We start from the raw sequence: 139,462 nt of genomic DNA on the forward strand, positions 1-139,462 counted from the left end.
CAAAGGATCTGCGGTTTTCCCTCGAGGCTTTCCCTCGAGGCTTTCCCACAGGGCTGTCCCACGTGACACCGTGGTGTGAGTCGATCCTCGGCGTGAAAAATGAGCCAGTGCAGGGCAAAGAGGTTCCTCTGGAATGGACTGAGACATCTGGGGGACTCTTGGAATGGTGGTACGACCATGGAGTTCCTCTCGCCTTTCCTGTTGAGAGTGCCTCCTCTTGAGATGCGACGGGAACGCCGGGAATTCTTTCCCGTTGAAAGCAGGGAAAGGATCCCTCATCTCGAGCACCGAGGGGAAAACGGGGCTCCTCTGGATGTGGGCGGGACCATCGTGCTTCCTCTCGAGTGGAGACGGGTATGGCGGAGAACTTCTTGAGTTGCAGCAAGGGTGTGAAAGACCCTTTCAAAGTTCCAGAGGTTAGGTGTCATTAGTCTCCAGACGCCTCATCGGAAATAGGCCTCATCTCGCCTGGAAGGGAGAACTTCCTGGATTTTCTCGAGTTGCGGCAGGTGTTCTTAAGTTACGACGGGGAACTCAAGGACCCGACCTGGTGGCCTCAGGAGAGGCCAGTCCCCATGCGAGTTGCTACGGGGCCTCTCGGGATTCCTCTCCCGTCGATACCGGGGCCAAAAACCTTGAGTGGAGTCAGGGCCGGAACCGAGGATTCCTCTCAGGGGCTGACATGGATATTTGGGTACTTGTGGAGTCTCCCCAGGGGAGTCAGGCCTCGTCTCGAGTGGGGGCATGCACGTGCACTTTCCTTCCAGGCTGTAGCAGCAATGTCACGCTTCCCGTCACGTGGATCAAAGGATCTGTGGTTTTCCCTCGAGGCTTTCCCTCGAGGCTTTCCCACAGGGCTGTCCCACGTGCCACCGTGGTGTGAGTCGATCCTCGGCGTGAAAGATGAGCCAGTGCAGGGCAAAGAGTTTCCTCTGGAATGGACTGAGACATCTGGGGGACTCTTGGAATGGTGGTACGACCATGGAGTTCCTCTCGCCTTTCCTGTTGAGAGTGCCTCCTCTTGATATGCGACGGGAACGCCGGGAATTCTTTCCCGTTGAAAGCAGGGAAAGGATCCCTCATCTCGAGCTACGAGGGGGAAACGGGGCTCCTCTGGATGTGGGCGGGACCATCGTGCTTCCTCTCGAGTGGAGACGGGTATGGCGGTGAACTTCTTGAGTTGCAGCAAGGGTGTGAAAGACCCTTTCGAAGTTCCAGAGGTTAGGTGTCATTAGTCTCCAGACGCCTCATCGGAAATAGGCCTCATCTCGCCTGGAAGGGAGAACTTCCTGGATTTTCTCGAGTTGCGGCAGGTGTTCTCGAGTTACGACGGGGACCTCAGGGACCCGCCCTGGTGGCCTCAGGAGAGGCCAGTCCCCATGCGAGTTGCTAGGGGGCCTCTCGGGATTCCTCTCCCGTCGATACCGGGGCCAAAAACCTTGTGTGGAGTCAGGGCTGGAACCGAGGATTCCTCTCAGGGGCTGACATGGATCTTTGGGTACTTCTGGAGTCTCCCCAGGGGAGTCAGGCCTCGTCTCGAGTGGGGGCATGCACGTGCACTTTCCTTCCAGGCTGTAGCAGCAATGTCACGCTTCCCGTCGCGTGGATCAAAGGATCTGTGGTTTTCCCTCGAGGCTTTCCCACAGGGCTGTCCCACGTGCCACCGTGGTGTGAGTCGATCCTCGGCGTGAAAGATGAGCCAGTGCAGGGCAAAGAGGTTCCTCTGGAATGGACTGAGACATCTGGGGGACTCTTGGAATGGTGGTACGACCATGGAGTTCCTCTCGCCTTTCCTGTTGAGAGTGCCTCCTCTTGAGATGCGACGGGAACGCCGGGAATTCTTTCCCGTTGAAAGCAGGGAAATGATCCCTCATCTCGAGCTCCGAGGGGGAAACGGGGCTCCTCTGGATGTGGGCGGGACCATCGTGCTTCCTCTCGAGTGGAGACGGGTATGGCGGTGAACTTCTTGAGTTGCAGCAAGGGTGTGAAAGACCCTTTCGAAGTTCCAGAGGTTTGGTGTCATTAGTCTCCAGAGGCCTCATCGGAAATAGGCCTCATCTCGCCTGGAAGGGAGAACTTCCTGGATTTTCTCGAGTTGCGGCAGGTGTTCTCGAGTTACGACGGGGACCTCAGGGACCCGCCCTGGTGGCCTCAGGAGAGGCCAGTCCCCATGCGAGTTGCTAGAGGGCCTCTCGGGATTCCTCTCCCGTCGATACCGGGGCCAATAACCTTGTGTGGAGTCAGGGCCGGAACCGAGGATTCCTCTCAGGGGCTGACATGGATCTTTGGGTACTTGTGGAGTCTCCCCAGGGGAGTCAGGCCTCGTCTCGAGTGGGGGCATGCACGTGCGCTTTCCTTCCAGGCTGTAGCAGCAATGTCACGCTTCCCGTGGCGTGGATCAAAGGATCTGTGGTTTTCCCTCGAGGCTTTCCCTCGAGGCTTTCCCACAGGGCTGTCCCACGTGCCACCGTGGTGTGAGTCGATCCTCGGCGTGAAAGATGAGCCAGTGCAGGGCAAAGAGGTTCCTCTGGAATGGACTGAGACATCTGGGGGACTCTTGGAATGGTGGTACGACAATGGAGATCCTCTCGCCTTTCCTGTTGAGAGTGCCTCCTATTGAGATGCGACGGGAACGCCGGGAATTCTTTCCCGTTGAAAGCAGGGAAAGGATCCCTCATCTCGAGCACCGAGGGGAAAACGGGGCTCCTCTGGATGTGGGCGGGACCATCGTGCTTCCTCTCGAGTGGAGACGGGTATGGCGGTGAACTTCTTGAGTTGCAGCAAGGGTGTGAAAGACCCTTTCGAAGTTCCAGAGGTTAGGTGTCATTAGTCTCCAGACGCCTCATCGGAAATAGGCCTCATCTCGCCTGGAAGGGAGAACTTCCTGGATTTTCTCGAGTTGCGGCAGGTGTTCTCGAGTTACGACGGGGACCTCAGGGACCCGCCCTGGTGGCCTCAGGAGAGGCCAGTCCCCATGCGAGTTGCTAGGGGGCCTCTCGGGATTCCTCTCCCGTCGATACCGGGGCCAAAAACCTTGTGTGGAGTCAGGGCTGGAACCGAGGATTCCTCTCAGGGGCTGACATGGATCTTTGGGTACTTCTGGAGTCTCCCCAGGGGAGTCAGGCCTCGTCTCGAGTGGGGGCATGCACGTGCACTTTCGTTCCAGGCTGTAGCAGCAATGTCACGCTTCCCGTCGCGTGGATCAAAGGATCTGTGGTTTTCCCTCGAGGCTTTCCCACAGGGCTGTCCCACGTGCCACCGTGGTGTGAGTCGATCCTCGGCGTGAAAGATGAGCCAGTGCAGGGCAAAGAGGTTCCTCTGGAATGGACTGAGACATCTGGGGGACTCTTGGAATGGTGGTACAACCATGGAGTTCCTCTCGCCTTTCCTGTTGAGAGTGCCTCCTCTTGAGATGCGACGGGAACGCCGGGAATTCTTTCCCGTTTAAAGCAGGGAAAGGATCCCTCATCTCGAGCTACGAGGGGGAAACGGGGCTCCTCTGGATGTGGGCGGGACCATCGTGCTTCCTCTCTAGTGGAGACGGGTATGGTGGTGAACTTCTTGAGTTGCAGCAAGGCTGTGAAAGACCCTTTCGAAGTTCCAGAGGTAAGGTGTCATTAGTCTCCAGACGCCTCATCGGAAATAGGCCTCATTTCGCCTGGTAGGGAGAACTTCCTGGATTTTCTCGAGTTGCGGCAGGTGTTCTCGAGTTACGACGGGGACCTCAGGGACCCGCCCTGGTGGCCTCAGGAGAGGCCAGTCCCTATGCGAGTTGCTAGGGGGCCTCTCGGGATTCCTCTCCCGTCGATACCGGGGCCAAAAACCTTGTGTGGAGTCAGGGCCGGAACCGAGGATTCCTCTCAGAGGCTGACATGGATCTTTGGGTACTTCTGGAGTCTCCCCAGGGGAGTCAGGCCTCGTCTCGAGTGGGGGCATGCACGTGCACTTTCCTTCCAGGCTGTAGCAGCAATGTCACGCTTCCCGTCGTGTGGATCAAATGATGTGTTGTTTTCCCTCGAGGCTTTCCCACAGGGCTGTCCCACGTGCCACCGTGGTGTGAGTCGATCCTCGGCGTGAAAGATGAGCCAGTGCAGGGCAAAGAGGTTCCTCTGGAATGGACTGAGACATCTGGGGGACTCTTGGAATGGTGGTACGACCATTGAGTTCCTCTCGCCTTTCCTGTTGAGAGTGCCTCCTCTTGAGATGCGACGGGAACGCCGGGAATTTTTTGCCGTTGAAAGCAGGGAAAGGATCCCTCATCTCGAGCTACGAGGGGGAAACGGGGCTCCTCTGGATGTGGGCGGGACCATCGTCCTTTCTCTCGAGTGGAGACGGGTATGGCGGTGAACTTCTTGAGTTGCAGCAAGGGTGTGAAAGACCCTTTCGAAGTTCCAGAGGTTAGGTGTCATTAGTCTCCAGACGCCTCATCGGAAATAGGCCTCATCTCGCCTGGAAGGGAGAACTTCCTTGATTTTCTCGAGTTGCGGCAGGTGTTCTCGAGTTACGACGGGGACCTCAGGGACCCGCCCTGTTGGCCTCAGGAGAGGCCAGTCCCTATGCGTGTTGCTAGGGGGCCCCTCGGGATTCCTCTCCCGTCGATACCGGGGCCAAAAACCTTGTGTGGAGTCAGGGCCGGAACCGAGGATTCCTCTCAGGGACTGATATGGATCTTTGGGTACCTCTGGAGACTCGCCAGGGGAGACAGGCCTCGTCTCGTGTGGGGGCATGCACGTGCACTTTCCTTCCAGGCTGTAGCAGCAATGTCACGCTTCACGTCGCGTGGATCAAAGGATCTGCGGTTTTCCCTCGAGGCTTTCCCTCGAGGCTTTCCCACAGGGCTGTCCCACGTGACACCGTGGTGTGAGTCGATTCTCGGCGTGAAAGATGAGCCAGTGCAGGGCAAAGAGGTTCCTCTGGAATGGACTGAGACATCTGGGGGACTCTTGGAATGGTGGTACGACCATGGAGTTCCTCTCGCCTTTCCTGTTGAGAGTGCCTCCTCTTGAGATGCGACGGGAACGCCGGGAATTCTTTCCCGTTGAAAGCAGGGAAAGGATCCCTCATCTCGAGCTACGATGGGGAAACGGGGCTCCTCTGGATGTGGGCGGGACCATCGTGCTTCCTCTTGAGTGGACACGGGTATGGCGGTGAACTTCTTGAGTTGCACCAAGGGTGTGAAAGACCCTTTCGAAGTTCCAGAGGTTAGGTGTCATTAGTCTCCAGACGCCTCATCGGAAATAGGCCTCATCTCGCCTGGAAGGGAGAACTTCCTGGATTTTCTCGATTTGGGGCAGGTGTTCTCGAGTTACGACGGGGACCTCAGGGACCCGCCCTGGTGGCCTCAGGAGAGGCCAGTCCCCATGCGAGTTGTTAGGGGGCCTCTCGGGATTCCTCTCCCGTCGATACCGGGGCCAAAAACCTTGTGTGGAGTCAGGGCCGGAACCGAGGATTCCTCTCAGGGGCTGACATGGATCTTTGGGTACTTCTGGAGTCTCCCCAGGGGAGTCAGGCCTCGTCTCGAGTGGGGGCATGCGCGTGCGCTTTCCTTCCAGGCTTTAGCAGCAATGTCACGCTTCCCGTCGCTTGGATCAAAGGATCTGTGGTTTTCCCTCGAGGCTTTCCCTCGAGGCTTTCCCACAGGGCTGTCCCACGTGCCACCGTGGTGTGAGTCGATCCTCGGCGTGAAAGATGAGCCAGTGCAGGGCAAAGAGGTTCCTCTGGAATGGACTGAGACATCTGGGGGACTCTTGGAATGGTGGTACGACCATGGAGTTCCTCTCGCCTTTCCTGTTGAGAGTGCCTCCTCTTGAGATGCGACGGGAACGCCGGGAATTCTTTCCCGTTGAAAGCAGGGAAAGGATCCCTCATCTCGAGCTACGAGGGGGAAACGGGGCACCTCTGGATGTGGGCGGGACCTTCGTGCTTCCTCTCGAGTGGAGACGGGTATGGCGGTGAACTTCTTGAGTTGCAGCAAGGGTGTGAAAGACCCTTTCGAAGTTCCAGAGGTTAGGTGTCATTAGACTCCAGACGCCTCATCGGAAATAGGCCTCATCTCGCCTGGAAGGGAGAATTTCCTGGATTTTCTCGAGTTGCGGCAGGTGTTCTCGAGTTTCGACGGGGACCTCAGGAACCCGCCCTGGTGGCCTCAGGAGAGGCCAGTCCCCATGCGAGTTGCTAGGGGGCCTCTCGGGATTCCTCTCCCGTCGATACCGGGGCCAAAAAGCTTGTGTGGAGTCAGGGCCGGAACCGAGGATTCCTCTCAGGGGCTGACATGGATCTTTGGGTACTTCTGGAGTCTCCCCAGTGGAGTCAGGCCTCGTCTCGAGTGGGGGCATGCACGTGCGCTTTCCTTTCAGGCTGTAGCAGCAATGTCACGCTTCCCGTCACGTGGATCAAAGGATATGTGGTTTTCCCGCGAGGCTTTCCCTCGAGGCTTTCCCACAGGGCTGTCCCACGTGCCACCGTGGTGTGAGTTGATCCTCGGCGTGAAAGATGAGACAGTGCAGGGCAAAGAGGTTCCTCTGGAATGGACTGAGACATCTGGGGGACTCTTGGAATGGTGGTACGACCATGGAGTTCCTCTCGCCTTTCCTGTTGAGAGTGCCTCCTCTTGAGATGCGACGGGAACGCCGGGAATTCTTTCCCGTTGAAAGCAGGGAAAGGATCCCTCATCTCGAGCTACGAGGGGGAAACGGGGCTCCTCTGGATGTGGGCGGGACCTTCGTGCTTCCTCTCTAGTGGAGACGGGTATGGCGGTGAACTTCTTGAGTTGCAGCAAGGGTGTGAAAGACCCTTTCGAAGTTGCAGAGGTTAGGTGTCATTAGACTCCAGAGGCCTCATCGGAAATAGGCCTCATCTCGCCTGGAAGGGAGAACTTCCTGGATTTTCTCGAGTTGCGGCAGGTGTTCGCGAGTTACGACGGGGACCTCAGGGACCCGCCCTGGTGGCCTCAGGAAAGGCCAGTCCCTAGGCGAGTTGCTAGGGGGCCTCTCGGGATTCCTCTCCCGTTGATACCGGGGCCAAAAACCTTGTGTGGAGGCAGGGCCGGAACCGAGGATTCCTCTCAGGGGCTGACATGGATCTTTGGGTACTTCTGGAGTCTCCCCAGGGGAGTCAGGCCTCGTCTCGAGTGGGGGCATGCACGTGCGCTTTCCTTCCAGGCTGTAGCAGCAATGTCACGCTTCCCGTCGCGTGGATCAAAGGATCTGTGGTTTTCCCTCGAGGCTTTCCCTCGAGGCTTTCCCACAGGGCTGTCCCACGTGCCACTGTGGTGTGAGTCGATCCTCGGCGTGAAAGATGAGCCAGTGCAGGGCAAAGAGGTTCCTCTGGAATGGACTGAGACATCTGGGGGACTCTTGGAATGGTGGTACGACCATGGAGTTCCTCTCGCCTTTCCTGTTGAGAGTGCTTCCTCTTGAGATGCGACGGGAACGCCGGGAATTCTTTCCCGTTGAAAGCAGGGAAAGGATCCCTCATCTCGAGCTCCGAGGGGGAAACGGGGCTCCTCTGGATGTGGGCGGGACCATCGTGCTTCCTCTCTAGTGGAGACGGGTATGGTGGTGAACTTCTTGAGTTGCAGCAAGGCTGTGAAAGACCCTTTCGAAGTTCCAGAGGTTAGGTGTCATTAGTCTCCAGACGCCTCATCGGAAATAGGCCTCATCTCGCCTGGAAGGGAGAACTTCCTGGATTTTCTCGAGTTGCGGCAGGTGTTCTCGAGTTACGACGGGGACCTCAGGGACCCGCCCTGGTGGCCTCAGGAGAAGCCAGTCCCTATGAGAGTTGCTAGGGGGCCTCTCGGGATTCCTCTCCCGTCGATACCGGGGCCAAAAAGCTTGTGTGGAGTCAGGGCCGGAACCGAGGATTCCTCTCAGGGGCTGACATGGATCTTTGGGTACTTCTGGAGTCTCCCCAGGGGAGTCAGGCCTCGTCTCGAGTGGGGGCATGCACGTGCATTTTCGTTCCAGGCTGTAGCAGCAAGGTCACGCTTCCCGTCGCGTGGATCAAATGATGTGTGGTTTTCCCTCGAGGCTTTCCCACAGGGCTGTCCCACGTGCCACCGTGGTGTGAGTCGATCCTCGGCGTGAAAGATGAGCCAGTGCAGGGCAAAGAGCTTCCTCTGGAATGGACTGAGACATCTGGGGGACTCTTGGAATGGTGGTACGACCATGGAGTTCCTCTCGCCTTTCCTGTTGAGAGTGCCTCCTCTTGAGATGCGACGGGAACGCATGGAATTCTTTCCCGTTGAAAGCAGGGAAAGGATCCCTCATCTCGAGCTACGAGGGGGAAACGGGGCTCCTCTGGATGTGGTCGGGACCATCGTGCTTCCTCTCGAGTGGAGACGGGTATGGTGGTGAACTTCTTGAGTTGCAGGAAGGGTGTGAAAGACCCTTTCGAAGTTCCAGAGGTTAGGTGTCATTAGTCTCCAGACGCCTCATCGGAAATAAGCCTCATCTCGCCTGGAAGGGAGAACTTCCTGGATTTTCTCGAGTTGCGGCAGGTGTTCTCGAGTAACGACGGGGACCTCAGGGACCGGCCCTGGTGGCCTCAGGAGAGGCCAGTCCCCATGCGAGTTGCTAGGGGGCCTCTCGGGATTCCTCTCCCGTCGATACCGGGGCCAAAAACCTTGTGTGGAGTCAGGGCCGGAACCGAGGATTCTTCTCAGGGGCTGACATGGATCTTTGGGTACTTCTGGAGTCTCCCCAGGGGAGTCAGGCCTCGTCTCGAGTGGGGGCATGCACGTGCGCTTTCCTTCCAGGCTGTAGCAGCAATGTCACGCTTCCCGTCGCGTGGATCAAAGGATCTGTGGTTTTCCCTCGAGGCTTTCCCTCGAGGCTTTCCCACAGGGCTGTCCCACGTGCCACCGTGGTGTGAGTCGATCCTCGGCGTGAAAGATGAGCCAGTGCAGGGCAAAGAGGTTCCTCTGGAATGGACTGAGACATCTGGGGGACTCTTGGAATGGTGGTACTACCATGGAGTTCCTCTCGCCTTTCCTGTTGAGAGTGCCTCCTCTTGAGATGCGACGGGAACGCCGGGAATTCTTTCCCGTTGAAACCAGGGAAAGGATCCCTCATCTCGAGCTACGAGGGGGAAACGGGGCTCCTCTGGATGTGGGCGGGACCATCGTGCTTCCTCTCGAGTGGAGACGGGTATGGCGGTGAACTTCTTGAGTTGCAGCAAGGGTGTGAAAGACCCTTTCGAAGTTCCAGAGGTTTGGTGTCAATAGTCTCCAGAGGCCTCATCGGAAATAGGCCTCATCTCGCCTGGAAGGGAGAACTTCCTGGATTTTCTCGAGTTGCGGCAGGTGTTCTCGAGTTACGACGGGGACCTCAGGGACCCGCCCTGGTGGCCTCAGGAGAGGCCAGTCCCCATGCGAGTTGCTAGGGGGTCTCTCGGGATTCCTCTCCCGTCGATACCGGGGCCAAAAAGCTTGTGTGGAGTCAGGGCCGGAACCGAGGATTCTTCTCAGGGGCTGACATGGATCTTTGGGTACTTCTGGAGTCTCCCCAGGGGAGTCAGGCCTCGTCTCGAGTGGGGAATGCATGTGCGCTTTCCTTCCAGGCTGTAGCAGCAATGTCACGCTTCCCGTCGCGTGGATCAAAGGATCTGTGGTTTTCCCTCGAGGCTTTCCCTCGAGGCTTTCCCACAGGGCTGTCCCACGTGCCACCGTGTTGTGAGTCGATCCTCGGAGTGAAAGATGAGCCAGTGCAGGGCAAAGAGGTTCCTCTGAAATGGACTGAGACATCTGGGGGACTCTTGGAATGGTGGTACGACCATGGAGTTCCTCTCGCCTTTCCTGTTGAGAGTGCCTCCTCTTGAGATGCGACGGGAACGCCGGGAATTCTTTCCCGTTGAAAGCAGGGAAAGGATCCCTCATCTCGAGCTACGAGGGGGAAACGGGGCTCCTCTCGATGTGGGCGGGACCATCGTGCTTCCTCTCGAGTGGAGACGGGTATGGCGGTGAACTTCTTGAGTTGCACCAAGGGTGTGAAAGACCCTTTCGAAGTTCCAGAGGTTTGGTGTCATTAGTCTCCAGAGGCCTCATCGGAAATAGGCCTCATCTCGCCTGGAAGGGAGAACTTCCTGGATTTTCTCGAGTTGCGGCAGGTGTTCTCGAGTTACGACGGGGACCTCAGGGACCCGCCCTGGTGGCCTCAGGAGAGGCCAGTCCCCATGCGAGTTGCTAGGGGGCCTCTCGGGATTCCTCTCCCGTCGATACCGCGGCCAAAAACCTTGTGTGGAGTCAGGGCCGGAACCGAGGATTCCTCTCAGGGGCTGACATGAATCTTTGGGTACTTCTGGAGTCTCCCCAGTGGAGTCAGACCTCGTCTCGAGTGGGGGCATGCACGTGCGCTTTCCTTCCAGGCTGTAGCAGCAATGTCACGCTTCCCGTCACGTGGATCAAAGGATCTGTGGTTTTCCCTCGAGGCTTTCCCTCGAGGCTTTCCCACAGGGCTGTCCCACGTGCCACCGTGGTGTGAGTCGATCCTCGGCGTGAAAGATGAGCCAATGCAGGGCAAAGAGGTTACTCTGGAATGGACTGAGACATCTGGGGGACTCTTGGAATGGTGGTACGACCATGGAGTTCCTCTCGCCTTTCCTGTTGAGAGTGCCTCCTCTTGAGATGCGACGGGAACGCCGGGAATTCTTTCCCGTTGAAAGCAGGGAAAGGATCCCTCATCTCGAGCTACGAGGGGGAAACGGGGCTCCTCTGGATGTGGGCGGGACCATCGTGCTTCCTCTCTAGTGGAGACGGGTATGGCGGTGAACTTCTTGAGTTGCAGCAAGGGTGTGAAAGACCATTTCGAAGTTCCAGAGGTTAGGTGTCATTAGTCTCCAGACGCCTCATCGGAAATAGGCCTCATCTCGCCTGGAAGGGAGAACTTCCTGGATTTTCTCGAGTTGCGGCAGGTGTTCTCGAGTTACGACGGGGACCTCAGGGACCCGCGCTGGTGGCCTCAGGAGAGGCCAGTCCCTAGGCGTGTTGCTAGGGGGCCTCTCGGGATTTCTCTCCCGTTGATACCGGGGCGAAAAACCTTGTGTGGAGTCAGGGCCGGAACCGAGGATTCCTCTCAGGGGCTGACATGGATCTTTGGGTACTTCTGGAGTCTCCCCAGGGGAGTCAGGCCTCGTCTCGAGTGGGGGCATGCACGTGCGCTTTCCTTCCAGGCTGTAGCAGCAATGTCACGCTTCCCGTCGCGTGGATCAAAGGATCTGTGGTTTTCCCTCGAGGCTTTCCCTCGAGGCTTTCCCACAGGGCTGTCCCACGTGCCACCGTGGTGTGAGTCGATCCTCGGCGTGAAAGATGAGCCAGTGCAGGGCAAAGAGTTTCCTCTGGAATGGACTGAGACATCTGGGGGACTCTTGGAATGGTGGTACGACCATGGAGTTCCTCTCGCCTTTCCTGTTGAGAGTGCCTCCTCTTGAGATGCGACGGGAACGCCGGGAATTCTTTCCCGTTGAAAGCAGGGAAAGGATCCCTCATCTCGAGCTACGAGGGGGAAACGGGGCTCCTCTGGATGTGGGCGGGACCATCGTGCTTCCTCTCTAGTGGAGACGGGCATGGTGGTGAACTTTTTGAGTTGCAGCAAGGCTGTGAAAGACCCTTTCGAAGTTCCAGAGGTAAGGTGTCATTAGTCTCCAGACGCCTCATCGGAAATAGGCCTCATCTCGCCTGGAAGGGAGAACTTCCTGGATTTTCTCGAGTTGCGGCAGGTGTTCTCGAGTTACGACGGGGACCTCAGGGACCCGCCCTGGTGGCCTCAGGAGAGGCCAGTCCCCATGCGAGTTGCTAGGGGCCCTCTCGGGATTCCTCTCCCGTCGATATCGGGGCCAAAAACCTTGTGTGGAGTCAGGGCCGGAACCGAGGATTCCTCTCAGGGGCTGATATGGATCTTTGGAGACTTCTGGAGTCTCGCCAGGGGAGACAGGCCTCGTTTCGTGAGGGGGCATGCACGTGCACTTTCCTTCCAGGCTGTAGCAGCAATGTCACGCTTCCCGTCGCGTGGATCAAAGGATCTGTGGTTTTCCCTCGAGGCTTTCCCTCGAGGCTTTCCCACAGGGCTGTCCCACGTGCCACCGTGTTGTGAGTCGATCCTCGGCGTGAAAGATGAGCCAGTGCAGGGCAAAGAGGTTCCTCTGGAATGGACTGAGACATCTGGGGGACTCTTGGAATGGTGGTACGACCATGGAGTTCCTCTCGCCTTTCCTGTTGAGAGTGCCTCCTCTTGAGATGCGACGGGAACGCCGGGAATTCTTTCCCGTTGAAAGCAGGGAAAGGATCCCTCATCTCGAGCTACGAGGGGGAAACGGGGCTCCTCTGGATGTGGGCGGGACCATCGTGCTTCCTCTCGAGTGGAGACGGGTATGGCGGTGAACTTCTTGAGTTGCAGCAAGGGTGTGAAAGACCCTTTCGAAGTTCCAGAGGTTTGGTGTCATTAGTCTCCAGAGGCCTCATCGGAAATAGGCCTCATCTCGCCTGGAAGGGAGAACTTCCTGGATTTTCTCGAGTTGCGGCAGGTGTTCTCGAGTTACGACGGGGACCTCAGGGACCCGCCCTGGTGGCCTCAGGAGAGGCCAGTCCCCATGCGAGTTGCTAGGGGGCCTCTCGGGATTCCTCTCCCGTCGATACCGGGGCCAAAAACCTTGTGTGGAGTCAGGGCCGGAACCGAGGATTCCTCTCAGGGGCTGACATGGATCTTTGGGTACTCCTGGAGTCTCCCCAGGGGAGTCAGGCCTCGTCTCGAGTAGGGGCATGCACGTGCGCTTTCCTTCCAGGCTGTAGCAGCAATGTCACGCTTCCCGTCGCGTGGATCAAAGGATCTGTGGTTTTCCCTCGAGGCTTTCCCTCGAGGCTTTCCCACAGGGCTGTCCCACGTGCCACCGTGGTGAGAGTCGATCCTCGGCGTGAAAGATGAGCCAGTGCAGGGCAAAGAGGTTCCTCTGGAATGGACTGAGACATCTGGGGGACTCTTGGAATGGTGGTACGACCATGGAGTTCCTCTCGCCTTTCCTGTTGAGAGTGCCTCCTCTTGAGATGCGACGGGAATGTAGGGAATTCTTTCCCGTTGAAAGCAGGGAAAGGATCCCTCATCTCGAGCTACGAGGGGGAAACGGGGCTCCTTTGGATGTTGTCGGGACCATCGTGCTTCCTCTCGAGTGGAGACGGGTATGGTGGTGAACTTCTTGAGTTGCAGCAAGGGTGTGAAAGACCCTTTCGAAGTTCCAGAGGTTAGGTGTCATTAGTCTCCAGACGCCTCATCGGAAATAGGCCTCATCTCGCCTGAAAGGGAGAACTTCCTGGATTTTCTCGAGTTGCGGCAGGTGTTCTCGAGTTACGACGGGGACCTCAGGGACCGGCCCTGGTGGCCTCAGGAGAGGCCAGTCCCCATGCGAGTTGCTAGGGGGCCTCTCGGGATTCCTCTCCCGTCGTACCGGGGCCAAAAACCTTGTGTGTAGTCAGGGCCGGAACCGAGGATTCCTCTCAGGGGCTGATATGGATCTTTGGAAACTTCTGGAGTCTCGCCAGGGGAGACAGGCCTCGTTTCGTGAGGGGGCATGCACGTGCACTTTCCTTCCAGGCTGTAGCAGCAATGTCACGCTTCCCGTCGCGTGGATCAAATGATGTGTGGTTTTCCCTAGAGGCTTTCCCACAGGGCTGTCCCACGTGCCACCGTGGTGTGAGTCGATCCTCGGCGTGAAAGATCAGCCAGTGCAGGGCAAAGAGGTTCCTCTGGAATGGACTGAGACATCTGGGGGACTCTTGGAATGGTGGTACGACCATGGAGTTCCTCTCGCCTTTCCTGTTGAGAGTGCCTCCTCTTGAGATGCGACGGGAACGCAGGGAATTCTTTCCCGTTGAAAGCAGGGAAAGGATCCCTCATCTCGAGCTACGAGGGGGAAACGGGGCTCCTTTGGATGTGGTCGGGACCATCGTGCTTCCTCTCGAGTGGAGACGGGTATGGTGGTGAACTTCTTGAGTTGCAGCAAGGGTGTGAAAGACCCTTTCGAAGTTCCAGAGGTTAGGTGTCATTAGTCTCCAGACGCCTCATCGGAAATAGGCTTCATCTCGCCTGGAAGGGAGAACTTCCTGGATTTTCTCGAGTTGCGGCAGGTGTTCTCGAGTTACGACGGGGACCTCAGGGACCGGCCCTGGTGGCCTCAGGAGAGGCCAGTCCCCATGCGAGTTGCTAGGGGGCCTCTCGGGATTCCTCTCCCGTCGATACCGGGGCCAAAAACCTTGTGTGGAGTCAGGGCCGGAACCGAGGATTCCTCTCAGGGGCTGATATGCATCTTTGGATACTTCTTGAGTCTCGCCAGGGGAGACAGGCCTCGTTTCGTGAGGGGGCATGCACGTGCACTTTCCTTCCAGGCTGTAGCAGCAATGTCACGCTTCCCGTCGCGTGGATCAAAGGATCTGTGGTTTTCCCTCAAGGCTTTCGCTCGAGGCTTTCCCACAGGGCTGTCCCACGTGCCACCGTGGTGTGAGTCGATCCTCGGCGTGAAAGATGAGCCAGTGCAGGGCAAAGAGGTTCCTCTGGAATGGACTGAGACATCTGGGGGACTCTTGGAATGGTGGTACGACCATGGAGTTCCTCTCGCCTTTCCTGTTGAGAGTGCCTCCTCTTGAGATGCGACTGGAACGGCGGGAATTCTTTCCCGTTGAAAGCAGGGAAAGGATCCCTCATCTCGAGCTCCGAGGGGGAAACGGGGCTCCTCTGGATGTGGGCGGGACCATCGTGCTTCCTCTCGAGTGGAGACGGGTATGGCGGTGAACTTCTTGAGTTGCAGCAAGGGTGTGAAAGACCCTTTCGAAGTTCCAGAGGTTTGGTGTCATTAGTCTCCAGAGGCCTCATCGGAAACAGGCCTCATCTCGCCTGGAAGGGAGAACTTCCTGGATTTTCTCAAGTTGCGGCAGGTGTTCTCGAGTTACGACGGGGACCTCAGGGACCCGCCCTGGTGGCCTCAGGAGAGGCCAGTCCCCATGCGAGTTGCTAGGGGGTCTCTCGGGATTCCTCTCCCGTCGATACCGGGGACAAAAAGCTTGTGTGGAGTCAGGGCCGGAACCGAGGATTCCTCTCAGGGGCTGACATGGATCTTTGGGTACTTCTGGAGTCTCCCCAGGGGAGTCAGGCCTCGTCTCGAGTGGGGGCATGCTCGTGCGCTTTCCTTCCAGGCTGTAGCAGCAATGTCACGCTTCCCGTCGCGTGGATCAAAGGATCTGTGGTTTTCCCTCGAGGCTTTCCCTCGAGGCTTTCCCACAGGGCTGTCCCACGTGCCACCGTGGTGTGAGTCGATCCTCGGCGTGAAAGATGAGCCAGTGCAGGGCAAAGAGGTTCCTCTGGAATGGACTGAGACATCTGGGGGACTCTTGGAATGGTGGTACGACCATGGAGTTCCTCTCGCCTTTCCTGTTGAGAGTGCCTCCTCTTGAGATGCGACGGGAACGCCGGGAATTCTTTCCCGTTGAAAGCAGGGAAAGGATCCCTCATCTCGAGCTACGAGGGGGAAACGGGGCTCCTCTGGATGTGGGCGGGACCATCGTGCTTCCTCTCGAGTGGAGACGGGTATGGCGGTGAACTTCTTGAGTTGCAGCAAGGGTGTGAAAGACCCTTTCGAAGTTCCAGAGGTTTGGTGTCATTAGTCTCCAGAGGCCTCATCGGAAATAGGCCTCATCTCGCCTGGAAGGGAGAACTTCCTGGATTTTCTCGAGTTGCGGCAGGTGTTCTCGAGTTACGACGGGGACCTCAGGGACCCGCCCTGGTGGCCTCAGGAGAGGCCAGTCCCCATGCGAGTTGCTAGGGGGCCTCTCGGGATTCCTCTCCCGTCGATACCGGGGCCAAAAACCTTGTGTGGAGTCAGGGCCGGAACCGAGGATTCCTCTCAGGGGCTGACATGGATCTTTGGGTACTCCTGGAGTCTCCCCAGGGGAGTCAGGCCTCGTCTCGAGTAGGGGCATGCACGTGCGCTTTCCTTCCAGGCTGTAGCAGCAATGTCACGCTTCCCGTCGCGTGGATCAAAGGATCTGTGGTTTTCCCTCGAGGCTTTCCCTCGAGGCTTTCCCACAGGGCTGTCCCACGTGCCACCGTGGTGAGAGTAGATCCTCGGCGTGAAAGATGAGCCAGTGCAGGGCAAAGAGGTTCCTCTGGAATGGACTGAGACATCTGGGGGACTCTTGGAATGGTGGTACGACCATGGAGTTCCTCTCGCCTTTCCTGTTGAGAGTGCCTCCTCTTGAGATGCGACGGGAACGCAGGGAATTCTTTCCCGTTGAAAGCAGGGAAAGGATCCCTCATCTCGAGCTACGAGGGGGAAACGGGGCTCCTTTGGATGTTGTCGGGACCATCGTGCTTCCTCTCGAGTGGAGACGGGTATGGTGGTGAACTTCTTGAGTTGCAGCAAGGGTGTGAAAGACCCTTTCGAAATTCCAGAGGTTAGGTGTCATTAGTCTCCAGACGCCTCATCGGAAATAGGCCTCATCTCGCCTGGAAGGGAGAACTTCCTGGATTTTCTCGAGTTGCGGCAGGTGTTCTCGAGTTACGACGGGGACCTCAGGGACCCGCCCTGGTGGCCTCAGGAGAGGCCAGTCCCTAGGCGTGTTGCTAGGGGGCCTCTCGGGATTCCTCTCCCGTTGATACCGGGGCGAAAAACCTTGTGTGGAGTCAGGGCCGGAACCGAGGATTCCTCTCAGGGGCTGACATGGATCTTTGGGTACTTCTGGAGTCTCCCCAGGGGAGTCAGGCCTCGTCTCGAGTGGGGGCATGCACGTGCGCTTTCCTTCCAGGCTGTAGCAGCAATGTCACGCTTCCCGTCGCGTGGATCAAAGGATCTGTGGTTTTCCCTCGAGGCTTTCCCTGAGGCTTTCCCACAGGGCTGTCCCACGTGCCACCGTGGTGTGAGTCGATCCTCGGCGTGAAAGATGAGCCAGTGCAGGGCAAAGAGGTTCCTCTGGAATGGACTGAGACATCTGGGGGACTCTTGGAATGGTGGTACGACCATGGAGTTCCTCTCGCCTTTCCTGTTGAGAGTGCCTCCTCTTGAGATGCGACGGGAACGCCGGGAATTCTTTCCCGTTGAAAGCAGGGAAAGGATCCCTCATCTCGAGCTACGAGGGGGAAACGGGGCTCCTCTGGATGTGGGCGGGACCATCTTGCTTCCTCTCGAGTGGAGACGGGTATGGCGGTGAACTTCTTGAGTTGCAGCAAGGGTGTGAAAGACCCTTTCGAAGTTCCATAGGTTTGGTGTCATTAGTCTCCAGAGGCCTCATCGGAAATAGGCCTCATCTCGCCTGGAAGGGAGAACTTCCTGGATTTTATCGAGTTGCGGCAGGTGTTCTCGAGTTACGACGGGGACCTCAGGGACCCGCCCTGGTGGCCTCAGGAGAGGCCAGTCCCCATGCGAGTTGCTAGGGGGCCTCTCGGGATTCCTCTCCCGTCGATACCGGGGCCAAAAACCTTGTGTGGAGTCAGGGCCGGAACCGAGGATTCCTCTCAGGGGCTGACATGGATCTTTGGGTACTTCTGGAGTCTCCCCAGTGGAGTCAGGCCTCGTCTCGAGTTGGGGCATGCACGTGCGCTTTCCTTTCAGGCTGTAGCAGCAATGTCACGCTTCCCGTCACGTTGATCAAAGGAACTGTGGTTTTCCCTCGAGGCTTTCCCTCGAGGCTTTCCCACAGGGCTGTCCCACGTGCCACCGTGGTGTGAGTCGATCCTCGGCGTGAAAGATGAGCCAGTGCAGGGCAAAGAGGTTACTCTGGAATGGACTGAGACATCTGGGGGACTCTTGGAATGGTGGTACGACCATGGAGTTCCTCTCGCCTTTCCTGTTGAGAGTGCCTCCTCTTGAGATGCGACGGGAACGCCGGGCATTCTTTCCCGTTGAAAGCAGGGAAAGGATCCCTCATCTCGAGCTACGAGGGGGAAACGGGGCTCCTCTGGATGTGGGCGGGACCATCGTGCTTCCTCTCGAGTGGAGACGGGTATGGCGGTGAACTTCTTGAGTTGCAGCAAGGGTGTGAAAGACCCTTTCGAAGTTCCAGAGGTTTGGTGTCATTAGTCTCCAGAGGCCTCATCGGAAATAGGCCTCATCTCGCCTGGAAGGGAGAACTTCCTGGATTTTCTCGAGTTGCGGCAGGTGTTCTCGAGTTACGACGGGGACCTCAGGGACCCGCCCTGGTGGCCTCAGGAGAGGCCAGTCCCCATGCGAGTTGCTAGGGGGCCTCTCGGGATTCCTCTCCCGTCGATACCGGGGCCAAAAACCTTGTGTGGAGTCAGGGCCGGAACCGAGGATTCCTCTCAGGGGCTGACATGGATCTTTGGGTACTCCTGGAGTCTCCCCAGGGGAGTCAGGCCTCGTCTCGAGTAGGGGCATGCACGTGCGCTTTCCTTCCAGGCTGTAGCAGCAATGTCACGCTTCCCGTCGCGTGGATCAAAGGATCTGTGGTTTTCCCTCGAGGCTTTCCCTCGAGGCTTTCCCACAGGGCTGTCCCACGTGCCACCGTGGTGAGAGTAGATCCTCGGCGTGAAAGATGAGCCAGTGCAGGGCAAAGAGGTTCCTCTGGAATGGACTGAGACATCTGGGGGACTCTTGGAATGGTGGTACGACCATGGAGTTCCTCTCGCCTTTCCTGTTGAGAGTGCCTCCTCTTGAGATGCGACGGGAACGCAGGGAATTCTTTCCCGTTGAAAGCAGGGAAAGGATCCCTCATCTCGAGCTACGAGGGGGAAACGGGGCTCCTTTGGATGTTGTCGGGACCATCGTGCTTCCTCTCGAGTGGAGACGGGTATGGTGGTGAACTTCTTGAGTTGCAGCAAGGGTGTGAAAGACCCTTTCGAAGTTCCAGAGGTTAGGTGTCATTAGTCTCCAGACGCCTCATCGGAAATAGGCCTCATCTCGCCTGGAAGGGAGAACTTCCTGGATTTTCTCGAGTTGCGGCAGGTGTTCTCGAGTTACGACGGGGACCTCAGGGACCCGCCCTGGTGGCCTCAGGAGAGGCCAGTCCCCATGCGAGTTGCTAGGGGGCCTCTCGGGATTCCTCTCCCGTCGATACCGGGGCCAAAAACCTTGTGTGGAGTCAGGGCCGGAACCGAGGATTCCTCTCAGGGGCTGACATGGATCTTTGGGTACTCCTGGAGTCTCCCCAGGGGAGTCAGGCCTCGTCTCGAGTAGGGGCATGCACGTGCGCTTTCCTTCCAGGCTGTAGCAGCAATGTCACGCTTCCCGTCGCGTGGATCAAAGGATCTGTGGTTTTCCCTCGAGGCTTTCCCTCGAGGCTTTCCCACAGGGCTGTCCCACGTGCCACCGTGGTGAGAGTAGATCCTCGGCGTGAAAGATGAGCCAGTGCAGGGCAAAGAGGTTCCTCTGGAATGGACTGAGACATCTGGGGGACTCTTGGAATGGTGGTACGACCATGGAGTTCCTCTCGCCTTTCCTGTTGAGAGTGCCTCCTCTTGAGATGCGACGGGAACGCAGGGAATTCTTTCCAGTTGAAAGCAGGGAAAGGATCCCTCATCTCGAGCTACGAGGGGGAAACGGGGCTCCTTTGGATGTTGTCGGGACCATCGTGCTTCCTCTCGAGTGGAGACGGGTATGGTGGTGAACTTCTTGAGTTGCAGCAAGGGTGTGAAAGACCCTTTCGAAGTTCCAGAGGTTAGGTGTCATTAGTCTCCAGACGCCTCATCGGAAATAGGCCTCATCTCGCCTGGAAGGGAGAACTTCCTGGATTTTCTCGAGTTGCGGCAGGTGTTCTCGAGTTACGACGGGGACCTCAGGGACCGGCCCTGGTGGCCTCAGGAGAGGCCAGTCCCCATGCGAGTTGCTAGGGGGCCTCTCGGGATTCCTCTCCCGTCGATACCGGGGCCAAAAACCTTGTGTGGAGTCAGGGCCGGAACCGAGGATTCCTCTCAGGGGCTGACATGGATCTTTGGGTACTTCTGGAGTCTCCCCAGTGGAGTCAGGCCTCGTCTCGAGTGGGGGCATGCACGTGCGCTTTCCTTTCAGGCTGTAGCAGCAATGTCACGCTTCCCGTCACGTGGATCAAAGGATCTGAGGTTTTCCCTCGAGGCTTTCCCTCGAGGCTTTCCCACAGGGCTGTCCCACGTGCCACCGTGGTGTGAGTCGATCCTCGGCGTGAAAGATGAGCCAATGCAGGGCAAAGAGGTTCCTCTGGAATGGACTGAGACATCTGGGGGACTCTTGGAATGGTGGTACGACCATGGAGTTCCTCTCGCCTTTCCTGTTGAGAGTGCCTCCTCTTGAGATGCGACGGGAACGCCGGGAATTCTTTCCCGTTGAAAGCAGGGAAAGGATCCCTCATCTCGAGCTACGAGGGGGAAACGGGGCTCCTCTGGATGTGGGCGGGACCATCGTGCTTCCTCTCTAGTGGAGACGGGTATGGCGGTGAACTTCTTGAGTTGCAGCAAGGGTGTGAAAGACCATTTCGAAGTTCCAGAGGTTAGGTGTCATTAGTCTCCAGACGCCTCATCGGAAATAGGCCTCATCTCGCCTGGAAGGGAGAACTTCCTGGATTTTCTCGAGTTGCGGCAGGTGTTCTCGAGTTACGACGGGGACCTCAGGGACCCGCCCTGGTGGCCTCAGGAGAGGCCAGTCCCTAGGCGTGTTGCTAGGGGGCCTCTCGGGATTCCTCTCCCGTTGATACCGGGGCGAAAAACCTTGTGTGGAGTCAGGGCCGGAACCGAGGATTCCTCTCAGGGGCTGACATGGATCTTTGGGTACTTCTGGAGTCTCCCCAGGGGAGTCAGGCCTCGTCTCGAGTGGGGGCATGCACGTGCGCTTTCCTTCCAGGCTGTAGCAGCAATGTCACGCTTCCCGTCGCGTGGATCAAAGGATCTGTGGTTTTCCCTCGAGGCTTTCCCTGAGGCTTTCCCACAGGGCTGTCCCACGTGCCACCGTGGTGTGAGTCGATCCTCGGCGTGAAAGATGAGCCAGTGCAGGGCAAAGAGTTTCCTCTGGAATGGACTGAGACATCTGGGGGACTCTTGGAATGGTGGTACGACCATGGAGTTCCTCTCGCCTTTCCTGTTGAGAGTGCCTCCTCTTGAGATGCGACGGGAACGCCGGGAATTCTTTCCCGTTGAAAGCAGGGAAAGGATCCCTCATCTCGAGCTACGAGGGGGAAACAGGGCTCCTCTGGATGTGGGCGGGACCATCGTGCTTCCTCTCGAGTGGAGACGGGTATGGCGGTGAACTTCTTGAGTTGCAGCAAGGGTGTGAAAGACCCTTTCGAAGTTCCAGAGGTTAGGTGTCATTAGTCTCCAGACGCCTCATCGGAAATAGGCCTCATCTCGCCTGGAAGGGAGAACTTCCTGGATTTTCTCGAGTTGCGGCAGGTGTTGTCGAGTTACGACTGGGACCTCAGGGACCCGCCCTGGTGGCCTCAGGAGAGGCCAGTCCCCATGCGAGTTGCTAAGGGGCCTCTCGGGATTCCTCTCCCGACGATACCGGGGCCAAAAACTTGTGTGCAGTCAGGGCCGGAACCGAGGATTCCTCTCAGGGGCAGACATGGATCTTTGGGTACTTCTGGAGTCTCCCCAGGGGAGTCAGGCCTCGTCTCGAGTGGGGGCATGCACGTGCGCTTTCCTTCCAGGCTGTAGCAGCAATGTCACGCTTCCCGTCGCGTGGATCAAAGGATCTGTGGTTTTCCCTCGAGGCTTTCCCACAGGGCTGTCCCACGTGCCACCGTGGTGTGAGTCGATCCTCGGCGTGAAAGATGAGCCAGTGCAGGGCAAAGAGGTTCCTCTGGAATGGACTGAGACATCTGGGGGACTCTTGGAATGGTGGTACGACCATGGAGTTCCTCTCGCCTTTCCTGTTGAGAGTGCCTCCTCTTGAGATGCGACGGGAACGCCGGGAATTCTTTCCCGTTGAAACCAGGGAAAGGATCCCTCATCTCGAGCTACGAGGGGGAAACGGGGCTCCTCTGGATGTGGGCGGGACCATCGTGCTTCCTCTCGAGTGGAGACGGGTATGGCGGTGAACTGCTTGAGTTGCAGCAAGGGTGTGAAAGACCCTTTCGAAGTTCCAGAGGTTTGGTGTCATTAGTCTCCAGAGGCCTCATCGGAAATAGGCCTCATCTCGCCTGGAAGGGAGAACTTCCTGGATTTTCTCGAGTTGCGGCAGGTGTTCTCGAGTTACGACGGGGACCGCAGGGACCCGCCCTGGTGGCCTCCGGAGAGGCCAGTCCCCATGCGAGTTGCTAGGGGGCCTCTCGGGATTCCTCTCCCGTCGATACCGGGGCCAAAAACCTTGTGTGGAGTCAGGGCCGGAACCGAGGATTCCTCTCAGGGGCTGACATGGATCTTTGGGTACTTCTGGAGTCTCCCCAGTGGAGTCAGGCCTCGTCTCGAGTGGGGGCATGCACGTGCGCTTTCCTTCCAGGCTGTAGCAGCAATGTCACGCTTCCCGTCGCGTGGATCAAAGGATCTGTGGTTTTCCCTCGAGGCTTTCCCTCGAGGCTTTCCCACAGGGCTGTCCCACGTGCCACCGTGGTGTGAGTCGATCCTCGGCGTGAAAGATCAGCCAGTGCAGGGCAAAGAGGTTCCTCTGGAATGGACTGAGACATCTGGGGGACTCTTGGAATGGTGGTACGACCATGGAGTTCCTCTCGCCTTTCCTGTTGAGAGTGCCTCCTCTTGAGATGCGACGGGAACGCAGGGAATTCTTTCCCGTTGAAAGCATGGAAAGGATCCCTCATCTCGAGCTACGAGGGGGAAACGGGGCTCCTTTGGATGTGGTCGGGACCATCGTGCTTCCTCTCGAGTGGAGACGGGTATGGTGGTGAACTTCTTGAGTTGAAGCAAGGGTGTGAAAGACCCTTTCGAAGTTCCAGAGGTTAGGTGTCATTAGTCTCCAGACGCCTCATCGGAAATAGGCCTCATCTCGCCTGGAAGGGAGAACTTCCTGGATTTTCTCGAGTTGCGGCAGGTGTTCTCGAGTTACGACGGGGACCTCAGGGACCGGCCCTGGTGGCCTCAGGAGAGGCCAGTCCCCATGCGAGTTGCTAGGGGGCCTCTCGGGATTCCTCTCCCGTCGATACCGGGGCCAAAAAGCTTGTGTGGAGTCAGGGCCGGAACCGAGGATTCCTCTCAGGGGCTGACATGGATCTTTGGGTACTTCTGGAGTCTCCCCAGGGGAGTCAGGCCTCGTCTCGAGTGGGAGCATGCACGTGCGCTTTCCTTCCAGGCTGTAGCAGCAATGTCACGCTTCCCGTCGCGTGCATCAAAGGATCTGTGGTTTTCCCTCGAGGCTTTCCCTCGAGGCTTTCCCACAGGGCTGTCCCACGTGCCACCGTGTTGTGAGTCGATCCTCGGCGTGAAAGATGAGCCAGTGCAGGGCAAAGAGGTTCCTCTGGAATGGACTGAGACATCTGGGGGACTCTTGGAATGGTGGTACGACCATGGAGTTCCTCTCGCCTTTCCTGTTGAGAGTGCCTCCTCTTGAGATGCGACGGGAACGCCGGGAATTCTTTCCCGTTGAAAGCAGGGAAAGGATCCCTCATCTCGAGCTCCGAGGGGGAAACGGGGCTCCTTTGGATGTGGTCGAGACCATCGTGCTTCCTCTCGAGTGGAGACGGGTATGGTGGTGAACTTCTTGAATTGCAGCAAGGGTGTGAAAGACCCTTTCGAAATTCCAGAGGTTAGGTGTCATTAGTCTCCAGACGCCTCATCGGAAATAAGCCTCATCTCGCCTGGAAGGGAGAACTTCCTGGATTTTCTCGAGTTGCGGCAGGTGTTCTCGAGTTACGACGGGGACCTCAGGGACCGGCCCTGGTGGCCTCAGGAGAGGCCAGTCCCCATGCGAGTTGCTAGGGGGCCTCTCGGGATTCCTCTCCCGTCGATACCGGGGCCAAAAAGCTTGTGTGGAGTCAGGGCCGGAACCGAGGATTCCTCTCAGGGGCTGACATGGATCTTTGGGTACTTCTGGAGTCTCCCCAGGGGAGTCAGGCCTCGTCTCGAGTGGGAGCATGCACGTGCGCTTTCCTTCCAGGCTGTAGCAGCAATGTCACGCTTCCCGTCGCGTGCATCAAAGGATCTGTGGTTTTCCCTCGAGGCTTTCCCTCGAGGCTTTCCCACAGGGCTGTCCCACGTGCCACCGTGTTGTGAGTCGATCCTCGGCGTGAAAGATGAGCCAGTGCAGGGCAAAGAGGTTCCTCTGGAATGGACTGAGACATCTGGGGGACTCTTGGAATGGTGGTACGACCATGGAGTTCCTCTCGCCTTTCCTGTTGAGAGTGCCTCCTCTTGAGATGCGACGGGAACGCCGGGAATTCTTTCCCGTTGAAAGCAGGGAAAGGATCCCTCATCTCGAGCTCCGAGGGGGAAACGGGGCTCCTTTGGATGTGGTCGAGACCATCGTGCTTCCTCTCGAGTGGAGACGGGTATGGTGGTGAACTTCTTGAGTTGCAGCAAGGGTGTGAAAGACCCTTTCGAAATTCCAGAGGTTAGGTGTCATTAGTCTCCAGACGCCTCATCGTAAATAGGCCTCATCTCGCCTGGAAGGGAGAACTTCCTGGATTTTCTCGAGTTGCGGCAGGTGTTCTCGAGTTACGACGGGGACCTCAGGGACCGGCCATCGTGGCCTCAGGAGAGGCCAGTCCCCATGCGAGTTGCTAGGGGGCCTCACGGGATTCCTCTCCCGTCGATACCGGGGCCAAAAACCTTCTGTGGAGTCAGGGCCGGAATCGAGGATTCCTCTCAGGGGCTGATATGGATCTTTGGATACTTCTGGAGTCTCGCCAGGGGAGACAGGCCTCGTTTCGTGAGGGGGCATGCACGTGCACTTTCCTTCCAGGCTTTAGCAGCAATGTCACGCATCCCGTGGCGTGGACCAAAGGATCTGTGGTTTTCCCTCGAGGCTTTCCCTCGAGGCTTTCCCACAGGGCTGTCCCACGTGCCACCGTGGTGTGAGTCGATCCTCGGCGTGAAAGATGAGCCAGTGCAGGGCAAAGAGGTTCCTCTGGAATGGACTGAGACATCTGGGGGACTCTTGGAATGGTGGTACGACCATGGAGTTCCTCTCGCCTTTCCTGTTGAGACTGCCTCCTCTTGAGATGCGACGGGAACGCCGGGAATTCTTTCCCGTTTAAAGCAGGGAAAGGATCCCTCATCTCGAGCTACGAGGGGGAAACGGGGCTCCTCTGGATGTGGGCGGGACCATCGTGCTTCCTCTCGAGTGGAGACGGGTATGGCGGTGAACTTCTTGAGTCGCAGCAAGGGTGTGAAAGACCCTTTCGAAGTTCCAGAGGTTAGGTGTCATTAGTCTCCAGACGCCTCATCGGAAATAGGCCTCATCTCGCCTGGAAGGGAGAACTTCCTGGATTTTCTCGAGTTGCGGCAGGTGTTCTCGAGTTACGACAGGGACCTCAGGGACCCGCCCTGGTGGCCTCAGGAGAGGCCAGTCCCCATGCGAGTTGCTAGGGGGCCTCTCGGGATTCCTCTCCCGTCGATACCGGGGCCAAAAACCTTGTGTGGAGTCAGGGCCCGAACCGAGGATGCCTCTCAGGGGCTGACATGGATCTTTGGGTACTTCTGGAGTCTCCCCAGGGGAGTCAGGCCTCGTCTCGAGTGGGGGCATGCACGTGCGCTTTCCTTCCAGGCTGTAGCAGCAATGTCACGCTTCCCGTCGCGTGGATCAAAGGATCTGTGGTTTTCCCTCGAGGCTTTCCCTCGAGGCTTTCCCACAGGGCTGTCCCACGTGGCACCGTGGTGTGAGTCGATCCTGGGCGTGAAAGATGAGCCAGTGCAGGGCAAAGAGGTTCCTCTGGAATGGACTGAGACATCTGGGGGACTCTTGGAATGGTGGTACGACCATGGAGTTCCTCTCGCCTTTCCTGTTGAGAGTGCCTCCTCTTGAGATGCGACGGGAACGCCGGGAATTCTTTCCCGTTGAAAGCAGGGAAATGATCCCTCATCTCGAGCTCCGAGGGGGAAACGGGGCTCCTCTGGATGTGGGCGGGACCATCGTGCTTCCTCTCGAGTGGAGACGGGTATGGCGGTGAACTTCTTGAGTTGCAGCAAGGGTGTGAAAGACCCTTTCGAAGTTCCAGAGGTTTGGTGTCATTAGTCTCCAGAGGCCTCATCGGAAATAGGCCTCATCTCGCCTGGAAGGGAGAACTTCCTGGATTTTCTCGAGTTGCGGCAGGTGTTCTCGAGTTACGACGGGGACCTCAGGGACCCGCCCTGGTGGCCTCAGGAGAGGCCAGTCCCCATGCGAGTTGCTAGGGGGTCTCTCGGGATTCCTCTCCCGTCGATACCGGGGCCAAAAAGCTTGTGTGGAGTCAGGGCCGGAACCGAGGATTCCTCTCAGGGGCTGACATGGATCTTTGGGTACTTCTGGAGTCTCCCCAGGGGAGTCAGGCCTCGTCTCGTGTGGGGGCATGCTCGTGCGCTTTCCTTCCAGGCTGTAGCAGCAATGTCACGCTTCCCGTCGCGTGGATCAAAGGATCTGTGGTTTTCCCTCGAGGCTTTCCCTCGAGGCTTTCCCACAGGGCTGTCCCACGTGCCACCGTGTTGTGAGTCGATCCTCGGCGTGAAAGATGAGCCAGTGCAGGGCAAAGAGGTTCCTCTGGAATGGACTGAGACATCTGGGGGACTCTTGGAATGGTGGTACGACCATGGAGTTCCTCTCGCCTTTCCTGTTGAGAGTGCCTCCTCTTGAGATGCGACGGGAACGCCGGGAATTCTTTCCCGTTGAAAGCAGGGAAAGGATCCCTCATCTCGAGCTACGAGGGGGAAACGGGGCTCCTCTGGATGTGGGCGGGACCATCGTGCTTCCTCTCGAGTGGAGACGGGTATGGCGGTGAACTTCTTGAGTTGCAGCAAGGGTGTGAAAGACCCTTTCGAAGTTCCAGAGGTTTGGTGTCATTAGTCTCCAGAGGCCTCATCGGAAATAGGCCTCATCTCGCCTGGAAGGGAGAACTTCCTGGATTTTCTCGAGTTGCGGCAGGTGTTCTCGAGTTACGACGGGGACCTCAGGGACCCGCCCTGGTGGCCTCAGGAGAGGCCAGTCCCCATGCGAGTTGCTAGGGGGCCTCTCGGGATTCCTCTCCCGTCGATACCGGGGCCAAAAACCTTGTGTGGAGTCAGGGCCGGAACCGAGGATTCCTCTCAGGGGCTGACATGGATCATTGGGTACTTCTGGAGTCTCCCCAGGGGAGTCAGGCCTCGTCTCGAGTAGGGGCATGCACGTGCGCTTTCCTTCCAGGCTGTAGCAGCAATGTCACGCTTCCCGTCGCGTGGATCAAAGGATCTGTGGTTTTCCCTCGAGGCTTTCCCTCGAGGCTTTCCCACAGGTCTGTCCCACGTGGCACCGTGGTGTGAGTCGATCCTCGGCGTGAAAGATGAGCCAGTGCAGGGCAAAGAGGTTCCTCTGGAATGGACTGAGACATCTGGGGGACTCTTGGAATGGTGGTACGACCATGGAGTTCTTCTCGCCTTTCCTGTTGAGAGTGCCTCCTCTTGAGATGCGACGGGAACGCCGGGAATTCTTTCCCGTTGAAAGCAGGGAAAGGATCCCTCATCTCGAGCTCCGAGGGGGAAACGGGGCTCCTCTGGATGTGGGCGGGACCATCGTGCTTCCTCTCGAGTGGAGACGGGTATGGCGGTGAACTTCTTGAGTTGCAGCAAGGGTGTGAAAGACCCTTTCGAAGTTCCAGAGGTTTGGTGTCATTAGTCTCCAGAGGCCTCATCGGAAATAGGCCTCATCTCGCCTGGAAGGGAGAACTTCCTGGATTTTCTCGAGTTGCGGCAGGTGTTCTCGAGTTACGACGGGGACCTCAGGGACCCGCCCTGGTGGCCTCAGGAGAGGCCAGTCCCCATGCGAGTTGCTAGGGGGCCTCTCGGGATTCCTCTCCCGTCGATACCGGGGCCAAAAACCTTGTGTGGAGTCAGGGCCGGAACCGAGGATTCCTCTCAGGGGCTGACATGGATCTTTGGGTACTTCTGGAGTCTCCCCAGGGGAGTCAGGCCTCGTCTCGAGTGGGGGCATGCTCGTGCGCTTTCCTTCCAGGCTGTAGCAGCAATGTCACGCTTCCCGTCGCGTGGATCAAAGGATCTGTGGTTTTCCCTCGAGGCTTTCCCTCGAGGCTTTCCCACAGGGCTGTCCCACGTGCCACCGTGGTGTGAGTCGATCCTCGGCGTGAAAGATGAGCCAGTGCAGGGCAAAGAGGTTCCTCTGGAATGGACTGAGACATCTGGGGGACTCTTGGAATGGTGGTACGACCATGGAGTTCCTCTCGCCTTTCCTGTTGAGAGTGCCTCCTCTTGAGATGCGACGGGAACGCCGGGAATTCTTTCCCGTTGAAAGCAGGGAAAGGATCCCTCATCTCGAGCTACGAGGGGGAAACGGGGCTCCTCTGGATGTGGGCGGGACCATCGTGCTTCCTCTCGAGTGGAGACGGGTATGGCGGTGAACTTCTTGAGTTGCAGCAAGGGTGTGAAAGACCCTTTCGAAGTTCCAGAGGTTTGGTGTCATTAGTCTCCAGAGGCCTCATCGGAAATAGGCCTCATCTCGCCTGGAAGGGAGAACTTCCTGGATTTTCTCGAGTTGCGGCAGGTGTTCTCGAGTTACGACGGGGACCTCAGGGACCCGCCCTGGTGGCCTCAGGAGAGGCCAGTCCCCATGCGAGTTGCTAGGGGGCCTCTCGGGATTCCTCTCCCGTCGATACCGGGGCCAAAAACCTTGTGTGGAGTCAGGGCCGGAACCGAGGATTCCTCTCAGGGGCTGACATGGATCTTTGGGTACTCCTGGAGTCTCCCCAGGGGAGTCAGGCCTCGTCTCGAGTAGGGGCATGCACGTGCGCTTTCCTTCCAGGCTGTAGCAGCAATGTCACGCTTCCCGTCGCGTGGATCAAAGGATCTGTGGTTTTCCCTCGAGGCTTTCCCTCGAGGCTTTCCCACAGGGCTGTCCCACGTGCCACCGTGGTGAGAGTAGATCCTCGGCGTGAAAGATGAGCCAGTGCAGGGCAAAGAGGTTCCTCTGGAATGGACTGAGACATCTGGGGGACTCTTGGAATGGTGGTACGACCATGGAGTTCCTCTCGCCTTTCCTGTTGAGAGTGCCTCCTCTTGAGATGCGACGGGAACGCAGGGAATTCTTTCCCGTTGAAAGCAGGGAAAGGATCCCTCATCTCGAGCTACGAGGGGGAAACGGGGCTCCTTTGGATGTTGTCGGGACCATCGTGCTTCCTCTCGAGTGGAGACGGGTATGGCGGTGAACTTCTTGAGTTGCAGCAAGGGTGTGAAAGACCCTTTCGAAGTTCCAGAGGTTAGGTGTCATTAGTCTCCAGACGCCTCATCGGAAATAGGCCTCATCTCGCCTGGAAGGGAGAACTTCCTGGATTTTCTCGAGTTGCGGCAGGTGTTCTCGAGTTACGACGGGGACCTCAGGGACCGGCCCTGGTGGCCTCAGGAGAGGCCAGTCCCCATGCGAGTTGCTAGGGGGCCTCTCGGGATTCCTCTCCCGTCGATACCGGGGCCAAAAACCTTGTGTGGAGTCAGGGCCGGAACCGAGGATTCCTCTCAGGGGCTGACATGGATCTTTGGGTACTTCTGGAGTCTCCCCAGTGGAGTCAGGCCTCGTCTCGAGTGGGGGCATGCACGTGCGCTTTCCTTTCAGGCTGTAGCAGCAATGTCACGCTTCCCGTCACGTGGATCAAAGGATCTGAGGTTTTCCCTCGAGGCTTTCCCTCGAGGCTTTCCCACAGGGCTGTCCCACGTGCCACCGTGGTGTGAGTCGATCCTCGGCGTGAAAGATGAGCCAATGCAGGGCAAAGAGGTTCCTCTGGAATGGACTGAGACATCTGGGGGACTCTTGGAATGGTGGTACGACCATGGAGTTCCTCTCGCCTTTCCTGTTGAGAGTGCCTCCTCTTGAGATGCGACGGGAACGCCGGGAATTCTTTCCCGTTGAAAGCAGGGAAAGGATCCCTCATCTCGAGCTACGAGGGGGAAACGGGGCTCCTCTGGATGTGGGCGGGACCATCGTGCTTCCTCTCTAGTGGAGACGGGTATGGCGGTGAACTTCTTGAGTTGCAGCAAGGGTGTGAAAGACCATTTCGAAGTTCCAGAGGTTAGGTGTCATTAGTCTCCAGACGCCTCATCGGAAATAGGCCTCATCTCGCCTGGAAGGGAGAACTTCCTGGATTTTCTCGAGTTGCGGCAGGTGTTCTCGAGTTACGACGGGGACCTCAGGGACCCGCCCTGGTGGCCTCAGGAGAGGCCAGTCCCTAGGCGTGTTGCTAGGGGGCCTCTCGGGATTCCTCTCCCGTTGATACCGGGGCGAAAAACCTTGTGTGGAGTCAGGGCCGGAACCGAGGATTCCTCTCAGGGGCTGACATGGATCTTTGGGTACTTCTGGAGTCTCCCCAGGGGAGTCAGGCCTCGTCTCGAGTGGGGGCATGCACGTGCGCTTTCCTTCCAGGCTGTAGCAGCAATGTCACGCTTCCCGTCGCGTGGATCAAAGGATCTGTGGTTTTCCCTCGAGGCTTTCCCTGAGGCTTTCCCACAGGGCTGTCCCACGTGCCACCGTGGTGTGAGTCGATCCTCGGCGTGAAAGATGAGCCAGTGCAGGGCAAAGAGTTTCCTCTGGAATGGACTGAGACATCTGGGGGACTCTTGGAATGGTAGTACGACCATGGAGTTCCTCTCGCCTTTCCTGTTGAGAGTGCCTCCTCTTGAGATGCGACGGGAACGCCGGGAATTCTTTCCCGTTGAAAGCAGGGAAAGGATCCCTCATCTCGAGCTACGAGGGGGAAACGGGGCTCCTCTGGATGTGGGCGGGACCATCGTGCTTCCTCTCGAGTGGAGACGGGTATGGCGGTGAACTTCTTGAGTTGCAGCAAGGGTGTGAAAGACCCTTTCGAAGTTCCAGAGGTTAGGTGTCATTAGTCTCCAGACGCCTCATCGGAAATAGGCCTCATTTCGCCTGGAAGGGAGAACTTCCTGGATTTTCTCGAGTTGCGGAAGGTGTTGTCGAGTTACGACTGGGACCTCAGGGACCCGCCCTGGTGGCCTCAGGAGAGGCCAGTCCCCATGCGAGTTGCTAAGGGGCCTCTCGGGATTCCTCTCCCGACGATACCGGGGCCAAAAACTTGTGTGCAGTCAGGGCCGGAACCGAGGATTCCTCTCAGGGGCAGACATGGATCTTTGGGTACTTCTGGAGTCTCCCCAGGGGAGTCAGGCCTCGTCTCGAGTGGGGGCATGCACGTGCGCTTTCCTTCCAGGCTGTAGCAGCAATGTCACGCTTCCCGTCGCGTGGATCAAAGGATCTGTGGTTTTCCCTCGAGGCTTTCCCACAGGGCTGTCCCACGTGCCACCGTGGTGTGAGTCGATCCTCGGCGTGAAAGATGAGCCAGTGCAGGGCAAAGAGGTTCCTCTGGAATGGACTGAGACATCTGGGGGACTCTTGGAATGGTGGTACGACCATGGAGTTCCTCTCGCCTTTCCTGTTGAGAGTGCCTCCTCTTGAGATGCGACGGGAACGCCGGGAATTCTTTCCCGTTGAAACCAGGGAAAGGATCCCTCATCTCGAGCTACGAGGGGGAAACGGGGCTCCTCTGGATGTGGGCGGGACCATCGTGCTTCCTCTCGAGTGGAGACGGGTATGGCGGTGAACTGCTTGAGTTGCAGCAAGGGTGTGAAAGACCCTTTCGAAGTTCCAGAGGTTTGGTGTCATTAGTCTCCAGAGGCCTCATCGGAAATAGGCCTCATCTCGCCTGGAAGGGAGAACTTCCTGGATTTTCTCGAGTTGCGGCAGGTGTTCTCGAGTTACGACGGGGACCGCAGGGACCCGCCCTGGTGGCCTCCGGAGAGGCCAGTCACCATGCGAGTTGCTAGGGGGCCTCTCGGGATTCCTCTCCCGTCGATACCGGGGCCAAAAACCTTGTGTGGAGTCAGGGCCGGAACCGAGGATTCCTCTCAGGGGCTGACATGGATCTTTGGGTACTTCTGGAGTCTCCCCAGTGGAGTCAGGCCTCGTCTCGAGTGGGGGCATGCACGTGCGCTTTCCTTCCAGGCTGTAGCAGCAATGTCACGCTTCCCGTCGCGTGGATCAAAGGATCTGTGGTTTTCCCTCGAGGCTTTCCCTCGAGGCTTTCCCACAGGGCTGTCCCACGTGCCACCGTGGTGTGAGTCGATCCTCGGCGTGAAAGATGAGCCAGTGCAGGGCAAAGAGGTTCCTCTGGAATGGACTGAGACATCTGGGGGACTCTTGGAATGGTGGTACGACCATGGAGTTCCTCTCGCCTTTCCTGTTGAGAGTGCCTCCTCTTGAGATGCGACGGGAACGCAGGGAATTCTTTCCCGTTGAAAGCATGGAAAGGATCCCTCATCTCGAGCTACGAGGGGGAAACGGGGCTCCTTTGGATGTGGTCGGGACCATCGTGCTTCCTCTCGAGTGGAGACGGGTATGGTGGTGAACTTCTTGAGTTGAAGCAAGGGTGTGAAAGACCCTTTCGAAGTTCCAGAGGTTAGGTGTCATTAGTCTCCAGACGCCTCATCGGAAATAGGCCTCATCTCGCCTGGAAGGGAGAACTTCCTGGATTTTCTCGAGTTGCGGCAGGTGTTCTCGAGTTACGACGGGGACCTCAGGGACCGGCCCTGGTGGCCTCAGGAGAGGCCAGTCCCCATGCGAGTTGCTAGGGGGCCTCTCGGGATTCCTCTCCCGTCGATACCGGGGCCAAAAAGCTTGTGTGGAGTCAGGGCCGGAACCGAGGATTCCTCTCAGGGGCTGACATGGATCTTTGGGTACTTCTGGAGTCTCCCCAGGGGAGTCAGGCCTCGTCTCGAGTGGGAGCATGCACGTGCGCTTTCCTTCCAGGCTGTAGCAGCAATGTCACGCTTCCCGTCGCGTGCATCAAAGGATCTGTGGTTTTCCCTCGAGGCTTTCCCTCGAGGCTTTCCCACAGGGCTGTCCCACGTGCCACCGTGTTGTGAGTCGATCCTCGGCGTGAAAGATGAGCCAGTGCAGGGCAAAGAGGTTCCTCTGGAATGGACTGAGACATCTGGGGGACTCTTGGAATGGTGGTACGACCATGGAGTTCCTCTCGCCTTTCCTGTTGAGAGTGCCTCCTCTTGAGATGCGACGGGAACGCCGGGAATTCTTTCCCGTTGAAAGCAGGGAAAGGATCCCTCATCTCGAGCTCCGAGGGGGAAACGGGGCTCCTTTGGATGTGGTCGAGACCATCGTGCTTCCTCTCGAGTGGAGACGGGTATGGTGGTGAACTTCTTGAGTTGCAGCAAGGGTGTGAAAGACCCTTTCGAAATTCCAGAGGTTAGGTGTCATTAGTCTCCAGACGCCTCATCGGAAATAAGCCTCATCTCGCCTGGAAGGGAGAACTTCCTGGATTTTCTCGAGTTGCGGCAGGTGTTCTCGAGTTACGACGGGGACCTCAGGGACCGGCCCTGGTGGCCTCAGGAGAGGCCAGTCCCCATGCGAGTTGCTAGGGGGCCTCTCGGGATTCCTCTCCCGTCGATACCGGGGCCAAAAAGCTTGTGTGGAGTCAGGGCCGGAACCGAGGATTCCTCTCAGGGGCTGACATGGATCTTTGGGTACTTCTGGAGTCTCCCCAGGGGAGTCAGGCCTCGTCTCGAGTGGGAGCATGCACGTGCGCTTTCCTTCCAGGCTGTAGCAGCAATGTCACGCTTCCCGTCGCGTGCATCAAAGGATCTGTGGTTTTCCCTCGAGGCTTTCCCTCGAGGCTTTCCCACAGGGCTGTCCCACGTGCCACCGTGTTGTGAGTCGATCCTCGGCGTGAAAGATGAGCCAGTGCAGGGCAAAGAGGTTCCTCTGGAATGGACTGAGACATCTGGGGGACTCTTGGAATGGTGGTACGACCATGGAGTTCCTCTCGCCTTTCCTGTTGAGAGTGCCTCCTCTTGAGATGCGACGGGAACGCCGGGAATTCTTTCCCGTTGAAAGCAGGGAAAGGATCCCTCATCTCGAGCTCCGAGGGGGAAACGGGGCTCCTTTGGATGTGGTCGAGACCATCGTGCTTCCTCTCGAGTGGAGACGGGTATGGTGGTGAACTTCTTGAGTTGCAGCAAGGGTGTGAAAGACCCTTTCGAAATTCCAGAGGTTAGGTGTCATTAGTCTCCAGACGCCTCATCGGAAATAGGCCTCATCTCGCCTGGAAGGGAGAACTTCCTGGATTTTCTCGAGTTGCGGCAGGTGTTCTCGAGTTACGACGGGGACCTCAGGGACCGGCCATCGTGGCCTCAGGAGAGGCCAGTCCCCATGCGAGTTGCTAGGGGGCCTCACGGGATTCCTCTCCCGTCGATACCAGGGCCAAAAACCTTCTGTGGAGTCAGGGCCGGAATCGAGGATTCCTCTCAGGGGCTGATATGGATCTTTGGATACTTCTGGAGTCTCGCCAGGGGAGACAGGCCTCGTTTCGTGAGGGGGCATGCACGTGCACTTTCCTTCCAGGCTTTAGCAGCAATGTCACACATCCCGTGGCGTGAATTAAAGGATCTGTGGTTTTCCCTCGAGGCTTTCCCTCGAGGCTTTCCCACAGGGCTGTCCCACGTGCCACCGTGGTGTGAGTCGATCCTCGGCGTGAAAGATGAGCCAGTGCAGGGCAAAGAGGTTCCTCTGGAATGGACTGAGACATCTGGGGGACTCTTGGAATGGTGGTACGACCATGGAGTTCTTCTCGCCTTTCCTGTTGAGAGTGCCTCCTCTTGAGATGCGACGGGAACGCCGGGAATTCTTTCCCGTTGAAAGCAGGGAAAGGATCCCTCATCTCGAGCTCCGAGGGGGAAACGGGGCTCCTCTGGATGTGGGCGGGACCATCGTGCTTCCTCTCGAGTGGAGACGGGTATGGCGGTGAACTTCTTGAGTTGCAGCAAGGGTGTGAAAGACCCTTTCGAAGTTCCAGAGGTTTGGTGTCATTAGTCTCCAGAGGCCTCATCGGAAATAGGCCTCATCTCGCCTGGAAGGGAGAACTTCCTGGATTTTCTCGAGTTGCGGCAGGTGTTCTCGAGTTACGACGGGGACCTCAGGGACCCGCCCTGGTGGCCTCAGGAGAGGCCAGTCCCCATGCGAGTTGCTAGGGGGCCTCTCGGGATTCCTCTCCCGTCGATACCGGGGCCAAAAACCTTGTGTGGAGTCAGGGCCGGAACCGAGGATTCCTCTCAGGGGCTGACATGGATCTTTGGGTACTTCTGGAGTCTCCCCAGGGGAGTCAGGCCTCGTCTCGAGTGGGGGCATGCTCGTGCGCTTTCCTTCCAGGCTGTAGCAGCAATGTCACGCTTCCCGTCGCGTGGATCAAAGGATCTGTGGTTTTCCCTCGAGGCTTTCCCTCGAGGCTTTCCCACAGGGCTGTCCCACGTGCCACCGTGGTGTGAGTCGATCCTCGGCGTGAAAGATGAGCCAGTGCAGGGCAAAGAGGTTCCTCTGGAATGGACTGAGACATCTGGGGGACTCTTGGAATGGTGGTACGACCATGGAGTTCCTCTCGCCTTTCCTGTTGAGAGTGCCTCCTCTTGAGATGCGACGGGAACGCCGGGAATTCTTTCCCGTTGAAAGCAGGGAAAGGATCCCTCATCTCGAGCTACGAGGGGGAAACGGGGCTCCTCTGGATGTGGGCGGGACCATCGTGCTTCCTCTCGAGTGGAGACGGGTATGGCGGTGAACTTCTTGAGTTGCAGCAAGGGTGTGAAAGACCCTTTCGAAGTTCCAGAGGTTTGGTGTCATTAGTCTCCAGAGGCCTCATCGGAAATAGGCCTCATCTCGCCTGGAAGGGAGAACTTCCTGGATTTTCTCGAGTTGCGGCAGGTGTTCTCGAGTTACGACGGGGACCTCAGGGACCCGCCCTGGTGGCCTCAGGAGAGGCCAGTCCCCATGCGAGTTGCTAGGGGGCCTCTCGGGATTCCTCTCCCGTCGATACCGGGGCCAAAAACCTTGTGTGGAGTCAGGGCCGGAACCGAGGATTCCTCTCAGGGGCTGACATGGATCTTTGGGTACTCCTGGAGTCTCCCCAGGGGAGTCAGGCCTCGTCTCGAGTAGGGGCATGCACGTGCGCTTTCCTTCCAGGCTGTAGCAGCAATGTCACGCTTCCCGTCGCGTGGATCAAAGGATCTGTGGTTTTCCCTCGAGGCTTTCCCTCGAGGCTTTCCCACAGGGCTGTCCCACGTGCCACCGTGGTGAGAGTAGATCCTCGGCGTGAAAGATGAGCCAGTGCAGGGCAAAGAGGTTCCTCTGGAATGGACTGAGACATCTGGGGGACTCTTGGAATGGTGGTACGACCATGGAGTTCCTCTCGCCTTTCCTGTTGAGAGTGCCTCCTCTTGAGATGCGACGGGAACGCAGGGAATTCTTTCCCGTTGAAAGCAGGGAAAGGATCCCTCATCTCGAGCTACGAGGGGGAAACGGGGCTCCTTTGGATGTTGTCGGGACCATCGTGCTTCCTCTCGAGTGGAGACGGGTATGGCGGTGAACTTCTTGAGTTGCAGCAAGGGTGTGAAAGACCCTTTCGAAGTTCCAGAGGTTAGGTGTCATTAGTCTCCAGACGCCTCATCGGAAATAGGCCTCATCTCGCCTGGAAGGGAGAACTTCCTGGATTTTCTCGAGTTGCGGCAGGTGTTCTCGAGTTACGACGGGGACCTCAGGGACCGGCCCTGGTGGCCTCAGGAGAGGCCAGTCCCCATGCGAGTTGCTAGGGGGCCTCTCGGGATTCCTCTCCCGTCGATACCGGGGCCAAAAACCTTGTGTGGAGTCAGGGCCGGAACCGAGGATTCCTCTCAGGGGCTGACATGGATCTTTGGGTACTTCTGGAGTCTCCCCAGTGGAGTCAGGCCTCGTCTCGAGTGGGGGCATGCACGTGCGCTTTCCTTTCAGGCTGTAGCAGCAATGTCACGCTTCCCGTCACGTGGATCAAAGGATCTGAGGTTTTCCCTCGAGGCTTTCCCTCGAGGCTTTCCCACAGGGCTGTCCCACGTGCCACCGTGGTGTGAGTCGATCCTCGGCGTGAAAGATGAGCCAATGCAGGGCAAAGAGGTTCCTCTGGAATGGACTGAGACATCTGGGGGACTCTTGGAATGGTGGTACGACCATGGAGTTCCTCTCGCCTTTCCTGTTGAGAGTGCCTCCTCTTGAGATGCGACGGGAACGCCGGGAATTCTTTCCCGTTGAAAGCAGGGAAAGGATCCCTCATCTCGAGCTACGAGGGGGAAACGGGGCTCCTCTGGATGTGGGCGGGACCATCGTGCTTCCTCTCTAGTGGAGACGGGTATGGCGGTGAACTTCTTGAGTTGCAGCAAGGGTGTGAAAGACCATTTCGAAGTTCCAGAGGTTAGGTGTCATTAGTCTCCAGACGCCTCATCGGAAATAGGCCTCATCTCGCCTGGAAGGGAGAACTTCCTGGATTTTCTCGAGTTGCGGCAGGTGTTCTCGAGTTACGACGGGGACCTCAGGGACCCGCCCTGGTGGCCTCAGGAGAGGCCAGTCCCTAGGCGTGTTGCTAGGGGGCCTCTCGGGATTCCTCTCCCGTTGATACCGGGGCGAAAAACCTTGTGTGGAGTCAGGGCCGGAACCGAGGATTCCTCTCAGGGGCTGACATGGATCTTTGGGTACTTCTGGAGTCTCCCCAGGGGAGTCAGGCCTCGTCTCGAGTGGGGGCATGCACGTGCGCTTTCCTTCCAGGCTGTAGCAGCAATGTCACGCTTCCCGTCGCGTGGATCAAAGGATCTGTGGTTTTCCCTCGAGGCTTTCCCTGAGGCTTTCCCACAGGGCTGTCCCACGTGCCACCGTGGTGTGAGTCGATCCTCGGCGTGAAAGATGAGCCAGTGCAGGGCAAAGAGTTTCCTCTGGAATGGACTGAGACATCTGGGGGACTCTTGGAATGGTGGTACGACCATGGAGTTCCTCTCGCCTTTCCTGTTGAGAGTGCCTCCTCTTGAGATGCGACGGGAACGCCGGGAATTCTTTCCCGTTGAAAGCAGGGAAAGGATCCCTCATCTCGAGCTACGAGGGGGAAACGGGGCTCCTCTGGATGTGGGCGGGACCATCGTGCTTCCTCTCGAGTGGAGACGGGTATGGCGGTGAACTTCTTGAGTTGCAGCAAGGGTGTGAAAGACCCTTTCGAAGTTCCAGAGGTTAGGTGTCATTAGTCTCCAGACGCCTCATCGGAAATAGGCCTCATCTCGCCTGGAAGGGAGAACTTCCTGGATTTTCTCGAGTTGCGGAAGGTGTTGTCGAGTTACGACTGGGACCTCAGGGACCCGCCCTGGTGGCCTCAGGAGAGGCCAGTCCCCATGCGAGTTGCTAAGGGGCCTCTCGGGATTCCTCTCCCGACGATACCGGGGCCAAAAACTTGTGTGCAGTCAGGGCCGGAACCGAGGATTCCTCTCAGGGGCAGACATGGATCTTTGGGTACTTCTGGAGTCTCCCCAGGGGAGTCAGGCCTCGTCTCGAGTGGGGGCATGCACGTGCGCTTTCCTTCCAGGCTGTAGCAGCAATGTCACGCTTCCCGTCGCGTGGATCAAAGGATCTGTGGTTTTCCCTCGAGGCTTTCCCACAGGGCTGTCCCACGTGCCACCGTGGTGTGAGTCGATCCTCGGCGTGAAAGATGAGCCAGTGCAGGGCAAAGAGGTTCCTCTGGAATGGACTGAGACATCTGGGGGACTCTTGGAATGGTGGTACGACCATGGAGTTCCTCTCGCCTTTCCTGTTGAGAGTGCCTCCTCTTGAGATGCGACGGGAACGCCGGGAATTCTTTCCCGTTGAAACCAGGGAAAGGATCCCTCATCTCGAGCTACGAGGGGGAAACGGGGCTCCTCTGGATGTGGGCGGGACCATCGTGCTTCCTCTCGAGTGGAGACGGGTATGGCGGTGAACTGCTTGAGTTGCAGCAAGGGTGTGAAAGACCCTTTCGAAGTTCCAGAGGTTTGGTGTCATTAGTCTCCAGAGGCCTCATCGGAAATAGGCCTCATCTCGCCTGGAAGGGAGAACTTCCTGGATTTTCTCGAGTTGCGGCAGGTGTTCTCGAGTTACGACGGGGACCGCAGGGACCCGCCCTGGTGGCCTCCGGAGAGGCCAGTCCCCATGCGAGTTGCTAGGGGGCCTCTCGGGATTCCTCTCCCGTCGATACCGGGGCCAAAAACCTTGTGTGGAGTCAGGGCCGGAACCGAGGATTCCTCTCAGGGGCTGACATGGATCTTTGGGTACTTCTGGAGTCTCCCCAGTGGAGTCAGGCCTCGTCTCGAGTGGGGGCATGCACGTGCGCTTTCCTTCCAGGCTGTAGCAGCAATGTCACGCTTCCCGTCGCGTGGATCAAAGGATCTGTGGTTTTCCCTCGAGGCTTTCCCTCGAGGCTTTCCCACAGGGCTGTCCCACGTGCCACCGTGGTGTGAGTCGATCCTCGGCGTGAAAGATGAGCCAGTGCAGGGCAAAGAGGTTCCTCTGGAATGGACTGAGACATCTGGGGGACTCTTGGAATGGTGGTACGACCATGGAGTTCCTCTCGCCTTTCCTGTTGAGAGTGCCTCCTCTTGAGATGCGACGGGAACGCAGGGAATTCTTTCCCGTTGAAAGCATGGAAAGGATCCCTCATCTCGAGCTACGAGGGGGAAACGGGGCTCCTTTGGATGTGGTCGGGACCATCGTGCTTCCTCTCGAGTGGAGACGGGTATGGTGGTGAACTTCTTGAGTTGAAGCAAGGGTGTGAAAGACCCTTTCGAAGTTCCAGAGGTTAGGTGTCATTAGTCTCCAGACGCCTCATCGGAAATAGGCCTCATCTCGCCTGGAAGGGAGAACTTCCTGGATTTTCTCGAGTTGCGGCAGGTGTTCTCGAGTTACGACGGGGACCTCAGGGACCGGCCCTGGTGGCCTCAGGAGAGGCCAGTCCCCATGCGAGTTGCTAGGGGGCCTCTCGGGATTCCTCTCCCGTCGATACCGGGGCCAAAAAGCTTGTGTGGAGTCAGGGCCGGAACCGAGGATTCCTCTCAGGGGCTGACATGGATCTTTGGGTACTTCTGGAGTCTCCCCAGGGGAGTCAGGCCTCGTCTCGAGTGGGAGCATGCACGTGCGCTTTCCTTCCAGGCTGTAGCAGCAATGTCACGCTTCCCGTCGCGTGCATCAAAGGATCTGTGGTTTTCCCTCGAGGCTTTCCCTCGAGGCTTTCCCACAGGGCTGTCCCACGTGCCACCGTGTTGTGAGTCGATCCTCGGCGTGAAAGATGAGCCAGTGCAGGGCAAAGAGGTTCCTCTGGAATGGACTGAGACATCTGGGGGACTCTTGGAATGGTGGTACGACCATGGAGTTCCTCTCGCCTTTCCTGTTGAGAGTGCCTCCTCTTGAGATGCGACGGGAACGCCGGGAATTCTTTCCCGTTGAAAGCAGGGAAAGGATCCCTCATCTCGAGCTCCGAGGGGGAAACGGGGCTCCTTTGGATGTGGTCGAGACCATCGTGCTTCCTCTCGAGTGGAGACGGGTATGGTGGTGAACTTCTTGAGTTGCAGCAAGGGTGTGAAAGACCCTTTCGAAATTCCAGAGGTTAGGTGTCATTAGTCTCCAGACGCCTCATCGGAAATAAGCCTCATCTCGCCTGGAAGGGAGAACTTCCTGGATTTTCTCGAGTTGCGGCAGGTGTTCTCGAGTTACGACGGGGACCTCAGGGACCGGCCCTGGTGGCCTCAGGAGAGGCCAGTCCCCATGCGAGTTGCTAGGGGGCCTCTCGGGATTCCTCTCCCGTCGATACCGGGGCCAAAAAGCTTGTGTGGAGTCAGGGCCGGAACCGAGGATTCCTCTCAGGGGCTGACATGGATCTTTGGGTACTTCTGGAGTCTCCCCAGGGGAGTCAGGCCTCGTCTCGAGTGGGAGCATGCACGTGCGCTTTCCTTCCAGGCTGTAGCAGCAATGTCACGCTTCCCGTCGCGTGCATCAAAGGATCTGTGGTTTTCCCTCGAGGCTTTCCCTCGAGGCTTTCCCACAGGGCTGTCCCACGTGCCACCGTGGTGTGAGTCGATCCTCGGCGTGAAAGATGAGCCAGTGCAGGGCAAAGAGGTTCCTCTGGAATGGACTGAGACATCTGGGGGACTCTTGGAATGGTGGTACGACCATGGAGTTCCTCTCGCCTTTCCTGTTGAGAGTGCCTCCTCTTGAGATGCGACGGGAACGCCGGGAATTCTTTCCCGTTGAAAGCAGGGAAAGGATCCCTCATCTCGAGCTCCGAGGGGGAAACGGGGCTCCTTTGGATGTGGTCGAGACCATCGTGCTTCCTCTCGAGTGGAGACGGGTATGGTGGTGAACTTCTTGAGTTGCAGCAAGGGTGTGAAAGACCCTTTCGAAATTCCAGAGGTTAGGTGTCATTAGTCTCCAGACGCCTCATCGGAAATAGGCCTCATCTCGCCTGGAAGGGAGAACTTCCTGGATTTTCTCGAGTTGCGGCAGGTGTTCTCGAGTTACGACGGGGACCTCAGGGACCGGCCATCGTGGCCTCAGGAGAGGCCAGTCCCCATGCGAGTTGCTAGGGGGCCTCACGGGATTCCTCTCCCGTCGATACCAGGGCCAAAAACCTTCTGTGGAGTCAGGGCCGGAATCGAGGATTCCTCTCAGGGGCTGATATGGATCTTTGGATACTTCTGGAGTCTCGCCAGGGGAGACAGGCCTCGTTTCGTGAGGGGGCATGCACGTGCACTTTCCTTCCAGGCTTTAGCAGCAATGTCACACATCCCGTGGCGTGGATCAAAGGATCTGTGGTTTTCCCTCGAGGCTTTCCCTCGAGGCTTTCCCACAGGGCTGTCCCACGTGCCACCGTGGTGTGAGTCGATCCTCGGCGTGAAAGATGAGCCAGTGCAGGGCAAAGAGGTTCCTCTGGAATGGACTGAGACATCTGGGGGACTCTTGGAATGGTGGTACGACCATGGAGTTCCTCTCGCCTTTCCTGTTGAGACTGCCTCCTCTTGAGATGCGACGGGAACGCCGGGAATTCTTTCCCGTTTAAAGCAGGGAAAGGATCCCTCATCTCGAGCTACGAGGGGGAAACGGGGCTCCTCTGGATGTGGGCGGGACCATCGTGCTTCCTCTCGAGTGGAGACGGGTATGGCGGTGAACTTCTTGAGTCGCAGCAAGGGTGTGAAAGACCCTTTCGAAGTTCCAGAGGTTTGGTGTCATTAGTCTCCAGAGGCCTCATCGGAAATAGGCCTCATCTCGCCTGGAAGGGAGAACTTCCTGGATTTTCTCGAGTTGCGGCAGGTGTTCTCGAGTTACGACGGGGACCTCAGGGACCCGCCCTGGTGGCCTCAGGAGAGGCCAGTCCCCATGCGAGTTGTTAGGGGGTCTCTCGGGATTCCTCTCCCGTCGATACCGGGGCCAAAAAGCTTGTGTGGAGTCAGGGCCGGAACCGAGGATTCCTCTCAGGGGCTGACATGGATCTTTGGGTACTTCTGGAGTCTCCCCAGGGGAGTCAGGCCTCGTCTCGAGTGGGGGCATGCTCGTGCGCTTTCCTTCCAGGCTGTAGCAGCAATGTCACGCTTCCCGTCGCGTGGATCAAAGGATCTGTGGTTTTCCCTCGAGGCTTTCCCTCGAGGCTTTCCCACAGGGCTGTCCCACGTGCCACCGTGTTGTGAGTCGATCCTCGGCGTGAAAGATGAGCCAGTGCAGGGCAAAGAGGTTCCTCTGGAATGGACTGAGACATCTGGGGGACTCTTGGAATGGTGGTACGACCATGGAGTTCCTCTCGCCTTTCCTGTTGAGAGTGCCTCCTCTTGAGATGCGACGGGAACGCCGGGAATTCTTTCCCGTTGAAAGCAGGGAAAGGATCCCTCATCTCGAGCTACGAGGGGGAAACGGGGCTCCTCTGGATGTGGGCGGGACCATCGTGCTTCCTCTCGAGTGGAGACGGGTATGGCGGTGAACTTCTTGAGTTGCAGCAAGGGTGTGAAAGACCCTTTCGAAGTTCCAGAGGTTTGGTGTCATTAGTCTCCAGAGGCCTCATCGGAAATAGGCCTCATCTCGCCTGGAAGGGAGAACTTCCTGGATTTTCTCGAGTTGCGGCAGGTGTTCTCGAGTTACGACGGGGACCTCAGGGACCCGCCCTGGTGGCCTCAGGAGAGGCCAGTCCCCATGCGAGTTGCTAGGGGGCCTCTCGGGATTCCTCTCCCGTCGATACCGGGGCCAAAAACCTTGTGTGGAGTCAGGGCCGGAACCGAGGATTCCTCTCAGGGGCTGACATGGATCATTGGGTACTTCTGGAGTCTCCCCAGGGGAGTCAGGCCTCGTCTCGAGTAGGGGCATGCACGTGCGCTTTCCTTCCAGGCTGTAGCAGCAATGTCACGCTTCCCGTCGCGTGGATCAAAGGATCTGTGGTTTTCCCTCGAGGCTTTCCCTCGAGGCTTTCCCACAGGGCTGTCCCACGTGCCACCGTGGTGTGAGTCGATCCTCGGCGTGAAAGATGAGCCAGTGCAGGGCAAAGAGGTTCCTCTGGAATGGACTGAGACATCTGGGGGACTCTTGGAATGGTGGTACGACCATGGAGTTCCTCTCGCCTTTCCTGTTGAGAGTGCCTCCTCTTGAGATGCGACGGGAACGCAGGGAATTCTTTCCCGTTGAAAGCAGGGAAAGGATCCCTCATCTCGAGCTACGAGGGGGAAACGGGGCTCCTTTGGATGTTGTCGGGACCATCGTGCTTCCTCTCGAGTGGAGACGGGTATGGTGGTGAACTTCTTGAGTTGCAGCAAGGGTGTGAAAGACCCTTTCGAAGTTCCAGAGGTTAGGTGTCATTAGTCTCCAGACGCCTCATCGGAAATAGGCCTCATCTCGCCTGGAAGGGAGAACTTCCTGGATTTTCTCGAGTTGCGGCAGGTGTTCTCGAGTTACGACGGGGACCTCAGGGACCGGCCCTGGTGGCCTCAGGAGAGGCCAGTCCCCATGCGAGTTGCTAGGGGCCCTCTCGGGATTCCTCTCCCGTCGATACCGGGGCCAAAAACCTTGTGTGGAGTCAGGGCCGGAACCGAGGATTCCTCTCAGGGGCTGATATGGATCTTTGGATACTTCTGGAGTCTCGCCAGGGGAGACAGGCCTCGTTTCGTGAGGGGTCATGCACGTGCGCTTTCCTTCCAGGCTGTAGCAGCAATGGCACGCTTCCCGTCGCGTGGATCAAAGGATCTGTGGTTTTCCCTCGAGGCTTTCCCTCGAGGCTTTCCCACAGGGCTGTCCCACGTGCCACCGTGGTGTGAGTCGATCCTCGGCGTGAAAGATGAGCCAGTGCAGGGCAAAGAGGTTCCTCTTGAATGGACTGAGACATCTGGGGGACTCTTGGAATGGTGGTACGACCATGGAGTTCCTCTCGCCTTTCCTGTTGAGAGTGCCTCCTCTTGAGATGCGACTGGAACGCCGGGAATTCTTTCCCGTTGAAAGCAGGGAAAGGATCCCTCATCTCGAGCTCCGAGGGGGAAACGGGGCTCCTCTGGATGTGGGCGGGACCATCGTGCTTCCTCTCGAGTGGAGACGGGTATGGCGGTGAACTTCTTGAGTTGCAGCAAGGGTGTGAAAGACCCTTTCTAAGTTCCAGAGGTTTGGTGTCATTAGTCTCCAGAGGCCTCATCGGAAATAGGCCTCATCTCGCCTGGAAGGGAGAACTTCCTGGATTTTCTCGAGTTGCGGCAGGTGTTCTCGAGTTACGACGGGGACCTCAGGGACCCGCCCTGGTGGCCTCAGGAGAGGCCAGTCCCCATGCGAGTTGCTAGGGGGTCTCTCGGGATTCCTCTCCCGTCGATACCGGGGCCAAAAAGCTTGTGTGGAGTCAGGGCCGGAACCGAGGATTCCTCTCAGGGGCTGACATGGATCTTTGGGTACTTCTGGAGTCTCCCCAGGGGAGTCAGGCCTCGTCTCGAGTGGGGGCATGCTCGTGCGCTTTCCTTCCAGGCTGTAGCAGCAATGTCACGCTTCCCGTCGCGTGGATCAAAGGATCTGTGGTTTTCCCTCGAGGCTTTCCCTCGAGGCTTTCCCACAGGGCTGTCCCACGTGCCACCGTGTTGTGAGTCGATCCTCGGCGTGAAAGATGAGCCAGTGCAGGGCAAAGAGGTTCCTCTTGAATGGACTGAGACATCTGGGGGACTCTTGGAATGGTGGTACGACCATGAAGTTCCTCTCGCCTTTCCTGTTGAGAGTGCCTCCTCTTGAGATGCGACGGGAACGCCGGGAATTCTTTCCCGTTGAAAGCAGGGAAAGGATCCCTCATCTCGAGCTACGAGGGGGAAACGGGGCTCCTCTGGATGTGGGCGGGACCATCGTGCTTCCTCTCGAGTGGAGACGGGTATGGCGGTGAACTTCTTGAGTTGCAGCAAGGGTGTGAAAGACCCTTTCGAAGTTCCAGAGGTTTGGTGTCATTAGTCTCCAGAGGCCTCATCGGAAATAGGCCTCATCTCGCCTGGAAGGGAGAACTTCCTGGATTTTCTCGAGTTGCGGCAGGTGTTCTCGAGTTACGACGGGGACCTCAGGGACCCGCCCTGGTGGCCTCAGGAGAGGCCAGTCCCCATGCGAGTTGCTAGGGGGCCTCTCGGGATTCCTCTCCCGTCGATACCGGGGCGAAAAACCTTGTGTGGAGTCAGGGCCGGAACCGAGGATTCCTCTCAGGGGCTGACATGGATCTTTGGGTACTTCTGGAGTCTCCCCAGGGGAGTCAGGCCTCGTCTCGAGTGGGGGCATGCACGTGCGCTTTCCTTCCAGGCTGTAGCAGCAATGTCACGCTTCCCGTCGCGTGGATCAAAGGATCTGTGGTTTTCCCTCGAGGCTTTCCCTCGAGGCTTTCCCACAGGGCTGTCCCACGTGCCACCGTGGTGTGAGTCGATCCTCGGCGTGAAAGATGAGCCAGTGCAGAGCAAAGAGTTTCCTCTGGAATGGACTGAGACATCTGGGGGACTCTTGGAATGGTGGTACGACCATGGAGTTCCTCTCGCCTTTCCTGTTGAGAGTGCCTCCTCTTGAGATGCGACGGGAACGCCGGGAATTCTTTCCCGTTGAAAGCAGGGAAAGGACCCCTCATCTCGAGCTACGAGGGGGAAACGGGGCTCCTCTGGATGTGGGCGGGACCATCGTGCTTCCTCTCTAGTGGAGACGGGTATGGTGGTGAACTTCTTGAGTTGCAGCAAGGCTGTGAAAGACCCTTTCGAAGTTCCAGAGGTAAGGTGTCATTAGTCTCCAGACGCCTCATCGGAAATAGGCCTCATCTCGCCTGGAAGGGAGAACTTCCTGGATTTTCTCGAGTTGCGGCAGGTGTTCTCGAGTTACGACGGGGACCTCAGGGACCCGACCTGGTGGCCTCAGGAGAGGCCAGTCCCTATGCGAGTTGCTAGGGGTCCTCTCGGGATTCCTCTCCCGTCGATACCGGGGCCAAAAACCTTGTGTGGAGTCAGGGCCGGAACCGAGGATTCCTCTCAGGGGCTGACATGGATCTTTGGGTACTTCTGGAGTCTCCCCAGGGGAGTCAGGCCTCGTCTCGAGTGGGGGCATGCACGTGCACTTTCCTTCCAGGCTGTAGCAGCAATGTCACGCTTCCCGTCGCGTGGATCAAATGATGTGTGGTTTTCCCTAGAGGCTTTCCCACAGGGCTGTCCCACGTGCCACCGTGGTGTGAGTCGATCCTCGGCGTGAAAGATGAGCCAGTGCAGGGCAAAGAGGTTCCTCTGGAATGGACTGAGACATCTGGGGGACTCTTGGAATGGTGGTACGACCATGGAGTTCCTCTCGCCTTTCCTGTTGAGAGTGCCTCCTCTTGAGATGCGACGGGAACGCCGGGAATTTTTTCCCGTTGAAAGCAGGGAACGGATCCCTCATCTCGAGCTACGAGGGGGAAACGGGGCTCCTCTGAATGTGGGCGGGACCATCGTGCTTTCTCTCGAGTGGAGACGGGTATGGCGGTGAACTTCTTGAGTTGCAACAAGGGTGTGAAAGACCCTTTCGAAGTTCCAGAGGTTAGGTGTCATTAGTCTCCAGACGCCTCATCGGAAATAGGCCTCATCTCGCCTGGAAGGGAGAACTTCCTTGATTTTCTCGAGTTGCAGCAGGTGTTCTCGAGTTACGACGGGGACCTCAGGGACCCGCCTTGTTGGCCTCAGGAGAGGCCAGTCCCTATGCGTGTTGCTATGGGGCCCCTCGGGATTCCTCTCCCGTCGATACCGGGGCGAAAAACCTTGTGTGGAGTCAGGGCCGGAACCGAGGATTCCTCTCAGGGACTGATATGGATCTTTGGGTACTTCTGGAGCCTCGCCAGGGGAGACAGGCCTCGTCTCGTGTGGGGGCATGCACGTGCACTTTCCTTCCAGGCTGTAGCAGCAATGTCACGCTTCCCGTAGCGTGGATCAAAGGATCTGCGGTTTTCCCTCGAGGCTTTCCCTCGAGGCTTTCCCACAGGGCTGTCCCACGTGACACCGTGGTGTGAGTCGATTCTCGGCGTGAAAAATGAGCCAGTGCAGGGCAAAGAGGTTCCTCTGGAATGGACTGAGACATCTGGGGGACTCTTGGAATGGTGGTACGACCATGGAGTTCCTCTCGCCTTTCCTGTTGAGAGTGCCTCCTCTTGAGATGCGACGGGAACGCCGGGAATTCTTTCCCGTTGAAAGCAGGGAAAGGATCCCTCATCTGGAGCTACGAGGGGAAACGGGGCTCTTCTGGATGTGGGCGGGACCATCGTGCTTCCTCTCGAGTGGAGACGGGTATGGCGGTGAACTTCTTGAGTTGCAGCAAGGGTGTGAAAGACCCTTTCGAAGTTCCAGAGGTTAGGTGTCATTAGTCTCCAGACGCCTCATCGGAAATAAGCCTCATCTCGCCTGGAAGGGAGAACTTCCTGGATTTTCTCGAGTTGCGGCAGGTGTTCGCGAGTTACGACGGGGACCTCAGGGACCCGCCCTGGTGGCCTCAGGAGAGGCCAGTCCCCATGCGAGTTGCTAGGGGGCCTCTCGGGATTCCTCTCCCGTCGATACCGGGGCCAAAAACCTTGTGTGGAGTCAGGGCCGGAATCGAGGATTCCTCTCAGGGGCTGACATGGATCTTTGGGTACTTCTGGAGTCTCCCCAGTGAAGTCAGGCCTCGTCTCGAGTGGGGGCATGCACGTGCGCTTTCTTTCCAGGCTGTAGCAGCAATGTCACGCTTCCCGTCGCGTGGATCAAAGGATCTGTGGTTTTCCCTCGAGGCTTTCCCTCGAGGCTTTCCCACAGGGCTGTCCCACGTGCCCCCGTGGTGTGAGTCGATCCTCGGCAGGAAAGATGAGCCAGTGCAGGGCAAAGAGGTTCCTCTGGAATGGACTGAGACATCTGGGGGACTCTTGGAATGGTGGTACGACCATGGAGTTCCTCTCGCCTTTCCTGTTGAGAGTGCCTCCTCTTGAGATGCGACGGGAACGCCGGGAATTCTTTCCCGTTGAAAGCAGGGAAAGGATCCCTCATCTCGAGCTACGAGGGGGAAACGGGGCTCCTCTGGATGTGGGCGGGACCATCGTGCTTCCTCTCGAGTGGAGACGGGTATGGCGGTGAACTTCTTGAGTTGCAGCAAGGGTGTGAAAGACCCTTTCGAAGTTCCAGAGGTTTGGTGTCATTAGTTTCCAGAGGCCTCATCGGAAATAGGCCTCATCTCGCCTGGAAGGGAGAACTTCCTGGATTTTCTCGAGTTGCGGCAGGTGTTCTCGAATTACGACGGGGACCTCAGGGACCCGCCCTGGTGGCCTCCGGAGAGGCCAGTCCCCATGCGAGTTGCTAGGGGGCCTCTCGGGATTCCTCTCCCGTCGATACCGGGGCCAAAAACCTTGTGTGGAGTCAGGGCCGGAACCGAGGATTCCTCTCAGGGGCTGACATGGATCTTTGGGTACTTCTGGAGTCTCCCCAGTGGAGTCAGGCCTCGTCTCGAGTTGGAGCATGCACGTGCGCTTTCCTTTCAGGCTGTAGCAGCAATGTCACGCTTCCCGTCACGTGGATCAAAGGATCTGTGGTTTTCCCTCGAGGCTTTCCCTCGAGGCTTTCCCACAGGGCTGTCCCACGTGCCACCGTGGTGTGAGTCGATCCTCGGCGTGAAAGATGAGCCAATGCAGGGCAAAGAGGTTCCTCTGGAATGGACTGAGACATCTGGGGGACTCTTGGAATGGTGGTACGACCATGGAGTTCCTCTCGCCTTTCCTGTTGAGAGTGCCTCCTCTTGAGATGCGACGGGAATGCCGGGAATTCTTTCCCGTTGAAAGCAGGGAAAGGATCCCTCATCTCGAGCTAAGAGGGGGAAACGGGGCTCCTCTGGATGTGGGCGGGACCATCGTGCTTCCTCTCTAGTGGAGACGGGTATGGCGGTGAACTTCTTGAGTTGCAGCAAGGGTGTGAAAGACCATTTCGAAGTTCCAGAGGTTAGGTGTCATTAGTCTCCAGACGCCTCATCGGAAATAGGCCTCATCTCGCCTGGAAGGGAGAACTTCCTGGATTTTCTCGAGTTGCGGCAGGTGTTCTCGAGTTACGACGGGGACCTCAGGGACCCGCCCTGGTGGCCTCAGGAGAGGCCAGTCCCTAGGCGTGTTGCTAGGGGGCCTCTCGGGATTCCTCTCCCGTTGATACCGGGGCGAAAAACCTAGTGTGGAGTCAGGGCCGGAACCGAGGATTCCTCTCAGGGGCTGACATGGATCTTTGGGTACTTCTGGAGTCTCCCCAGGGGAGTCAGGCCTCGTCTCGAGTGGGGGCATGCACGTGCGCTTTCCTTCCAGGCTGTAGCAGCAATGTCACGCTTCCCGTCGCGTGGATCAAAGGATCTGTGGTTTTCCCTCGAGGCTTTCCCTCGAGGCTTTCCCACAGGGCTGTCCCACGTGCCACCGTTGTGTGAGTCGATCCTCGGCGTGAAAGATGAGCCAGTGCAGGGCAAAGAGTTTCCTCTGGAATGGACTGAGACATCTGGGGGACTCTTGGAATGGTGGTACGACCATGGAGTTCCTCTCGCCTTTCCTGTTGAGAGTGCCTCCTCTTGAGATGCGACGGGAACGCCGGGAATTCTTTCCCGTTGAAAGCAGGGAAAGGATCCCTCATCTCGAGCTACGAGGGGGAAACGGGGCTCCTCTGGATGTGGGCGGGACCATCGTGCTTCCTCTCTAGTGGAGACGGGTATGGTGGTGAACTTCTTGAGTTGCAGCAAGGCTGTGAAAGACCCTTTCGAAGTTCCAGAGGTAAGGTGTCATTAGTCTCCAGACGCCTCATCGGAAATAGGCCTCATCTCGCCTGGAAGGGAGAACTTCCTGGATTTTCTCGAGTTGCGGCAGGTGTTCTCGAGTTACGACGGGGACCTCAGGGACCCGACCTGGTGGCCTCAGGAGAGGCCAGTCCCTATGCGAGTTGCTAGGGGTCCTCTCGGGATTCCTCTCCCGTCGATACCGGGACCAAAAACCTTGTGTGGAGTTAGGGCCGGAACCGAGGATTCCTCTCTGGGGCTGACATGGATCTTTGGGTACTTCTGGAGTCTCCCCAGGGGAGTCAGGCCTCGTCTCGAGTGGGGGCATGCACGTGCACTTTCCTTCCAGGCTGTAGCAGCAATGTCACGCTTCCCGTCGCGTGGATCAAATGATGTGTGGTTTTCCCTAGAGGCTTTCCCACAGGGCTGTCCCACGTGCCACCGTGGTGTGAGTCGATCCTCGGCGTGAAAGATGAGCCAGTGCAGGGCAAAGAGGTTCCTCTTGAATGGACTGAGACATCTGGGGGACTCTTGGAATGGTGGTACGACCATGGAGTTCCTCTCGCCTTTCCTGTTGAGAGTGCCTCCTCTTGAGATGCGACGGGAACGCCGGGAATTTTTTCCCGTTGAAAGCAGGGAAAGGATCCCTCATCTCGAGCTACGAGGGGGAAACGGGGCTCCTCTGAATGTGGGCGGGACCATCGTGCTTTCTCTCGAGTGGAGACGGGTATGGCGGTGAACTTCTTGAGTTGCAACAAGGGTGTGAAAGACCCTTTCGAAGTTCCAGAGGTTAGGTGTCATTAGTCTCCAGACGCCTCATCGGAAATAGGCCTCATCTCGCCTGGAAGGGAGAACTTCCTTGATTTTCTCGAGTTGCAGCAGGTGTTCTCGAGTTACGACGGGGACCTCAGGGACCCGCCTTGTTGGCCTCAGGAGAGGCCAGTCCCTATGCGTGTTGCTATGGGGCCCCTCGGGATTCCTCTCCCGTCGATACCGGGGCGAAAAACCTTGTGTGGAGTCAGGGCCGGAACCGAGGATTCCTCTCAGGGACTGATATGGATCTTTGGGTACTTCTGGAGCCTCGCCAGGGGAGACAGGCCTCGTCTCGTGTGGGGGCATGCACGTGCACTTTCCTTCCAGGCTGTAGCAGCAATGTCACGCTTCCCGTAGCGTGGATCAAAGGATCTGCGGTTTTCCCTCGAGGCTTTCCCTCGAGGCTTTCCCACAGGGCTGTCCCACGTGACACCGTGGTGTGAGTCGATTCTCGGCGTGAAAAATGAGCCAGTGCAGGGCAAAGAGGTTCCTCTGGAATGGACTGAGACATCTGGGGGACTCTTGGAATGGTGGTACGACCATGGAGTTCCTCTCGCCTTTCCTGTTGAGAGTGCCTCCTCTTGAGATGCGACGGGAACGCCGGGAATTCTTTCCCGTTGAAAGCAGGGAAAGGATCCCTCATCTCGAGCTACGAGGGGGAAACGGGGCTCCTCTGGATGTGGGCGGACCATCGTGCTTCCTCTCGAGTGGAGACGGGTATGGCGGTGAACTTCTTGAGTTGCAGCAAGGGTGTGAAAGACCCTTTCGAAGTTCCAGAGGTTAGGTGTCATTAGTCTCCAGACGCCTCATCGGAAATAGGCCTCATCTCGCCTGGAAGGGAGAACTTCCTGGATTTTCTCGAGTTGTGGCAGGTGTTGTCGAGTTACGACGGGGACCTCAGGGACCCGCCCTGGTGGCTTCAGGAGAGGCCAGTCCCCATGCGAGTTGCTAAGGGGCCTCTCGGGATTCCTCTCCCGTCGATACCGGGGCCAAAAACCTTGTGTGCAGTCAGGGCCGGAACCGAGGATTCCTCTCAGGGGCAGACATGGATCTTTGGGTACTTCTGGAGTCTCTCCAGGGGAGTCAGGCCTCGTCTCGAGTGGGGGCATGCACGTGCGCTTTCCTTCCAGGCTGTAGCAGCAATGTCACGCTTCCCGTCGCGTGGATCAAACGACCTGTGGTTTTCCCTCGAGGCTTTCCCACAGGGCTGTCCCACGTGCCACCGTGGTGTGAGTCGATCCTCGGCGTGAAAGATTAGCCAGTGCAGGGCAAAGAGGTTCCTCTGGAATGGACTGAGACATCTGGGGGACTCTTGGAATGGTGGTACGACCATGGAGTTCCTCTCGCCTTTCCTGTTGAGAGTGCCTCCTCTTGAGATGCGACGGGAACGCCGGGAATTCTTTCCCGTTGAAACCAGGGAAAGGATCCCTCATCTCGAGCTACGAGGGGGAAACGGGGCTCCTCTGGATGTGGGCGGGACCATCGTGCTTCCTCTCTAGTGGAGACGGGTATGGCGGTGAACTGCTTGAGTTGCAGCAAGGGTGTGAAAGACCCTTTCGAAGTTCCAGAGGTTTGGTGTCATTAGTCTCCAGAGGCCTCATCGGAAATAGGCCTCATCTCGCCTGGAAGGGAGAACTTCCTGGATTTTCTCGAGTTGCGGCAGGTGTTCTCGAGTTACGACGGGGACCTCAGGGACCCGCCCTGGTGGCCTCCGGAGAGGCCAGTCCCCATGCGAGTTGCTAGGGGGCCTCTCGGGATTCCTCTCCCGTCGATACCGGGGCCAAAAACCTTGTGTGGAGTCAGGGCCGGAACCGAGGATTCCTCTCAGGGGCTGATATGGATCTTTGGATACTTCTGGAGTCTCGCCAGGGGAGACAGGCCTCGTTTCGTGAGGGGGCATGCACGTGCACTTTCCTTCCAGGCTTTAGCAGCAATGTCACGCTTCCCGTGGCGTGGATCAAAGGATCTGTGGTTTTCCCTCGAGGCTTTCCCTCGAGGCTTTCCCACAGGGCTGTCCCACGTGCCACCGTGGTGTGAGTCGATCCTCGGCGTGAAAGATGAGCCAGTGCAGGGCAAAGAGGTTCCTCTGGAATGGACTGAGACATCTGGGGGACTCTTGGAATGGTGGTACGACCATGGAGTTCCTCTCGCCTTTCCTGTTGAGACTGCCTCCTCTTGAGATGCGAAGGGAACGCCGGGAATTCTTTCCCGTTTAAAGCAGGGAAAGGATCCCTCATCTCGAGCTCCGAGGGGGAAACGGGGCTCCTCTGGATGTGGGCGGGACCATCGTGCTTCCTCTCGAGTGGAGACGGGTATTTCGGTGAACTTCTTGAGTCGCAGCAAGGGTGTGAAAGACCCTTTCGAAGTTCCAGAGGTTAGGTGTCATTAGTCTCCAGACGCCTCATCGGAAATAGGCCTCATCTCGCCTGGAAGGGAGAACTTCCTGGATTTTCTCGAGTTGCGGCAGGTGTTCTCGAGTTACGACGGGGACCTCAGGGACCCGCCCTGGTGGCCTCAGGAGAGGCCAGTCCCAATGCGAGTTGCTAGGGGGTCTCTCGGGATTCCTCTCCCGTCGATACCGGGGCCAAAAAGCTTGTGTGGAGTCAGGGCCGGAACCGAGGATTTCTCTCAGGGGCTGACATGGATCTTTGGGTACTTCTGGAGTCTCCCCAGGGGAGTCAGGCCTCGTCTCGAGTTGGGGCATGCTCGTGCGCTTTCCTTCCAGGCTGTAGCAGCAATGTCACGCTTCCCGTCGCGTGGATCAAAGGATCTGTGGTTTTCCCTCGAGGCTTTCCCTCGAGGCTTTCCCACAGGGCTGTCCCACGTGCCACCGTGTTGTGAGTCGATCCTCGGCGTGAAAGATGAGCCAGTGCAGGGCAAAGAGGTTCCTCTGGAATGGACTGAGACATCTGGGGGACTCTTGGAATGGTGGTACGACCATGGAGTTCCTCTCGCCTTTCCTGTTGAGAGTGCCTCCTCTTGAGATGCGACGGGAACGCCGGGAATTCTTTCCCGTTGAAAGCAGGGAAAGGATCCCTCATCTCGAGCTACGAGGGGGAAACGGGGCTCCTCTGGATGTGGGCGGGACCATCGTGCTTCCTCTCGAGTGGAGACGGGTATGGCGGTGAACTTCTTGAGTTGCAGCAAGGGTGTGAAAGACCCTTTCGAAGTTCCAGAGGTTTGGTGTCATTAGTCTCCAGAGGCCTCATCGGAAATAGGCCTCATCTCGCCTGGAAGGGAGAACTTCCTGGATTTTCTCGAGTTGCGGCAGGTGTTCTCGAGTTACGACGGGGACCTCAGGGACCCGCCCTGGTGGCCTCAGGAGAGGCCAGTCCCCATGCGAGTTGCTAGGGGGCCTCTCGGGATTCCTCTCCCGTCGATACCGGGGCCAAAAACCTTGTGTGGAGTCAGGGCCGGAACCGAGGATTCCTCTCAGGGGCTGACATGGATCTTTGGGTACTTCTGGAGTCTCCCCAGGGGAGTCAGGCCTCGTCTCGAGTAGGGGCATGCACGTGCGCTTTCCTTCCAGGCTGTAGCAGCAATGTCACGCTTCCCGTCGCGTGGATCAAAGGATCTGTGGTTTTCCCTCGAGGCTTTCCCTCGAGGCTTTCCCACAGGGCTGTCCCACGTGCCACCGTGGTGTGAGTCGATCCTCGGCGTGAAAGATGAGCCAGTGCAGGGCAAAGAGGTTCCTCTGGAATGGACTGAGACATCTGGGGGACTCTTCGAATGGTGGTACGACCATGGAGTTCCTCTCGCCTTTCCTGTTGAGAGTACCTCCTCTTGAGATGCGACGGGAACGCAGGGAATTCTTTCCCGTTGAAAGCAGGGAAAGGATCCCTCATCTCGAGCTACGAGGGGGAAACGGGGCTCCTTTGGATGTTGTCGGGACCATCGTGCTTCCTCTCGAGTGGAGACAGGTATGGTGGGGAACTTCTTGAGTTGCAGCAAGGGTGTGAAAGACCCTTTCGAAGTTCCAGAGGTTAGGTGTCATTAGTCTCCAGACGCCTCATCGGAAATAGGCCTCATCTCGCCTGGAAGGGAGAACTTCCTGGATTTTCTCGAGTTGCGGCAGGTGTTCTCGAGTTACGACGGGGACCTCAGGGACCGGCCCTGGTGGCCTCAGGAGAGGCCAGTCCCCATGCGAGTTGCTAGGGGCCCTCTCGGGATTCCTCTCCCGTCGATACCGGGGCCAAAAACCTTGTGTGGAGTCAGGGCCGGAACCGAGGATTCCTCTCAGGGGCTGATATGGATCTTTGGATACTTCTGGAGTCTCGCCAGGGGAGACAGGCCTCGTTTCGTGAGGGGGCATGCACGTGCACTTTCCTTCCAGGCTGTAGCAGCAATGTCACGCTTCCCGTCGCGTGGATCAAAGGATCTGTGGTTTTCCCTCGAGGCTTTCCCTCGAGGCTTTCCCACAGGGCTGTCCCACGTGCCACCGTGGTGTGAGTCGATCCTCGGCGTGAAAGATGAGCCAGTGCAGGGCAAAGAGGTTCCTCTGGAATGGACTGAGACATCTGGGGGACTCTTGGAATGGTGGTACGACCATGGAGTTCCTCTCGCCTTTCCTGTTGAGAGTACCTCCTCTTGAGATGCGACGGGAACGCAGGGAATTCTTTCCCGTTGAAAGCAGGGAAAGGATCCCTCATCTCGAGCTACGAGGGGGAAACGGGGCTCCTTTGGATGTTGTCGGGACCATCGTGCTTCCTCTCGAGTGGAGACAGGTATGGTGGGGAACTTCTTGAGTTGCAGCAAGGGTGTGAAAGACCCTTTCGAAGTTCCAGAGGTTAGGTGTCATTAGTCTCCAGACGCCTCATCGGAAATAGGCCTCATCTCGCCTGGAAGGGAGAACTTCCTGGATTTTCTCGAGTTGCGGCAGGTGTTCTCGAGTTACGACGGGGACCTCAGGGACCGGCCCTGGTGGCCTCAGGAGAGGCCAGTCCCCATGCGAGTTGCTAGGGGCCCTCTCGGGATTCCTCTCCCGTCGATACCGGGGCCAAAAACCTTGTGTGGAGTCAGGGCCGGAACCGAGGATTCCTCTCAGGGGCTGATATGGATCTTTGGATACTTCTGGAGTCTCGCCAGGGGAGACAGGCCTCGTTTCGTGAGGGGGCATGCACGTGCACTTTCCTTCCAGGCTGTAGCAGCAATGTCACGCTTCCCGTCGCGTGGATCAAAGGATCTGTGGTTTTCCCTCGAGGCTTTCCCTCGAGGCTTTCCCACAGGGCTGTCCCACGTGCCACCGTGGTGTGAGTCGATCCTCGGCGTGAAAGATGAGCCAGTGCAGGGCAAAGAGGTTCCTCTGGAATGGACTGAGACATCTGGGGGACTCTTGGAATGGTGGTACGACCATGGAGTTCCTCTCGCCTTTCCTGTTGAGAGTGCCTCCTCTTGAGATGCGACGGGAACGCCGGGAATTCTTTCCCGTTGAAAGCAGGGAAAGGATCCCTCATCTCGAGCTACGAGGGGGAAACGGGGCTCTTCTGGATGTGGGCGGGACCATCGTGCTTTCTCTCGAGTGGAGACGGGTATGGCGGTGAACTTCTTGAGTCGCAGCAAGGGTGTGAAAGACCCTTTCGAAGTTCCAGAGGTTAGGTGTCATTAGTCTCCAGACGCCTCATCGGAAATAAGCCTCATCTCGCCTGGAAGGGAGAACTTCCTGGATTTTCTCGAGTTGCGGCAGGTGTTCTCGAGTTACGACGGGGACCTCAGGGACCCGCCCTGGTGGCCTCAGGAGAGGCCAGTCCCCATGCGAGTTGCTAGGGGGCCTCTCGGGATTCCTCTCCCGTCGATACCGGGGCCAAAAACCTTGTGTGGAGTCAGGGCCGGAACCGAGGATTCCTCTCAGGGGCTGACATGGATCTTTGGGTACTTCTGGAGTCTCCCCAGGGGAGTCAGGCCTCGTCTCGAGTGGGGGCATGCACGTGCGATTTCCTTCCAGGCTCTAGCAGCAATGTCACGCTTCCCGTCGCGTGGATCAAAGGATCTGTGGTATTCCCTCGAGGCTTTCCCTCGAGGCTTTCCCACAGGGCTGTCCCACGTGCCACCGTGGTGTGAGTCGATCCTCGGCGTGAAAGATGAGCCAGTGCAGGGCAAAGAGGTTCCTCTGGAATGGACTGAGACATCTGGGGGACTCTTGGAATGGTGGTACGACCATGGAGTTCCTCTCGCCTTTCCTGTTGAGAGTGCCTCCTCTTGAGATGCGACGGGAACGCAGGGAATTCTTTCCCGTTGAAAGCAGGGAAAGGATCCCTCATCTCGAGCTACGAGGGGGAAACGGGGCTCCTTTGGATGTGGTCGGGACCATCGTGCTTCCTCTCGAGTGGAGACGGGTATGGTGGTGAACTTCTTGAGTTGCAGCAAGGGTGTGAAAGACCCTTTCGAAGTTCCAGAGGTTAGGTGTCATTAGTCTCCAGACGCCTCATCGGAAATAGGCCTCATCTCGCCTGGAAGGGAGAACTTCCTGGATTCTCTCGAGTTGCGGCAGGTGTTCTCGAGTTACGACGGGGACCTCAGGGACCGGCCCTGGTGGCCTCAGGAGAGGCCAGTCCCCATGCGAGTTGCTAGGGGGCCTCTCGGGATTCCTCTCCCGTAGATACCGGGGCCAAAAACCTTGTGTGGAGTCAGGGCCGGAACCGAGGATTCCTCTCAGGGGCTGACATGGATCTTTGGATACTTCTGGAGTCTCGCCAGGGGAGACAGGCCTCGTTTCGTGAGGGGGCATGCACGTGCGCTTTCCTTCCAGGCTGTAGCAGCAATGTCACGCTTCCCGTCGCGTGGATCAAAGGATCTGTGGTTTTCCCTCGAGGCTTTCCCTCGAGGCTTTCCCACAGGGCTGTCCCACGTGCCACCGTGGTGTGAGTCGATCCTCGGCGTGAAACATGAGCCAGTGCAGGGCAAAGAGGTTCCTCTGGAATGGACTGAGACATCTGGCGGACTCTTGGAATGGTGGTACGACCATGGAGTTCCTCTCGCCTTTCCTGTTGAGAGTGCCTCCTCTTGAGATGCGACTGGAACGCCGGGAATTCTTTCCCGTTGAAAGCAGGGAAAGGATCCCTCATCTCGAGCTCCGAGGGGGAAACGGGGCTCCTCTGGATGTGGGCGGGACCATCGTGCTTCCTCTCGAGTGGAGACGGGTATGGCGGTGAACTTCTTGAGTTGCAGCAAGGGTGTGAAAGACCCTTTCGAAGGTCCAGAGGTTTGGTGTCATTAGTCTCCAGACGCCTCATCGGAAATAGGACTCATCTCGCCTGGAAGGGAGAACTTCCTGGATTTTCTCGAGTTGCGGCAGGTGTTCTCGAGTTACGACGGGGACCTCAGGGACCCGCCCTGGTGGCCTCAGGAGAGGCCAGTCCCCATGCGAGTTGCTAGGGGGTCTCTCGGGATTCCTCTCCCGTCGATACCGGGGCCAAAAAGCTTGTGTGGAGTCAGGGCCGGAACCGAGGATTCCTCTCAGGGGCTGACATGGATCGTTGGGTACTTCTGGAGTCTCCCCAGGGGAGTCAGGCCTCGTCTCGAGTGGGGGCATGCTCGTGCGCTTTCCTTCCAGGCTGTAGCAGCAATGTCACGCTTCCCGTCGCGTGGATCAAAGGATCTGTGGTTTTCCCTCGAGGCTTTCCCTCGAGGCTTTCCCACAGGGCTGTCCCACGTGCCACCGTGTTGTGAGTCGATCCTCGGCGTGAAAGATGAGCCAGTGCAGGGCAAAGAGGTTCCTCTGGAATGGACTGAGACATCTGGGGGACTCTTGGAATGGTGGTACGACCATGGAGTTCCTCTCGCCTTTCCTGTTGAGAGTGCCTCCTCTTGAGATGCGACGGGAACGCCGGGAATTCTTTCCCGTTGAAAGCAGGGAAAGGATCCCTCATCTCGAGCTACGAGGGGGAAACGGGGCTCCTCTGGATGTGGGCGGGACCATCGTGCTTCCTCTCGAGTGGAGACGGGTATGGGGGTGAACTTCTTGAGTTGCAGCAAGGGTGTGAAAGACCCTTTCGAAGTTCCAGAGGTTAGGTGTCATTAGTCTCCAGACGCCTCATCGGAAATAGGCCTCATCTCGCCTGGAAGGGAGAACTTCCTGGATTTTCTCGAGTTGCGGCAGGTGTTCTCGAGTTACGACGGGGAACTCAGGGACCGGCCCTGGTGGCCTCAGGAGAGGCCAGTCCCCATGCGAGTTGCTAGGGGGCCTCTCGGGATTCCTCTCCCGTCGATACCGGGGCCAAAAACCTTGTGTGGAGTCAGGGCCGGAACCGAGGATTCCTCTCAGGGGCTGACATGTATCTTTGGGTACTTCTGGAGTCTCCCCAGTGGAGTCAGGCCTCGTCTCGAGTGGGGGCATGCACGTGCGCTTTCCTTCCAGGCTGTAGCAGCAATGTCACGCTTCCCGTCGCGTGGATCAAAGGATCTGTGTTCTTCCCTCGAGGCTTTCCCTCGAGGCTTTCCCACAGGGCTGTCCCACGTGCCACCGTGGTGTGAGTCGATCCTCGGCGTGAAAGATGAGCCAGTGCAGGGCAAAGAGGTTCCTCTGGAATGGACTGAGACATCTGGGGGACTCTTGGAATGGTGGTACGACCATGGAGTTCCTCTCGCCTTTCCTGTTGAGAGTGCCTCCTCTTGAGATGCGACGGGAACGCAGGGAATTCTTTCCCGTTGAAAGCAGGGAAAGGATCCCTCATCTCGAGCTACGAGGGGGAAACGGGGCTCCTTTGGATGTGGTCGGGACCATCGTGCTTCCTCTCGAGTGGAGACGGGTATGGTGGTGAACTTCTTGAGTTGCAGCAAGGGTGTGAAAGACCCTTTCGAAGTTCCAGAGGTTAGGTGTCATTAGTCTCCAGACGCCTCATCGGAAATAGGCCTCATCTCGCCTGGAAGGGAGAACTTCCTGGATTTTCTCGAGTTGCGGCAGGTGTTCTCGAGTTACGACGGGGACCTCAGGGACCGGCCCTGGTGGCCTCAGGAGAGGCCAGTCCCCATGCGAGTTGGTAGGGGGCCTCTCGGGATTCCTCTCCCGTCGATACCGGGGCCAAAAACCTTGTGTGGAGTCAGGGCCGGAACCGAGGATTCCTCTCAGGGGCTGATATGGATCTTTGGATACTTCTGGAGTCTCGCCAGGGGAGACAGGCCTCGTTTCGTGAGGGGGCATGCACGTGCACTTTCCTTCCAGGCTGTAGCAGCAATGTCACGCTTCCCGTCGCGTGGATCAAAGGATCTGTGGTTTTCCCTCGAGGCTTTCCCTCGAGGCTTTCCCACAGGGCTGTCCCACGTGCCACCGTGGTGTGAGTCGATCCTCGGCGTGAAAGATGAGCCAGTGCAGGGCAAAGAGGTTCCTCTGGAATGGACTGAGACATCTGGGGGACTCTTGGAATGGTGGTACGACCATGGAGTTCCTCTCGCCTTTCCTGTTGAGAGTGCCTCCTCTTGAGATGCGACGGGAACGCCGGGAATTCTTTCCCGTTGAAAGCAGGGAAAGGATCCCTCATCTCGTGCTACGAGGGGGAAACGGGGCTCCTCTGGATGTGGGCGGGACCATCGTGCTTCCTCTCGAGTGGAGACGGGTATGGCGGTGAACTTCTTGAGTTGCAGCAAGGGTGTGAAAGACCCTTTCGAAGTTCCAGAGGTTTGGTGTCATTACTCTCCAGAGGCCTCATCGGAAATAGCCCTCATCTCGCCTGGAAGGGAGAACTTCCTGGATTTTCTCGAGTTGCGGCAGGTGTTCTCGAGTTACGACGGGGACCTCAGGGACCCGCCCTGGTGGCCTCAGGAGAGGCCAGTCCCCATGCGAGTTGCTAGGGGGCCTCTCGGGATTCCTCTCCCGTCGATACCGGGGCCAAAAACCTTGTGTGGAGTCAGGGCTGGAACCGAGGATTCCTCTCAGGGGCTGACATGGATCTTTGGGTACTTCTGGAGTCTCCCCAGGGGAGTCAGGCCTCGTCTCGAGTGGGGGCATGCACGTGCGCTTTCCTTCCAGGCTGTAGCAGCAATGTCACGCTTCCTGTCGCGTGGATCAAAGGATCTGTGGTTTTCCCTCGAGGCTTTCCCACAGGGCTGTCCCACGTGCCACCGTGGTGTGAGTCGATCCTCGGCGTGAAAGATGAGCCAGTGCAGGGCAAAGAGGTTCCTCTGGAATGGACTGAGACATCTGGGGGACTCTTGGAATGGTGGTACGACCATGGAGTTCCTCTCGCCTTTCCTGTTGAGAGTGCCTCCTCTTTGGATGCGACGGGAACGCCGGGAATTCTTCCCCGTTTAAAGCAGGGAAAGGATCCCTCATCTCGAGCTACGAGGGGGAAACGGGGATCCTCTGGATGTGGGCGGGACCATCGTGCTTCCTCTCGAGTGGAGACGGGTATGGCGGTGAACTTCTTGAGTCGCAGCAAGGGTATGAAAGACCCTTTCGAAGTTCCAGAGGTTAGGTGTCATTAGTCTCCAGACGCCTCATCAGAAATAGGCCTCATCTCGCCTGGAAGGGAGAACTTCCTGGATTTTCTCGAGTTGCGGCAGGTGCTCTCGAGTTACGACGAGGACCTCAGGGACCCGCCCTGGTGGCCTCAGGAGAGGCCAGTCCCCATGCGAGTTGCTAGGGGGCCTCTCGGGATTCCACTCCCGTCGATACCGGGACCAAAAACCTTGTGTGGAGTCAGGGCCGGAACCGAGGATTCCTCTCAGGGGCTGACATGGATCTTTGGGTACTTCTGGAGTCTCCCCAGGGGAGTCAGGCCTCGTCTCGAGTGGGGGCATGCACGTGCGCTTTCCTTCCAGGCTGTAGCAGCAATGTCACGCTTCCCGTCGCGTGGATCAAAGGATCTGTGGTTTTCCCTCGAGGCTTTCCCTCGAGGCTTTCCCTCGAGGCTTTCCCACAGGGCTGTCCCACGTGCCACCGTGGTGTGAGTCGATCCTCGGCGTGAAAGATGAGCCAGTGCAGGGCAAAGAGGTTCCTCTGGAATGGACTGAGACATCTGGGGGACTCTTGGAATGGTGGTACGACCATGGAGTTCCTCTCGCCTTTCCTGTTGAGAGTGCCTCCTCTTGAGATGCGACGGGAACGCAGGGAATTCTTTCCCGTTGAAAGCAGAGAAAGGATCCCTCATCTCGAGCAACGAGGGGGAAACGGGGCTCCTTTGGATGTGGTCGGGACCATCGTGCTTCCTCTCGAGTGGAGACGGGTATGGTGGTGAACTTCTTGAGTTGCAGCAAGGGTGTGAAAGACCCTTTCGAAGTTCCAGAGGTTAGGTGTCATTAGTCTCCAGACGCCTCATCGGAAATAGGCCTCATTTCGCCTGGAAGGGAGAACTTCCTGGATTTTCTCGAGGTGCGGCAGGTGTTCTCGAGTTACGACGGGGACCTCAGGGACCGGCCCTGGTGGCCTCAGGAGAGGCCAGTCCCCATGCGAGTTGCTAGGGGGCCTCTCGGGATTCCTCTCCCGTCGATACCGGGGCCAAAAACCTTGTGTGGAGTCAGGGCCGGAACCGAGGATTCCTCTCAGGGGCTGATATGGATCTTTGGATACTTCTGGAGTCTCGACAGCGGAGACAGGCCTCGTTTCGTGAGGGGGCATGCACGTGCACTTTCCTTCCAGGCTTTAGCAGCAATGTCACGCTTCCCGTGGCGTGGATCAAAGGATCTGTGGTTTTCCTCGAGCCTTGCCCTCGAGGCCTTCCCCCAGGGCTGTCCCACGTGCCACCGTGGTGTGAGTCGATCCTCGGCGTGAAAGATGAGCCAGTGCAGGGCAAAGAGGTTCCTCTGGAATGGACTGAGACATCTGGGGGACTCTTGGAATGGTGGTACGACCATGGAGTTCCTCTCGCCTTTCCTGTTGAGAGTGCCTCCTCTTGAGATGCGACGGGAACGCAGGGAATTCTTTCCCGTTGAAAGCAGAGAAAGGATCCCTCATCTCGAGCAACGAGGGGGAAACGGGGCTCCTTTGGATGTGGTCGGGACCATCGTGCTTCCTCTCGAGTGGAGACGGGTATGGTGGTGAACTTCTTGAGTTGCAGCAAGGGTGTGAAAGACCCTTTCGAAGTTCCAGAGGTTAGGTGTCATTAGTCTCCAGACGCCTCATCGGAAATAGGCCTCATTTCGCCTGGAAGGGAGAACTTCCTGGATTTTCTCGAGGTGCGGCAGGTGTTCTCGAGTTACGACGGGGACCTCAGGGACCGGCCCTGGTGGCCTCAGGAGAGGCCAGTCCCCATGCGAGTTGCTAGGGGGCCTCTCGGGATTCCTCTCCCGTCGATACCGGGGCCAAAAACCTTGTGTGGAGTCAGGGCCGGAACCGAGGATTCCTCTCAGGGGCTGATATGGATCTTTGGATACTTCTGGAGTCTCGACAGCGGAGACAGGCCTCGTTTCGTGAGGGGGCATGCACGTGCACTTTCCTTCCAGGCTTTAGCAGCAATGTCACGCTTCCCGTGGCGTGGATCAAAGGATCTGTGGTTTTCCTCGAGCCTTGCCCTCGAGGCCTTCCCCCAGGGCTGTCCCACGTGCCACCGTGGTGTGAGTCGATCCTCGGCGTGAAAGATGAGCCACTGCAGGGCAATGAGGTTCCTCTGGAATGGACTGAGACATCTGGGGGACTCTTGGAATGGTGGTACGACCATGGAGTTCCTCTCGCCTTTCCTGTTGAGAGTGCCTCCGCTTGAGATGCGACGGGAACGCTGGGAATTCTTTCCCGTTGAAAGCAGGGAAAGGATCCCTCCTCTCGAGCTACGAGGTGGAAACGGAGCTCCTCTGGATGTGGGCGGGACCATCGTGCTTCCTCTCGAGTGGAGACGGGTATGGCGGTGAACTTCCTTAGTTGCAGCAAGGGTGTGAAAGACCCTTTCGAAGTTCCAGAGGTTAGGTGTCATTAGTCTCCAGAGGCCTCATCGGAAATAGGCCTCATCTCGCCTGGAAGGGAGAACTTCCTGGATTTTCTCGAGTTTTGGCAGGTGTTCTCGAGTTACGACGGGGACCTCAGGGACCCGCCCTGGTGGCCTCAGGAAAGGCTAGTCCCCTGGAGAGTTGCTAGGGGGCCTCTCCGGATTCCTCTCCCGCCGATACCGGGGCTAAAATCCTTCTGAGGAGTCAGGGCCGGAACCGAGGATTCCTCTCAGGTGTTGACATGGATCTCTGGGTCTGTCTGGTGTCTCCCCAGGGGAGTCAAGCCTCGTCTCGAGGGGGGGCATGCACGTGCGCTTTCCTTCCAGGCTGTAGCAGCAATGTCACGCTTCCCGTCGCGTGGATCAAAGGATCTGTGGTTTTCCCTCGAGGCTTTCCCTCGAGGCTTTCCCTCAGGGCTGTCCCACATGCCACGGTGGTGGGAGTCGATCATCGGCGTGAAAGATGAGCCAGTGCAGGGCAAAGAGGTTCCTCTGGAATGGACTGAGACTTCTGGGGGACTCTTGGAATGGTGGTACGACCATGGAGTTCCTCTCGCCTTTCCTGTTGAGAGTGCCTCCTCTTGAGATGCGACGGGAACACCGGGAATTCGTTCCCGTTGAAAGCAGGGCAAGGATCCCTCATCTCGAGCTACGAGGGGGAAACGGGGCTCCTCTGGATGTGGGCGGGACCATCGTGCTTCCTCTCGAGTGGAGACGGGTATGGCGGTGAACTTTTTGAGTTGCAGCAAGGGTGTGAAAGACCCTTTCGAAGTTCCAGAGGTTAGGTGTCATTAGTCTCCAGAGGCCTCATCGGAAATAGGCCTCATCTCGCCTGCAAGGGAGAACTTCCTGGATTTTCTCGAGTTGCGGCAAGTGTTCTCGAGTTACGACGGGTATCTCAGGGACCCGCCCTGGTGGCCTCAGGAGAGGCCAGTCCCCATGCGAGTTGCTAGGGGGCCTCTCTGGATTCCTCTCCCGTCGATACCTGGGCCAAAAACCTTCTGCGGAGTCAGGGCCAGAACCGAGGATTCCTCTCAGGGGCTGACATGGATCTTTGTGTACTTGTGGAGTCTCCCCAGGGGAGTCAGGCCTCGTCTCGAGTGGGGGCATGCATGTGCGCTTTCCTTCCAGGCTGTAGCAGCAATGTCACGCTTCCCGTCGCGTGGATCAAAGGATCTGTGGTTTTCCCTCGAGGCTTTCCCTCGAGGCTTTCCCACAGGGCTGTCCCTCGTGCCACCGTGGTGTGAGTCGATCCTCGGCGTGAAAGATGAGCCAGTGCAGGGCAAAGAGGTTCCTCTGGAATGGACTGAGACATCTGGGGGACTCTTGGAATGGTGGTACGACCATGGAGTTCCTCTCGCCTTTCCTGTTGAGAGTGCCTCCTCTTGAGATGCGACGTGAACGCCGGGAATTCTTTCCCGTTGAAAGCAGGGAAAGGATCCCTCATCTCGAGCTACGAGGGGGAAACGGGGCTCCTCTGGATGTGGGCGGGACCATCGTGCTTCCTCTCGAGTGGAGACGGGTATGGCGGTGAACTTCTTGAGTTGCAGCAAGGGTGTGAAAGACCCTTTCGAAGTTCCAGAGGTTAGGTGTCATTAGTCTCCAGAGGCCTCATCGGAAATAGGCCTCATCTCGCCTGCAAGGGAGAACTTCCTGGATTTTCTCGAGTTGCGGCAGGTGTTCTCGAGTTACGACGGGTACCTCAGGGACCCGCCCTGGTGGCCTCAGGAGAGGCCAGTCCCCATGCGAGTTGCTAGGGGGCCTCTCTGGATTCCTCTCCCTTCGATACGGGGCCAAAAACCTTGTGTGGAGTCAGGGCCGGATCCGAGGATTCCTCTCATGGGCTGACATGGATCTTTGGGTACTTGTGGAGTCTGCCCAGGGGAGTCAGGCCTCGTCTCTAGTGGGGGCATGCACGTGCGCATTCCTTCCAGGCTGTAGCAGCAATGTCACGCTTCCCGTTGCGTGGATCAAAGGATCTGTGGTTTTCCCTCGAGGCTTTCCCTCGAGGCTTTCCCACAGGGCTGTTCCACGTGCCACCGTGATGTGAGTCGATCCTCGGCATGAAAGATGAGCCAGTGCAGGGCAAAGAGGTTCCTCTGGAATGGACTGAGACATCTGGGGGACTCTTGGAATGGTGGTACGACCATGGAGTTCCTCTCGCCTTTCCTGTTGAGAGTGCCTCCTCTTGAGATGCGACGGGAACGCCGGGAATTCGTTCCCGTTGAAAGCAGGGAAAGGATCCCTCATCTCGAGCTACGAGGGGGAAACGGGGCTCCTCTGGATGTGGGCGGGACCATCGTGCTTCCTCTCGAGTGGAGACGGGTATGGCGGTGAACTTCCTTAGTTGCAGCAAGGGTGTGAAAGACCCTTTCGAAGTTCCAGAGGTTAGGTGTCATTAGTCTCCAGAGGCCTCATCGGAAATAGGCCTCATCTCGCCTGGAAGGGAGAACTTCCTGGATTTTCTCGAGTTTTGGCAGGTGTTCTCGAGTTACGACGGGGACCTCAGGGACCCGCCCTGGTGGCCTCAGGAAAGGCTAGTCCCCTGGAGAGTTGCTAGGGGGCCTCTCCGGATTCCTCTCCCGCCGATACCGGGGCTAAAATCCTTCTGAGGAGTCAGGGCCGGAACCGAGGATTCCTCTCAGGTGTTGACATGGATCTCTGGGTCTGTCTGGTGTCTCCCCAGGGGAGTCAAGCCTCGTCTCGAGGGGGGGCATGCACGTGCGCTTTCCTTCCAGGCTGTAGCAGCAATGTCACGCTTCCCGTCGCGTGGATCAAAGGATCTGTGGTTTTCCCTCGAGGCTTTCCCTCGAGGCTTTCCCACAGGGCTGTCCCACATGCCACGGTGGTGGGAGTCGATCATCGGCGTGAAAGATGAGCCAGTGCAGGGCAAAGAGGTTCCTCTGGAATGGACTGAGACTTCTGGGGGACTCTTGGAATGGTGGTACGACCATGGAGTTCCTCTCGCCTTTCCTGTTGAGAGTGCCTCCTCTTGAGATGCGACGGGAACACCGGGAATTCGTTCCCGTTGAAAGCAGGGCAACGATCCCTCATCTCGAGCTACGAGGGGGAAACGGGGCTCCTCTGGATGTGGGCGGGACCATCGTGCTTCCTCTCGAGTGGAGACGGGTATGGCGGTGAACTTTTTGAGTTGCAGCAAGGGTGTGAAAGACCCTTTCGAAGTTCCAGAGGTTAGGTGTCATTAGTCTCCAGAGGCCTCATCGGAAATAGGCCTCATCTCGCCTGCAAGGGAGAACTTCCTGGATTTTCTCGAGTTGCGGCAGGTGTTCTCGAGTTACGACGGGTATCTCAGGGACCCGCCCTGGTGGCCTCAGGAGAGGCCAGTCCCCATGCGAGTTGCTAGGGGGCCTCTCTGGATTCCTCTCCCGTCGATACCTGGGCCAAAAACCTTCTGCGGAGTCAGGGCCAGAACCGAGGATTCCTCTCAGGGGCTGACATGGATCTTTGTGTACTTGTGGAGTCTTCCCAGGGGAGTCAGGCCTCGTCTCGAGTGGGGGCATGCATGTGCGCTTTCCTTCCAGGCTGTAGCACCAATGTCACGCTTCCCGTCGCGTGGATCAAAGGATCTGTGGTTTTCCCTCGAGGCTTTCCCTCGAGGCTTTCCCACAGGGCTGTCCCTCGTGCCACCGTGGTGTGAGTCGATCCTCGGCGTGAAAGATGAGCCAGTGCAGGGCAAAGAGGTTCCTCTGGAATGGACTGAGACATCTGGGGGACTCTTGGAATGGTGGTACGACCATGGAGTTCCTCTCGCCTTTCCTGTTGAGAGTGCCTCCTCTTGAGATGCGACGGGAACGCCGGGAATTCTTTCCCGTTGAAAGCAGGGAAAGGATCCCTCATCTCGAGCTACGAGGGGGAAACGGGGCTCCTCTGGATGTGGGCGGGACCATCGTGCTTCCTCTCGAGTGGAGACGGGTATGGCGGTGAACTTCTTGAGTTGCAGCAAGGGTGTGAAAGACCCTTTCGAAGTTCCAGAGGTTAGGTGTCATTAGTCTCCAGAGGCCTCATCGGAAATAGGCCTCATCTCGCCTGCAAGGGAGAACTTCCTGGATTTTCTCGAGTTGCGGCAGGTGTTCTCGAGTTACGACGGGTACCTCAGGGACCCGCCCTGGTGGCCTCAGGAGAGGCCAGTCCCCATGCGAGTTGCTAGGGGGCCTCTCTGGATTCCTCTCCCTTCGATACCGGGGCCAAAAACCTTGTGTGGAGTCAGGGCCGGATCCGAGGATTCCTCTCATGGGCTGACATGGATCTTTGGGTACTTGTGGAGTCTCCCCAGGGGAGTCAGGCCTCGTCTCTAGTGGGGGCATGCACGTGCGCATTCCTTCCAGGCTGTAGCAGCAATGTCACGCTTCCCGTCGCGTGGATCAAAGGATCTGTGGTTTTCCCTCGAGGCTTTCCCTCGAGGCTTTCCCACAGGGCTGTCCCACGTGCCACCGTGGTGTGAGTCGATCCTCGGCGTGAAAGATGAGCCAGTGCAGGGCAAAGAGGTTCCTCTGGAATGGACTGAGACATCTGGGGGACTCTTGGAATGGTGGTACGACCATGGAGTTCCTCTCGCCTTTCCTGTTGAGAGTGCCTCCTCTTGAAATGCGACGTGAACGCCGGGAATTCTTTCCCGTTGAAAGCAGGGAAAGGATCCCTCATCTCGAGCTACGAGGGGGAAACGGGGCTCATGTGGATGTGGGCGGGACCATCGTGCTTCCTCTCGAGTGGAGACGGGTATGGCAGTGAACTTCTTGAGTTGCAGCAAGGGTGTGAAAGACCCTTTCGAAGTTCCAGAGGTTAGGTGTCATTAGTCTCCAGACGCATCATCGGAAATAGGCCTCATCTCGCCTGGAAGGGAGAACTTCCTGGATTTTCTCGAGTTGCGGCAGGTGTTCTCGAGTTACGACGGGGACCTCAGGGACCCGCCCTGGTGGCCTCAGGAGAGGCCAGTCCCCATGCGATGTGCTAGGGGGCCTCTCGAGATTCCTCTCCCGTCGATACCGGGGCCAAAAACCTTGTGTGGAGTCAGGGCCGGAACCGAGGATTCCTCTCTCGGGCTGACATGTATCTTTGTGTACTTCTGGAGTCTCCACAGGGAAGTCAGGCCTCGTCTCGAGTGGGGGCATGCACGTGCGCTTTCCTTCCAGGCTGTAGCAGCAATGTCACGCTTCCCGTGGCGTGGATCAAAGGATCTGTGGTTTTCCCTCGAGGCTTTCCCTCGAGGCTTTCCCACAGGGCTGTCCCACGTGCCACCGTGGTGTGAGTCGATCCTCGGCGTGAAAGATGAGCCAGTGCAGGGCAAAGAGGTTCCTCTGGAATGGACTGAGACATCTGGGGGACTCTTGGAATGGTGCTACGACCATGGAGTTCCTCTCGACTTTCCTGTTGAGAGTACCTCGTCTTGAGATGCGACGGGAACGCCGGGAATTCTTTCCCGTTGAAAGCAGGGAAAGGATCCATCATCTCGAGCTACGAGGGGGAAACGGGGCTCCTCTGGATGTGGGCGGGACCATCGTGCTTCCTCTCGAGTGGAGACGGATATGGCGGTGAACTTCTTGAGTTGTAGCAAGGGTGTGAAAGACCCTTTCGAAGTTCCAGAGGTTAGGTGTCATTAGTCTCCAGACGCCTCATCGGAAATAGGCCTCATCTCGCCTGGAAGGGAGAACTTCCTGGATTTTCTCGAGTTGTGGCAGGTGTTCTCGAGTTACGACGGGGACCTCAGGTACCCGCCCTGGTGGCCTCAGGAATGGCCAGTCCCCATGCGAGCTGCTAGGGGGCCTCTCGGGATTCCTCTCCCGTCGATACCGGGGCCAAAAACCTTGTGTGGAGTCAGGGCCGGAACCGAGGATTCCTCTCACGGGCTGACATGTATCTTTGTGTACTTCTGGAGTCTCCACAGGGAAGTCAGGCCTCGTCTCGAGTGGGGGCATGCACGTGCGCTTTCCTTCCAGGCTGTAGCAGCAATGTCACGCTTCCCGTGGCGTGGATCAAAGGATCTGTGGTTTTCCCTCGAGGCTTTCCCTCGAGGCTTTCCCACAGGGCTGTCCCACGTGCCACCGTGGTGTGAGTCGATCCTCGGCGTGAAAGATGAGCCAGTGCAGGGCAAAGAGTTTCCTCTGGAATGGACTGAGACATCTGGGGGACTCTTGGAATGGTGCTACGACCATGGAGTTCCTCTCGACTTTCCTGTTGAGAGTACCTCGTCTTGAGATGCGACGGGAACGCCGGGAATACTTTCCCGTTGAAAGCAGGGAAAGGATCCATCATCTCGAGCTACGAGGGGGAAACGGGGCTCCTCTGGATGTGGGCGGGACCATCGTGCTTCCTCTCGAGTGGAGACGGATATGGCGGTGAACTTCTTGAGTTGCAGCAAGGGTGTGAAAGACCCTTTCGAAGTTCCAGAGGTTAGGTGTCATTAGTCTCCAGACGCCTCATCGGAAATAGGCCTCATCTCGCCTGGAAGGGAGAACTTTCTGGATTTTCTCGAGTTGTGGCAGGTGTTCTCGAGTTACGACGGGGACCTCAGGTACCCGCCCTGGTGGCCTCAGGAATGGCCAGTCCCCATGCGAGCTGCTAGGGGGCCTCTCGGGATTCCTCTCCCGTCGATACCGGGGCCAAAAACCTTGTGTGGAGTCAGGGCCGGAACCGAGGATTCCTCTCAAGGGCTGACATGGATCTTTGGGTACTTGTGGAGTCTCCCCAGGGGAGTCAGGCCTCGTCTCGAGTGGGTGCATGCATGTGCGCATTCCTTCCAGGCTGTAGCAGCAATGTCACGCTTCCCGTTGCGTGGATCAAAGGATCTGTGGTTTTCCCTCGAGGCTTTCCCTCGAGGCTTTCCCACAGGGCTGTCCCTGGTGCCACCGTGGTGTGAGTCGATCCTCGGCGTGAAAGATGAGCCAGTGCAGGGCAAAGAGGTTCCTCTGGGATGGACTGAGACATCTGGGGGACTCTTGGAATGGTGGTACGCCCATGGAGTTCCTCTCGCCTTTCCTGTTGAGAGTGCCTCCTCTTGAGATGCGACGAGAACGCCGGGAATTCTTTCCCGTTGAAACCAGGGAAAGGATCCCTCATCTCGAGCTACGAGGGGGAAACGGGGCTCCTCTGGATGTGGGCGGGACCATCGTGCTTCCTCTCGAGTGGAGACGGGTATGGCGGTGAACTTCTTGAGTTGCAGCAAGGGTGTGAAAGACCCTTTCGAAGTTCCAGAGGTTAGGTGTCATTAGTCTCCAGAGGCCTCATCGGAAATAGGCCTCATCTCGCCTGCAAGGGAGAACTTCCTGGATTTTCTCGAGTTGCGGCAGGTGTTCTCGAGTTACGACGGGTACCTCAGGGACCCGCCCTGGTGGCCTCAGGAGAGGCCAGTCCCCATGCGAGTTGCTAGGGGGCCTCTCTGGATTCCTCTCCCGTCGATACCGGGGCCAAAAACCTTGTGTGGAGTCAGGGCCGGATCCGAGGATTCCTCTCAGGGGCTGACATGTATCTTTGGGTACTTGTGGAGTCTCCCCAGGGGAGTCAGGCCTCGTCTCTAGTGGGGGCATGCACGTGCGCATTCCTTCCAGGCTGTAGCAGCAATGTCACGCTTCCCGTTGCGTGGATCAAAGGATCTGTGGTTTTCCCTCGAGGCTTTCCCTCGAGGCTTTCCCACAGGGCTGTTCCACGTGCCACCGTGATGTGAGTCGATCCTCGGCATGAAAGATGAGCCAGTGCAGGGCAAAGAGGTTCCTCTGGAATGGACTGAGACATCTGGGGGACTCTTGGAATGGTGGTACGACCATGGAGTTCCTCTCGCCTTTCCTGTTGAGAGTGCCTCCTCTTGAGATGCGACGGGAATGCCGGGAATTCGTTCCCGTTGAAAGCAGGGAAAGGATCCCTCATCTCGAGCTACGAGGGGGAAACGGGGCTCCTCTGGATGTGGGCGGGACCATCGTGCTTCCTCTCGAGTGGAGACGGGTATTGCGGTGAACTTCTTGAGTTGCAGCAAGGGTGTGAAAGACCCTTTCGAAGTTCCAGAGGTTAGGTGTCATTAGTCTCCAGAGGCCTCATCGGAAATAGGCCTCATCTCGCCTGCAAGGGAGAACTTCCTGGATTTTCTCGAGTTGCGGCAGGTGTTCTCGAGTTACGACGGGTACCTCAGGGACCCGCCCTGGTGGCCTCAGGAGAGGCCAGTCCCCATGCGAGTTGCTAGGGGGCCTCTCTGGATTCCTCTCCCGTCGATACCGGGGCCAAAAACCTTGTGTGGAGTCAGGGCCAGATCCGAGGATTCCTCTCAGGGGCTGACATGGATCTTTGGGTACTTGTGGAGTCTCCCCAGGGGAGTCAGGCCTCGTCTCTAGTGGGGGCATGCACGTGCGCATTCCTTCGAGGCTGTGGCAGCAATGTCACGCTTCCCGTTGCGTGGATCAAAGGATCTGTGGTTTTCCCTCGAGGCTTTCCCTCGAGGCTTTCCCACAGGGCTGTTCCACGTGCCACCATGATGTGAGTCGATCCTCGGCATGAAAGATGAGCCAGTGCAGGGCAAAGAGGTTCCTCTGGAATGGACTGAGACATCTGGGGGACTCTTGGAATGGTGGTACGACCATGGAGTTCCTCTCGCCTTTCCTGTTGAGAGTGCCTCCTCTTGAGATGCGACGGGAACGCCGGGAATTCGTTCCCGTTGAAAGCAGGGAAAGGATCCCTCATCTCGAGCTACGAGGGGGAAACGGGGCTCCTCTGGATGTGGGCGGGACCATCGTGCTTCCTCTCGAGTGGAGACGGGTATGGCGGTGAACTTCTTGAGTTGCAGCAAGGGTGTGAAAGACCCTTTCGAAGTTCCAGAGGTTAGGTGTCATTAGTCTCCAGACGCCTCATCGGAAATAGGCCTCATCTCGCCTGGAAGGGAGAACTTCCTGGATTTTCTCGAGTTGCGGCAGGTGTTCTCTAGTTACGACGCGGACCTCAGGGACCCGCCCTGGTGGCCTCAGGAGAGGCCAGTCCCCATGCGAGGTGCTAGGGGGCCTCACGGGATTCCTCTCCCGTCGATACCGGGGCGAAAAACCTTGTGCGGAGTTAGGGCCAGAACCGAGGATTCCTCTCAGGGGCTGACATGGATCTTTGTGTACTTGTGGAGTCTCCCCAGGGGAGTCAGGCCTCGTCTCGAGTGGGGGCATGCATGTGCGCTTTCCTTCTAGGCTGTAGCAGCAATGTCACGCTTCCCGTCGCGTGGATCAAAGGATCTGTGGTTTTCCCTCGAGGCTTTCCCTCGAGGCTTTCCCACAGGGCTGTCCCACGTGCCACCGTGGTGTGAGTCGATCCTCGGCGTGAAAGATGAGCCAGTGCAGGGCAAAGAGGTTCCTCTGGAATGGACTGAGACACCTGGGGGACTCTTGGAATGGTGGTACGACCATGGAGTTCCTCTCGCCTTTCCTGTTGAGAGTGCCTCCTCTTGTAATGCGACGTGAACGCCGGGAATTCTTTCCCGTTGAAAGCAGGGAAAGGATCCCTCATCTCGAGCTACGAGGGGGAAACGGGGCTCCTCTGGATGTGGGCGGGACCATCGTGCTTCCTCTCGAGTGGAGACGGGTATGGCAGTGAACTTCTTGAGTTGCAGCAAGGGTGTGAAAGACCCTTTCGAAGTTCCAGAGGTTAGGTGTCATTAGTCTCCAGACGCATCATCGGAAATAGGCCTCATCTCGCCTGGAAGGGAGAACTTCCTGGATTTTCTCGAGTTGCGGCAGGTGTTCTCGAGTTACGACGGGGACCTCAGGGACCCGCCCTGGTGGCCTCAGGAGAGGCCAGTCCCCATGCGATGTGCTAGGGGGCCTCTCGAGATTCCTCTCCCGTCTATACCGGGGCCAAAAACCTTGTGTGGAGTCAGGGCCGGAACCGAGGATTCATCTCACGGGCTGACATGTATCTTTGTGTACTTCTGGAGTCTCCCCAGGGAAGTCAGGCCTCGTCTCGAGTGGGGGCATGCACGTGCGCTTTCCTTCCAGGCTGTAGCAGCAATGTCACGCTTCCCGTGGCGTGGATCAAAGGATCTGTGGTTTTCCCTCGAGGCTTTCCCTTGAGGCTTTCCCACAGGGCTGTCCCACGTGCCACCGTGGTGTGAGTCGATCCTCGGCGTGAAAGATGAGCCAGTGCAGGGCAAAGAGGTTCCTCTGGAATGGACTGAGACATCTGGGGGACTCTTGGAATGGTGCTACGACCATGGAGTTCCTCTCGACTTTCCTGTTGAGAGTACCTCGTCTTGAGATGCGACGGGAACGCCGGGAATTCTTTCCCGTTGAAAGCAGGGAAAGGATCCGTCATCTCGAGCTACGAGGGGGAAACGGGGCTCCTCTGGATGTGGGCGGGACCATCGTGCTTCCTCTCGAGTGGAGACGGATATGGCGGTGAACTTCTTGAGTTGCAGCAAGGGTGTGAAAGACCCTTTCGAAGTTCCAGAGGTTAGGTGTCATTAGTCTCCAGACGCCTCATCGGAAATAGGCTTCATCTCGCCTGGAAGGGAGAACTTCCTGGATTTTCTCGAGTTGTGGCAGGTGTTCTCGAGTTACGACGGGGACCTCAGGGACCCGCCCTGGTGGCCTCAGGAGTGGCCATTCCCCTTGCGAGCTGCTAGGGGGCCTCTCGGGATTCCTCTCCCGTCGATACCGGGGCCAAAAACCTTGTGTGGAGTCAGGGCCGGAACCGAGGATTCCTCTCAGGGGCTGACATGTATCTTTGGGTACTTCTGGAGTCTCCCCAGGGGAGTCAGGCCTCGTCTCGAGTGGGGGCATGCACGTGCGCTTTCCTTCCAGGCTGTAGCAGCAATGTCACGCTTCCCGTGGCGTGGATCAAAGGATCTGTGGTTTTCCCTCGAGGCTTTCCCTCGAGGCTTTCCCACAGGGCTGTCCCACGTGCCACCGTGGTGTGAGTCGATCCCCGGCGTGAAAGATGAGCCAGTGCAGGGCAAAGAGGTTCCTCTGCAATGGACTGAGACATCTGGGGGACTCTTGGAATGGTGCTACGACCATGGAGTTCCTCTCGCCTTTCCTGTTGAGAGTGCCTCCTCTTGAGATGCGACGGGAACGCCGGGAATACTTTCCCGTTGAAAGCAGGGAAAGGATCCATCATCTCGAGCTACGAGGGGGTAACGGGGCTCCTCTGGATGTGGGCGGGACCATCGTGCTTCCTCTCGAGTGGAGACGGGTATGGCGGTGAACTTCTTGAGTTGCAGCAAGGGTGTGAAAGACCCTTTCGAAGTTCCAGAGGTTAGGTGTCATTAGTCTCCAGACGCCTCATCGGAAATAGGCCTCATCTCGCCTGGAAGGGAGAACTTCCTGGATTTTCTCGAGTTGTGGCAGGTGTTCTCGAGTTACGACGGGGACCTCAGGGACCCGCCCTGGTGGCCTCAGGAGTGGCCAGTCCCCATGCGAGGTGCTAGGGGGCCTCTCGGGATTACTCTCCCGTCGATACCGGGGCCAAAAACCTTGCGTGGAGTCAGGGCCGGAACCGAGGATTCCTCTCAGGCGCTGACATGGATCTGTGGGTTCTTGTGGAGTCTCCCCAGGGGAGTCAGGCCTCGTCTCGAGTGGGGGCATGCACGTGCGCTTTCCTTCCAGGCTGTAGCAGCAATGTCACGCTTCCCGAGGCGTGGATGAAAGTATCTGTGGTTTTCCCTCGAGGCTTTCCCTCGAGGCTTTCCCACAGGGCTGTCCCACGTGCCACCGTGGTGTGAGTCGATCCTCGGCGTGAAAGATGAGCCAGTGCAGGGCAAAGAGCTTCCTCTGGAATGGATTGAGACATCTGGGGGACTCTTGGAATGGTGGTACGACCATGGAGTTCCTCTCGCCTTTCCTGTTGAGAGTGCCTCCACTTGAGATGCGACGGGAACGTCGGGAATTCTTTCCCGTTGAAAGCAGGGAAAGGATCCCTCATCTCGAGCTATGAGGGGAAACGGGGCTCCTCTGGATGTGGGCGGGACCATCGTGCATGCTCTCGAGTATAGACGGGTATGGCGGTGAACTTCTTGAGTTGCAGCAAGGGTGTGAAAGACCCTTTCGAAGTTCCAGAGTTTAGGTGTCATTGGTCTCCAGACGCCTCATCGGAAATAGGCCTCATCTCGCCTGGAAGGGAGAACTTCCTGGATTTTCTCGAGTTGCGGCAGGTGTTCTCGAGTTACGACGGGGACCTCAGGGACCCGCCCTGGTGGCCTCAGGAGAGGCCAGTCCCCATGCGAGTTGCTAGGGGGCCTCTCGGGATTCCTCTCCCGTCGATACCGGGGCCAAAAACCTTGTGTGGAGTCAGGGCCGGAACCGAGGATTCCTCTCAGGGGCTGACATGTATCTTTGGGTACTTCTGGAGTCTCCCCAGGGGAGTCAGGCCTCGTTTCGAGTGGGGGCATGCACGTGCGCTCTCCTTCCAGCCTGTAGCAGCAATGTCACGCTTCCCATGGCGTGGATCAAAGGATCTGTGGTTTTCCCTCGAGGCTTTCCCTCGAGGCTTTCCCACAGGGCTGTCCCACGTGCCACCGTGGTGTGAGTCGATTCTCGGCGTGAAAGACGAGCCAGTGTAGGGCAAAGAGTTTCCTCTGGAATGGACTGAGACATCTGGGGGACTCTTGGAATGGTGGTACGACCAAGAAGTTCCTCTCGCCTTTCCTGTTGAGAGTGCCTCCTCTTGAGATGCGACGGGAACGCCGGGAATTCTTTCCCGTTGAAAGCAGGGAAAGGATCCCTCATCTCGAGCTACGAGGGGGAAACGGGGCTCCTCTGGATGTGGGCGGGACCATCGTGATTCCTCTCGAGTGGAGACGGGTATGGCAGTGAAATTCTTGAGTTGCAGCAAAGGTGTGAAAGACCCTTTCGAAGTTCCAGAGTTAGGTGTCATTAGTCTCCAGACGCCTCATCGGAAGTAGGCCTCATCTCGCCTGGAAGGGAGAACTTCCTGCATTTTCTCGAGTTGCGGCAGGTGTTCTCGAGTTACGACGGGGACCTCAGGGACCCGCCCTGGTGGCCTCAGGAGAGGCCAGTCCCCATGCGAGGTGCTAGGGGGCCTCTCGGGATTCCTCTCCCGTCGATACCGTGGCCAAAAGCCTTGTGTGCATTCAGGGCCGGAACCGAGGATTCCTCTCAGGGGCTGACATGGATCTTTGGGTACTTCTGGAGTCTCCCCAGGGGAGTCAGGCCTCGTCTCGAGTGGGGGCATGCACGTGCGCTTTCCTTTCAGGCTGTAGCAGCAATGTCACTCTTCCCGTCGCATGGATCAAACAATCTGTGGTTTTCCCTCGAGGCTTTCCCTCGAGGCTTTCCCACAGGGCTGTCCCACATGCCACCGAGGTGTGAGTCGATCCTCGGCGTGAAAGATGAGCCAGTGCAGGGCAAAGAGGTTCCTCTGGAATGAACTGAGACATCTGGGGGACTCTTGGAATCGTGCTACGACCATGGAGTTCCTCTCGACTTTCCTGTTGAGAGTGCCTCCTCTTGAGATGCGACGGGAACGCCGGGAATTCTTTCCCGTTGAAAGAAGGGAAAGGATCCATCATCTCGAGCTACGAGGGGGAAACGGGGCTCCTCTGGATGTGGGCGGGACCATCGTGCTTCCTCTCGAGTGGAAACGGGTATGGCGGTGAACTTCTTGAGTTGCAGCAAGGGTGTGAAAGACCCTTTCGAAGTTCCAGAGGTTAGGTGTCATTAGTCTCCAGACGCCTCATCGGAAATAGGCCTCATCTCGCCTGGAAGGGAGAACTTCCTGGATTTTCTCGAGTTGCGGCAGGTGTTCTCGAGTTACGACGGGGACCTCAGGGACCCGCCCTGGTGGCCTCAGGAGTGTCCAGTCCCCATGCGAGCTGCTAGGGGGCCTCTCGGGATTCCTCTCCCGTCGATACCGGGGCCAAAAACCTTGTGTGGAGTCAGGGCCGGAACCGAGGATTCCTCTCAGGGGCTGACATGGATCTTTGGGTACTTCTGGAGTCTCCCCAGGGGAATCAGGCCTCGTTTCGAGTGGGGGCATGCACGTGCGCTCTCCTTCCAGCCTGTAGCAGCAATGTCACGCTTCCCATGGCGTGGATCAAAGGATCTGTGGTTTTCCCTCGAGGCTTTCCCTCGAGGCTTTCCCACAGGGCTGTCCCACGTGCCACCGTGGTGTGAGTCGATTCTCGGCGTGAAAGACGAGCCAGTGTAGGGCAAAGAGTTTCCTCTGGAATGGACTGAGACATCTGGGGGACTCTTGGAATGGTGGTACGACCAAGAAGTTCCTCTCGCCTTTCCTGTTGAGAGTGCCTCCTCTTGAGATGCGACGGGAACGCCGGGAATTCTTTCCCGTTGAAAGCAGGGAAAGGATCCCTCATCTCGAGCTACGAGGGGGAAACGGGGCTCCTCTGGATGTGGGCGGGACCATCGTGCTTCCTCTCGAGTGGAGACGGGTATGGCAGTGAAATTCTTGAGTTGCAGCAAAGGTGTGAAAGACCCTTTCGAAGTTCCAGAGTTAGGTGTCATTAGTCTCCAGACGCCTCATCGGAAGTAGGCCTCATCTCGCCTGGAAGGGAGAACTTCCTGCATTTTCTCGAGTTGCGGCAGGTGTTCTCGAGTTACGACGGGGACCTCAGGGACCCGCCCTGGTGGCCTCAGGAGAGGCCAGTCCCCATGCGAGGTGCTAGGGGGCCTCTCGGGATTCCTCTCCCGTCGATACCGTGGCCAAAAGCCTTGTGTGCATTCAGGGCCGGAACCGAGGATTCCTCTCAGGGGCTGACATGGATCTTTGGGTACTTCTGGAGTCTCCCCAGGGGAGTCAGGCCTCGTCTCGAGTGGGGGCATGCACGTGCGCTTTCCTTTCAGGCTGTAGCAGCAATGTCACTCTTCCCGTCGCATGGATCAAACAATCTGTGGTTTTCCCTCGAGGCTTTCCCTCGAGGCTTTCCCACAGGGCTGTCCCACATGCCACCGAGGTGTGAGTCGATCCACGGCGTGAAAGATGAGCCAGTGCAGGGCAAAGAGGTTCCTCTGGAATGAACTGAGACATCTGGGGGACTCTTGGAATCGTGCTACGACCATGGAGTTCCTCTCGACTTTCCTGTTGAGAGTGCCTCCTCTTGAGATGCGACGGGAACGCCGGGAATTCTTTCCCGTTGAAAGAAGGGAAAGGATCCATCATCTCGAGCTACGAGGGGGAAACGGGGCTCCTCTGGATGTGGGCGGGACCATCGTGCTTCCTCTCGAGTGGAAACGGGTATGGCGGTGAACTTCTTGAGTTGCAGCAAGGGTGTGAAAGACCCTTTCGAAGTTCCAGAGGTTAGGTGTCATTAGTCTCCAGACGCCTCATCGGAAATAGGCCTCATCTCGCCTGGAAGGGAGAACTTCCTGGATTTTCTCGAGTTGCGGCAGGTGTTCTCGAGTTACGACGGGGACCTCAGGGACCCGCCCTGGTGGCCTCAGGAGTGTCCAGTCCCCATGCGAGCTGCTAGGGGGCCTCTCGGGATTCCTCTCCTGTCGATACCGGGGCCAAAAACCTTGTGTGGAGTCAGGGCCGGAACCGAGGATTCCTCTCAGGGGCTGACATGGATCTTTGGGTACTTGTGGAGTCTCCCCAGGGGAGTCAGGCCTCGTCTCGAGTGGGGGCATGCACGTGCGCTTTCCTTCCAGGCTGTAGCAGCAATGTCACGCTTCCCGTCGCGTGGATCAAAGGATCTGTGGTTTTCCCTCGAGGCTTTCCCACAGGGCTGTCCCACGTGCCACCGTGGTGTGAGTCGATCCTCGGCGTGAAAGATGAGCCAGTGCAGGGCAAAGAGGTTCCTCTGGAATGGACTGAGACATCTGGGGGACTCTTGGAATGGTGGTACGACCATGGAGTTCCTCTCTCCTTTCCTGTTGAGAGTGCCTCCTCTTGAGATGCGACGGGAACGCCGGGAATTCTTTCCCGTTGATAGCAGGGAAAGGATCCCTCATCTCGAGCTACGAGTGGGAAACGGGGCTCCTCTGGATGTGGGCGGGACCATCGTGTTTCCTCTCGAGTGGAGACGGGTATGGCGGTGAACTTCTTGAGTTGCAGCAAGGGTGAGAAAGACCCTTTCAAAGTTCCAGAGGTTCGGTGTCATTAGTCTCCAGACGCCTCATCGGAAATAGGCCTCATCTCGCCTGGAAGGGAGAACTTCCTGGATTTTCTCGAGGTGCGGCAGGTGTTCTCGAGATACGACGGGGACCTCAGGGACCCGCCCTGGTGTCCTCAGGAAAGGCCAGTCCCCATGTGAGTTGCTCGGGGGCCTCTCGGGATTCCTCTCCCGTCGATACCGGGGCCAAAATCCTTCTGTGGAGTCAGGGCCGGAACCGAGGATTCCTCTCAGGGGCTGACATGGGTCTTTGGGTACTTCTGGAGTCTCCCCAGGGGGGTCAGGCCTCCTCTCGAGTGGGGGCATGCACGTGCGCCTTCCTTCCAGGCTGTAGCAGCAATGTCACGCTTCCCGTCGCATGGATCAAAGGATCTGTGGTTTTCCTTCGAGGCTTTCCCTCGAGGCTTTCCCACAGGGCTGTCTCACGTGCCACCGTTGTGTGAGTCGATCCTCGGCGTGAAAGATGAGCCAGTGCAGGGCAAAAAGGTTCCTCTGGAATGGACTGAGACATCTGGGGGACTCTTGGAATGGTGGTACGACCATGGAGTTCCTCTCGCCTTTCCTGTTGAGAGTGCCTTCTCTTGAGATGCGACGGGAACGCCGGGAAATCGTTCCCGTTGAAAGCAGGGAAAGGATCCCTCATCTCGAGCTACGAGGGGGAAACGGGGCTCCTCTGGATGTGGGCGGGACCATCGTGCTTCCTTTCGAGTGGAGACGGGTATGGCGGTGAACTTCTTGAGTTGCAGCAAGGGTGTGAAAGACCCTTTCGAAGTTCCAGAGGTTAGGTGTCATTAGTCTCCAGACGCCTCATCGGAAATAGGCCTCATTTCGCCTGGAAAGGAGAACTTCCTGGATTTTCTCGAGTTGCGGCAGGTGTTCTCGATTTACGACGGGGACCTCACGGACCCGCCCTGGTGGCCTCAGGAACGGCCAGTCCCCATGCTAGTTGCTAGGGGGCCTCTCGGGATTCCTTTCCCGTCGATACCGGGGCCAAAAACCTTGTGTGGAGTCAGGGCCGGAACCGAGGATTCCTCTCAGGGGATGACATGGATCTTTGGGTACTTGTGGAGTCTCCCCAGGGGAGTCAGGCCTCGTCTCGAGTGGGGGCATGCACGTGCGCTTTCCTTCCAGGCTGTAGCAGCAATGTCACGCTTCCCGTCGCGTGGATCAAAGGATCTGTGGTTTTCCCTCGAGGCTTTCCCTCGAGGCTTTCCCACAGGGCTGTCCCACGTGCCACCGTGGTGTGAGTCGATCCTCGGCGTGAAAGATCAGCCAGTGCAGGGCAAAGAGGTTCCTCTGGAATGGACTGAGACATCTGGGGGACTCTTGGAATGGTGGTACGACCATGGAGTTCCTCTCGCCTTTCCTGTTGAGAGTGCCTCCTCTTGAGATGCGACGGGAACGCCGGGAATTCTTTCCCGTTGAAACCAGGGAAAGGATCCCTCATCTCGAGCTACGAGGGGGAAACGGGGCTCCTCTGGATGTGGGCGGGACGATCGTGCTTCCTCTCGAGTGGACACGGGTATGGCGCTGAACTTCTTGAGTTGCAGCAAGGGTGTGAAAGACCCTTTCGAAGTTCCAGAGGTTAGGTGTCATTCGTCTCCAAAGGCCTCATTGGAAATAGGCCTCATCTCGCCTGGAAGGGAGAACTTCCTGGATATTCTCGAGTTGCGGCAGGTGTTCTCGAGTTACGCCGGGGACCTCAGGGACCCGCACTGGTGGCCTCAGGAGAGGCCAGTCCCCATGCGAGTTGCTAGGGGGCCTCTCGGGATTCCTCTCCCATCGATACTGGCGCAAAAACCTTGTGTGGAGTCAGGGCCGGAACCGAGGATTCCTCTCAGGGGCTGACATGGATCTTTGGGTACTTCTGGAGTCTCCCCAGGGGAGTCAGGCCTCGTCTCGAGTGGGGGCATGCACGTGCGCTTTCCTTCCAGGCTGTAGCAGCAATGTCACGCTTCCCGTCGCGTGGATCAAAGGATCTGTGGTTTTCCCTCGAGGCTTTCCCTCGAGGCTTTCCCACAGGGCTGTCCCACGTGCCACCGTGGTGTGAGTCGATCCTCGGCGTGAAAGATGAGCCAGTGCAGGGCAAAGAGGCTCCTCTGGAATGGACTGAGACATCTGGGGGACTCTTGGAATGGTGGTACGACCATGGAGTTCCTCTCGCCTTTCCTGTTGAGAGTGCCTCCTCTTTAGATGCGACGGGAACGCCGGGAATTCTTTCCCGTTGAAAGCAGGGAAAGGATCCCTCATCTCGAGCTCCGAGGGGGAAACAGGGCTCCTCTGGATGTGGGCGGGACCATCGTGCTTCCTCTCGAGTGGAGACGGTATGGCGGTGAACTTCTTGAGTTGCAGCAAGGGTGTGAAAGGCCCTTTCGAAGTTCCAGAGGTTAGGTGTCATTAGTCTCCAGAGGCCTCATCGGAAATAGGCCTCATCTCGCCTGGAAGGGAGAACTTCCTGGATTTTCTCGAGTTGCGGCAGGTGTTCTCGAGTTACGACGGGGACCTCAGGGACCCGCCCTGGTGGCCTCAGGAGAGGCCAGTCCCCATGCGAGTTGCTAGGGGGCCTCTCGGGATTCCTCTCCCGTAGATACCGGGGCCAAAAACCTTGTGTGGAGTCAGGGCCGGAACCGAGGATTCCTCTCAGGGGCTGACATGGATCTTTGGGTACTTGTGGAGTCTCCCCAGGGGAGTCAGGCCTCGTCTCGAGTGGGGGCATGCACGTGCGCTTTCCTTCCAGGCTGTAGCAGCAATGTCACGCTTCCCGTCGCGTGGATCAAAGGATCTGTGGTTTTCCCTCGAGGCTTTCCCTCGAGGCTTTCCCACAGGGCTGTCCCACGTGCCACCTTTGTGTGTGTCGATCCTCGGCGTGAAAGATGAGCCAGTGCAGGGCAAAGAGGTTCCTCTGGAATGGATTGAGACATCTGGGGGACTCTTGGAATGGTGGTACGACCATGGAGTTCCTCTCGCCTTTCCTGTTGAGAGTGCCTACTCTTGAGATGCGACGGGAACGCCGGGAATTCTTTCCCGTTGAAAGCAGGGAAAGGATCCCTCATCTCGAGCTCCGAGGGGGAAACGGGGCTCCTCTGGATGTGGGCGGGACCATCGTGCTTCCTCTCGAGTGGAGACGGTATGGCGGTGAACTTCTTGAGTTGCAGCAAGGGTGTGAAAGGCCCTTTCGAAGTTCCAGAGGTTAGGTGTCATTAGTCTCCAGAGGCCTCATCGGAAATAGGCCTCATCTCGCCTGGAAGGGAGAACTTCCTGGATTTTCTCGAGTTGCGGCAGGTGTTCTCGAGTTACGACGGGGACCTCAGGGACCCGCCCTGGTGGCCTCAGGATTGGCCAGTCCCCATGCGAGTTGCTAGGGGGCCTCTCGGGATTCCTCTCCCGTCGATACCGGGGCCAAAAACCTTGTGTGGAGTCAGGGCCGGAACCGAGGATTCCTCTCAGGGGCTGACATGGATCTTTGGGTACTTCTGGAGTCTCCCCAGGGGAGTCAGGCCTCGTCTCGAGTGGGGGCATGCACGTGCGCTTTCCTTCCAGGCTGTAGCAGCAATGTCAAACTTCCCGTAGCGTGGATCAAAGGATCTGTGGTTTTCCCTCGAGGCTTTCCCTCGAGGCTTTCCCACAGGGCTGTCCCACGTGCCACCGTGGTGTGAGTCGATCCTCGGCGTGAAAGATCAGCCAGTGCAGGGCAAAGAGGTTCCTCTGGAATGGACTGAGACATCTGGGGGACTCTTGGAATGGTGGTACGACCATGGAGTTCCTCTCGCCTTTCCTGTTGAGAGTGCCTCCTCTTGAGATGCGACGGGAACGCCGGGAATTCTTTCCCGTTGAAAGCAGGGAAAGGTTCCCTCATCTCGAGCTACGAGGGGGAAACTGGGCTCCTCTGGATGTGGGCGGGACGATCGTGCTTCCTCTCGAGTGGACACGGGTATGGCGCTGAACTTCTTGAGTTGCAGCAAGGGTGTGAAAGACCCTTTCGAAGTTCCAGAGGTTAGGTGTCATTCGTCTCCAAACGCCTCATCGGAAATAGGCCTCATCTCGCCTGGAAGGGAGAACTTCCTGGATTTTCTCGAGTTGCGGCAGGTGTTCTCGTGTTACGACGGGGACCTCAGGGACCCGCCCTGGTGGCCTCAGGAGAGGCCAGTCCCCATGCGAGTTACTAGGGGGCCTCTCGGGATTCCTCTCCGGTCGATACCGGGGCAAAAAACCTTGTGTGGAGTCAGGGCCGGAACCGAGGATTCCTCTCAGGGGCTGACATGGATCTTTGGGTACTTCTGGAGTCTCCCCAGGGGAGTCAGGCCTCGTCTCGAGTGGGGGCATGCACGTGCGCTTTCCTTCCAGGCTGTAGCAGCAATGTCACGCTTCCCGTAGCGTGGATCAAAGGATCTGTGGTTTTCCCTCTAGGCTTTCGCTCGAGGCTTTCCCACAGGGCTGTCCCACGTGCCACGGTGGTGTGAGTCGATCCTCGGCGTGAAAGATGAGCCAGTGCAGGGCAAAGAGTTTCCTCTGGAATGGACTGAGACATCTGGGGGACTCTTGGAATGATGGTACGACCATGGAGTTCCTCTCGCCTTTCCTGTTGAGAGTGCCTCCTCTTGAGATGCGACGGGAACGCCGGGAATTCTTTCCCGTTGAAAGCAGGGAAAGGATCCCTCATCTCGAGCTACGAGGGGGAAACTGGGCTCCTCTGGATGTGGGCGGGACCATCGTGCTTCCTCTCGAGTGGAGACGGGTATGGCGGTGAACTTCTTGAGTTGCAGCAAGGATGTGAAAGACCCTTTCGAAGTTCCAGAGGTTAGGTGTCATTAGTCTCCAGAGGCCTCATCGGAAATAGGCCTCATCTCGCCTGGAAGGGAGAACTTCCTGGATTTTCTCGAGTTGCGGCAGGTGTTCTCGAGTTACGACGGGGACCTCAGGGACCCGCCCTGGTTGCCTCAGGAGAGGCCAGTCCCCATGCGAGTTGCTAGGGGGCCTCTCGGGATTCCTCTCCCGTAGATACCGGGGCCAAAAACCTTGTGTGGAGTCAGGGCCGGAACCGAGGATTCCTCTCAGGGGCTGACATGGATCTTTGGGTACTTGTGGAGTCTCCCCAGGGGAGTCAGGCCTCGTCTCGAGTGGGGTCATGCACGTGCGCTTTCCTTCCAGGCTGTAGCAGCAATGTCACGCTTCCCGTGGCGTGGATCAAAGGATCTGTGGTTTTCCCTCGAGGCTTTCGCTCGAGGCTTTCCCACAGGGCTGTCCCACGTGCCACGGTGGTGTGAGTCGATCCTCGGCGTGAAAGATGAGCCAGTGCAGGGCAAAGAGGTTCCTCTGGAATGGACTGAGACATCTGGGGGACTCTTGGAATGATGGTACGACCATGGAGTTCCTCTCGCCTTTCCTGTTGAGAGTGCCTCCTCTTGAGATGCGACGGGAACGCCGGGAATTCTTTCCCGTTGAAAGCAGGGAAAGGATCCCTCATCTCGAGCTACGAGGGGGAAACTGGGCTCCTCTGGATGTGGGCGGGACCATCGTGCTTCCTCTCGAGTGGAGACGGGTATGGCGGTGAACTTCTTGAGTTGCAGCAAGGATGTGAAAGACCCTTTCGAAGTTCCAGAGGTTAGGTGTCATTAGTCTCCAGACGCCTCATCGGAAATAGGCCTCATCTCGCCTGGAAGGGAGAACTTCCTGGATTTTCTCGAGTTGCGGCAGGTGTTCTCGAGTTACGACGGGGACCTCAGGGACCCGCCCTGGTGGCCTCAGGAGAGGCCAGTCCCCATGCGAGTTGCTAGGGGGCCTCTCGGGATTCCTCTCCCGTAGATACCGGGGCCAAAAACCTTGTGTGGAGTCAGGGCCGGAACCGAGGATTCCTCTCAGGGGCTGACATGGATCTTTGGGTACTTGTGGAGTCTCCCCAGGGGAGTCAGGCCTCGTCTCGAGTGGGGGCATGCACGTGCGCTTTCCTTCCAGGCTGTAGCAGCAATGTCACGCTTCCCGTGGCGTGAATCAAAGGATCTGTGGTTTTCCCTCGAGGCTTTCCCTCGAGGCTTTACCACAGGGCTGTCCCACGTGCCACCGTTGTGTGTGTCGATCCTCGGCGTGAAAGATGAGCCAGTGCAGGGCAAAGAGGTTCCTCTGGAATGGACTGAGACATCTGGGGGACTCTTGGAATGGTGGTACGACCATGGAGTTCCTCTCGCCTTTCCTGTTGAGAGTGCCTCCTCTTGAGATGCGACGGGAACGCCGGGAATTCTTTCCCGTTGAAAGCAGGGAAAGGATCCCTCATCTCGAGCTCCGAGGGGGAAACGGGGCTCCTCTGGATGTGGGCGGGACCATCGTGCTTCCTCTCGAGTGGAGACGGTATGGCGGTGAACTTCTTGAGTTGCAGCAAGGGTGTGAAAGACCCTTTCGAAGTTCCAGAGGTTAGGTGTCATTCGTCTCCAGACGCCTCATCGGAAATAGGCCTCATGTCGCCTGGAAGGGAGAACTTCCTGGATTTTCTCGAGTTGCGGCAGGTGTTCTCGAGTTACGACGGGGACCTCAGGGACCCGCCCTGGTGGCCTCAGGAGAGGCCAGTCCCCATGCGAGTTGCTAGGGGGCCTCTCGGGATTCCTCTCCCGTAGATACCGGGGCCAAAAACCTTGTGTGGAGTCATGGCCGGAACCGAGGATTCCTCTCAGGGGCTGACATGGATCTTTGGGTACTTCTGGAGTCTCCCCAGGGGAGTCAGGCCTCGTCTCGAGTGGGGGCATGCACGTGCGCTTTCCTTCCAGGCTGTAGCAGCAATGTCACGCTTCCCGTGGGGTGGATCAAAGTATCTGCGGTTTTCCCTTGAGGCTTTCGCTCGAGGCTTTCCCACAGGGCTGTCCCACGTGCCACGGTGGTGTGAGTCGATCATCGGCGTGAAAGATGAGCCAGTGCAGGGCAAAGAGGTTCCTCTGGAATGGACTGAGACATCTGGGGGACTCTTGGAATGATGGTACGACCATGGAGTTCCTCTCGCCTTTCCTGTTGAGAGTGCCTCCTCTTGAGATGCGACGGGAATGCCGGGAATTCTTTCCCGTTGAAAGCATGGAAAGGATCCCTCATCTCGAGCTACGAGGGGGAAACTGGGCTCCTCTGGATGTGGGCGGGACCATCGTGCTTCCTCGCGAGTGGAGACGGGTATGGCGGTGAACTTCTTGAGTTGCAGCAAGGATGTGAAAGACCCTTTCGAACTTCCAGAGTTTAGGTGTCATTAGTCTCCAGAGGCCTCATCGGAAATAGGCCTCATCTCGCCTGGAAGGGAGAACTTCCTGGATTTTCTCGAGTTGCGGCAGGTGTTCTCGAGTTACGACGGGGACCTCAGGGACCCGCCCTGGTGGCCTCAGGAGAGGCCAGTCCCCATGCGAGTTGCTAGGGGGCCTCTCGGGATTCCTCTCCCGTAGATACCGGGGCCAAAAACCTTGTGTGGAGTCAGGGCCGGAACCGAGGATTCCTCTCAGGGGCTGACATGGATCTTTGGGTACTTGTGGAGTCTCCCCAGGGGAGTCAGGCCTCGTCTCGAGTGGGGGCATGCACGTGCGCTTTCCTTCCAGGCTTTAGCAGCAATGTCACGCTTCCCGTGGCGTGGAACAAAGGATCTGTGGTTTTCCCTCGAGGCTTTCCCTCGAGGCTTTCCCACAGGGCTGTCCCACGTGCCACCGTTGTGTGTGTCGATCCTCGGCGTGAAAGATGAGCCAGTGCAGGGCAAAGAGGTTCCTCTGGAATGGACTGAGACATCTGGGGGACTCTTGGAATGGTGGTACGACCATGGAGTTCCTCTCGCCTTTCCTGTTGAGAGTGCCTCCTCTTGAGATGCGACGGGAACGCCGGGAATTCTTTCCCGTTGAAAGCAGGGAAAGGATCCCTCATCTCGAGCTCCGAGGGGGAAACGGGGCTCCTCTGGATGTGGGCGGGACCATCGTGCTTCCTCTCGAGTGGAGACGGGTATGGCGGTGAACTTCTTGAGTTGCAGCAAGGGTGTGAAAGACCCTTTCGAAGTTCCAGAGGTTAGGTGTCATTAGTCTCCAGAGGCCTCATCGGAAATAGGCCTCATCTCGCCTGGAAGGGAGAACTTCCTGGATTTTCTCGAGTTGCGGCAGGTGTTCTCGAGTTACGACGGGGACCTCAGGGACCCGCCCTGGTGGCCTCAGGAGAGGCCAGTCCCCATGCGAGTTGCTAGGGGGCCTCTCGGGATGCCTCTCCCGTAGATACCGGGGCCAAAAACCTTGTGTGGAGTCAGGGCCGGAACCGAGGATTCCTCTCAGGGGGTGACATGGATCTTTGGGTACTTGTGGAGTCTCCCCAGGGGAGTCAGGCCTCGTCTCGAGTGGGGGCATGCACGTGCGATTTCCTTCCAGGCTGTAGCAGCAATGTCACGCTTCCCGTGGCGTGGATCAAAGGATCTGTGGTTTTCCCTCGAGGCTTTCCCTCGAGGCTTTCCCACAGGGCTGTCCCACGTGCCACCGTTGTGTGTGTCGATCCTCGGCGTGAAAGATGAGCCAGTGCAGGGCAAAGAGGTTCCTCTGGAATGGACTGAGACATCTGGGGGACTCTTGGAATGGTGGTACGACCATGGAGTTCCTCTCGCCTTTCCTGTTGAGAGTGCCTCCTCTTGAGATGCGACGGGAACGCCGGGAATTCTTTCCCGTTGAAAGCAGGGAAAGGATCCCTCATCTCGAGCTCCGAGGGGGAAACGGGGCTCCTCTGGATGTGGGCGGGACCATCGTGCTTCCTCTCGAGTGGAGACGGTATGGCGGTGAACTTCTTGAGTTGCAGCAAGGGTGTGAAAGACCCTTTCGAAGTTCCAGAGGTTAGGTGTCATTAGTCTCCAGACGCCTCATCGGAAATAGGCCTCATCTCGCCTGGAAGGGAGAACTTCCTGGATTTTCTCGAGTTGCGGCAGGTGTTCTCGAGTTACGACGGGGACCTCAGGGACCCGCCCTGGTGGCCTCAGGAGAGGCCAGTCCCCATGCGAGTTGCTAGGGGGCCTCTCGGGATTCCTCTCCCGTCGATACCGGGGCCAAAAACCTTGTGTGGAGTCAGGGCCGGAACCAAGGATTCCTCTCAGGGGCTGACAAGGATCTTTGGGTACTTCTGGAGTCTCCCCAGGGGAGTCAGGCCTCGTCTCGAGTGGGGGCATGCACGTGCGCTTTCCTTCCAGGCTGTAGCACCAATGTCACGCTTCCCGTAGCGTGAATCAAAGGATCTGTGGTTTTCCCTCGAGGCTTTCCCTCGAGGCTTTCCCACAGGGCTGTCCCACGTGCCACCGTGGTGTGAGTCGATCCTCGGCGTGAAAGATCAGCCAGTGCAGGGCAAAGAGGTTCCTCTGGAATGGACTGAGACATCTGGGGGACTCTTGGAATGGTGGTACGACCATGGAGTTCCTCTCGCCTTTCCTGTTGAGAGTGCCTCCTCTTGAGATGCGACGGGAACGCCGGGAATTCTTTCCCGTTGAAAGCAGGGAAAGGATCCCCCATCTCGAGCTACGAGGGGGAAACTGGGCTACTCTGGATGTGGGCGGGACGATCGTGCTTCCTCTCGAGTGGACACGGGTATGGCGGTGAACTTCTTGAGTTGCAGCAAGGGTGTGAAAGACCCTTTCGAAGTTCCAGAGGTTAGGTGTCATTAGTCTCCAGACGCCTCATCGGAAATAGGCCTCATCTCGCCTGGAAGGGAGAACTTCCTGGATTTTCTCGAGTTGCGGCAGGTGTTCTCGAGTTACGACGGGGACCTCAGGGACCCGCCCTGGTGGCCTCAGGAGAGGCCAGTCCCCATGCGATTTGCTAGGGGGCCTCTCGGGATTCCTCTCCCGTCGATACCGGAGCCAAAAACCTTGTGTGGAGTCATGGCCGGAACCAAGGATTCCTCTCAGGGGCTGACATGGATCTTTGGGTACTTCTGGAGTCTCCCCAGGGGAGTCAGGCCTCGTCTCGAGTGGGGGCATGCACGTGCGCTTTCCTTCCAGGCTGTAGCACCAATGTCACGCTTCCCGTAGCGTAAATCAAAGGATCTGTGGTTTTCCCTCGAGGCTTTCCCTCGAGGCTTTCCCACAGGGCTGTCCCACGTGCCACCGTGGTGTGAGTCGATCCTCGGCGTGAAAGATCAGCCAGTGCAGGGCAAAGAGGTTCCTCTGGAATGGACTGAGACATCTGGGGGACTCTTGGAATGGTGGTACGACCATGGAGTTCCTCTCGCCTTTCCTGTTGAGAGTGCCTCCTCTTGAGATGCGACGGGAACGCCGGGAATTCTTTCCCGTTGAAAGCAGGGAAAGGATCCCCCATCTCGAGCTACGAGGGGGAAACTGGGCTACTCTGGATGTGGGCGGGACGATCGTGCTTCCTCTCGAGTGGACACGGGTATGGCGGTGAACTTCTTGAGTTGCAGCAAGGGTGTGAAAGACCCTTGCGAAGTTCCAGAGGTTAGGTGTCATTCGTCTCCAAACGCCTCATCGGAAATAGGCCTCATCTCGCCTGGAAGGGAGAACTTCCTGGATTTTCTCGAGTTGCGGCAGGTGTTCTCGAGTTACGACGGGGACCTCAGGGACTCGCCCTGGTGGCCTCAGGAGAGGCCAGTCCCCATGCGAGTTACTAGGGGTCCTCTCGGGATTCCTCTCCGGTCGATACCGGGGCAAAAAACCTTGTGTGGAGTCAGGGCCGGAACCGAGGATTCCTCTCAGGGGCTGACATGGATCTTTGGGTACTTCTGGAGTCTCCCCAGGGGAGTCAGGCCTCGTCTCGAGTGGGGGCATGCACGTGCGCTTTCCTTCCAGGCTGTAGCACCAATGTCACGCTTCCCGTCCCGTGGATCAAAGGATCTGTGGTTTTCCCTCTAGGCTTTCGCTCGAGGCTTTCCCACAGGGCTGTCCCACGTGCCACGGTGGTGTGAGTCGATCCTCGGCGTGAAAGATGAGCCAGTGCAGGGCAAAGAGGTTCCTCTGGAATGGACTGAGACATCTGGGGGACTCTTGGAATGATGGTACGACCATGGAGTTCCTCTCGCCTTTCCTGTTGAGAGTGCCTCCTCTTGAGATGCGACGGGAACGCCGGGAATTCTTTCCCGTTGAAAGCAGGGAAAGGATCCCTCATCTCGAGCTACGAGGGGGAAACTGGGCTCCTCTGGATGTGGGCGGGACCATCGTGCTACCTCTCGAGTGGAGACGGGTATGGCGGTGAACTACATGAGTTGCAGCAAGGATGTGAAAGACCCTTTCGAAGTTCCAGAGGTTAGGTGTCATTAGTCTCCAGAGGCCTCATCGGAAATAGGCCTCATCTCGCCTGGAAGGGAGAACTTCCTGGATTTTCTCGAGTTGCGGCAGGTGTTCTCGAGTTACGACGGGGACCTCAGGGACCCGCCCTGGTGGCCTCAGGAGAGGCCAGTCCCCATGCGAGTTGCTAGGGGGCCTCTCGGGATTCCTCTCCCGTAGATACCGGGGCCAAAAACCTTGTGTGGAGTCAGGGCCGGAACCAAGGATTCCTCTCAGGGGCTGACATGGATCTTTGGGTACTTGTGGAGTCTCCCCAGGGGAGTCAGGCCTCGTCTCGAGTGGGGGCATGCACGTGCGCTTTCCTTCCAGGCTGTAGCAGCAATGTCACGCTTCCCGTGGCGTGGATCAAAGGATCTGTGGTTTTCCCTCGAGGCTTTCCCTCGAGGCTTTCCCACAGGGCTGTCCCACGTGCCACCGTTGTGTGTGTCGATCCTCGGCGTGAAAGATGAGCCAGTGCAGGGCAAGGAGGTTCCTCTGGAAAGGACTGAGACATCTGGGGGACTCTTGGAATGGTGGTACGACCATGGAGTTCCTCTCGCCTTTCCTGTTGAGAGTGCCTCCTCTTGAGATGCGACGGGAACGCCGGGAATTCTTTCCCGTTGAAAGCAGGGAAAGGATCCCTCATCTCGAGCTCCGAGGGGGAAACGGGGCTCCTCTGGATGTGGGCGGGACCATCGTGCTTCCTCTCGAGTGGAGACGGTATGGCGGTGAACTTCTTGAGTTGCAGCAAGGGTGTGAAAGACCCTTTCGAAGTTCCAGAGGTTAGGTGTCATTAGTCTCCAGACGCCTCATCGGAAATAGGCCTCATCTCGCCTGGAAGGGAGAACTTCCTGGATTTTCTCGAGTTGCGGCAGGTGTTCTCGAGTTACGACGGGGACCTCAGGGACCCGCCCTGGTGGCCTCAGGAGAGGCCAGTCCCCATGCGAGTTGCTAGGGGGCCTCTCGGGATTCCTCTCCCGTCGATACCGGGGCCAAAAACCTTGTGTGGAGTCAGGGCCGGAACCAAGGATTCCTCTCAGGGGCTGACATGGATCTTTGGGTACGTCTGGAGTCTCCCCAGGGGAGTCAGGCCTCGTCTCGAGTGGGGGCATGCACGTGCGCTTTCCTTCCAGGCTGTAGCACCAATGTCACGCTTCCCGTAGCGTGGATCAAAGGATCTGTGGTTTTCCCTCGAGGCTTTCCCTCGAGGCTTTCCCACAGGGCTGTCCCACGTGCCACCGTGGTGTGAGTCGATCCTCGGCGTGAAAGATCAGCCAGTGCAGGGCAAAGAGGTTCCTCTGGAATGGACTGAGACATCTGGGGGACTCTTGGAATGGTGGTACGACCATGGAGTTCCTCTCGCCTTTCCTGTTGAGAGTGCCTCCTCTTGAGATGCGACGGGAACGCCGGGAATTCTTTCCCGTTGAAAGCAGAGAAAGGATCCCTCATCTCGAGCTACGAGGGGGAAACTGGGCTCCTCTGGATGTGGGCGGGACGATCGTGCTTCCTCTCGAGTGGACACGGGTATGGCGCTGAACTTCTTGAGTTGCAGCAAGGGTGTGAAAGACCCTTTCGAAGTTCCAGAGGTTAGGTGTCATTCGTTTCCAAACGCCTCATCGGAAATAGGCCTCATCTCGCCTGGAAGGGAGAACTTCCTGGATTTTCTCGAGTTGCGACAGGTGTTCTCGAGTTACGACGGGGACCTCAGGGACCCGCCCTGAGGCCTCAGGAGAGGCCAGTCCCCATGCGAGTTGCTAGGGGGCCTCTCGGGATTCCTCTCCCATCGATACTGGGGCAAAAACCTTGTGTGGAGTCAGGGCCGGAACCGAGGATTCCTCTCAGGGGCTGACATGGATCTTTGGGTACTTCTGGAGTCTCCCCAGGGGAGTCAGGCCTCGTCTCGAGTGGGGGCATGCACGTGCGCTTTCCTTCCAGGCTGTAGCAGCAATGTCACGCTTCCCGTCGCGTGGATCAAAGGATCTGTGGTTTTCCCTCGAGGCTTTCCCTCGAGGCTTTCCCACAGGGCTGTCCCACGTGCCACCGTGGTGTGAGTCGATCCTCGGCGTGAAAGATGAGCCAGTGCAGGGCAAAGAGGCTCCTCTGGAATGGACTGAGACATCTGGGGGACTCTTGGAATGATGGTACGACCATGGAGTTCCTCTCGCCTTTCCTGTTGAGAGTGCCTCCTCTTGAGATGCGACGGGAACGCCGGGAATTCTTTCCCGTTGAAAGCAGGGAAAGAATCCCTCATCTCGAGCTACGAGGGGGAAACGGGGCTCCTCTGGATGTGGGCGGGACCATCGTGCTTCCTCTCGAGTGGAGACGGGTATGGCGGTGAACTTCTTGAGTTGCAGCAAGGGTGTGAAAGACCCTTTCGAAGTTCCAGAGGTTAGGTGTCATTAGTCTCCAGACGCCTCATCGGAAATAGGCCTCATCTCGCCTGGAAGGGAGAACTTCCTGGATTTTCTCGAGTTGCGGCAGGTGTTCTCGAGTTACGACGGGGACCTCAGGGACCCGCCCTGGTGGCCTCAGGAGAGGCCAGTCCCCATGCGAGTTGCTAGGGGCCCTTTCGGGATTGCTCTCCCGTCGATACCGGGGCCAAAAACCTTGTGTGGAGTCAGGGCCGGAACCGAGGATTCCTCTCAGGGGCTGACATGGATCTTTGGGTACTTCTGGAGTTTCCCCAGGGGAGTCAGGCCTCGTCTCGAGTGGGGGCATGCACGTGCGCTTTCCTTCCAGGCTGTAGCAGCAATGTCACGCTTCCCGACGCGTGGATCAAAGGATCTGTGGCTTTCCCTCGAGGCTTTCCCTCGATGCTTTCCCACACGGCTGTCCCACGTGCCACCGTGGTGTGAGTCGATCCTCGGCGTGAAAGATGAGCCAGTGCAGGGCAAAGAGGCTCCTCTGGAATGGACTGAGACATCTGGGGGACTCTTGGAATGGTGGTACGACCATGGAGTTCCTCTCGCCTTTCCTGTTGAGAGTGCCTCCTCTTGAGATGCGACGGGAACGCCGGGAATTCTTTCCCGTTGAAAGCAGGGAAAGGATCCCTCATCTCGAGCTCCGAGGGGGAAACGGGGCTCCTCTGGATGTGGGCGGGACCATCGTGCTTCCTCTCGAGTGGAGACGGGTATGGCGGTGAACTTCTTGAGTTGCAGCAAGGGTGTGAAAGACCCTTTCGAAATTCCAGAGTTTAGGTGTCATTAGTCTCCAGACGCCTCATCGGAAATAGGCCTCATCTCGCCTGGAAGGGAGAACTTCCTGGATTTTCTCGAGTTGCGGCAGGTGTTCTCGAGTTACGACGGGGACCTCAGGGACCCGCCCTGGTGGCCTCAGGAGAGGCCAGTCCCCATGCGAGTTGCTAGGGGGCCTCTCGGGATTCCTCTCCCGTCGATACCGGGGTCAAAAACCTTGTGTGGAGTCAGGGCCGGAACCGAGGATTCCTCTCAGGGGCTGACATGGATCTTTGGGTACTTGTGGAGTCTCCCCAGGGGAGTCAGGCCTCGTCTCGAGTGGGGGCATGCACGTGCGCTTTCCTTCCAGGCTGTAGCAGCAATGTCACGCTTCCCGTGGCGTGGATCAAAGGATCTGTGGTTTTCCCTAGAGGCTTTCCCTCGAGGCTTTCCCACAAGGCTGTCCCACGTGCCACCGTGGTGTGAGTCGATTCTCGGCGTGAAAGATCAGCCAGTGCAGGGCAAAGAGGTTCCTCTGGAATGGACTGAGACATCTGGGGGACTCTTGGAATGGTGGTACGACCATGGAGTTCCTCTCGCCTTTCCTGTTGAGAGTGCCTCCTCTTGAGATGCGACGGGAACGCCGGGAATTCTTTCCCGTTGAAAGCAGGGAAAGGATCCCTCATCTCGAGCTACGAGTGGGAAACGGGGTTCCTCTGGATGTGGGCGGGACCATCGTGCTTCCTCTCGAGTGGACACGGTTATGGCGGTGAACTTCTTGAGTTGCAGCAAGGATGTGAAAGACTCTTTCAAAGTTCCAGAGGTTAGGTGTCATTCGTCTCCAGACGCCTCATCGGAAATAGGCCTCATCTCGCCTGGAAGGTAGAACTTCCTGGATTTTCTCGAGTTGCGGCAGGTGTTGTCGAGTTACGACGGGGACCTCAGGGACCCGCACTGGTGGCCTCAGGAGAGGCCAGTCCCCATGCGAGTTGCTAGGGGGCTCTCGGGATTCCTCTCCCGTCGATACCGGGGCCAAAAACCTTGTGTGGAGTCAAGGCCGGAACCGAGGATTCCTCTCAGGGGCTGACATGGATCTTTGGGTACTTGTGGAGACTCCCCAGCGGAGTCAGGCCTCGTCTCGTGTGGGGGCATGCACGTGCGCTTTCCTTCCAGGCTGTAGCAGCAATGTCACGCTTCCCGTCGCGTGGATCAAAGGATCTGTGGTTTTCCCTCGAGGCTTTCCCACAGGGCTGTCCCACGTGCCACCGTGGTGTGAGTCGATCCTCGGCGTGAAAGATGAGCCAGTGCAGGGCAAAGAGCTTCCTCTGGAAAGGACTGAGACATCTGGGGGACTCTTGGAATGGTGGTACGACCATGGAGTTCCTCTCGCCTTTCCTGTTGAGAGTGCCTCCTCTTGAGATGCGACGGGAACGCCGGGAATTCTTTCCCGTTGAAAGCAGGGAAAGGATCCCTCATCTCGAGCTACGAGGGGGAAACGGGGCTCCTCTGGATGTGGGCGGGACCATCATGCTTCCTCTCGAGTGGACACGGGTATGGCGGTGAACTTCTTGAGTTGCAGCAAGGGTGTGAAAGACCCTTTCGAAGTTCCAGAGGTTAGGTGTCATTAGTCTCCCGACGCCTCATCGGAAATAGGCCTCATCTCGCCTGGAAGGGAGAACTTCCTGGATTTTCTCGAGTTGCGGCAGGTGTTCTCGAGTTACGACGGGAACCACAGGGACCCGCCCTGATGGCCTCAGGAGAGGCCAGTCCCCATGCGAGTTGCTAGGGGGCCTCTCGGGATTCCTCTCCCATCGATACCGGGGCCAAAAACCTTGTGTGGAGTCAGGGCCGGAACCGAGGATTCCTCTCAGGGGCTGACATGGATCTTTGGGTACTTCTGGAGTCTCCCCAGGGGAGTCAGGCCTCGTCTCGAGTGGGGGCATGCACGTGCGCTTTCCTTCCTGGCTGTAGCAGCAATGTCACGCTTCCCGTCGCGTGGATCAAAGGATCTGTGGTTTTCCCTCGAGGCTTTCCCTCGAGGCTTTCCCACAGGGCTGTCCCACGTGCCACCGTGGTGTGAGTCGATCCTCGGCGTGAAAGATGAGCCAGTGCAGGGCAAAGAGGTTCCTCTGGAATGGACTGAGACCTCTGGGGGACTCTTGGAATGGTGGTACGACCGTGGAGTTCCTCTCGCCTTTCCTGTTGAGAGTTCCTCCTCTTGAGATGCGACGGGAACGCCGGGAATTCTTACCTGTTGAAAGCAGGGAAAGGATCCCTCATCTCGAGCTACGAGGGGGAAACGGGGCTCCTCTGAATGTGGGCGGGACCATCGTGCTTAATCTCGAGTGGAGACGGGTATGGCTGTGAACTTCTTGAGTTGCAGCATGGGTGTGAAAGACCCTTTTGAAGTCCCAGAGATTAGCTGTCATTAGACTCCAGACGCCTCATCGGAAATAGGCCTCATCTCGCCTGGAACGGAGAACTTCCTGGATTTTCTCGAGTTGCGGCAGGTGTTCTCGAGTTACGACGGGGACATCAGGGACAAGCCCTGGTGGCCTCAGGAAACTCCAGTCCCCATGCGAGTTGCTAGGGTGCCTCTCGGGATTCCTCTCCAGTCGATACCGGGGCCAAAAACCTTGTGTGGAGTCAGGGCCGGAACGGAGGATTCCTCTAAGGGGCTGACATGGATCTTTGGGTCTTTCTGGAGTCTCCCCAGGGGAGTCAGGCCTCGTCTCGAGTGGGGGCATGCACGTGCGCTTTCCTTCCAGGCTGTAGCAGCAATATCACGCTTCCCGTCGCGTGGATCAAAGGATCTGTGGTTTTCCCTCGAGGCTTTCCCTCGAGGCTATCCCACAGGGCTGTCCCACGTGCCACCGTGGTGTGAGTCGATCTTCGGTATGAAAGATGAGCCAGTGCAGGGCAAAGAGGTTCCTCTGGAATGGACTGAAACATCTGGGGGACTCTTGGAATGGTGGTACGACCATGGAGTTCCTCTCGTCTTTCCTGTTGAGACTGCCTCCTCTTGAGATGCGACGGGAACGCCGGGAATTCTTTCCCGTTGAAAGCAGGGAAAGGATCCTTCATCTCGAGCTACGAGGGGCAAACGGGGCTCCTCTGGATGTGGGCGGGACCATCATGTTTCCTCTCGAGTGGAGACGGTTATGGCGGTGAACTTCTTGAGTTGCAGCAAGGGTGTGAAAGACTCTTTCGAAGTTCCAGAGGTTCCGTGTCATTAGTCTCCAGACGCCTCATCGGAAATAGGCCTCATCTCGCCTGGAAGGGAGAACTTCCTGGATTTTCTCGAGTTGCGGCAGGTGTTCTCGAGTTACGACGGGGACCTCAGGGACCCGCCCTGGTGGCCTCAGGAAAGGCCAGTCCCCATGCGAGTTGCTCGGGGGCCTCTCAGGATTACTCTCCTGTCGATACCGGGGCCAAAAAACTTCTGTGGAGTCAGGGCCGGAACCGAGGATTCCTCTCAGGGGCTGACATGGATCTTTGGGTACTTCTGGAGTCTCCACAGGGGAGTCAGGCCTTGTCTCGAGTGGGGGCATGCACGTGCGCTTTCCTTCCAGGCTGTAGCAGCAATGTCACGCTTCCCGTCGCGTGGATCAAAGGATCTGTGATTTTCCATCGAGGCTTTCCCACAGGGCTGTCCCACGTGCCACCGTGGTGTGAGTCGATCCTCGGCGTGAAAGATGAGCCAGTGCAGGGCAAAGAGGTTCCTCTGGAATGGACTGAGACATCTGGGGGACTCTTGGAATGGTGGTACGACCATGGAGTTCCGCTCGCCTTTCCTGTTGAGAGTGCCTCCTCTTGAGATGCGACGGGAACGCCGGGAATTCTTTCCCGTTGAAAGCAGGTAAAGGATCCCTCATCTCGAGCTACGAGGGGGAAACGGGGCTCCTCTGGATGTGGGCGGGACCATCGTGCTTCCTCTCGAGTGGACACGGGTGTGGCGGTGAACTTCTTGAGTTGCAGCAAGGGTGTGAAAGACCCTTTCGAAGTTCCAGAGGTTAGGTGTCATTAGTCTCCAGACGCATCATCGGAAATAGGCCTCATCTCGCCTGGAAGGGGGAACTTCCTGGAATTTCTCGAGTTGTGGCAGGTGTTCTCGAGTTACGACGGGGACCGCAGGGACCCGCCCTGGTGGCCTCAGGAGAGGCCAGTCCCCATGCGAGTTGCTAGGGGGCCTCTCGGGATTCCTCTCCCGTCGATACCGGGGCAAAAACCTTGTGTGGAGTCAGGGCCGGAACCGAGGATTCCTCTCAGGGGCTGACATGGATCTTTGGGTACTTCTGGAGTCTCCCCAGGGGAGTCAGGCCTCGTCTCGAGTCGGGGCATGCACGTGCACTTTCCTTCCAGGCTGTAGCAGCAATGTCACGCTTCCCGTGGCGTGGATCTAAGGATCTGTGGTTTTCCCTCGAGGCTTTCCCTCGAGGCTTTCCCACAGGGCTGTCCCACGTGCCACCGTGGTGTGAGTCGATCCTCGGCGTGAAAGATGAGCCAGTGCAGGGCAAAGAGGTTCCTCTGGAATGGAAAGAGACATCTGGGGGACTCTTGGAATGGTGGTACGGCCAAGGAGTTCCTCTCGCCTTTCCTGTTGAGAGTGCCTCCTCTTGAGATGCGACGGGAACGCAGGAATTCTTTCCCGTTGAAAGCAGGGAAAGGATCCCTCATCTCGATCTCCGAGGGGGAAACGGGGCTCCTCTGGATGGGGGCGGGACCATCGTTCTTCCTCTCGAGTGGAGATGGGTATGGCGGTGAACTTCTTGAGTTGCAGCAAGGGTGTGAAAGACCCTTTCGAAGTTCCAGAGGTTAGGTGTCATTAGTCTCCAGACGCCTCATCGGAAATAGGCCTCATCTCGCTGGAAGGGAGAACTTCCTGGATTTTCTCGAGTTGCGGCAGGTGTTCTCGAGTTACGACGGGGACCTCAGGGACCCGCCCTGGTGGCCTCAGGAGAGGCCAGTCCCCATGCGAGTTGCTAGGGGGCCTCTCGGGATTCCTCTCCCGTCGATACCCGGGACAAAAACCTTGTGTGGAGTCTGGGCCGGAACCGAGGATTCCTCTCACGGGCTGATATGGATCTTTGGGTACTTCTGGAGTCTCGCCAGGGGAGAAAGGCCTCATCTCGAGTGGGGGCATGCACGTGCACTTTCCTTCCAGGCTGTAGCAGCAATGTCACGCTTCCCATCGCGTGGATCATAGGATCTGTGGTTTTCCCTCGAGGCTTTCCCTCGAGGCTTTCCCACAGGGCTGTCCCACGTGCCACCGTGGTGTGAGTCGATCCTCGGCGTGAAAGATGAGCCAGTGCAGGGCAAAGAGGTTCCTCTGGAATGGACTGACACATCTGGGGGACTCTTGGAATGGTGGTACGACCATGGAGTTCCTCTCGCCTTTCCTGTTGAGAGTGCCTCCTCTTGAGATGCGACGGGAACGCCGGGAATTCTTTCCCGTTGAAAGCAGGGAAAGGATCGCTCATCTCGAGCTAGGAGGGGGAAACGGGGCTCCTCTGGATGTGGGCGGGACCATCGTGCTTCCTCTAGAGTGGAGACGGGTATGGCGGTGAACTTCTTGATTTGCAGCAAGGGTGTGAAAGACCCTTTCGAAGTTCCAGAGTTTAGGTGTCATTAGTCTCCAGACGCCTCATCGGAAATAGGCCTCATCTCGCCTGGAAGGGAGAACTTCCTGGATTTTCTCGAGTTGCGGCAGGTGTTCTCGAGTTACGACGGGGACCTCAGGGACCCGCCCTGGTGGCCTCAGGAGAGGCCAGTCCCCATGCGAGTTGCTAGGGGGCCTCTCGGGATTCCTCTCCCGTCGATACCGGGGCCAAAAACCTTGTGTGGAGTCAGGGCCGGAACCGAGGATTCCTCTCAGTGGCTGACATGGATCTTTGGGTACTTCTGGAGTCTCCCCAGGGGAGTCAGGCCTCGTCTCGAGTGGGGGCATGCACGTGCGCTTTCCTTCAAGGCTGTAGCAGCAATGTCACGCTTCCCGTGGCGTGAATCAAACGATCTGTGGTTTTCCCTCGAGGCTTTCCCTCGAGGCTTTCCCACAGGGCTGTCCCACGTGCCACCGTGGTGTGAGTCGATCCTTGGCGTGAAAGATGAGCCAGTGCAGGGCAAAGAGGTTCCTCTGGAATGGACTGAGACATCTGGGGGACTCTTGAAATGGTGGTACGACCATGCAGTTCCTCACGCCTTTCTTGTTGAGAGTGCCTCCTCTTGAGATGCGACGGGAACGCCGGGAATTCTTTCCCGTTGAAAGCAGGGAAAGGATCCCTCATCTCGAGCTACGAGAGGGAAACAGGGCTCCTCTGGATGTGGGCGGGACCATCGTGCTTCCTCTCGAGTGGAGACGGGTATGGCGGTGAACTTCTTGAGTTGCAGCAAGGGTGTGAAAGACCCTTTCGAAGTTCCAGAGGTTAGGTGTCATTAGTCTCCAGACGCCTCATCGGAAATAGGCCTCATCTCGCCTGGAAGGGAGAAATTCCTGGATTTTCTCGAGTTGCGGCAGGTGTTCTCGAGTTACGACGGGAACCACAGGGACCCGCCCTGATGGCCTCAGGAGAGGCCAGTCCCCATGCGAGTTGCTAGGGGGCCTCTCGGGATTCCTCTACCGTCGATACCGGCGCCAAAAACCTTGTGTGGAGTCAGGGCCGGAACCGAGGATTCCTCTCAGGGGCTGACATGGATGTTTGGGTACTTCTGGAGTCTCCCCAGGGGAGTCAGGCCTCGGCTCGAGTGGGGGCATGCACGTGCGCTTTCCTTCCAGGCTGTAGCAGCAATGTCACGCTTCCCGTCGCGTGGATCAAAGGATCTGTGGTTTTCCCTCGAGGCTTTCCCTCGAGGCTTTCCCACAGGGCTGTCCCACGTGCCACCGTGGTGTGAGTCGATCCTCGGCGTGAAAGATGAGCCAGTGTACGGCAAAGAGGTTCCTCTGGAATGGACTGAGACATCTGGGGGACTCTTGGAATGGTGGTACGACCATGGAGTTCCTCTCGCCTTTCCTGTTGAGAGTGCCTCCTCTTGAGATGTGACGGGAAGGCCGGGAATTCTTTGCGTTGAAAGCAGGGAAAGAATCCCTCATCTCGAGCTTCGAGGGGGAAACGGGTCTCCTCTCGATGTGGGCGGGACCATCGTGCTTCCTCTCGAGTGGAGACGGGTATGGCGGTGAACTTCTTGAGTTGCAGCAAGGGTGTGAAAGACCCTTTCGAAGTTCCAGAGGTTAGGTGTCATTCGTCTCCAGACGCATCATCGGAAATAGGCCTCATCTCGCCTAGAAGGGAGAACTTCCTGGATATTCTCGAGTTGTGGCAGGTGTTCTCGAGTTATGACGGGGACCTCAGGGACCCGCCCTGGTGTCCTCAGTAAAGGCCAGTCCCCATGCGAGTTGCTAGGGGGCCTCTCGGGATTCCTCTCCCGTCGATACCGGGGCCAAAAACCTTGTCTGGAGTCAGGGCCGGAACCGAGGATTCCTCTCAGGGGCTGACATGGATCTTTGGGTATTTCTGGAGTCTCCCCAGGGGAGTCAGGCCTCGTCTCGAGTGGGGGCATGCACGTGTGCTTTCCTTCCAGGCTGTAGCAGCAATGTCACGCTTCCCGTGGCGTGGATCAAAGGATCTGTGGTTTTCCCTCGAGGCTTTCCCACAGGGCTGTCCCACGTGCCACTGTGGTGTGAGTCGACTTCTCCGTGAAAGATGAGCCAGTGCAGGGCAAAGAGGTTCCTCTGGAATGGAATGAGACATCTGGGGGACTCTTGGAATGGTGGTACGGCCATGGAGTTCCTCTCGCCTTTCCTGTTGAGAGTGCCTCCTCTTGAGATGCGACGGGAACGCAGGAATTCTTTCCCGTTGAAAGCAGGGAAAGGATCCCTCATCTCGATCTCCGAGGGGGAAACGGGGCTCCTCTGGATGGGGTCGGGACCATCGTTCTTCCTCTCGAGTGGAGACGGGTATGGCGGTGAACTTCTTGAGTTGCAGCAAGGGTGTGAAAGACCCTTTCGAAGTTCCAGAGGTTAGGTGTCATTAGTCTCCAGACGCCTCATCGGAAATAGGCCTCATCTCGCTGGAAGGGAGAACTTTCTGGATTTTCTCGAGTTGCGGCAGGTGTTCTCGAGTTAAGACGGGGACCTCAGGGACCCGTCCTGGTGGCCTCAGCAAAGGCCAGTCCCCATGCGAGTTGCTAGGGGGCCTCTCGGGATTCCTCTCCCGTCGATACCGGGGCCAAAAACCTTGTGTGGAGTCAGGGCCGGAACCGAGGATTCCTCTCAGGGGTGACATGGTTCTTTGGGTACTTCTGGAGACTCCCCAGGGGAGTCAGGCCTCGTCTCGAGTGGGGGCATGCACGTGCGCTTTCCTTCCAGGCTGTAGCAGCAATGTCACGCTTCCCGTCGCGTGGATCAAAGGATCTGTGGTTTTCCCTCGAGCTTTCCCTCGAGGCTTTCCCACAGGACTGTCCCACGTGCCACCGTGGTGTGAGTCGATCCTCGGCGTGAAAGATGAGCCAGTGCAGGGCAAAGAGGTTCGTCTGGAATGGACTGAGACATCTGGGGGACTCTTGGAATGGTGGTACGACCATGGAGTTCCTCTCGCCTTTCCTGTTGAGAGTGCCACCTCTTGAGATGTGACGGGAACGCCGGGAATTCTTTCCCGTTGAATGCAGGGAAAGGATCACTCATCTCGAGCTACGAGGGGGAAACGGGGCTCCTCTGGATGTGGGCGGGACCGTCGTGCTTCCTCTAGAGTGGAGACGGGTATGGCGGTGAACTTCTTGAGTTGCAGCAAGGGTGTGAAAGACCCTTTCGAAGTTCCAGAGGTTAGGTGTCATTAGTCTCCAGACGCCTCATCGGAAATAGGCCTCATCTCGCCTGGAAGGGAGAACTTCCTGGATTTTCTCGAGTTGCGGGAGGTGTTCTAGAGTTAAGACGGGGACCTCAGGGACCCGCCCTGGTGGCCTCAATAGAGAACAGTCCCCATGCGTCTTGCTAGGTGGCCTCTCGTGATTCTTCTGCCGTCGATACCGGGGCCAAAAAACTTGTGTGGAGTCAGGGCCGGAACCGAGGATTCCTCTCAGGGGCTGACATGGATCTTTGGGTACATCTGGAGTCTCCCCAGGGGAGTCAGGCCTCGTCTCGAGTGGGGGCATGCACGTGCGCTTTCCTTCCAGGCTGTAGCAGCAATGTCATTCTTCCCGTCGCATTTATGAAAGGATCTGTGGCTTTCCCTCTAGGCTTTCCCTCGAGGCTTTCCCACAGGGCTGTCCCACGTGGCACCGTGGTGTGAGTCGATCCTCGGCGTGAAAGATGAGCCAGTGCAGGTCAAAGAGGTTCCTCTGGAATGGACTGAGACATCTAGGGGACTCTAGGAATGGTGGTACGACCATGGAGTTCCTCTTGCCTTTCCTGTTGAGATTGCCTCCTCTTGAGATGCGACGGGAATGCTGGGAATTTTTTCCCGTTGAAAGCAGGGAAACGATCCCTCATCTCGAGCTCCGAGGGGGAAACGGGGCTCCTCTGGATGTGGGCGGGACCATCGTGCTTCCTCTCGAGTGGAGACTGGTATGGCGCTGAAATTCTTGAGTTGCAGCAAGGGTGTGAAAGACCCTTTCGAAGTTCCAGAGGTTAGGTGTCATTAGTCTCCAGACGCCTCATCAGAAATAGGCCTCATCTCGCCTGGAAGGGAGAACTTCCTGGATTTTCTCGAGTTGCGGCAGGTGTTCTCGAGTTACGACGGGGACCTCAGGGACCCGCCCTGGTGGCCTAAGGAACGGAGAGTCCCCATGCGAGTTGCTAGGGGGCCTCTAGGGATTCCTCTCCCATCGATACTGGGGCCAAAAACCTTGTGTGGAGTCAGGGCCGGAACCGAGGATTTCTCTCACGGGCTGATATGGATCTTTGGGTACTTCTGGAGTCTCGCCAGGGGAGACAGGCCTCATCTCGAGTGGGGGCATGCTCGTGCGTTTTCCTTCCAGGCTGTAGCAGCAATGTCACGCTTCCCATCGCGTGGATCAAAGGATCTGTGGTTTTCCCTCGAGGCTTTCCCTCGAGGCTTTCCCACAGGGCTGTCCCACGTGCCACCGTGGTGTGAGTCGATCCTCGTCGTGAAAGATGAGCCAGTGCAGGGCAAAGAGGTTCCTCTGGAATGGACTGAGACATCTGGGGGACTCTTGGAATGGTGGGACGACCATGGAGTTCCTCTCGCCTTTCCTGTTGAGAGTGCCTCCTCTTGAGATGCGACGGGAACGCCGGGAATTCTTTCCCGTTGAAAGCAGGGAAAGGATCCCTCATCTCGAGCTAAGAGGGGGATACGGGGCTCCTCTGGATGTGCGCGGGACCATCGTGCTTCCTCTCGAGTGGAGATGGGTATGGTTGTGAACTTCTTGAGTTGCCGCAAGGGTGTGAAAGACCCTTTCGAATTTCCAGAGGTTAGGTGTCATTACTCTCCAGACGCCTCATCGGAAATTGGCCTCATCTCGCCTGTAAGGGAGAACTTCCTGGATTTTCTCGAGTTGCGGCAGGTGTTCTCGAGATACGACGGGGACATCAGGGACCCGCTCTGGTGGCCTCTGGAAAAGCCAGTCCCCATGCGAGTTGCTAGGGGGCCTCTAGGGATTCCTCTCCCGTCGATACTGGGGCCAAAAACCTTGTGTGGAGTCAGGGCTGGAACCGAGGATTCCTCTCAGGGGCTGACATGAATCTTTGAGTACTTCTGGAGTCTCCCCAGGGGAGTCAGGCCTCGTCTCGAGTGGGGGCATGGACGTGCGCTTTCCTTCCAGGCTGTAGCAGCAATGTCACGCTTCCCGTGGTGTGGATCAAAGGATCTGTGGTTTTCCCTCGAGGCTTTCCCTCGAGGCTTTCCCACAGGGCTGTCCCACGTGCCACCGTGGTGTGAGTCGATCCTCGGCGTGAAAGATGAGCCAGTGCAGGGCAAAGAGTTTCCTCTGGAATGGACTGAGACATCTCGGGGACTCTTGGAATGGTGGTACGACCATGGAATACCTCTCGCCTTTCCTGTTGAGAGTGCCTCCTCTTGAGATGTGACGGGAACGCCGGGAATTCTTTGCGTTGAAAGCAGGGAAAGGATCCCTCATCTCGAGCTACGAGGGGGAAACGGGGCTCCTCTCGATGTGGGCGTGACCATCGTGCTTCCTCTCGAGTGGAGACGGGTATGGCGGTGAACTTCTTGAGTTGCAGCAAGGGTGTGAAAGACCCTTTCGAAGTTCCAGAGGTTAGGTGTCATTTGTCTCCAGACGCCTCATCGGAAATAGGCTTCATCTCGCCTGGAAGGGAGAACTTCCTGGATTTTCTCGAGTTGCGGCAGGTGTTCTCGAGGTACGACGGGGACCACAGGGACCCGCCCTGGTCGCCTCAGGGGAGGCCAGTACCCATGCGAGTTGCTAGGGGGCCTCTCGGGATTCCTCTCCCGTCGATACCGGGGCCAAAAACCTTGTGTGGAGTCAGGGCCGGAACCGAGGATTCCTCTCAGGGGCTGACATGGATGTTTGGGTACTTCTGGAGTCTCCCCAGGGGAGTCAGGCCTCGTCTCGAGTGGGGGCATGCACGTGCGATTTCCTTCCAGGCTGTAGCAGCAATGTCACGCATCCCGTCGAGTGGAGTAATGGATCTGTGGTTTTCCATCGAGGCTTTCCCACAGGGCTGTCCCACGTGCCACCGTGGTGTGAGTCGATCCTCGGCGTGAAAGATGAGCCAGTGCAGGGCAAAGAGGTTCCTCTGGAATGGACTGAGACATCTGGGGGACTCTTGGAATGGTGGTACGACCATGGAGTTCCGCTCGCCTTTCCTGTTGAGAGTGCCTCCCCTTGAGATGCGACGGGAACGCCGGGAATTCTTTCCCGTTGAAAGCAGGCAAAGGATCCCTCATCTCGAGCTCCGAGGGGGAAACGGGGCTCCTCTGGATGTGGGCGGGACCATCGTGCTTCCTCTCGAGTGGAGACGGGTATGGCGGTGAACTTCTTGAGTTGCAGCAAGGGTGTGAAAGACCCTTTCGAAGTTCCAGAGGTTAGGTGTCATTAGTCTCCAGACGCCTCATCGGAAATAGGCCTCATCTCGCCTGGAAGGGAGAACTTCCTGGATTTTCTCGAGTTGCGGCAGGTGTTCTCGAGTTACGACGGGGACCTCAGGGACCCGCCCTGGTGGCCTCAGGAGAGGCCACTCCCCATGCGAGTTGCTGGGAGGCCTCTCGGGATTCCTCTCCCGTCGATACCGGGGCCAAAAACCTTGTGTGGAGTCAGGGCCGGAACCGAGAATTGCTCTCAAGGGCTGACATGGATCTTTGGGTACTTCTGGAGTCTCCCCAGGGGAGTCAGGCCTCGTCTCGAGTGGGGGCATGCACGTGCGATTTCCTTCCAGGCTGTAGCAGCAATGTCACGCTTCCCGTCGCGTGGATCAAAGGATCTGTGGTTTTCCCTCGAGGCTTTCCCTCGAGGCTTTCCCACAGGGCTGCCCCACGTGCCACCGTGGTGTGAGTCGATCCTCGGCGTGAAAGATGAGCCAGTGCAGGGCAAAGAGTTTCCTCTGGAATGGACTGAGACATCTGGGGGACTCTTGGAATGGTGGTACGACCATGGAGTTTCTCTCGCCTTTCCTGTTGAGAGTGCCTCCTCTTGAGATGCGACGGGAACGCCGGGAATTCTTTCCCGTTGAAAGCAGGGAAAGGATCCCTCATCTCGAGCTACGAGGGGGAAACGGGGCTCCTCTGGATGTGGGCGGGACCATCGTGCATCCTCTCGAGTGGAGACGGGTATGGCGGTGAACTTCTTGAGTTTCAGCAAGGGTGTGAAAGACCCTTTCAAAGTTCCAGAGGTTAGGTGTCATTAGTCTCCAGACGCCTCATCGGAAATAGGCCTCATCTCACCTGGAAGGGAGAACTTCCTGGATTTTCTGGAGTTGCGGCAGGTGTTCTCGAGTTACGACGGGGACCTCAGGGACCCGCCCTGGTGGCCTCAGGAGAGGCCAGTCCCCATGCGAGTTGCTAGGGGGCCTCTCGGAATTACTCTCCCGTCGATACCGGGGCCAAAAACCTTGTGTAGAGTCAGGGCCGGAACCGAGGATTCCTCTCAGGGGCTGACATGGATCTTTGGGTACCTCTGGAGTCTCCCCTGGGGAGTCAGGCCTCGTCTCGAGTGGGGGCATGCACGTGCGCTTTCCTTCCAGGCTGTAGCAGCAATGTCACGCTTCCCGTCGCGTGGATCAAAGGATCTGTGATTTTCCATCGAGGCTTTCCCACAGGGCTGTCCCACGTGCCACCGTGGTGTGAGTCGATCCTCGGCGTGAAAGATGAGCCAGTGCAGGGCATAGAGGTTCCTTTGGAATGGACTGAGACATCTGGGGGACTCTTGGAATGGTGGTACGACCATGGAGTTCCTCTCGCCTTTCCTGTTGAGAGTGCCACCTCTTGAGATGCGTCAGGAACGCCGGGAATTCTTTGCTTTGAAAGCAGGGAAAGGATCCCTCATCTCGAGCTACGAGGGGGAAACGGGGCTCCTCTGGATGTGGGCGGGACCATCGTGCTTCCTCTCGAGTGGAGACGGGTATGGCGGTGAACTTCTTGAGTTGCAGCAAGGGTGTGAAAGACCCTTTCGAAGTTCCAGAGATTAGGTGTCATTAGTCTCCAGACGCCTCATCGGAAATAGGCCTCATCTCGCCTGGAAGGGAGAAATTCCTGGATTTTCTCGAGTTGCGGCAGGTGTTCTCGAGTTACGACGGGGACCTCAGGGACCCGCCCTGGTGGCCTCAGGAGAGGCCAGTCCCCATGCGAGTTGCTAGGGGGCCTCTCGGGATTCCTCTCCCGTCGATACCGGGGCCAAAAACCTTGTGTAGAGTCAGGGCCGGAACCGAGGATTCCTCTCAGGGGCTGACATGGATCTTTGGGTACTTCTGGAGTCTCCCCAGGGGAGTCAGGCCTCGTCTCGAGTGGGGGCATGCACGTGCGCTTTCCTTCCAGGCTGTAGCAGCAATGTCACGTTTCCCGTCGCGTGGATCAAAGGATCTGTGATTTTCCATCGAGGCTTTCCCACAGGGCTGTCCCACGTGCCACCGTGGTGTGAGTCGATCCTCGGCGTGAAAGATGAGCCAGTGCAGGGCAAAGAGGTTCCTTTGGAATGGACTGAGACATCTGGGGGACTCTTGGAATGGTGGTACGACCATGGAGTTCCTCTCGCCTTTCCTGTTGAGAGTGCCACCTCTTGAGATGCGTCAGGAACGCCGGGAATTCTTTGCTTTGAAAGCAGTGAAAGGATCCCTCATCTCGAGCTATGAGGGGGAAACGGGGCTCCTCTGGATGTGGGCGGGACCATCGTGCTTCCTCTCGAGTGGAGACGGGTATGGCGGTGAACTTCTTGAGTTGCAGCAAGGGTGTGAAAGACCCTTTCGAAGTTCCAGAGGTTAGGTGTCATTAGTCTCCAGACGCCTCATCGGAAATAGGCCTCATCTCGCCTGGAAGGGAGAAATTCCTGGATTTTCTCGAGTTGCGGCAGGTGTTCTCGAGTTACGACGGGGACCTCAGGGACCCGCCCTGGTGGCCTCAGGAGAGGCCAGTCCCCATGCGAGTTGCTAGGGGGCCTCTCGGGATTCCTCTCCCGACGATACCGGGGCCAAAAACCTTGTGTAGAGTCAGGGCCGGAACCGAGGATTCCTCTCAGGGGCTGACATGGATCTTTGGGTACTTCTGGAGTCTCCCCAGGGGAGTCAGGCCTCGTCTCGAGTGGGGGCATGCACGTGCGCTTTCCTTCCAGGCTGTAGCAGCAATGTCACGCGTCCCGTCGCGTGGATCAAAGGATCTGTGATTTTCCATCGAGGCTTTCCCACAGGGCTGTCCCACGTGCCACCGTGGTGTGAGTCGATCCTCGGCGTGAAAGATGAGCCAGTGCAGGGCAAAGAGGTTCCTCTGGAATGGACTGAGACATCTGGGGGACTCTTGGAATGGTGGTACGACCATGGAGTTCCTCTCGCCTTTCCTGTTTAGAGTGCCACATCTTGAGATGCGTCAGGAACGCCGGGAATTCTTTGCTTTGAAAGCAGTGAAAGGATCCCTCATCTCGAGCTACGAGGGGGAAACGGGGCTCCTCTGGATGTGGGCGGGACCATCGTGCTTCCTCTCGAGTGGAGACGGGTATGGCGGTGAACTTCTTGAGTTGCAGCAAGGGTGTGAAAGACCCTTTCGAAGTTCCAGAGGTTAGGTGTCATTAGTCTCCAGACGCCTCATCGGAAATAAGCCTCATCTCGCCTGGAAGGGAGAACTTCCTGGATTTTCTCGAGTTGCGGCAGGTGTTCTCGAGTTACGACGGGGACCTCAGGGACCCGCCCTGGTGGCCTCAGGAGAGGCCAGTCCCCATGCGAGTTGCTGGGAGGCCTCTCGGGATTCCTCTCCCGTCGATACTGGGGCCAAAAACCTTGTGTGGAGTCAGGGCCGGAACCGAGAATTCCTCTCAATGGCTGACATGGATCTTTGGGTACTTCAGGAGTCTCCCCAGGGGAGTCTGGCCTCGTCTCGAGTGGGGGCATGCACGTGCGCTTTCCTTCCAGGCTGTAGCAGCAATGTCACGCTTCCCGTCGCGTGGATCAAAGGATCTGTGGTTTTCCCTCGAGGCGTTCCCTCGAGGCTTTACCACAGGGCTGTCCCACGTGCCACCGTGGTGTGAGTCGATCCTCGGCGTGAAAGATGAGCCAGTGCAGGGCAAAGAGGTTCCTCTGGAATGGACTGAGACATCTGGGGGATTCTTGGAATGGTGGTACGACCATGGAGTTCCGCTCGCCTTTCCTGTTGAGAGTGCCACCTCTTGAGATGCGACGGGAACGCCGGGAATTCTTTCCCGTTGAAAGCAGGGAAAGGATCCCTCATCTCGAGCTACGAGGGGGAAACGGGGCTCCTTTGGATGTGGGCGGGACCATCGTGCTTCCTCTCGAGTGGAGACGGGTATGGCGGTGAACTTCTTGAGTTGCAGCAAGGGTGTGAAAGACCCTTTCGAAGTTCCAGAGATTAGGTGTCATTAGTCTCCAGACGCCTCATCGGAAATAGGCCTCATCTCGCCTGGAAGGGAGAACTTCCTGGATTTTCTCGAGTTGTGGCAGGTGTTCTCGAGTTACGACGGGGACCTCAGGAACCCGCCCTGGTGGCCTCATGAGAGGCCAGTCCCCATGCGAGTTGCTGGGAGGCCTCTCGGGATTCCTCTCCCGTCGATACCGGGGCCAAAAACCTTGTGTGGAGTCAGGGCCGGAACCGAGAATTCCTCTCAAGGGCTGACATGGATCTTTGGGTACTTCTGGAGTCTCCCCAGGGGAGTCAGGCCTCGTCTCGAGTGGGGGCATGCACGTGCGCTTTCCTTCCAGGCTGTAGCAGCATTGTCACGCTTCCCGTGGCGTGGATCAAAGGATCTGTGGTTTTCCCTCGAGGCTTTCCCTCGAGGCTTTCCCACAGGGCTGTCCCACGTGCCACCGTGGTGTGAGTCGATCCTCGGCGTGAAAGATGAGCCAGTGCAGGGCAAAGAGGTTCCTCTGGAATGGACTGAGACATCTCAGGGACTCTTGGAATGGTGGTACGACCATGGAGTTCCTTTCGCCTTTCCTGTTGAGAGTGCCTCCTCTTGAGATGTGACGGGAACGCTGGGAATTCTTTGCGTTGAAAGCAGGGAAAGGATACCTCATATCGAGCTTCGAGGGGGAAACGGGGCTCCTCTCGATGTGGGCGGGACCATCGTGCTTCCTCTCGAGTGGAGACGGGTATGGCGGTGAACTTCTTGAGTTGCAGCAAGGGTGTGAAAGACCCTTTCGAAGTTCCAGAGGTTAGGTGTCATTCGTCTCCAGACGCCTCATCGGAAATAGGCTTCATCTCGCCTGGAAGGGAGAACTTCCTGGATTTTCTCGAGTTGCGGCAGGTGTTCTCGAGTTACGACGGGGACCTCAGGGACCCGCCCTGGTGGCCTCAGGGGAGGCCAGTACCCATGCGAGTTGCTAGGGGGCCTCTCGGAATTAATCTCCCGTCGATACCGGGGCCAAAAACCTTGTGTGGAGTCAGGGCCGGAACCGAGGATTCCTCTCAGGGGCTGACATGGATCTTTGGGTACTTCTGGAGTCTCCCCAGGGGAGTCAGGCCTCGGCTCGTGTGGGGGCATGCACGTGCGATTTCCTTCAAGGCTGTAGCAGCAATGTCACGCATCCCGTCGCGTGGAGTAATGGATCTGTGGTTTTCCCTCGAGGCTTTCCCACAGGGCTGTCCCACGAGCCACCGTGGTGTGAGTCGATCCTCGGCGTGAAAGATGAGCCAGTGCAGGGCAAAGAGGTTCCTCTGGAATGGACTGAGACATCTGGGGGACTCTTGGAATGGTGGTACGACCATGGAGTTCCGCTCGCCTTTCCTGTTGAGAGTGCCTCCTCTTGAGATGCGACGGGAACGCCGGGAATTCTTTCCCGTTGAAAGCAGGGAAAGGATCCCTCATCTCGAGCTACGAGGGGGAAACGGGGCTCCTCTGGATGTGGGCGGGACCATCGTGCTTCCTCTCGAGTGGAGACGGGTATGGCGGTGAACTTCTTGAGTTGCAGCAAGGGTGTGAAAGACCCTTTCGAAGTTCCAGAGGTTAGGTGTCATTAGTCTCCAGACGCCTCATCGGAAATAAGCCTCATCTCGCCTGGAAGGGAGAACTTCCTGGATTTTCTCGAGTTGCGGCAGGTGTTCTCGAGTTACGACGGGGACCTCAGGGACCCGCCCTGGTGGCCTCAGGAGAGGCCATTCCCCATGCGAGTTGCTAGGGGGCCTCTCGGGATTCCTCTTCTGTCGATACCGGGGCCAAAAACCTTGTTTGGAGTCAGGGCCGGATCCGAGGATTCCTCTCAGGGGCTGACATGGATCTTTGGGTACTTCTGGAGTCTCCCCAGGTGAGTCAGGCCTCGTCTCGAGTGGGGGCATGCACGTGCGCTTTCCTTACAGGCTGTAGCAGCAATGTCACGCTTCCCGTGGCGTGGATCAAAGGATCTGTGGTTTTCCCTCGAGGCTTTCCCACAGGGCTGTCCCACGTGCCACCGTGGTGTGAGTCGATCCTCGGCGTGAAAGATGAGCCAGTGCAGGGCAAAGAGGTTCCTCTGGAATGGACTGAGACATCTGGGGGTCTCTTGGAATGGTGGTACGACCATGGAGTCCCTCTCGCCTTTTCTGTTGAGAGTGCCTTGTCTTGAGATGCGACGGGAACGCTGGGAATTCTTTCCCGTTGAAAGCAGGGAAAGGATCCCTCATCTCGAGCTACGAGGGGGAAACGGGGCTCCTCTGGATGTGGGCGGGACCATCGTGCTTCCTTTAGAGTGGAGACGGGTATGGCGGTGAACTTCTTGAGTTGCAGCAAGGGTGTGAAAGACCCTTTCGAAGTTCCAGAGGTTAGGTGTCATTAGACTCCAGACGCCTCATCGGAAATAGGCCTCATCTCGCCTGGAAGGGAGAACTTCCTGGATTTTCCTGAGTTGTGGCAGGTGTTCTCGAGTTACGACGGGGACCTCAGGGACCCGCCCTGGTGGCCTAAGGAACGGAGAGTCCCCATGCGAGTTGCTAGGGGGCCTCTCGGGATTCCTCTCCCATCGATACTGGGGCCAAAAACCTTGTGTGGAGTCAGGGCCGGAACCGAGGATTTCTCTCACGGGCTGATATGGATCTTTGGGTACTTCTGGAGTCTCGCCAGGGGAGACAGGCCTCATCTCGAGTGGGGGCATGCACGTGCGCTTTCCTTCCAGGCTGTAGCAGCAATGTCACGCTTCCCGTGGCGTGGATCAAAGGATCTGTGGTTTTCCCTCGAGGCTTTCCCTCGAGGCTTTCCCACAGGGCTGTCCCACGTGCCACCGTGGTGTGAGTCGATCCTCGTCGTGAAAGATGAGCCAGTGCAGGGCAAAGAGGTTCCTCTGGAATGGACTGAGACATCTCGGGGACTCTTGGAATGGTGGTACGACCATGGAGTTACTCTCGCCTTTCCTGTTGAGAGTGCCTCCTCTTGAGATGCGACGGGAACGCCGGGAATTCTTTCCCGTTGAAAGCAGGGAAAGGATCCCTCATCTCGAGCTAAGAGGGGGATACGGGGCTCCTCTGGATGTGCGCGGGATCATCGTGCTTCCTCTCGAGTGGAGATGGGTATGGCTGTTAACTTCTTGAGTTGCCGCAAGGGTGTGAAAGACCCTTTCGAATTTCCAGAGGTTAGGTGTCATTACTCTCCAGACGCCTCATCGGAAATTGGCCTCATCAAGCCTGTAAGGGAGAACTTCCTGGATTTTCTCGAGTTGCGGCAGGTGTTCTCGAGATACGACGGGGACATCAGGGACCCGCTCTGGTGGCCTCTGGAAAAGCCAGTCCCCATGCGAGTTGCTAGGGGGCCTCTAGGGATTCCTCTCCCGTCGATACTGGGGCCAAAAACCTTGTGTGGAGTCAGGGCTGGAACCGAGGATTCCTCTCAGGGGCTGACATGAATCTTTGAGTACTTCTGGAGTCTACCCAGGGGAGTCAGGCCTCGTCTCGAGTGGGGGCATGGACGTGCGCTTTCCTTCCAGACTGTAGCAGCAATGTCACGCTTCCCGTCGCGTGGATCAAAGGATCTGTGGTTTTCCCTCGAGGCTTTCCCACAGGGCTGCCCCACGTGCCACCTTGGTGTGAGTCGATCCTCGGCGTGAAAGATGAGCCAGTGCAGGGCAAAGAGGTTCCTCTGGAATAGACTGAGACATCTGGGGGACTCTTGGAATGGTGGTACGACCATGGAGTTCCTCTCGCCTTTTCTGTTGAGAGTGCCTCCTCTTGAGATGCGACGGGAACGCTGGGAATTCTTTCCCGTTGAAAGCAGGGAAAGGATCCCTCATCTCGAGCTACGAGGGGGAAACGGGGCTCCTCTGGATGTGGGCGGGACCATCGTGCTTCCTCTCGAGTGGAGACGGGTATGGCGGTGAACTTCTTGAGTTGCAGCAATTGTGTGAAAGACCCTTTCGAAGTTCCAGAGGTTAGGTGTCATTAGTCTCCAGACGCCTCATCGGAAATAGGCCTCATATCGCCTGGAAGGGAGAACTTCCTGGATTTTCTCGAGTTGCGGCAGGTGTTCTCGAGTTACGACGGGGACTTCAGGGACCCGCCCTGGTGGCCTCAGGAGAGGCCACTCCCCATGCTAGTTGCTAGGGGGCCCCTCGGGATTCCTTTCCCGTCGATACCGGGGCCAAAAACCTTGTGTGGAGTCAGGGCCGGAACCGAGGATTCCTCTCAGGGGCTGACATGGATGTTTGGGTACTTCTGGAGTCTCCCCAGGGGAGTCAGGCCTCGGCTCGAGTGGGGGCATGCACGTGCGCTTTCCTTCCAGGCTGTAGCAGCAATGTCACGCTTCCCGTGGTGTGGATCAAAGGATCTGTGGTTTTCCCTCGAGGCTTTCCCTCGAGGCTTTCCCACAGGGCTGTCCCACGTGCCACCGTGGTGTGAGTCGATCCTCGGCGTGAAAGATGAGCCAGTGCAGGGCAAAGAGGTTCCTCTGGAATGGACTGAGATATCTCGGGGACTCTTGGAATGGTGGTACGACCATGGAATTCCTCTCGCCTTTCCTGTTGAGAGTGCCTCCTCTTGAGATGTGACGGGAACGCCGGGAATTCTTTGCGTTGAAAGCAGGGAAAGGATCCCTCATCTCGAGCTACGAGGGGGAAACGGGGCTCCTCTCGATGTGGGCGTGACCATCGTGCTTCCTCTCGAGTGGAGACGGGTATGGCGGTGAACTTCTTGAGTTGCAGCAAGGGTGTGAAAGACCCTTTCGAAGTTCCAGAGGTTAGGTGTCATTTGTCTCCAGACGCCTCATCGGAAATAGGCTTCATCTCGCCTGGAAGGGAGAACTTCCTGGATTTTCTCGAGTTGCGGCAGGTGTTCTCGAGTTACGACGGGGACCTCAGGGACCCGCCCTGGTGGCCTCAGGGGAGGCCAGTACCCATGCGAGTTGCTAGGGGGCCTCTCGGAATTAATCTCCCGTCGATACCGGGGCCAAAAACCTTGTGTGGAGTCAGGGCCGGAACCGAGGATTCCTCTCAGGGGCTGACATGGATCTTTGGGTACTTCTGGAGTCTCCCCAGGGGAGTCAGGCCTCGGCTCGTGTGGGGGCATGCACGTGCGATTTCCTTCAAGGCTGTAGCAGCAATGTCACGCATCCCGTCGCGTGGAGTAATGGATCTGTGGTTTTCCCTCGAGGCTTTCCCACAGGGCTGTCCCACGAGCCACCGTGGTGTGAGTCGATCCTCGGCGTGAAAGATGAGCCAGTGCAGGGCAAAGAGGTTCCTCTGGAATGGACTGAGACATCTGGGGGACTCTTGGAATGGTGGTACGACCATGGAGTTCCGCTCGCCTTTCCTGTTGAGAGTGCCTCCTCTTGAGATGCGACGGGAACGCCGGGAATTCTTTCCCGTTTAAAGCAGGGAAAGGATCCCTCATCTCGAGCTACGAGGGGGAAACGGGGCTCCTCTGGATGTGGGCGGGACCATCGTGCTTCCTCTTGAGTGGAGACGGGTATGGCGGTGAACTTCTTGAGTTGCAGCAAGGGTGTGAAAGACCCTTTCGAAGTTCCAGAGGTTAGGTGTCATTAGTCTCCAGACGCCTCATCGGAAATAGGCCTCATCTCGCCTGGAAGGGAGAACTTCCTGGATTTTTTTGAGTTGCGGCAGGTGTTCTCGATTACGACGGGGACCTCAGGGACCCGCCCTGATGGCCTCAGGAGAGGCCAGGTCCATGCGAGTTGCTAGGTGGCCTCTCGGGATTCCTCTCCTGTCGATACCGGGGCCAAAAACCTTGTGTGGAGTCAGGGCCGGAACCGAGGATTCCTCTCAGGGGCTGACATGGATCTTTGGGTACTTCTGGAGTCTCCCCAGGGGAGTCAGGCCTCGGCTCGTGTGGGGGCATGCACGTGCGATTTCCTTCAAGGCTGTAGCAGCAATGTCACGCATCCCGTCGCGTGGAGTAATGGATCTGTGGTTTTCCCTCGAGGCTTTCCCACAGGGCTGTCCCACGAGCCACCGTGGTGTGAGTCGATCCTCGGCGTGAAAGATGAGCCAGTGCAGGGCAAAGAGGTTCCTCTGGAATGGACTGAGACATCTGGGGGACTCTTGGAATGGTGGTACGACCATGGAGTTCCGCTCGCCTTTCCTGTTGAGAGTGCCTCCTCTTGAGATGCGACGGGAACGCCGGGAATTCTTTCCCGTTTAAAGCAGGGAAAGGATCCCTCATCTCGAGCTACGAGGGGGAAACGGGGCTCCTCTGGATGTGGGCGGGACCATCGTGCTTCCTCTTGAGTGGAGACGGGTATGGCGGTGAACTTCTTGAGTTGCAGCAAGGGTGTGAAAGACCCTTTCGAAGTTCCAGAGGTTAGGTGTCATTAGTCTCCAGACGCCTCATCGGAAATAGGCCTCATCTCGCCTGGAAGGGAGAACTTCCTGGATTTTTTTGAGTTGCGGCAGGTGTTCTCGATTACGACGGGGACCTCAGGGACCCGCCCTGATGGCCTCAGGAGAGGCCAGGTCCATGCGAGTTGCTAGGTGGCCTCTCGGGATTCCTCTCCTGTCGATACCGGGGCCAAAAACCTTGTGTGGAGTCAGGGCCGGAACCGAGGATTCCTCTCAGGGGTGACATGGATCTTTGGGTACTTCTGGAGTCTCCCCAGGGGAGTCAGGCCTCGTCTCGAGCGGGGGCATGCACGTGCGCTTTCCTTCCAGGCTGTAGTAGGAATGTGACGCTTCCCGTCGCGTGGATCAAAGGATCTGTGGTTTTCCCTCGAGGCTTTCCCTCGAGGCTTTCCCACAGGGCTGTCCCACGTGCCACCGTGGTGTGAGTCGATCCTCGGCGTGAAAGATGAGCCAGTGCAGGGCAAAGAGGTTCCTCTGGAATGGACTGAGACATCTGGGGGACTCTTGGAATGGTGGTACGACCATGGAGTTCCTCTCGCCTTTCCTGTTGAGAGTGCCTCCTCTTGAGATGCGACGTGAATGCCGGGAATTCTTTCCCGTTGAAAGCAGGGAAAGGATCCCTCATCTCGAGCTACGAGGGGGAAACGGGGCTCCTCTGGATGTGGGCGGGACCATCGTGCTTCCTCTCGAGTGGAGACGGGTATGGCGGTGAACTTCTTGAGTTGCAGCAAGGGTGTGAAAGACCCTTTCGAAGTTCCAGAGGTTAGGTGTCATTAGTCTCCAGACGCCTCATCGGAAATAGGCCTCATCTCGCCTGGAAGGGAGAACTTCCTGGATTTTCTCGAGTTGCGGCAGGTGTTCTCGAGTTACGACGGGGACCTCAGGGACCCGCCCTGGTGGCCTCAGGAGAGGCCATTCCCCATGCGAGTTGCTAGGGGGCCTCTCGGGATTCCTCTTCTGTCGATACCGGGGCCAAAAACCTAGTTTGGAGTCAGGGCCGGATCCGAGGATTCCTCTCAGGGGCTGACATGGATCTTTGGGTACTTCTGGAGTCTCCCCAGGTGAGTCAGGCCTCGTCTCGAGTGGGGGCATGCACGTGCGCTTTCCTTACAGGCTGTAGCAGCAATGTCACGCTTCCCGTGGCGTGGATCAAAGGATCTGTGGTTTTCCCTCGAGGCTTTCCCACAGGGCTGTCCCACGTGCCACCGTGGTGTGAGTCGATCCTCGGCGTGAAAGATGAGCCAGTGCAGGGCAAAGAGGTTCCTCTGGAATGGACTGAGACATCTGGGGGACTCTTGGAATGGTGGTACGACCATGGAGTCCCTCTCGCCTTTTCTGTTGAGAGTGCCTTGTCTTGAGATGCGACGGGAACGCTGGGAATTCTTTCCCGTTGAAAGCAGGGAAAGGATCCCTCATCTCGAGCTACGAGGGGGAAACGGGGCTCCTCTGGATGTGGGCGGGACCATCGTGCTTCCTTTAGAGTGGAGACGGGTATGGCGGTGAACTTCTTGAGTTGCAGCAAGGGTGTGAAAGACCCTTTCGAAGTTCCAGAGGTTAGGTGTCATTAGACTCCAGACGCCTCATCGGAAATAGGCCTCATCTCGCCTGGAAGGGAGAACTTCCTGGATTTTCTTGAGTTGTGGCAGGTGTTCTCGAGTTACGACGGGGACCTCAGGGACCCGCCCTGGTGGCCTCAGGAGAGGCCAGTCCCCATGCGAGTTGCTAGGGGGCCTCTCGGGATTCCTCTCCCGTCGATACCGGGGCCAAAAACCTTGTGTGGAGTCAGGGCCGGAACCGAGGATTCCTCTCAGGGGCTGACATGGATCTTTGGGTACTTCTGGAGTCTCCCCAGGGGAGTCAGGCCTCGTCTCGAGTGGGGGCATGCACGTGCGCTTTCCTTCCAGGCTGTAGCAGCAATGTCACGCTTCCCGTCGCGTGGATCAAAGGTTTTGTGGTTTTCCCTCGAGGCTTTCCCTCGAGGCTTTCCCACAGGGCTGTCCCACGTGCCACCGTGGTGTGAGTCGATCCTCGGCGTGAAAGATGAGCCAGTGAAGGGCAAAGAGGTTCGTCTGGAATGGACTGAGACATCTGGGGGATTCTTGGAATGGTGGTACGACCATGGAGTTCCTCTCGGCTTTTCTGTTGAGAGTGCCTCCTCTTGAGATGCGACGGGAACGCCGGGAATTCTTTCCCGTTGAAAGCAGGGAAAGGATCCCTCATCTCGAGCTCCGAGGGGGAAACGGGGCTCCTCTGGATGTGGGCGAGACCATCGTGCTTCCTCTCGAGTGGAGACGGGTATGGCGGTGAACTTCTTGAGTTGCAGCAAGGGTGTGAAAGACCCTTTCGAAGTTCCAGAGGTTAGGTGTCATTAGTCTCCAGACGCCTCATCGGAAATAGGCCTCATCTTGCCTGGAAGGGAGAACTTCCTGGATTTTCTCGAGTTGCGGTAGGTGTTCTCGAGTTAAGACGGGGACCTCAGGGACCCGTCCTGGTGGCCTCAGCAAAGGCCAGTCCCCATGCGAGTTGCTAGGGGGCCTCTCGGGATTCCTCTCCCATTGATACCGGGGCCAAAAACCTTGTGTGGAGTCAGGGCCGGAACCGAGGATTCCTCTCAGGGGTGACATGGTTCTTTGGGTACTTCTGGAGACTCCCCAGGGGAGTCAGGCCTCGTCTCGATTGGGGGCATGCACGTGCGCTTTCCTTCCAGGCTGTAGCAGCAATGTCACGCTTCCCGTCGCGTGGATCAAAGGATCTGTGGTTTTCCCTCGAGGCTTTCCCTCGAGGCTTTCCCACAGGACTGTCCCACGTGCCACCGTGGTGTGAGTCGATCCTCGGCGTGAAAGATGAGCCAGTGCAGGGCAAAGAGGTTCCTCTTGAATGGACTGAGACATCTGGGGGACTCTTGGAATGGTGGTACGACCATGGAGTTCCTCTCGCCTTTTCTGTTGAGAGTGCCTCCTCTTGAGATGCGACGGGAACGCTGGGAATTCTTTCCCGTTGAAAGCAGGGAAAGGATCCCTCATCTCGAGCTACGAGGGGGAAACGGGGCTCCTCTGGATGTAGGCGGGACCATCGTGCTTCCTCTAGAGTGGAGACGGGTATGGCGGTGAACTTCTTGAGTTGCAGCAAGGGTGTGAAAGACCCTTTCGAAGTTCCAGAGGTTAGGTGTCATTAGTCTCCAGACGCCTCATCGGAAATAGGCCTCATCTCGCCTGGAAGGGAGAACTTCCTGGATTTTCTCGAGTTGCGGGAGGTGTTCTAGAGTTAAGACGGGGACCTCAGGGACCCGCCCTGGTGGCCTCAATAGAGAACAGTCCCCATGCGTCTTGCTAGGTGGCCTCTCGTGATTCTTCTCCCGTCGATACCGGGGCCAAAAAACTTGTGTGGAGTCAGGGCCGGAACCGAGGATTCCTCTCAGGGGCTGACATGGATCTTTGGGTACTTCTGGAGTCTCCCCAGCTGAGTCAGGCCTCGTCTCGATTGGGGACATGCACGTGCGCTTTCCTTCGAGGCTGTAGCAACAATGTCACGCTTCCCGTGGCGTGGATCAAAGGATCTGTGGTTTTCCCTCGAGGCTTTCCCTCGAGGCTTTCCCACAGGGCTGTCCCACGTGCCACCGTGGTGTGAATCGATCCTCGGCGTGAAAGATGAGCCAGTGCAGGGCAAAGAGGTTCGTCTGGAATGGACTGAGACATCTGGGGGACTCTTGGAATGGTGGTATGACCATGGAGTTCCTCTCGCCTTTCCTGTTGAGAGTGCCTCCTCTTGAGATGTGACGGGAACGCCGGGAATTCTTTCCCGTTGAATGCAGGGAAAGGATCCCTCATCTCGAGCTACGAGGGGGAAACGGGGCTCCTCTGGATGTGGGCGGGTCCGTCGTGCTTCCTCTCGAGTGGAGACGGGTATGGCGGTGAACTTCTTGAGTTGCAGCAAGGGTGTGAAAGACCCTTTCGAAGTTCCAGAGGTTAGGTGTCATTTGTCTCCAGACGCCTCATCGGAAATAGGCCTCATCTGGCCTGTAAGGGAGAACTTCCTGGATTTTCTTGAGTTGCGGCAGGTGTTCTCGAGTTACGACGGGGACCTCAGGGACCCGCCCTGATGGCCTCAGGAGAGGCCAGGTCCATGCGAGTTGCTAGGTGGCCTCTCGGGATTCCTCTCCTGTCGATTCCGGGGCCAAAAATCTTGTGTGGAGTCAGGGCCGGAACCGAGCATTCCTCTCAGGGGTGACATGGATCTTTGGGTACTTCTGGAGTCTCCCCAGGGGAGTCAGGCCTCGTCTCGAGTGGGGGCATGCACGTGCGCTTTCCTTCCAGGCTGTAGCAGCAATGTGACGCTTCCCGTCGCGTGGATCAAAGGATCTGTGGTTTTCCCTCGAGGCATTCCCTCGAGGCTTTCCCACAGGGCTGTCCCACGTACCACCGTGGTGTGAGTCGATCCTCGGCGTGAAAGATGAGCCAGTGCAGGGCAAAGAGGTTCCTCTGGAATGGACTGAGATATCTGGGGGACTCTTGGAATGATGATACGACCATGGAGTTCCTCTCGCCTTTCCTGTTGAGAGTGCCTCCTCTTGAGATGCGACGGGAACGCCGGGAATTCTTTCCCGTTGAAAGCAGGGAAAGGATCCCTCATCTCGAGCTCCGAGGGGGAAACGGGGCTCCTCTGGATGTGGGCGAGACCATCGTGCTTCCTCTCGAGTGGAGACGGTTATGGCGGTGAACTTCTTGAGTTGCAGCAAGGGTGTGAAAGACCCTTTCGAAGTTCCAGAGGTTAGGTGTCATTAGTCTCCAGACGCCTCATCGGAAATAGGCCTCATCTTGCCTGGAAGGGAGAACTTCCTGGATTTTCTCGAGTTGCGGGAGGTGTTCTCGAGTTAAGACGGGGACCTCAGGGACCCGTCCTGGTGGCCTCAGCAAAGGCCAGTCCCCATGCGAGTTGCTAGGGGGCCTCTCGGGATTCCTCTCCCGTCGATACCGGGGCCAAAAACCTTGTGTGGAGTCAGGGCCGGAACCGAGGATTCCTCTCAGGGGTGACATGGTTCTTTGGGTACTTCTGGAGACTCCCAGGGGAGTCAGGCCTCGTCTCGAGTGGGGGCATGCACGTGCGCTTTCCTTCCAGGCTGTAGCAGCAATGTCACGCTTCCCGTGGCGTGGATCAAAGGATCTGTGGTTTTCCCTCGAGGCTTTCCCTCGAGGCTTTCCCACAGGACTGTCCCACGTGCCACCGTGGTGTGAGTCGATCCTCGGCGTGAAAGATGAGCCAGTGCAGGTCAAAGAGGTTCCTCTTGAATGGACTGAGACATCTGGGGGACTCTTGGAATGGTGGTACGACCATGGAGTTCCTCTCGCCTTTTCTGTTGAGAGTGCCTCCTCTTGAGATGCGACGGGAACGCTGGGAATTCTTTCCCGTTGAAAGCAGGGAAAGGATCCCTCATCTCGAGCTACGAGGGGGAAACGGGGCTCCTCTGGATGTAGGCGGGACCATCGTGCTTCCTCTAGAGTGGAGACGGGTATGGCGGTGAACTTCTTGAGTTGCAGCAAGGGTGTGAAAGACCCTTTCGAAGTTCCAGAGGTTAGGTGTCATTAGTTTCCAGACGCCTCATCGGAAATAGGCCTCATCTCGCCTGGAAGGGAGAACTTCCTGGATTTTCTCGAGTTGCGGGAGGTGTTCTAGAGTTAAGACGGGGACCTCAGGGATCCGCCCTGGTGGCCTCAATAGAGAACAGTCCCCATGCGTCTTGCTAGGTGGCCTCTCGTGATTCTTCTCCCGTCGATACCGGGGCCAAAAAACTTGTGTGGAGTCAGGGCCGGAACCGAGGATTCCTCTCAGGGGCTGACATGGATCTTTGGGTACTTCTGGAGTCTCCCCAGCTGAGTCAGGCCTCGTCTCGAGTGGGGACATGCACGTGCGCTTTCCTTCGAGGCTGTAGCAGCAATGTCACGCTTCCCGTGGCGTGGATCAAAGGATCTGTGGTTTTCCCTCGAGGCTTTCCCTCGAGGCTTTCCCACAGGGCTGTCCCACGTGCCACCGTGGTGTGAGTCGATCCTCGGCGTGAAAGATGAGCCAGTGCAGGGCAAAGAGGTTCGTCTGGAATGGACTGAGACATCTGGGGGACTCTTGGAATGGTGGTACGACCATGGAGTTCCTCTCGCCTTTCCTGTTGAGAGTGCCTCCTCTTGAGATGTGACGGGAACGCTGGGAATTCTTTCCCGTTGAATGCAGGGAAAGGATCACTCATCTCGAGCTACGAGGGGGAAACGGGGCTCCTCTGGATGTGGGCGGGACCATCGTGCTTCCTCTAGAGTGGAGACGGGTATGGCGGTGAACTTCTTGAGTTGCAGCAAGGGTGTGAAAGACCCTTTCGAAGTTCCAGAGGTTAGGTGTCATTAGTCTCCAGACGCCTCATCGGAAATAGGCCTCATCTCACCTGGAAGGGAGAACTTCCTGGATTTTCTCGAGTTGCGGGAGGTGTTCTAGAGTTAAGACGGGGACCTCAGGGACCCGCCCTGGTGGCCTCAATAGAGAACAGTCCCCATGCGTCTTGCTAGGTGGCCTCTCGTGATTCTTCTCCCGTCGGTACCGGGGCCAAAAAACTTGTGTGGAGTCAGGGCCGGAACCGAGGATTCCTCTCAGGGGCTGACATGGATCTTTGGGTACTTCTGGAGTCTCCCCAGGGGAGTCAGGCCACGTCTCGAGTGGGGGCATGCACGTGCGCTTTCCTTCCAGGCTGTAGCAGCAATGTCATTCTTCCCGTCGCATTTATGAAAGGATCTGTGGCTTTCCCTCGAGGCTTTCCCTCGAGGCTTTCCCACAGGGCTGTCCCACGTGGCACCGTGGTGTGAGTCGATCCTCGGCGTGAAAGATGAGCCAGTGCAGGTCAAAGAGGTTCCTCTGGAATGGACTGAGACATCTAGGGGACTCTAGGAATGGTGGTACGACCATGGAATTCCTCTCGCCTTTCCTGTTGAGATTGCCTCCTCTTGAGATGCGACGGGAATGCTGGGAATTTTTTCCCGTTGAAAGCAGGGAAACGATCCCTCATCTCGAGCTCCGAGGGGGAAACGGGGCTCCTCTGGATGTGGGCGGGACCATCGTGCTTCCTCTCGAGTGGAGACTGGTATGGCGGTGAACTTCTTGAGTTGCAGCAAGGGTGTGAAAGACCCTTTCGAAGTTCCAGAGGTTAGGTGTCATTAGTCTCCAGACGCCTCATCGGAAATAGGCCTCATCTCGCCTGGAAGGGAGAACTTCCTGGATTTTCTCGAGTTGCGGCAGGTGTTCTCGAGTTACGACGGGGACCTCAGGTACCCGCCCTGGTGGCCTAAGGAACGGAGAGTCCCCATGCGAGTTGCTAGGGGGCCTCTCGGGATTCCTCTCCCATCGATACTGGGGCCAAAAACCTTGTGTGGAGTCAGGGCCGGAACCGAGGATTCCTCTCAGGGGCTGACATGGATCTTTGGGTACTTCTGGAGTCTCCCCAGGGGAGTCAGGCCTCGTCTCGAGTGGGGGCATGCACGTGCGCTTTCCTTCCAGGCTGTAGCAGCAATGTCACGTTTCCTGTCGCGTGGATGAAAGGATCTGTGGTTTTCCCTCGAGGCTTTCCCTCGAGGCTTTCCCACAGGGCTGTCCCACGTGCCACTGTGGTGTGAGTCAATCCTCGGCGTGAAAGATGAGCCAGTGCAGGGCAAAGAGGTTCCTCTGGAATGGACTGAGACATCTGGGGGACTCTTTGTATGGTGGTACGACCATGGAGTTCCTCTCGCCTTTCCTGTTGAGAGTGCCTCCTCTTGAGATGCGACGGGAACGCCAGGAATTCTTTTCCGTTGAAAGCAGGGAAAGGATCCCTCATCTCGAGCTCCGAGGGGGAAACGGGGCTCCTCTGGATGTGGGCGGGACCATCGTGCTTCCTCCCGAGTGGAGACGGGTATGGCGGTGAAATTCTTGAGTTGCAGCAAGGTTGTGAATTACCCTTTCGAAGTTCCAGAGGTTAGGTGTCATTAGGCTCCAGACGCCTCATCGGAAATAGGCCTCATCTCGCCTGGAAGGGAGAACTTCCTGGATTTTCTCGAGTTGCGGCAGGTGTTCTCGAGTTACGACGGGGACCTCAGGGACCCGCCCTGGTGGCCTCAGGAGAGGCCAGTCCCCATGCGAGTTGCTAGGGGGCCTCTCGGGATTCCTCTCCCGTCGATACCGGGGCCAAAAACCTTCTGTGGAGTCAGGCCCGGAACCGAGGATTCCTGTCAGGGGCTGACATGGATCTTTGGGTACTTCTGGAGTCTCCCCAGGGGAGTCAGGCCTCGTCTTGAGTGGGAGCATGCACGTGCGCTTTCCTTCCAGGCTGTAGCAGCAATGTCACGCTTCCCGTCGCGTGGATCAAAGGATCTGTGGTTTTCCCTCGAAGCTTTCCCTCGAGGCTTTCCCACAGGGCTGTCCCACGTGCCACCGTGGTGTGAGTCGATCCTCGGCGTGAAAGATGAGCCAGTGCAGGGCAAAGAGGTTCGTCTGGAATGGACTGAGACATCTGGGGGACTCTTGGAATGGTGGTACGACCATGGAGTTCCTCTCGCCTTTACTGTTGAGACTGCCTCCTCTTGAGATGCGACGGGAACGCCGGGAATTCTTTCCCGTTGAAAGCAGGGAAAGGATCCCTCATCTCGAGCTAAGAGGGGGAAACGGGGCTCCTCTGGATGTGGGCGGGACCATCGTGCTTCCTCCCGAGTGGAGACGGGTATGGCGGTGAACTTCTTGAGTTGCAGCAAGGGTGTGAATGACCCTTTCGAAGTTCCAGAGGTTAGGTGTCATTAGTCTCCAGACGCCTCATCGGAAATAGGCCTCATCTCGCCTGGAAGGGAGAACTTCCTGGATTTGCTCGAGTTGCGGCAGGTGTTCTCGAGTTACGACGGGGACCTCAGGGACCCGCCCTGGTGGCCTCAGGAGAGGCCAGTCCCCATGCGAGTTGCTAGGGGGCCTCTCGGGATTCCTCTCCCGTCGATACCGGGGCCAAAAACCTTCTGTGGAGTCAGGCCCGGAACCGAGGATTCCTGTCAGGGGCTGACATGGATCTTTGGGTACTTCTGGAGTCTCCCCAGGGGAGTCAGGCCTCGACTTGAGTGGGAGCATGCACGTGCGCTTTCCTTCCAGGCTGTAGCAGCAATGTCACGCTTCCCGTGGCGTGGATCAAAGGATCTGTGGTTTTCCCTCGAGGCTTTCCCTCGAGGCTTTCCCACAGGGCTGTCCCACGTGCCACCGTGGTGTGAGTCGATCCTCGGCGTGAAAGATGAGCCAGTGCAGGGCAAAGAGGTTCCTCTGGAATGGACTGAGACATCTGGGGGACTCTTGGAATGGTGGTACGACCATGGAGTTCCGCTCGCCTTTCCTGTTGAGAGTGCCTCCTCTTGAGATGCGACTGGAACGCCGGGAATTCTTTCCCGTTGAAAGCAGGGAAAGGATCCCTCATCTCGAGCTAAGAGGGGGATACGGGGCTCCTCTGGATGTGCGCGGGATCATCGTGCTTCCTCTCGAGTGGAGATGGGTATGGCGGTGAACTTCTTGAGTTGCCGCAAGGGTGTGAAAGACCCTTTCGAATTTCCACAGGTTAGGTGTCATTAGTCTCCAGACGCCTCATCGGAAATAGGCCTCATCTCGCCTGGAAGGGGGAACTTCCTGGAATTTCTCGAGTTGCGGCAGGTGTTCTCGAGTTACGACGGGGACCTCAGGGACCCGCCCTGGTGGCCTCAGGAGAGGCCAGTCCCCATGCGAGTTGCTAGGGGGCCTCTCGGGATTCCTCTCGCGTCGATACCCGGGCCAAAAACCTTGTGTGGAGTCAGGGCCGGAATCGAGGATTTCTCTCACGGGCTGATATGGATCTTTGGGTACTTCTGGAGTCTCGCCAGGGGAGACAGGCCTCATCTCGAGTGGGGGCATGCTCGTGCGTTTTCCTTCCAGGCTGTAGCAGCAATGTCACGCTTCCCATCGCGTGGATCAAAGGATCTGTGGTTTTCCCTCGAGGCTTTCCCTCGAGGCTTTCCCACAGGGCTGTCCCACGTGCCACCGTGGTGTGAGTCGATCCTCGGCGTGAAAGATGAGCCAGTGCAGGGCAAAGAGGTTCCTCTGGAATGGACTGAGACATCTGGGGGACTCTTGGAATGGTGGTACCACCATGGAGTTCCTCTCGCCTTTCCTGTTGAGAGTGCCTCCTCTTGAGATGCGACGGGAACGCTGCGAATTCTTTCCCGTTGAAAGCAGGGAAAGAATCCCTCATCTCGAGCTACGAGGGGGAAACGGGGCTCCTCTGGATGTGGGCGGGACCATCGTGCTTCCTCTCGAGTGGAGACGGGTATGGCGGTGAACTTCTTGAGTTGCAGCAATTGTGTGAAAGACCCTTTCGAAGTTCCAGAGGTTAGGTGTCATTAGTCTCCAGACGCCTCATCGGAAATAGGCCTCATCTGGCCTGGAAGGGAGAACTTCCTGGATTTGCTCGAGTTGCGGCAGGTGTTCTCGAGTTACGACGGGGACCTCAGGGACCCGCCCTGGTGGCCTCAGGAGAGGCCAGTCCCCATGCTAGTTGCTAGGGGGCCCCTCGGGATTCCTCTCCCTTCGATACCGGGGCCAAAATCCTTGTGTGGAGTCAGGGCCGGAACCGAGGATTCCTCTCAGGGGCTGACATGGATCTTTGGGTACTTCTGGAGTCTCCCCAGGGGAGTCAGGCCTCGTCTCGAGTGGGGGCATGCACGTGCGCTTTCCTTCCAGGCTGTAGCAGCAATGTCATTCTTCCCGTCGCATTTATCAAAGGATCTGTGGCTTTCCCTCGAGACTTCCCCTCGAGGCTTTCCCACAGGGCTGTCCCACGTGCCACCGTGGTGTGAGTCGATCCTCGGCGTGAAAGATGAGCCAGTGCAGGGCAAAGAGGTTCCTCTGGAATTGACTGAGACATCTGGGGGAAGCTTGGAATGGTGGTACGACCATGGAGTTCCTCTCGCCTTTCCTGTTAAGAGTGCCTCCTCTTGAGATGCGACGGGAACGCCGGGAAATCTTTCCCGTTGAAAGCAGGGAAAGGATCCCTCATCTCAAGCTCCGAGGGGGAAACGGGGCTCCTCTGGATGTGGGCGGGACCATCGTGCTTCCTCCCGAGTGGAGACGGGTATTTCGGTGAACTTCTTGAGTTGCAGCAAGGGTGTGAATGACCCTTTCGAAGTTCCTGAGGTTAGGTGTCATTAGTCTCCAGACGCCTCATCGGAAATAGGCCTCATCTCGCCTGGAAGGGAGAACTTCCTGGATTTGCTCGAGTTGCGGCAGGTGTTCTCGAGTTACGACGGGGACCTCAGGGACCCGCCCTGGTGGCCTCAGGAGAGGCCAGTCCCCATGCTAGTTGCTAGGAGGCCCCTCGGGATTCCTCTCCCGTCGATACCGGGGCCAAAAATCTTGTGTGGAGTCAGGGCCGGAACCGAGGATTCCTCTCAGGGGCTGACATGGATCTTTGGGTACTTCTGGAGTCTCCCCAGGGGAGTCAGGCCTCGTTTCGAGTGGGGGCATGCACGTGCGGTTTCCTTCCAGGCTGTAGCAGCAATGTCATTCTTCCCGTCGCATTTATCAAAGTATCTGTGGCTTTCCCTCGAGGCTTTCCCTCGAGGCTTTCCCACAGTGCTGTCCCACGTGCCACCGTGGTGTGAGTCGATCCTCGGCGTGAAAGATGAGCCAGTGCAGGTCAAAGAGGTTCCTCTGGAATGGACTGAAACATCTAGGGGACTCTAGGAATGGTGGTACGACCATTGAGTTCCTCTCGCCTTTCCTGTTGAGAGTGCCTCCTCTTGAGATGCGACGGGAATGCTGGGAATTTTTTCCTGTTGAAAGCAGGGAAACGATCCCTCATCTCGAGCTCCGAGGGGGAAACGGGGCTCCTCTGGATGTGGGCGGGACCATCGTGCTTCCTCTCGAGTGGAGACGGGTATGGCGGTGAACTTCTTGAGTTGCAGCAAGGGTGTGAAAGACCCTTTCGAAGTTCCAGAGGTTAGGTGTCATTAGTCTCCAGACGCCTCATCGGAAATAGGCCTCATCTCGCCTGGAAGGGAGAACTTCCTGGATTTTCTCGAGTTGCGGCAGGTGTTCTCGAGTTAGGACGGGGACCTCAGGGACCCGCCCTGGTGGCCTCAGAAACGGCCAGTCCCCATGCGAGTTGCTAGGGGGCCTCTCGGGATTCCTCTCCCATCAATACTGGGGCCAAAAACATTGTGTGGAGTCAGGGCCGGAACCGAGGATTCCTCTCAGGGGCTGACATGGATCTTTGGGTACTTCTGGAGTCTCCCCAGGGGAGTCAGGCCTCGTCTCGAGTGGGGGCATGCACGTGCGCTTTCCTTCCAGGCTGTAGCAGCAATGTCACGATTCCCGTCGCATTTATAAAAGGATCTGTGGCTTTCCCTCGAGGCTTTCCCTCGAGGCTTTCCCACAGGGCTGTCCCATGTGCCACCGTGTTGTGAGTCGATCCTCGGCGTGAAAGATGAGCCAGTGCAGGGCAAAGAGTTTCCTCTGGAATGGACTGAGACATCTGGGGGACTCTTGGAATGGTGGTACGACCATGGAGTTCCTCTCGCCTTTCCTGTTGAGAGTGCCTCCTCTTGAGATGCGACGGGAACGCCGGGAATTCTTTCCCGTTGTAAGCAGGGAAAGGATCCCTCATCTCGAGCTACGAGGGGGAAACGGGGCTCCTCTGGATGTGGGTGGGACCATCGTGCTTCCTCTCGAGTGGAGACGGGTATGGCGGTGAACTTCTTGAGTTGCAGCAAGGGTGTGAAAGACCCTTTCGAAGTTCCAGAGGTTAGGTGTCATTAGACTCCAGACGCCTCATCGGAAATAGGCCTCATCTCGCCTGGAAGGGAGAACTTCCTGGATTTTCTCGAGTTGCGGCAGGTGTTCTCGAGTTACGACGGGGACGTCAGGGACCCGCCCTGGTGGCCTCAGGAGAGGCCACTCCCCGTGCGAGTTGCTAGGCGGCCTCTCGGGATTCCTCTCCCGTCGATACCGGGGCCAAAAACCTTGTGTGGAGTCAGGGCCGGAACCGAGGATTCCTCTCAGGGGCTGACATGGATCTCTGGGTACTTCTGGAGTCTCCCCAGGGGAGTCAGGCCTCTTCTCGAGTGGTGGCATGAACTTGCGCTTTCCTTCCAGGCTGTAGCAGCAATGTCACGCTTCCCGTCGGGTGGATCAAAGGGTCTGTGGCTTTCCCTCGAGTCTTTCCCTCGAGGCTTTCCCACAGGGCTGTCCCACGTGCCACCGTGGTGTGAATCGATCCTCGGCGTGAAAGATGAGCCAGTGCAGGTCAAAGAGGTTCCTCTGGAATGGACTGAGACATCTAGGGGACTCTAGGAATGGTGGTACGACCATGGAGTTCCTCTCGCCTTTCCTGTTGAGAGTGCCTCTTCTTGAGATGCGACAGGAACGCCGGGAATTCTTTCCCGTTGAAAGCAGGGAAAGGATCCCTCATCTCGAGCTACGAGGGGGAAACGGGGCTCCTCTGGATGTGGGCGGGACCATCGTGCTTCCTCTCGTGTGGAGACGGGTATGGCGGTGAACTTCTTGAGTTGCAGCAAGGGTGTGAAAGACCCTTTCGAAGTTCCAGAGGTTAGGTGTCATTAGTCTCCAGACGCCTCATCGGAAATAGGCCTCATCTCGCCTGCAAGGGAGAACTTCCTGGATTTTCTCGAGTTGCGGCAGGTGTTCTCGAGTTACGACGGGGACCTCAGGGACCCGCCCTGGTTGCCTCAGGAGAGGCCAGTCCCCATGCGAGTTGATAGGGGGCCTCTCGGGATTCCTCTCCCGTCGATACCGGGGACAAAAACCTTGTGTGGAGTCAGGGCCGGAACCGAGGATTCCTCTCAGGGGTGACATGTATCTTTGGGTACTTCTGGAGTCTCCAAAGGGGAGTCAGGCCTCGTCTCGAGTGGGGGCATGCACGTGCGCTTTCCTTCCAGGCTGTAGCAGCAATGTCACGCTTCCCGTCGCGTGGATCAAAGGATCTGTGGTTTTCCCTCGAGGCTTTCATTCGAGGCTTTCCCACAGGGCTGTCCCACGTGCCACCGTGGTGTGAGTCGATCCTCGGCGTGAAAGATGAGCCAGTGCAGGGCAAAGAGGTTACTCTGGAATGGACTGAGACATCTGGGCAATCCTGGAATGGTGGTACGACCATGGAGTTCCTCTCGCCTTTCCTGTTGAGAATGCCTCCTCTTGAGATGCGACGGGAACACTGGGAATTCTTTCCCGTTGAAAGCAGGGAAAGGATCCCTCATCTCGAGCTACGAGGGGGAAACGGGGCTCCTCTGGATGTGGGCGGGACCATCGTGCTTCCTCTCGAGTGGAGACGGGTATGGCGGTGAACTTCTTGAGTTGCAGCAAGGGTGTGAAAGACACTTTCGAAGTTCCAGAGGTTAGGTGTCATTAGTCTCCAGACGCCTCATCGGAAATAGGCCACATGTCGCCTGGAAGGGAGAACTTCCTGGATTTTCTCGAGTTGCGGCAGGTGTTCTCGAGTTACGACGGGGACCTCAGGGAACCGCCCTGGTGGCCTCAGGAGAGGCCAGTCCCCATGCAATTTGCTAGGGGGCCTCTCGGGTTACCTCTCCCGTCGATACCGGGGCCAAAAACCTTGTGTGGAGTCAGGCCCGGAACCGAGGATTCCTCTCAGGGTCTGACATGGATCTTTGGGTACTTCTGGAGTCTCCCCAGGGGAGTCAGGCCTCGTCTCGAGTGGGGGCATGCACGTGCGCTTTCCTTCCAGGCTGTAGCAGCAATGTCACGCTTCCCGTCGCGTGGATCAAAGGATCTGTGGTTTTCCCTCGAGGCTTTCCCTCGAGGCTTTCCCACAGGGCTGTCCCACGTGCCACCGTGGTGTGAGTCGATCCTCGGCGTGAAAGATGAGCCAGTGCAGGGCAAAGAGGTTCCTCTGGAATGGACTGAGACATCTGGGGGACTCTTGGAATGGTGGTACGACCATGGAGTTCCTCTCGCCTTTCCTGTTGAGAGTGCCTCCTCTTGAGATGCGACGGGAACGCCGGGAATTCTTTCCCGTTGAAAGCAGGGAAAGGATCCCTCATCTCGAGCTACGAGGGGGAAACGGGGCTCCTCTGGATGTGGGCGGGACCATCGTGCTTCCTCTCGAGTGGAGACGGGTATGGCGGTGAACTTCTTGAGTTGCAGCAAGGGTGTGAAAGACCCTTTCGAAGTTCCAGAGGTTAGGTGTCATTAGTCTCCAGACGCCTCATCGGAAATAGGCCTCATCTCGCCTGCAAGGGAGAACTTCCTGGATTTTCTCGAGTTGCGGCAGGTGTTCTCGAGTTACGACGGGGACCTCAGAGACCCGCCCTGGTTGCCTCAGGAGAGGCCAGTCCCCATGCGAGTTGCTAGGGGGCCTCTCGGGATTCCTCTCCCGTCGATACCGGGGCCAAAAACCTTGTGTGGAGTCAGGGCCGGAACCGAGGATTACTCTCAGGGGTGACATGTATCTTTGGGTACTTCTGGAGTCTCCCCAGGGGAGTCAGGACTCGTCTCGAGTGGGGGCATGCACGTGCGCTTTCCTTCCAGGCTGCAGCAGCAATGTCACCCTTCCTGTCGCGTGGATCAAAGGATCTGTGGTTTTCCCTCGAAGCTTTCCCTCGAGGCTTTCCCACAAGGCTTTCCCACGTGCCACCGTGGTGTGAGTCGATCCTCGGCGTGAAAGATGAGCCAGTGCAGGGCAAAAGGTTCCTCTGGAATGGACTGAGACATCTGGGGGACTCTTGGAATGGTGGTACGACCATGGAGTTCCTCTCGCCTTTCCTGTTGAGAGTGCCTCCTCTTGAGATGCGATGGGAACGCTGGGAATTCTTTCCCGTTGAAAGCAGGGAAAGGATCCCTCATCTCGAGCTACGAGGGGGAAACGGGGCTCCTCTGGATGTGGGCGGGACCATCGTGCTTCCTCTCGAGTGGAGACGGGTATGGCGGTGAACTTCTTGAGTTGCAGCAAGGGTGTGAAAGACCCTTTCGAAGTTCCAGAGTTTAGGTGTCATTAGTCTCCAGACGCCTCATCGGAAATAGGCCTCATCTCGCCTGGAAGGGAGAACTTCCTGGATTTTCTCGAGTTGCGGCAGGTGTTCTCGAGTTACGACGGGGACCTCAGGGACCCGCCCTGGTGGCCTCAGGAGAGGCCAGTCCCCATGCGAGTTGCTAGGGGGCCTCTCGGGATTCCTCTCCCGTCGATACCGGGGCCAAAAACCTTGTGTGGAGTCAGGGCCGGGACCGAGGATTCCTCTCAGGGGCTGACATGGATCTTTGGGTACTTCTGGAGTCTCCCCACGGGAGTCAGGCCTCGTCTCGAGTGGGGGCATGCACGTGCGCTTTCCTTCCAGGCTGTAGCAGCAATGTCACGATTCCCGTCGCATTTATCAAAGGATCTGTGGCTTTCCCTCGAGGCTTTCTCTCGAGGCTTTCCCACAGGGCTCTCCCACGTGCCACCGTGTTGTGAGTCGATCCTCGGCGTGAAAGATGAGCGAGTGCAGGGCAAAGAGTTTCCTCTGGAATGGACTGAGACATCTGGGGGACTCTTGGAATGGTGGTACGACCATGGAGTTCCTCTCGCCTTTCCTGTTGAGAGTGCCTCCTCTTGAGATGCGACGGGAACGCCGGGAATTCTTTCCCGTTGAAAGCAGGGAAATGATCCCTCATCTCGAGCTACGAGGGGGAAACGGGGCTCCTCTGGATGTGGGCGGGACCATCGTGCTTCCTCTCGAGTGGAGACGGGTATGGCGGTGAACTTCTTGAGTTGCAGCAAGGGTGTGAAAGACCCTTTCGAAGTTCCAGAGGTTAGGTGTCATTAGTCTCCAGACGTCTCATCGGAAATAGGCCACATGTCGCCTGGAAGGGAGAACTTCCTGGATTTTCTCGAGTTGCGGCAGGTGTTCTCGAGTTACGACGGGGACCTCAGGGAACCGTCCTGGTGGCCTCAGGAGAGGCCAGTCCCCATGCAATTTGCTAGGGGGCCTCTCGGGATTCCTCTCCCGTCGATACCGGGGCCAAAAACCTTGTGTGGAGTCAGGCCCGGAACCGAGGATTCCTCTCAGGGGCTGACATGGATCTTTGGGTACTTCTGGAGTCTCCCCAGGGGAGTCAGGCCTCGTCTCGAGTGGGGGCATGCACGTGCGCTTTCCTTCCAGGCTGTAGCAGCAATGTCACGCTTCCCGTAGCGTGGATCAAAGGATCTGTGGTTTTCCCTCGAGTCTTTCCCTCGAGGCTTTCCCACAGGGCTGTCCCACGTGCCACCGTGGTGTGAGTCGATCCTCGGCGTGAAAGATGAGCCAGTGCAGGGCAAAGAGGTTCCTCTGGATTGGACTGAGACATCTGGGGGACTCTTGGAATGGTGGTACGACCATGGAGTTCCTCTCGCCTTTCCTGTTGAGAGTGCCTCCTCTTGAGATGCGACGGGAACGCCGGGAATTCTTTCCCGTTGAAAGCAGGGAAAGGATCCCTCATCTCGAGCTACGAGGGGGAAACGGGGCTCCTCTGGATGTGGGCGGGACCATCGTGCTTCCTCTCGAGTGGAGACGGGTATGGCGGTGAACTTCTTGAGTTGCAGCAAGGGTGTGAAAGACCCTTTCGAAGTTCCAGAGGTTAGGTGTCATTAGTCTCCAGACGCCTCATCGGAAATAGGCCTCATCTCGCCTGCAAGGGAGAACTTCCTGGATTTTCTCGAGTTGCGGCAGGTGTTCTCGAGTTACGACGGGGACCTCAGGGACCCGCCCTGGTTGCCTCAGGAGAGGCCAGTCCCCATGCGAGTTGCTAGGGGGCCTCTCGGGATTCCTCTCCTGTCGATACCGGGGCCAAAATCCTTGTGTGGAGTCAGGGCCGGAACCGAGGATTTCTCTCAGGGGTGACATGTATCTTTGGGTACTTCTGGAGTCTCCCCAGGGGAGTCAGGACTCGTCTCGAGTGGGGGCATGCACGTGCGCTTTCCTTCCAGGCTGCAGCAGCAATGTCACGCTTCCCGTCGCGTGGATCAAAGGATCTGTGGTTTTCCCTCGAGGCTTTCCCTCGAGGCTTTCCCACAAGGCTTTCCCACGTGCCACCGTGGTGTGAGTCGATCCTCGGCGTGAAAGATGAGCCAGTGCAGGGCAAAGAGGTTCCTCTGGAATGGACTGAGACATCTGGGCAATCCTGGAATGGTGGTACGACCATGGAGTTCCACTCGCCTGTCCTGTTGAGAATGCCTCCTCTTGAGATGCGACGGGAACACTGGGAATTCTTTCCCGTTGAAAGCAGGGAAAGGATCCCTCATCTCGAGCTACGAGGGGGAAACGGGGCTCCTCTGGATGTGGGCGGGACCATCGTGATTCCTCTCGAGTGGAGACGGGTATGGCGGTGAACTTCTTGAGTTGCAGCAAGGGTGTGAAAGACCCTTTCGAAGTTCCAGAGGTTAGGTGTCATTAGTCTCCAGATGCCTCATCGGAAATAGGCCACATGTCGCCTGGAAGGGAGAACTTCCTGGATTTTCTCGAGTTGCGGCAGGTGTTCTCGAGTTACGACGGGGACCTCAGGGAACCGCCCTGGTGGCCTCAGGAGAGGCCAGTCCCCATGCAATTTGCTAGGGGGCCTCTCGGGATTCCTCTCCCGTCGATACCGGGGCCAAAAACCTTGTGTGGAGTCAGGCCCGGAACCGAGGATTCCTCTCAGGGGCTGACATGGATCTTTGGGTACTTCTGGAGTCTCCCCAGGGGAGTCAGGCCTCGTCTGGAGTGGGGGCATGCACGTGCGCTTTCCTTCCAGGCTGTAGCAGCAATGTCACACTTCCAGTCGCGTGGATCAAAGGATCTGTGGTTTTCCCTCGAGGCTTTCCCTCGAGGCTTTCACACAGGGCTGTCCCACGTGCCACCGTGGTGTGAGTCGATCCTCGGCGTGAAAGATGAGCCAGTGCAGGGCAAAGAGGTTCCTCTGGAACGGACTGAGACATCTGGGGGACTCTTGGAATGGTGGTACGACCATGGAGTTCCTCTCGCCTTTCCTGTTGAGAGTGCCTCCTCTTGAGATGCGACGGGAACGCTGGGAATTCTTTCCCGTTGAAAGCAGGGAAAGGATCCCTCATCTCGAGCTACGAGGGGGAAACGGGGCTCCTCTGGATGTGGGCGGGACCATCGTGCTTCCTCTCGAGTGGAGACGGGTATGGCGGTGAACTTCTTGAATTGCAGCAAGGGTGTGAAAGACCCTTTCGAAGTTCCAGAGTTTAGGTGTCATTAGTCTCCAGACGCCTCATCGGAAATAGGCCTCATCTCGCCTGGAAGGGAGAACTTCCTGGATTTTCTCGAGTTGCGGCAGGTGTTCTCGAGTTACGACGGGGACCTCAGGGACCCGCGCTGGTGGCCTCAGGAGAGGCTAGTCCCCATGCGAGTTGCTAGGGGGCCTCTCGGGATTCCTCTCCCGTCGATACCGGGGCCAAAAACCTTGTGTGGAGTCAGGGCCGGGACCGAGGATTCCTCTCAGAGGCTGACATGGATCTTTGGGTACTTCTGGAGTCTCCCCACGGGAGTCAGGCCTCGTCTCGAGTGGGGGCATGCACGTGCGCTTTCCTTCCAGGCTGTAGCAGCAATGTCACGATTCCCGTCGCATTTATCAAAGGATCTGTGGCTTTCCCTCGAGGCTTTCCCTCGAGGCTTTCCCACAGGGCTGTCCCACGTGCCACCGTGTTGTGAATCGATCCTCGGCGTGAAAGATGAGCCGCTGCAGGGCAAAGAGTTTCCTCTGGAATGGACTGAGACATCTGGGGGAGTCTTGTAATGGTGGTACGACCATGGAGTTCCTCTCGCCTTTCCTGTTGAGAGTGCCTCCTCTTGAGATGCGACGGGAACGCCGTGAATTCTTTCCCGTTGAAAGCAGGGAAAGGATCCCTCATCTCGAGCTACGAGGGGGAAACGGGGCTCCTCTGGATGTGGGCGGGACCATCGTGCTTTCTCTCGAGTGGAGACGGGTATGGCGGTGAACTTCTTGAGTTGCAGCAAGGGTGTGAAAGACCCTTTTGAAGTTCCAGAGGTTAGGTGTCATTAGTCTCCAGACGTCTCATCGGAAATAGGCCACATGTCGCCTGGAAGGGAGAACTTCCTGGATTTTCTCGAGTTGCGGCAGGTGTTCTCGAGTTACGACGGGGACCTCAGGGAACCGCCCTGGTGGCCTCAGGAGAGGCCAGTCCCCATGCAATTTGCTAGGGGGCCTCTCGGGATTCCTCTCCCGTCGATACCGGGGCCAAAAACCTTGTGTGGAGTCAGGCCCGGAACCGAGGATTCCTCTCAGGGGCTGACATGGATCTTTGGGTACTTCTGGAGTCTCCCCAGGGGAGTCAGGCCTCGTCTCGAGTGGGGGCATGCACGTGCGCTTTCCTTCCAGGCTGTAGCAGCAATGTCACGCTTCCCGTAGCGTGGATCAAAGGATCTGTGGTTTTCCCTCGAGTCTTTCCCTCGAGGCTTTCCCACAGGGCTGTCCCACGTGCCACCGTGGTGTGAGTCGATCCTCGGCGTGAAAGATGAGCCAGTGCAGGGCAAAGAGGTTCCTCTGGATTGGACTGAGACATCTGGGGGACTCTTGGAATGGTGGTACGACCATGGAGTTCCTCTCGCCTTTCCTGTTGAGAGTGCCTCCTCTTGAGATGCGACGGGAACGCCGGGAATTCTTTCCCGTTGAAAGCAGGGAAAGGATCCCTCATCTCGAGCTACGAGGGGGAAACGGGGCTCCTCTGGATGTGGGCGGGACCATCGTGCTTCCTCTCGAGTGGAGACGGGTATGGCGGTGAACTTCTTGAGTTGCAGCAAGGGTGTGAAAGACCCTTTCGAAGTTCCAGAGGTTAGGTGTCATTAGTCTCCAGACGCCTCATCGGAAATAGGCCTCATCTCGCCTGCAAGGGAGAACTTCCTGGATTTTCTCGAGTTGCGGCAGGTGTTCTCGAGTTACGACGGGGACCTCAGGGACCCGCCCTGGTGGCCTCAGGAGAGGCCAGTCCCCATGCGAGTTGCTAGGGGGCCTCTCGGGATTCCTCTCCCGTCGATACCGGGGCCAAAAACCTTGTGTGGAGTCAGGGCCAGAACCGAGGATTACTCTCAGGGGTGACATGTATCTTTGGGTACTTCTGGAGTCTCCCCAGGGGAGTCAGGACTCGTCTCGAGTGGGGGCATGCACGTGCGCTTTCCTTCCAGGACGCAGCAGCAATGTCACGCTTCCCGTCGCGTGGATCAAAGGATCTGTGGTTTTCCCTCGAGGCTTTCCCTCGAGGCTTTCCCACAAGGCTTTCCCACGTGCCACCGTGGTGTGAGTCGATCCTCGGCGTGAAAGATGAGCCAGTGCAGGGCAAAAGGTTCCTCTGGAATGGACTGAGACATCTGGGGGACTCTTGGAATGGTGGTACGACCATGGAGTTCCTCTCGCCTTTCCTGTTGAGAGTTCCTCCTCTTGAGATGTGACGGGAACGCTGGGAATTCTTTCCCGTTGAAAGCAGGGAAAGGATCCCTCATCTCGAGCTACGAGGGGGAAACGGGGCTCCTCTGGATGTGGGCGGGACCATCGTGCTTCCTCTCGAGTGGAGACGGGTATGGCGGTGAAATTCTTGAGTTGCAGCAAGGGTGTGAAAGACCCTTTCGAAGTTCCAGAGTTTAGGTGTCATTAGTCTCCAGACGCCTCATCGGAAATAGGCCTCATCTTGCCTGGAAGGGAGAACTTCCTGGATTTTCTCGAGTTGCGGCAGGTGTTCTCGAGTTACGACGGGGACCTCAGGGACCCGCCCTGGTGGCCTCAGGAGAGGCCAGTCCCCATGCGAGTTGCTAGGGGGCCTCTCGGTATTCCTCTCCCGTCGATACCGGGGCCAAAAACCTTGTGTGGAGTCAGGGCCGGGACCGAGGATTCCTCTCAGGGGCTGACATGGATCTTTGGGTACTTCTGGAGTCTCCCCACGGGAGTCAGGCCTCGTCTCGAGTGGGGGCATGCACGTGCGCTTTCCTTCCAGGCTGTAGCAGCAATGTCACGATTCCCGTCGCATTTATCAAAGGATCTGTGGCTTTCCCTCGAGGCTTTCCCTCGAGGCTTTCCCAGAGGGCTGTCCCACGTGCCACCGTGTTGTGAGTCGATCCTCGGCGTGAAAGATGAGCCAGTGCAGGGCAAAGAGTTTCCTCTGGAATGGACTGAGACATCTGGGGGAGTCTTGGAATGGTGGTACGACCATGGAGTTCCTCTCGCCTTTCCTGTTGAGAGTGCCTCCTCTTGAGATGCGACGGGAACGCCGTGAATTCTTTCCCGTTGAAAGCAGGGAAAGGATCCCTCATCTCGAGCTACGAGGGGGAAACGGGGCTCCTCTGGATGTGGGCGGGACCATCGTGCTTCCTCTCGAGTGGAGACGGGTATGGCGGTGAACTTCTTGAGTTGCAGCAAGGGTGTGAAAGACCCTTTCGAAGTTCCAGAGGTTAGGTGTCATTAGTCTCCAGACGTCTCATCGGAAATAGGCCACATGTCGCCTGGAAGGGAGAACTTCCTGGATTTTCTCGAGTTGCGGCAGGTGTTCTCGAGTTACGACGGGGACCTCAGGGAACCGCCCTGGTGGCCTCAGGAGAGGCCAGTCCCCATGCAATTTGCTAGGGGGCCTCTCGGGATTCCTCTCCCGTCGATACCGGGGCCAAAAACCTTGTGTGGAGTCAGGCCCGGAACCGAGGATTCCTCTCAGGGGCTGACATGGATCTTTGGGTACTTCTGGAGTCTCCCCAGGGGAGTCAGGCCTCGTCTCGAGTGGGGGCATGCACGTGC

The sequence above is a fragment of the Capricornis sumatraensis genome, chromosome 19, assembly GCF_032405125.1.
Source record: "Capricornis sumatraensis isolate serow.1 chromosome 19, serow.2, whole genome shotgun sequence".
Classification (NCBI taxonomy): Eukaryota; Metazoa; Chordata; class Mammalia; order Artiodactyla; family Bovidae; genus Capricornis; species Capricornis sumatraensis.